This window comes from Dasypus novemcinctus, chromosome 6 (assembly GCF_030445035.2).
Source record: "Dasypus novemcinctus isolate mDasNov1 chromosome 6, mDasNov1.1.hap2, whole genome shotgun sequence".
Taxonomy (NCBI): domain Eukaryota; kingdom Metazoa; phylum Chordata; class Mammalia; order Cingulata; family Dasypodidae; genus Dasypus; species Dasypus novemcinctus.
In genome coordinates, this window is record NC_080678.1 from 111,259,024 (window position 1) to 111,403,202 (window position 144,179).

Consider the following 144,179-nt stretch of genomic DNA (forward strand, 5'->3'; position numbering starts at 1 on the left):
CCCCAGGCCCCCAGGCCCTGCTGCCCGCCTCGGCCCAGCCCTCAGGCCCCGCCCTTTGGCTCAACCCCAGGACCCGCCCCCAGGCCAGAGACCCTGCCCCCGGGCCCCGCCCCTCGGCTCAGTTCTAGGCCACGCCCAGGCCCCACCTCCAGTTCACTCCAGGCCACGCCCCTCAGTTAACCCTGGCCCCACCCCCTCAGCCCTGTCTTCTGCTCTGGGGTGGCTGCCTCTGCACAGCCTGAGGCAGGTCAGGCCTGTGCATAGCCTTTGGCAGGGCTGCTTTGATGTTTCCATAGAAATGCCCCTTGCACAGAGGCACTGAGGGACACAGCAGGCTGAGGGCATCTGGAAGTGGCCTGTGGAAAGTTGTGCAGATTTCGTGGGTCCCTGGAAGCTTCCATGTTAGGCGATAGAAACCCCCATATTCAATATGCAGCCTTCCAAGCTCCTGAAGCTCCCCCTCCCCAGGCTGGTGTCAAAGTCCAGAGGGGCCTGGCCCCACTGCTGTCCTCGGTGCTGCCCGGCTCACCTGGTCGTGGCCTGCTCAGGCCTCAGACCCTTGGACCTCTGGGAGGGCAAGTCCTCGTCACCACACAGCCCTGGGACCAGTGACCTCCTCGGGCTTCAGCCCTGGATCCTCAGGCTGGTTCCCTCTGACCTCTGACCTTGACCTCTGCCCTCTGTCCCTGTTGACCCTGCCTGTGTTTAGAGACACAGCATCCCTTGGGGTGAGCGTCAGCCTTGGCCCACGCTGGGAGGGGATGCTGACCCCAGGCCTCTTGTTCCCCTGCCAGCACCTGGGCCAGGCCACCAGCCTGTCCCATGGATCAGAAGACAGAGGACAGCAGTGGCTGAGCTGCCACTGCCTCACCTGGCACAGGCTGCCCAGCATGGCGCAGGCAGAAGCACCTGTGCGCGTTTGAGAAAAGCAGTTTCCTCCAGGCACCCTCCATCTCCATTCTGGGCTAGGCCTCGATTTGGACATTTTCTCAGCCTCAAGCTGTAAGCTGACAAACTTCCATTGTCTAGGCCACCTGATTTCATGGTATCTGCTTTGAGCAGCCTAGGAAACCAGAACAGATGTGGGTACCAGGAGAGAGGGGTGCTACTATTGCAAATACGAAACAGAGGAAAGGACTTTGGAATTGGGTTGGGCAGAGGTTGTAAGAATTGTGAGGTGCTTGAAAGATAAGCCTTAAATTTATTTGAAGAGCCTGTTGGTAGGAATATGAATGCAAAAGGTATTTCTGATGAGTCCTTAGAAAGAATGCATGTGTTATTGAAAATTGGAAGAAAGGCAGTTGTAGCAGTTTGATATGTTTATGAATTCCAATAATAGATATTGGATTATGTTTGTAATCTGGTCTGTACCTGGGTGTTATTGACTTATGATAAAGGCTTTGATTGGGCCATGTCATTAGGGCTTTGTGTCCCCACCCCTTGGTGGGTGGGGACTCACAGATAAAAGGCATGGCAAAGGACAGAGTTGGAGTTTTGATGTTGGAGTTTGATGCTGAAATCTTAAGCTGGAGTCCCAGGGAAAGAGACAGAACCCTTCACTTGATATTCTACAGTTGACCTTGTGGAGAAAGCAGAGGAGCTGAGCCCAGAGGAACCCTGGAAGCCTGAGCCCTCGCACACGTCAGCAGCCATCTTGCTCCAACATGTGGAAATAGACTTTGGTGAGGGAAGTAACTTATGCTTTATGGCCTGGTATCTGTAAGCTCCTACCCCAAATAAATATCCTTTATAAAAACCAACCAATTTCTTGTATTTTGCATCAGCAGCCCTTTGGCTGACTAATACAGCAGTCTTTGTTTTAAAATGGGAGAGAACTTGGCAATATTGAGTCCTGATGACAGACGGGAGAACTTAAGAGCTATGAACTTGAGGATATTTCCAAGCTAAGTGTGGGTGGAAAGTGCAGCCTGCTTCTCCTTGAACTTTATAATAAAACATGAGAGGAAAGGGATAACTGGAAACTGAACTCTTGGATACAGAAAAAACAAAACAAAACAAAACAGACATTGATGATTGGGAAAATTCTGAGCTTTGAGAAAGCAAGCCCCAGAAAATAGCGCTCCCTGTGAGGGTTTAGCTGAGCATGGAACCGGGCAGTGGTTTCCTTCCAAGTCAGGACTGGAAATGCGGCTCTCCAGGTCAGAGCTGGGAATGCCCTGCTGCCTGATGGCTGGGACCCCTGTGCAGCACGTGAAAACCAACAAGCTTCTGTGAGATCCCTATGAAAGGAACCCCTGCCAGCCTGGGCTGGAAGGGACAGAAAAGGACAGATGGAAGGAAAACCCCTTCAAGGGCAGAACATGGGAGGCTGAGGTCTGGACCACAGGCATCCACTGGGGCCCAGAGAAGGGGCCACCTGTGCATGTGGGAAGGGCGAGTGTGCCCGCAGCTGGAGGCTGCACCTTCCCCCCCGTCGCTCAACCAACGCTGCTCCCCCCGGTTGCTCAACCAGTGCTGCTCCTCTCTCCTGAGTGGGCAGAGCCCCCACCCAGGATTGCGGAGGGTCTGGCCCCCAGCCCAGGGCTCGAGGAGGGGGACAGTGTACGGGCACTGCAGGAGCCCGGCCAGGCCAGTGCCTGAAGAGGAGGAGGCGGTCGGCGAGCCCGAGGCCCTGGCTCTGGAAGGCGGGGGTTCTCGGGGTGCAGTGGACCCTGGACTGTGAGGCCAGTGGGGCCCGTGGCTCTGACCCCTCCCTGGGCTGGTCTCACCCCTGCCTGTGGAGGCCTCAGCAGGGAAGGCCATGCGAGTGGGGTGGGTGTGGGGTAGGGGACCCTCAGGACTCACCTTGCCACCAGGAGCTCGGGTTCCAGCCCCCTATAGCCCTCACCGTGGGGGCTTTTGGGCTAACAGGTGCAGTGCAGGGCCCAGGAAAAGCCCCTTCATCTGCGTTTCCACACAGGGCAGCCCCCGTCCCCCACCGCCCCTTCCCTGGCAGGTGATTTGGGACGACGGCTGCATCACGTCCTGCTGCCACCTCTCCGCGGGGTCTGGCTCCAACTGCGCCTCCCCTCAGCGTTGTTCCCAGAGCATGTCCTGACACAGTAATCGCCCCCAGGCCAGCCTGCATCCCCTGGTCTCCTCTAGCTCAGGTGAGCCACCTGGAAGAGATCAGGTAGCACAGGTGTGCTGACGTGGTCCACCAGGCCCTGTGGGTGTCACTGCTGTGGCCCCTCCGCGTGGACGCCAGGGTGACACCAGAAGGCCGGCTCCAAGGTCCTCCTGCTCGTGAGGGGTCTGTGCCAGAGCCTGGGGACTCTCCACGTGTCCCTCCTCCCTACCTGGGCTCACGCCTGGACTGAACCCCAGGGCCCCCGTGGTCAGGTGGGGCCATGTCTGAGCTCACATCAGGGCACGTGGCCAGGCAGGCCCCTGCCAGCCTCTCCAGCTCTTCCGCCTCCTGGGTGATGTTCCAATTGGCAGGGCCGCCACTGTCATTGGCCTTGAGTGACCACGTGGCGGCTCAGCACCCGCTGTGGCCAGGAGCCCCTCTGCCCTGTCGGGGTGAGGAGTCCTCCCATGTGGCATTTCATGAGTGCAGCTATTTGTTCCCACACCCATTCCAGCTCATTCTGACTCTGCAGGGTCTGCTTCATTTCTGCCTCTTGGGAAATGTGCATTTATTGCTCTGATTTAAAATAAGGAGGAAGAATTCCCCAGGAGAGTCCCCCTTTCACTCCTCTCAGATGTGGGCAGCTCAGAGGGGAGGCTCGTTTTCTCCAGCCCCGAGGACTCAGGCAGGGGGGGTCACAGAGGGCTGCACCCCTTCTCCCCTCACTAGGGTTGAGGGGCCCCGATCAAGGCCCCAGCCAAGGGTCAGCTGAGGGGAGGGAGGGGGGGAGAGGGCCAGGGAGGGACTGTCCATGAAATCCCATTTTCCTGAAGCCTCGTATTCAGTTCTCAGCAGAAGCTGAGGTCTGAAGTCCCAGGTGTGGCCGTCAGGGGGCCCAGTGACCTGACAGATGACCTCTGACCTAAGCCCTGCACTGCCACTGTGTCCTCGAGTGCAGGGAAGGCATGAGGGGCCACGCCAAGCTCGCGTTGGTTTAACTAAGAGCGCCCTCAGCCTCCACTGTAGGAGGATGTGGTGGCTTCAGCGGGACTGCGTGGAGTCTGTAGGAAGGTCAGACCCATTCCTCCAGAGTCCAGAGCCCCAGACGTGGGCAGGGGCCTGCTCGGTTCACACAGAGTCAGGGGATGGCAGTCGGCTGAGGCACACCAAGCCTCAGGCACAACCAGCTGAGGCACACCGAGCCTCAGGGACAGCCAGCTGAGGCACACCAAGCCTCAGGGCACAGCCAGCTGAGCCACAGTGAGTCTCGGGGACAGCCAGCTCTGAGGCACACCGGGCCTTGGGGACAGCCAGCTGAGGCACACCCGGCCTCAGGGACAGCCAGCTGAGGCACACTGAGCCTCGGGGCACAGCCAGCTGAGGCACACCAAACCTCGGGGACAGCCAGCTGAGGCACACTGAGCCGCAGGGCACCAGTTATGGAAGGTCCAATGTGTCTGCCAGCAAAGGAAAAGAGCACGTCTCTACGCTGCCAGGTGATTGCAACCCCCTTGCTATAGTTTTCTTTTTTCAGTGCAAGTAGTTTGCAGGCTGATCCCAGGAAGTACCTCAGGAAGGGAAGGTGGGGTGGAGACAGCGATGAGAAAGTGGCAGAGAGCACAAGGCAGCGGGTCTCAGAGGGTGACTGCTGTGAGCCCCTGAGCTCAGTCCTGGGGCTCTTAGGAGACAGTGTAGACCACTCATCTGAGTTTTCCCTGCAGAGGCGGATAGGGCTGGGGCAGTGGCCCACCAGCTCCTGTGTCCTGTGTGCCTCCCTGCAAGGGGCACTGACTCCCTGACATTTCCAGCATGCCCAGTGTGTGGACAGGGCAGGCTCAGGTGACTTGAAAAGCCCCCAGGTGAGAACTGCAGGTGCTGTTCTTGTTTTGGGGTTTGGGTACACAGTAGTGGTGTGCTGAGGGGACATGGGGGGCAAACCTATAGCATCTGCCACATCTTTATTGAGTGCCTACTGTGTGATGAGGCATCATCACAGTATAGCTCCCAAATGAAAAGACTAGAACCTAGTAAATTAGAGACAGTGGGACACCCAGTGAAGCAGGAAGGGGACAGTTTAGTTACAGTGGGTTAGAGCAGGCTTTCGGAGGAAATAGCATCTGAATCTGAATGTTGAGAAAACCCAAAATCCAGACATCTGGGGAGCAGCATTTTAGGTGCAGGACAACCAGTGAGGAAGGCCTGAGAGGAGAGAGGGCAATTGTGAAGGTGAAAGGAGCTGATGGTTGGAGGACTCACTGCTTTCCATCCTTTTGATCCTAGTTCTGCCCCAGGCCCCCAGAGCCATAAATCCACTCCCTCTTCCAAAGTCAGTCCTTGAGAGGCCCCTCACTCAGGGGTCAGGGGAAGGGTCTGGGCTCCCCCATCCAATTATCCCCACTCCTCAGAAGCCCTTTCACCTTAGACAAGGCCTCCAGATCTGAGCCTTACTTTCCTCTGCAAAATGGCAGGAAAAACAGTGTCTACCTTGTAGCATTGGGAAGCAGGTTGGGAGGCTCCCTTTCTCCCAGGCAGAGGAGAAGGGGTCCCAGTGCATGTTAATCTTGTACCCTGCAAGGTTGTTGAATTTGTTTTTGACTCTATTACTTTTCTTGTGAATTCTTTGGTATTGTCTATACAAAGGATCCTGTCATCATGAACAGAGTTTTACTTCTTCCTTTTCAATTTGGATGACTTTTATTTCTTATTCTTGTCTAATTGCTCTGGCTAGAACTTCCAGTACAATGTTGAAGAACAGTAATGAATGCAGAAACCATTATCTTATTCCTGATCTCAGAGGGAAAGCTTTCTGTCTTTCATCATTGAGTAAGATATTAGCTATGGCATTTTCATAAATGCCCTTTAGAATGCCAAGGAAGTTCCTCTCTCTTAATTTTTTCTGAATGTCTTCATCACAAACAGGTGTTGGATATTTTCAAATGTCTTTACTGTGTCAATTGAGATGACTGTGTATGTTTTTTCCTTCATTCTATTAATGAGGTGAATTTGTTTGATTGTTTTCTGTTGAACTAGCCTTGTATTTCTGGGATAAATCCTAGTTGGTCGTGGTGCATACTTATTTTAACATGCTATTGGATTCATTTTTTTTTGTTTTTGTCTTTATTTATTTTTTCAATATTACATTTAAAAAATATGAGGTCCCCATATACAATTATGGATTGTAATACTCAATATTGAATACCATCAATATATAAAAAGCATAATACATCATGGCCAGGGAAAGTTTATTCCAGGAATATGATTTATTTTTAATATTCAAAATGGAACACTATAATTCCCTACCTGAAGAGAACAAAAGAGAATAATTTGGCCATCTCAATAAATACAAAAAGAGCATTTGATAAAACCCCATGCCTATTTATGATTTTTAAAATTCTTAACAACTGAAAATAAAAGGAAACCTTTTCTTTGAGCTAATAAAAACCTACCACAAACAATATAATTAATGGTGAATTATTGACATTATTCTTTCAGAATAGAAAATGGCAGAATAGAAGTGGTGATAGCCACTTCAACACATGGTTAGAACCAGAGCAATATGGCAGAATAAGGATATAAAAGGCCTAACAATTGGAGAAGAAAACAGTGAACTCTCATTAACTTGTAGATGACATATTTGTTTAAATACAAAATCCAAAGGAATCTGTAAATTTTAGAATTGATAGTCAATTATTTAAGGTCTGCAGATATGAGATTAATATACAAAATTTGTTCTACTTCTAATACAGTAACAAGGAAATACAAAAGGAAATGTGGTAGCACTGGAAACCCCAAACACTGAGTGAAATTAAAGCCTTAAGTAATATAAAGGGACATATTATATTTATGTCTTGGAATAATATTGGAAGATGACAACTTTTATGAAATTGATTAAAACTATAAAAGATTTAAAATAATTCTAATGTCTTATGAGGTTTTTGTGGAAAAATCAAGCTGATTTTAAAATCAATAAGAAAATACAAAGAGCAAAGACTAGCCAAATCAATTTTGAATAAGAACAAAGCTGATTTATATTGCTATTAAGATCTCTTTTATGACACAGTATTAAGATAATATGATATCATGTGTAGATATATCACCTCCTACCTGACAGTGGATTGACCTCACTCCTGCCCTTCTCCTCAGACAAACTTTCCTCTAACACTGTAGAAGCACACAGAGCTTTGGCTGCCATAACTTCAAACACAGCCTGCTCCAAGCACATCTTGTTTTGAGAAAAGAGCACATACCGAGATCTTTCTCCAGTACTTGCACATAAGCCCTAGCACTTGTTCCTCACCCATATATATACATGACCTATGAGCAGCTGCCTCAGGCAGAGACATATGCAACTGAAATTCTTGCTGTCTCGCTGTCAGCCATGAGGTAGCTTCAACTCTCCATAAGTAAGTTCCCCTAATAAATACTTTTGGGGTGATCACCCTGGTATTTAGTGGTTCTTTGGAATCACAACCAGCCCATTGTTGGGCAGTTTGAGGCAGTCTTTGATGGGCCTTCTCGGATTTCTTTTTCAGGGCAAGTCCAGCTTGCTGGTTCAACAACTGGTATTGAGCAGGAGTCAGGAGAAATGGGCTGGGGACAAGAGGAACTGAATGAGGAAATTCCAAGCTGCCCACAATGGTCCACGCCTGCCACACATCTCTTAGACACCTGTAGGTTGCCTCAGGAGTATAGTGATGCTCCAAAGACCCAGGCAAAATTGCACTCAGCCAGAAAGGAGGTAAAGGATCTTGTGGCTGGCATAGAGTAGCCCCTCCTGTGGGCAGGAAAAGTTGCTACTGAAGCAGAGTTAGCAGCTGAGGCCAGAGAATATAATGTAGAGGAAAAGGTGCAGATGGAGCAAGACATGAGGTCAACTACAACTTTGCAGGTAAGTGATATGATGAAAAAGGTAGATAAAGAGGATAAAGGTGGAAAAAGGAGAATCTAGGTTAAACACCTTGGCCTGCTATGTGCAGAAAAGTGTGGGAAAAGACTCCTTAAAGTGAAGGTATGGGCTATCGTGAAGGTTACCAACTGGGATGCAAAGATACAGAATCCTTTAGAAAGAGAGTGAGTCTGGTGATTTGGTTGAGGTAGTCAGCTCAGAAGACAAGGGTGGGGAAGTGTCTCTGTGCACTCATTCCCTTATACAGAATAAAGTAAAAGAGACACAACCAGTGGGAGCTCAGGGGCCCCTCCAGGAGTGAGTCAAACATATTCCAGATGGGAATATATCCCAACACAGCTGATGGATATTGCAAGCCATTTCTGCCAAAATCCTTAGGAGACACTGGTGGCATAGCTAGTGAGGCTGTGGGTGAGTCTTGTCTGGCAGTAAGGCTGATAAGATCAATAATGCCACTGCCCACCCATCCATCAGATAGGGCTTACATGGGGCAAGGCAGTGCAGGGCAATCATACCTTAACCAGTTGGCTCATTAATGCCTACCAAGATGCATGACTGTTCCCTGGAAAACTATTGAAGCCCAAGCACTACTCAGAGAGCTGACAATGCACTTGGCCATTTATGCCCTGCTCTTCTGGGGCTCTGGCATTGCCACTCTTATACAAACATGAGGAAAACTTATTAAATCAACTACTAAAAGTGGGACCTCTCAGTTGGAAGAGGACACTCCTCCCCACTTTAGGTCCTCCTGCCAGTATACCTTTGTATGAGGCAGGACAAGTCCTTGCTAAGACAGGAAAGAAAGAGACAGATAACAGGATATCCAGAGTTCAGAATGTCAAATGGGAGAGTGAAATACAGGGAAAAGATAATTACCTCTCCCCAAAATCCAGTGCAAAGAGGGTTTCCAGAAGCCAGATGTGGCTGAAAGCTAGGGTGGCACAGGAGAAAATTGACAAGCAATCTAATGCAGTCCTGTTGAAATACCGAAAGGGGCTGAAGCCAGAACAGCAATATACTAGAGGGTCCTGTAGGCAAAGGTTAGAGCTCTGACACCTCAGGAGGAGACAGAAAGAGAATGGCCAAGTTTCCCTGAGATACAGGACCATTCTGGGAGCTGGAATCCATGGAAGTAACTATACACTGGACCCCACAAAATAAAAAAAGGTGTTGGCCCTAGTAGAAAAGGGAGCACAATGAACTACATATATGGGAATCCCCATCAGTTCTCCAGACCCCTGACATACATTCATGGGTATAAGAATGTGTGTTAGTTTGAGGCTTTTATGGACCCCAGAAAATCATATTCTTAGGGCTAATTTATTCCTGTGGGTATAAACCTATTATAGGTGGGATTTTCTTTTTATTCGGTTACTTCAGTAAGGTGTGACCCAGAGTGGATCTTAATCCTCTTACTGAAGTCCTTTATAAATGGGATAAATACAGACAGAAAACCACAGAATACAAAAAAAGCCACAGGAACAGAAAGAAAAAGACAGGAGAACCAAGAGCTGAAATCAACAGATCCCAGGAAAAAGGAAGCCAGGAGCTGAAGCAACAAAACCTGGAAGAGAAGGGAGAGACCAGAAGATGCCTCCATATGCCAGTCTTCAAGAAGAAAGCATCATCAGATTGTGCCTTGTTTTGGACATTTTTCTCAGCCTCAAAATTGTATGTTTACAGCCTGATATCCTCTTTGTAAAAGTCAACCCATTTCTGCAGCTTTTAGCAAACTAAAGCAGGGTGCATCCATCCCAGTATCATCTGTCAGATAGGTCCAACCCCTCTATCCCACAGTGGGTATATCTATCTCCAGTACCTGACAATATACTAGGAGTAGATGCTCTCTTAGGGGCTGCATTAGATACCATTTTGGAGAATTTTGCCTAAAGGTGGGTGTCGTGAAGGCAGGGCTGCAGGGAAATACAAGGTGGGAAACTGCTGTCTACCATGACAAAGGAAAACAGTAGCTATTAAATAAGATCACCCGCTTGTGGGACCAAAAGAAACCTGTGCAACTATCTTGGAATTGGAAAAGGTGAAAATTATATCACCAGCACAGATGACTCTTGATAGGCCAGTTTGGCCTGGATGGAAGCTGGATGGAGTGTGGAAAATGGCCATAGATTATCTGGAACTGAACCAAGTGACTCCTACCATCTGTGCTGCCATAGCCAACATAGCCCAAATATTAGAGACATTAACAACCTGGCTAGGGACCTGTCATGCTATGATGGGCTTAGTGAATGCATTCTTTAGTATGCCAACTGATAAACACTCACAGGACATAGGGAGGACAGCAGTGGGCCTTCTGAGGCCTTCCCCAAGGATATCTACATAGTCCTACTATTTGTCATGGGTTAGGAGCAGAAACCTGGCTACCTTGGGTCCACTTCCAGGAATACATGTAGAACTTTATGTAGATGATATTTTGCTGACCTCTATAGACTCCAGTCTTTTACAGAAACCTACGAGAAGGTCTGGCAGCACCTCCAGAAGAGAATATGGGTAATCAACCCTCAGAAAATGCAGGGACCGGGAAATACTGTCAAGTTCCTCAGGATAATATGGTTACATAAAACTTGTGTTTTTCCATCAGCTGTGAAAAATAAGACACAAGCTTACCCTGCTCACAAATGGTTAAAGAGGTGCAGACTCGTGTGGAGTTATTGGGCTATCTGAGGAGGTTCATTCCTCATTTGGCACAATGCCCATGCCCCCTGTATTGGCTAAGGAAAAGGGAACAGTATGAAATTAGAGTCACAAGGAAGAAGAGAACTTTGTCAAAGAAAAAAATGTAAGTAGCCAAGCACAGGTCCTGCAAACTGTGACTCCAGGGCGACCATTTGAGCTATATATGTCATTACAGAGGATGGAATGGGATGGGCTCTATGGCAAAGGGACAGGGAAGACACAGATCTCCATAGTGTTTTTTTTTAATTTATTTTTTATTTATTTCTCTCCCGTTCCCCCCTTCCCCCAGTTGTCTGCTCTTTGTGTCCATTCACTGTGTGTTCTTCTGTGTCTGCTTGCATTCCTGTCAGTGGCACCAGGAATCTGTGTCTCTTTTTTGTTGTTATTGCATCATCTTGATGTGTCAGCTCTCTGTGTGCATGGCACCACTCCTCGGCAGCCTGCACTTTTTTCACGTGGGGCAGCTCTCCTTGCAGGGCACATTCCTTGCACATGGGGCTCCCCTAGGTGGGGGACACCCCTACGTGGCATGGCACTCCTCGTGCAAATCAGCACTATATGTAGGTCAGCTCACCACATGGGTCAGGAGGCCCTGGGTTTGAACCCTGGACCTCCCATATGGTAGGCAGCCACTCCATCAGTTGAGCTATCAGTTGAGCCAAATCTGCTTCCCTCCATAGGATTGTTTTGTATGTTTTATTTGGCCTTCATTTTTTTTTAATTTATTGAAAATATATCGTTCATACATAACATACATGAACAATAAATGTATAATAGTTGTGAACCTACAAAATAAATACATATAACATCAAACATATATACCATCTCACCCTACCACCAATAACTTGCATTGTTTTTAAACCTTTTTAACTAATGATTAAAGAGCACTGTCAAAATATTTCTATTAAACAAAGTATTTTTCCCCTAACTAATCCAATTATTATTATCTTTAGATCATTTATATATGAACATACATAAACAATTAAGTGTATAGTAAAAGTTGTGAACTTACAAAGCAAATATGCATAACATCATACAGGGGTCCCTTACATCAACCCTTCACCAACACCCTGCATCGTCGTGAGATGTTTGTTACAAATTATGAAAGAACATGGTCAAAATCATACCATTGATCAGTTCTTATCTTACATTTGGTGTGTTTTTCTCCCAACCCACCTTTTTTTTTTTTTAATATATATTCTTTATGACAGAAGTTGTAAACTTATAAAACAATCATGCACATGGGTAGAATTCCCAAACAACACCCTTTCATCAACATTCCACAACGTGGTGTGTCATTTGCTACAGATAAAATAATATCATCTGATTATTGCCATGTCCATAGTGTACTTTTGGCTCGCATTTTCCATACTGCCTCAGTATCAACACAGTACATCTTTCATATAGATGCAAGAATATTATATTATTACTACTAATCACAGTCCATAGGTCACTCCAGCAATATTTTTCCCATGCTTCTCCACATTCGCAACACCCTGCAGTAGTGATATACATTTGCTCTAGCTAGCAAAGGAAACTGTTGCATCTGTACCATCAACCACAATTCTCACCCACCTCTTGGTTTACTGTGCTATCCAGTTCTTAGATCATTCTCAAGCATTGTCAATTGGCATTTACATAACTAGACTACCATTTTCAGTCACATCTCCATTTATAAACTAGCTGTTACTGTGTGTTACCATCTACTCTATGCATTTACACACTTTTACAGCAAAGCTAATTAAAACTTCTACATACATTAAACAGCAGTAGCTCACTCAGTCCTTCTCTTATCTCCTTTAAGAATCCACCACCTTGAGGGGGTGGGGGTATATGGGACCTCATATTTTTTTAATCTAATATTAAAAAAAAATAAAGACAAAAAAAAAAAAAAAGAATCCACCACCTACCACCAGGTCTTGAAGATATTTTCCAATAATTTCTTCTAGAAGTTTTATGGTTCTTGCTTTTATTTTCAGGTTTTTTAATTCATTTTTGAGTTATTTTTTGTATAGGGTGTGAGATAGGGGTTCTCTTTTCTTCTTTCAGCTATGGATGTCCAATTCTTTCAGGTCCATTTGCAGAATGGGCTGTTCTGCCTGAGCTGTGTGAGTTTGACAGGCTAGTCAAAAATCACTTGAGCACACCTGTGAGGATATACTTGGTTCCATTGTTCTATTTTGTCTGTCTCTAGGTCACTACCATGTTGGTTTTACCACTGCAGGTAGATATTATTATGATTTAAAGTCTGGAGATGAGGGTTCACTTTTCCTTTTTATGATGTTTCTGGCTATTCACGCCTCCTTACCCTTCCAAATAAAATTATTTATCATGTTTTCAATTTTTTTTTTAATGCTGGTGGAATTTTTATCTGGATTGCATTAAATCTGTATATCAATTTGAGTAGAATTGACATCTTAATGATATTTAGTCTTCCAATCCATGAGCATGGAATGTTCTTCCAGTTATTTAGGGCTTTTTAAAATTTGTTTGACATTGAATACAAGTGCTTTACATCATTAGTTAAGTTCATTCCTGACTATTTGAGTTTTATCTGTCATATTTTATTTTCACCTCTCTTTTGACACTTTCAGTTACTTTTATGGATATAATCTTCATTTCTAGACTCTCTTCCAGGCCCCTCTCTCCTGTCTTGTCTTTTCAGGCTCTAGCACACCCTTTAGTATTTCCTGAAAATCTGGTCTCTTGCTTGGAAATTCTCTGTTTCTGTTTATCTGTGGATACTCTAATTTCGCCCTCATTTTTGAAAGACAGTCTTGCTGGATATAAGATTCTTGGCTGGAAGTTTTTCTCTTGTAGTATCTTAAATATATCAGACCACTGTCTTCTTGCCTCCATGGTTTCTTGTGAGAAATCAGCACTTAATCTTATTGGATATCCCTTATATGTTATGTATTGCTTTTCTCTTGCTGCTCTCAGAATTCTCTTTGTCTTTGGCCATTGACATTCTGATGAGTATGTGTCTTGGAGTTGGTCTATTTGGATTTTTTCGGATGTGAGTACATTGTGCTTCTTGGACAGGGATATCTACATCCTTCAATAGGGTTGGGACATTTTGTACCATTATTTCTTTATTTTTTTAAAAGATTTATTCATTTCTCTCCCCTCCACCACCCGGTTGTCTGCTCTCTGCCGGTTGTCTGTCGGTTCACTGTGTGTTCTTCTGTGACTGCTTCTATCCTTATCAGCAGCACCAGGAATCTGTGTCTCTTTTTGTTGTGTCATCTTGCTGTGTCACCTCTCTGGGTGGGTGGCACCACTCTTGGGCAGGCTGTGCTTTTTTCACGCTGGGCGGTTCTCCTTACGGGGTGCACTCCTTGTGCGTGGGGCTCCTCTATGCAGGGTGCACCCCTGAATGGCATGGCACTCCTTGCACGCATCAGCACTGTGCATGGGCCAGCTCCATACTGGTCAGGTCAAGGAGGCCCAGGGTTTGAACCGCGGACCTCCCATGTGGTAGGCAGATGCCCTATCCATTGGGCCAAGTCTGCTTCCCCATTATTTCTTTAAATATTCCTTCTGCCTCTTTTCCCTTCTCTTTTCTTTCTGGGACACCCATGACACATATGTTTGCGCATCTTTTGTTGTCATTTTGCTCCCTGAGACCTTGTTCAATTTTTTCCCATTATTTTCTTATCTGTTCTTTTGTATGTTCACTTTCAGAGGCCATTTCTTCAAACTCACCAATTCTTTCTTCTGCCTCCTCAAATCTACTATTATATGATTCCAGTGGTTTTTAAAATTTCATTGATTGCACCTTTCATTCCCATAAGATCTGCTATTTTTCTATGTTTTCAAATTCTTCTTTGTGCTCATCCAATGTCTTCTTAATATCCTTAATCTCTTTAGCCACCTCATTGAATTTATTAAGGAGATTTGTTTGAACATCTATAATTAGTTGTCTCAACTTATTTATGTCATCTGGAGGCTTATCTTGTTCCTTTACCTGGGCCATAGCTTCCTGTTTCTTGGTGTGGATTGTAATTTTTTGTTGGTGTCTTCACATCTGGCTTACTAGAGTATTTTTTCTGGGTGCAGTTTTTCTCTCTAGTTTAGGGCTTCCTATCATTTCTTCCTCGCTGGTTATGCAGTAGGAGCCAAGCATGTAGTTGGTGCTGTAAGCTGTGGAGGTTCAAGCTGCCCTCATTGCACCAGGGACTAATGAAGCTTCTTCCAATTTTCTCCTTTGCCAGGGGTAGGGACAGAGTCCCAACTGTGGAATAATCCACATGCAGGCCTAGACTGTAGTTGCCCAGAGAGACTGATGAGGCTTCACACCCCTTTCTGACCTACCTGGGGCAGGGATGGAACTGCAGGTGTGGGCAGCAATCTATGCAAACTTCTAGTTTTCAGTCTATGCCAGCCAAAGTTCTCTGCAGTTACCTGTGTAGGCTGGTGCAGGGCTCCTCAGCCTCCTCCCTGCCAGAGGTGGGGCTGAAGCCTAGGTGGGCTACAGGCTGATCTGCGTGAAAGAAACTGTCAGCCCAGCTTCCCCTCAGGCTGGGGGCAGATTCAGAATGGTGGCTACCAGCCTATTTCTGACTTGGGCTGGTTCTCACCCCAGCTGTTCCCAGGATTATCTCTTAGCCAGTCAAGTCTCCCAATCAGTAGCTGAAATCGGCAGCCAATCATCTCTTCCTCCTGTTTCTGGGAAATGGAGCTTCCTCTTCTCATCACAGAGCAGCTCCTGGGGTGGCTTCTGCCACCAGAGCAGGATAATCACTGGCCTCTGCGGCTTGGCTGGTAATTTCCTGGAGAGGATGGCACAGGTCCCCGCAGCTTCCTCCTTGCTGAAGGTGGCACTGGGGCCTAAGCTAGACCTGCAATATGATCTGGATGGGAAGAAGTCAGACCCCAGCAGTGCTGGGATTCTCAGTCCATCCTGCTTCCCCTATGCCAGATGCAGAGTTAAGATGGCAGCTCCCGGCCTCTTTCTGGCCTGTACAGGCTGAAACATTAGCTGTTCTCAGGATCATACTGTAGCCCACTGAATTTCCTCATCATAGCTGAAATTGGTGCCCAACTGTCTCTTCCTCCCCCATTTTGGGGAAGTGGAGCTTTCAATTCCAGCCTTGGAACAGCTCCCGAGGCAGCTTGTGCCTCCAGTGGAGGATGGGCACCGGCCTCCATGGCATGAAGTGCTCTACTTATGAGTCTTCTCTGCAGATGGGCTATCTCCTCGTTCCATTCCTTCAAGGACATTGCAGGATGCTCTTCTGGCCTCCTGGAGCCACCAAACAGGTGCTTTAGCTAGCTTCAGAGAGCTCTGGGTGTTTGCTAACTGCTCTGAAGCAGTAGCTGACTCTAGGAGCTCCTTACTCTGCTGCCATCTTGCTGGTTCTCCCTCCATAGGGTTTTAATTTCAAACTCTTATTGGGAGCTGAGCAATGTTACAGCATCCTGGAAAAGCAATTCCTAGCTGTGTACCAAGCTTTACTATAGAGACCATCACAGGGGATATTCCATTAAGGGGTGGGTAGAGGGGTTCTTGCAAGGCCTGCTTCTGCAGTCGTCCAGGATGGCACATTAGTGCGGTGGTATGCAGATCTACAAAAGAGGGGGCACTTAACATCTAGCCCTATCTCACTGGAGAAACAAGCCCATCTGGGGCCCATATCATACACCACAGAATCAGAAGAGGCCCCAGAGTTAGTTGCCCCTAGAAATGCCCTAGTGTGTAAGGGAAGAAGAAGGGACATCTCCACAGAATGCTTGGTATACAGATGGCTCCTGCTGAGGCTATCTCCTGTCCATACAACTAGCAACAGCCACCCTTGAGGTGGAGATGGGAAGAGAAAGCAGGAGTCAGTGGGCTAAGCTAAGAGCCATTTGGTTGGTTCTTATGAATGAGCCATATCTAGTCACCATTTGCAGATTCTTGGACAGTGATGAAAGGGTTAGCAATGTGGATTGCCCAAAGGGAAGATGATAAATGACTTATAAACAGGGGTCCCTTGTGGGGGTCTAGACCCAGGCAGTGGAAATGACTGACAAGATTGAACACACATAGCCCAGTATGGATACAAGGGGGGGTGGTGGTCCCAGGGGTCATCACAAACCTGAAGGCCAGCACAAATGGCTGGTCTATCTCCAGACAGGACATCGACAGAATCTCCCAGGACTGCCCCACTTACAGCAAAGTGTGACCCAAATCTCTGCCCAGGGCATCTGGCCATATAACAAGAGGAAGTAAAGATTTAGACATCTGGCAGGTGGATTACATAGGGCCTCTTCTGGGGTGCCAAGGGTGTTGCTATGCACTTACCTGTGTAGACACTGTGGGTGATGTCATGCAAGCATTCCCTTGTGGAAGTGACAACCAAACATTCACCATTATAGGACTGCAGTGTCTACAATGTATGGCATACCCAGTGTCATTTCTAATAACTATGGGCACCCCTTCACCAGCATCCTCATACAAGATTGCATGCAAAAAGAGGGGATAATATGGCATTTCATTTACCTGATAACCTTCAAGGGACTTCCCTAATGGAAAGGAAAATTTGCCTGCTGAAGGAATAGATTACACTCCCCACAGGAAGGCCATCTCTAAACTGATGGGCAGTAAGCCTACCAAAGGCCATCAGAAAATTTAATGAAGTGCCCACCATGCAGGTAAGCCAGCCTTGACAGGACCCTTGCAGTGCCTGCTCCTGCAAAGCTAGGCAAGTGTGGAAATGAACAGAGGAAGTCTGGAGCCCTGAACCAAATGCCACCCAGAATGGGAGAGCACCATGAACACTTCCTATCACTCCACATACTGGAATAAGACATTGGGATCTGGGGTGGATAGTGCCCAAGGGATGGATCAAGATCCTTTTGACGATAGTGCAGGAGGTCCCCCTACCCTGGAGCTAACCCTGACATTTCTAGAGGAGTCAGAACCCAGAGAGATGTGATGGTAATGGGCACATGAGCGTCCCATCCTGAAGGACACAGCTGTGACAAGGGTGCACTGGATTAGTGCTAACACAATTAGCATGGATGGGGCCACCCCTCCCATGGTGGGATGAGAGGTGTGGTGCAGCAAGCCAGGGCAAGACCCTGCTGGAGCAGAGGCCACTGCTGAAGGAGGAACCCACTAGTCTCATTCATAGAAGGGCCAAATGGCCCAGTCTGTGTTCCTAACAACTTCTTAGGTTTTTGCTGCCAGGTTATGCTGTCTTTTATGGCTAACTGCTTATGCTTGTTAGCATAACGCTTGGAGCATCTCTGAAAATATGTTTTTAGTCTGACCCCATTTAATGGCAGACACACACAACTGGTGTTTGCACCCTCATGCCTTTGAGCAGCTAAAGAGGCACCCCTGGTGGGTTGATCCGCTTCTAGGTTGTGACTCGGAAAACTGGCCAACTCTGGATTTGAGAACAGAAGGAAATGTCAACCTTGAACACCACTGACATCCCAGGTGACACCGTGGACTCAGGGAGGGGGCCACAACCTAACCTTTTCCAGCAATGTCTCAGAAAAATAAACCATCAGGAAAGGGCACATAATGCCCCAAAGGATACGACCTTTTATCAATGGGGGTCCTATGCTCAATTATGAAATGTATTTATTTGGCTAACTCCTATCATGGGATACTACCATGACCTGCCTTCCTGTGTCTGGAACAAAAAAAAAAAAACACATGAAAGACCGTGATGCAGTTAATACTAAATATCTGGCTTATGTGCCTCCTGGAAAATAATATTATTGTCCTAACTAGCAGTGACTAGGTTGCTCCTGCCTGGGCTCCACACACCCTGGTAACTATTGGATTTCCTCTAGAGGCACACATTGATTATATGTGGCCATGGCAGCTTGTGGTAGTTTGACTGTTTGCACCCTAGAAAAGATCATTTCCTGAGAGCTAATGCATGCCTGTGGGTGTGAACCTACTGTGGGTAGGAGCTTTTGATTAAATTACTTCAGTTAGGATGTTTCATTAGATTACTTCAGTAGGGCATGACCCAGGGTGGGTCTTAATCCTTTTATTGGAGTCTTTAAAAATGGGGTGAATACAGGGAGAGGAGAACCTCAGAGACTGAGAGAAACCCCCAGAAGCTGAGAGAGAAAGTCCCAGAAGCCAGAAGTTGAAATTACCAGAATCCAGGAAAAAGAAAGCCACAGAAGCCAAGAGAAAATTAGAAGCTGAAAGTAAAGAGACCCAGAGGACAAGGGAGAAGCAGCAGACACTGCCATTTTGCCCTGCCACATGACAGGGGTCCAGGATCACTGGCAGCCGTATCTTCAGGGAAAGAACCTCACCTGATGCCGTGATTTGGACATTTTTCTCAGTCTTGGAACTATAAGCTTATAAATTAATAAATCCCCATTGTAAAAGCCAATCCATTTCTGGTATATTGCTTGGCAGGCTTTAGCAAATTAAAGCTCTGCCCCTCTGCCAAGTGGATAGAAAGATGCACTCTTGGCTTCTCCTGTTTGAACTCTAGGATATCAGACACAATCCCAGTGCCCTTAAATGAGCCTATTTGGAGGGGAGGTGGAACAGGTCTTTATTCTTTAGGTGGGATTTTTTTTTAAAGATTTGTTTGTTTCCCTTTATTCCCCACCCCCACCCCAGTTGTCTGTTCTCTGTGTCCATTTGTTGTGTCTTCTTCTTTGTCCACTTCTGTTGTTGTCAGTGGCACAGGAATGTTTCTTTTTGTTGCATCATCTTGCTGCGTCAGCTCTGTGTGTGTGTGGTGCCATTCCTGGGCAGGCTGCACTTTCTTTCTCACTGGGTGGCTCTCCTTAGGGGGTGCACTCCTTGCATGTGGGGCTCCCTTACATGGGAGACACCCTGCATGGCAGGGCACTCCTGCATAGCAGGGCACTCCTTGCGTGCATCAGAACTGCGCATGGGCCAACTCCTTGGTGGGGTTATTTGATCTTTGTTTTGCTCCCCAAGGAGGTGATATTGATATCATGCTAAAGATATAAAAATTCCAAAAGTTTGTAACCATGGACCTCAACAATACTGTGCATAGCTTTCTCCCCCTAAATCAAGAAACTGTGGCTCTATGCAAGGTGGTGTTACAAAACTGCATGGTTCTGAATATTCTCACTGCAGTTCAAAGGGAAAGTGTGCCTTAATAAAAACTGAGTGTTGTGCCTACAGTCTAGATAAAGAAACCAAAGTGAATAAGTCCTTTGCTCACCCACAAAAACAACTGCAAATCATAGGTCAAATGGGTGATGATTCACCGTGGTGCCAAAGGAAGGCTTGGTTCTCAGGGTGGGGTCACTGTTGGAAAACACTATTGATGGGCCTTCTGCATATTGGGGCAATTGGACTTATTCTATTGTTGGTGCAGATTTTGTCTCCAATGCTCCTTAAAAATGGGGAAAACCATTTTACAAGCTTTACCTCTACCCTGCCCATAGCCTAGGGACACCTACAGGAGAAGGGGCATGTGAGACTGTACAGTCTGGTAGGGAGATGGGTTGTGCAATACATATAGCATCTCCTACTCCACCAAGGACTGAATTCACCCCTGCCCTCCTCCTCAGACATCCCTCTAACACCCTAGAGGCACAGGGAGCTTTGGCTGCTCTAACCTGAGTGCAGCCTATCAGGAGCACATCTTGTTTTGAGAAAAGAGCACATAGCAAGATGATTTCCCAGTACTTGCACACAGGCCCCTGGCACTTAGTCACCTTTGTTCCTCAACCTGTAAGTGACTGCCATAGGCATGGACACAATCTAATGAACTTCTTGCTATCTGCTGTCTGTCAGAAGGTAGCTGCTTTGCTCTGTAAAGAAGTTCCCCTAATAAATGCTTTCAGACTGATTACCCTGGAGTGTAGTGGCTCTTTCTTTGGACTCTCAAGAAGCCCAGCTGTGAGGTGGCTTGGGGCAGTCCTGGATAGATCTTCCCCTATTTCTTTCTTTGGGGTGAGTCCTGCCACTGGTTTAGTGGAATCAAACGTAAGAGTGGAACAGGAATGAAAATATATCAATAGAACAGACTTCAGAGTTCTGTGCAGTGGTGAAAAAAGATGGTCTTTTCAAACAAGTAGATTGATGTCAATAGATAACCATGTGGGGGAGGAGGGAGAAGCTTGATCCTTTGATTACACCATTCGCACTACATTTTTGATGAATTTCAAATCTAAATATGAAAGACTTAAGTTTCCAACAGAAAATATCAAAGAATAACATTATGACCTAGGAATAGGCAAAAATTGATGTAAAGGGACCAGAAGAGAAATAAAAACATTGAATTGGAATATATTAAAATTAGGATTTTCTGTGCAAAAGATACTTTTTTTTAAAGATTTATTTCTCTCCCCTTCCCCCCCCAACCCAGTTGTCTGTTCTCTGTGTCTATTTGCTGCATCTTCTCTGTCCACTTCTGTTGTTGTCAGCGGCACAGGAATCTGTGTTTCTTTGTGCTGCGTCATCTTGCTGTGTCAGCTCTCCATGGGTGTGGTGCAATTCCTGGGCAGGCTGCATTTTCTTTTGGGCTGGGTGGCTCTCCTTAAGGGGCGCACTCCTTGCACATGGGGCTCCCCTACATGGGGGACACCCCTGCAAAGATACTTTTAAGAGAGTAAAATGGCAAGCCATGATATTTACAATACTTAATCTGATAAGAGCAATTTATCAAGAATATAAAAACAACACCTACAAATTAATAAGACAAAGGCTGGCAACCCAATAGAAAAATGGGCAAAAGACAAGTGATGTCACAGAAAAGTATATCTGAATAGCCAATAAACATATAAAAGTCTATTTGTCATCAAGTAAATGAATTAAAAAACAATACACTACACATCTACTATAATGGCTAAAATGAAAAGGCAGACAATACCTACATTGGTAAGGATATGGAGAAACTGCAGCTCTCATACACTACTAAGAATATAAATTGCAGGAACTATTTTGGAAAACAATGGCAGAATCTACTAAAGCTGAAAATATGTATACCACATGACCCAGCAACCTTATTCTCGGTACATGCCCAACAGAAATGGGCCCATATGTTCATCAAAAGGCATGCACTAGAATGTTCATAGCAGCATTATTTGTCCAAGCTGAGAACTGAAAGCTCTCCAAAGCTCATCAATAGCAGAGCATACAGTAGAAAACTATACTGCACTATTAAGTAAAGTTATATGCAACTATCAGAATGACTCTCACAAAGAAAATGTTAAACAAAAGAAGTCACATGCGGAAGAAAATACATGTCATTTCATTTATACCCAAAGAGCAAAATTAGCTCAGGACTCAAAGTAAATATCAGCAGGAGACTGAGAAAGTAAAAATCACCCCTGTTATCTATGATTATATGTTAGCTGATAGCACAGATAAAGTCAGCTGCAAGGTTAACAGAAAACATTTCTCCCACCGTCATGCTGCAAATGTGAAGCACACACAGTGACTCTCTTCCTTGAGTTACTCCTGCTTTTTTCACCAATGATGCCCAGCCCTGCTTTACTAACCTCACCTGCCAAGCATTACTGAGATACCTCATTACTAAGCTGCCCATACTTCATGACAGCAACCAATTTAGAACTGATCCTCACTTCCCTAACTTTTACTTGGAATTATTCCACCCCAGCCTAACCCTTTCTAAAGCCTCTCCCCACCCAGATCAGCTCATGGTTTCTCTGTTGTGCCCTCCCTTGTTGCAGCAAGCCAATAAGCCAAAGTTTGTTGGACTAAATTTTCTCCTTGTTGGTATCTGACTATTGGGATTTAATAATGGTAGCAGTTTGATATTATTGATGAATTCCAAAAAGAAATATTAGATTATGTTTGTAAACTGGTCTTCTCCTCTGGGCATATGAGATTATATTGGATTCAGAGGTTTACTTGATTAATCAGGTAAACTTCTTGTGTCAGTAGGGCTTTCAGTCCCCACTCCTTGGTGGGTGGGGACTCACAGATAAAAGGCATGGCAAAGGACAGAGTTGAAGCATTTTTGATGTTGGAGGTTTGATGTCAGAGTTTGATGCTGAGGCCTTAAGTTGGAGCTCCAGGAATAAAGGAAAGAGAAGCAAGCCCCAGGAAGGGAGGAACCCAGGAAGCCTGAACCCTTGCAGACATTGGCAGCCATCTTGCTCCAACTTGTGAAAATAGACTTTGGTGAGGGAAGTAAATAACTTACGCTTTATGGCCTCGTATCTGTAAGCTCCTACCCCAAATAAATACCCTTTATAACACCAACCAATTTCTGGTATTTTGCATCAGCACCCCTTTGGCTGACTAACACAATAATATATCAAAAACAGGCCATATGGTTAGAAGTCAGGACAGCAGTTAATAACAGAGGGGTCAGAGACTAGGAGGGAGCCCAAAACTGGCTTCTATGAAGTTAGTGATACTGTATTTCTTGAGTAAGTGGTAGCTGTACAGGTGTGTTCTCTTTGTGACTCTTAATTGACCTTACACTTATAATTTGGGAACTTTTCTTGAGGTATGGTATACCCCAATTAAAAACTTATTGGGAAGCGGACTTGGCCCAATAAATAGGGCATCCGTCTACCACATGGGATGTCCGTGGTTAAAACCCCGGGCCTCCTTGACCTGTGTGGATCTGGCCTATGCACAGTGCTGATGTGCACAAGTAGTGCCCTGCCACGTAGGGGTGTCCCCCGTGTAGGGGAGCCCCATGCACAAGGAGTGCGCCCCGTAAGGAGGGCAGCCCAGTGCGAAAGAAAATGCAGCCTGCTCAAGAATGGCACTGCCCACATGGAGAGCTGACACAGCAAGATGATGCAACAAAAAGGAAAACAGATTCCCAATGCCACTGATAAGGATAGAAGCCGTCACAGAACACACAGCGAATGGACACAGAGAGCAGGCAACTGGGAGGGTGAGGGGAAGGGGAGAGAAATAAATTAATAATTTTTTAAAAACTTATTAGAAAAACTAAAAAGCAAACAAAGTATTTTCTCCACTTCTGTGTCCATCTGTGTTATCTTCACGAGTTTGCCCTTTACTTTCTTAAACCTGCTTACCATCTAGTTATAGAGGGTAGGGTCACTAGAGGCTTCGTCTTCTGCAATCCAGGGGATCAAGTCTTGGCAGTGAGCGTCCTCCTGGGGCTTTTGCAAAGACATTAGCCCATAACACGTGGTGGGACTTTCTTTTACACCTGATATTGTGTGTCCACTTGTGCTAAACAATTCTTCCTGTTCTTGGTACAGTTCTTAATTTTTGTGGAGCAATTTGAATTAGTTTTCAGTGCCTAAACTTCCTTACTTGTGCAAAAAGAAAGTTACCCATAATTTTCTTGAACCAATGTTTAATAGAACATCTCCTCATGAAGATATATATATATATATATATATAATAATATCCATATATAGGAAACAGACTGTCAAGGATACATCCACAGCCAAAAATAAGTTCTGTTGTTTACAACTAAAAAAGTAAGTACTTAGGCTTTGAGTTTTTAGAGAGAAAGCTAGCCCTGGCTAAAGAGAAGTCATAAGCAAAGCCCTGGATGAAAGACAGGCTTTGCTCAAGACTTAGCCATTAGATCCATCAGAATCAATTATCAGACCTGTAAGAGAAAGGAGGGCCCCAATACCAAGGCAAAGAGCTCCTGGTTCTGAAACCTAATATGATGGAGGACACAGAGTGGCAGGGGAATCCGGTGACTCAGAAAAAGAACAGTAACAGCTTTATTGAGTCATTAGGAAAAAAATGAAAGCTACAACATAACCCACATCCTTCCCCCTGGACTGTTAGCAGATTATGGTTCATAAATATTGGTTTTCCTCAAAGTACAAGATAAAGGATAATTTTGCAGTGATTTCTCCTGGTTATAAGATTTCATGTCCCCCCATTAGGAAAATAAGTCATTGTACGCTGCACTACGTGACCTTGCCCATCAGGACAAGCCCGAGTCCTGTACTGTATCTGCTCCTGAGTAGAGGAATGCTGGCGGGGGATGTGACTCCATCAGTTCTTGAAATTTAACTTGCACAATAAAACAGTAAGTGAATAAAATGACAGCAGTGATAGTCTCCACAGAGATGATGCATGTTGCATTATCCCTACGGAGTTGCAGTTGTGAAAGCATGGGGACGAGACAGTTGTACCTTCTAAAACTGTGAAACTCTTCAACCGAATGAGCATGTAGAGCTCAGTCAGGAGCGCTGCACATGAACCCCCTGGTGTTCTCAGGAGTGCAGCAGAGGGCGCTCGTCTCTGGACCTCCTGTGCCAGCTGCTGCCTCTGAGATGATGTCTAGAACCTTTGATGGGGAGCACCTAGCATCCTGCCATTGAGATCATTGTGGGTTTTGCAGCCAATACGAACCTGCTCCCGGGTCTACGGAAGTGATTTCAGAAGCTCCAGAAAAGACAATTCCTTCATGATTCTAGAGATGGCAAGGGCTGCCCCAAATTCTGCAGCTAAGAGGGTGGAGATGTTCATGTGTGGGGGTTTATGTATCTAGAGCCAGGCATTCAAAAGGACTGTAATGGAGGGACTATCATGGCATTACCGTGTCAGACTGGCAGAGTGAGCAGCTGCCTTTCCCTGCCAGGCTCAGTGTTGACCACCACTGCCCTGGCGGGGAGGACGAGCAGTCTGCAACCCTCCTGGCTGCTGGCCAGCTGAGCTGAGTTGCTGTGAATTCTGGAATGTGGGCAGATAGGCCTGCGGCATCTGTGGCTGCTGTCCATGGAAGTCAGGCTGCTGTGCCACTGCTGGTAAGTTGGCTGATGGACGTGCAGCATCTGCCCCTTCTGCCCTCCCCGGCCAGGCTGCGGCACCTGGGGCTGCTGTGAATACTGGAAAGTGGGCAGATAGGCCTGCAGCATCCGTGGCTGCTGCCTGCCCTGGGCAGGCTGTAGTACCTGGGGCTGCTGAGAATACTGGTACATGGGCAGATAGACCGGCAGCATCTGTGGCTGCTGCCCACCCTGGGTAGGCTGCTGCTGCAGATCTGGAATGTGGGCAGACAGGCCTGCAATGTCTGCCCCTGCTGCCCTCCCTGGCCAGGTCGTAGTACCTGGGGCTGCTGAGAATGCTGGTATGTGAGCAGATAGACCTGCAGCATCTGCAACTGCTGCCCTCTGAGGGCACGTTGCTGCTGCTGCTGCTGCTGCTGCTGCTGCTGCTGCTGCTGCTGCCTCCACTGCCACTGCTGGGACATGGGCAGACAGGCCTGCAGGGTCTGTCCCTGCTGCTCTCCCTGGCCAGGCTGCTACCCCTGGGATGAAACATATTGCTGAAGGATCCTCCTGAGACTCTGATCTAAGAGCATCTTCCAGTTGGGAACATGTCCAAGCAGCCACTGGAGCAGCTTTCTCATTTCTGACTGTGGATCTCTCAGGCCAACAAGTATCTCCTGGGGATTCTTTGGGCGTCGGGATTTTAGAAAACTCTGTATAAGTGTCTTGAGCATTGGGTTCAATAGTTGTTCCCATTCAGGACATTCCTGCAATAACTGCTGCAAGAGTCTGCAGCCAAGTTGCTGGGACAGCCCTGTGTCTTCTCTGCAGGAGTCAGCCAGTGACCTAAGAAGGGCTTGTCCTGGGATGGGATTTTCTTCTCTATTCCCCCACCCCCAAGACTCTTCATTTAGAGAAAATGTGGAAGGTATGGGAGTACTTGGATGCTGTGGTTGGGTAGTTGGACAGCCAGTGTAGAATGGTGAACTGGGCAAGGCCAAAGATGGTCCCACGCTTGCCCTGGACATCACAGAAGGACTCAGGGCCATGCTCACGCTCCTGACTTCAGGGTTCCCTGAGTTGGGCCCCTGGCCAGGAACACCTTCTGACCTCCTAGCAGAGTGGAGGACAGCATGCTGGTCATCACGGGTGCTCAGAACAGGTGCTTGTCATCCTTGGTCCTGGTTCGGTCCCCAGGAGGCCATTGCTTCTTTCCTTGACTGTGTCCAGTTCTTCAATCTGAAGCCAAACCCAAGCAGGGAATAGGAAGAGAGAGCATTAATTTACTTACCACGAAAGCCTCATCAACACCTTATCATGAAATAAGGATCATTTTCTTATAGTGCAAGCTCAGCATGATGGCCTCCTAAGACTAGACACATAGCACAGATTCTTACCCCTAAACGCAGGGATCTGCTAGGGCTTGCCCCATTCTGCTTTCTCGGAATGATCTTTTCTTGGTATTTCTTACAGGCTCCCAGACACCTCCCTCAACTTACCATTTCCTCACACCTACGTGCCTTGACTGAAGCCTTTCCCACACCCTCGAGTGCTCTCCCTGCAACATCTTCCCCATCTTGACAACCTTTTTTCATCTTCCAGGACACAGGTGAAAGGCAATCTTGTGCTTGTAGAAATACCCACTTCTAGGATGACATCCTTGCATTCACCTATGCCTCACCTGTGGGGGAGTGCATTCTGGGTACCAGTAGACTGGGAGCAAAGGCAGAGTCTAAGGCAGTGGTTCTCATCACAGTCACCTGGCACACTAGGGCAGGAGGCCCAGGCTCACTGACACAGGCCTCGGTATTTTTAACCAAGCTCCCCAGCTGATTCTGAACACAGTCAATCGAACATCTCAAGACATAAACTTCAAGTCTTACTCTTAACTTTGCCAGCTGTGTGGCCCTGGAGACATCGTGAAACTCTCAGAACGTCACTTTCCTCAAGGAAAAAAGATGGGACTAGTGAAACATGTCTGCATTTCTTACAGGCTATTAAAGGCGAACTGGGGGGCAGGGTCTTCACAGCCTGAAGGGTGTTATGCAAATGTATTTTTATCCTGGTAAGAGAGATGGGCAGGCAACACACCAGCAGAGAAGCTTGGTGTTACTGCTTGTCCCCACATCAGGAATATCTGCTTCCTTGACCAATTTGTGATGTCCAGAAGGACGTTCCCAGAAAAGCATTTAGGACAAGAAAGAATTTGATTCATACACATTGGCTAACTCTTTTAAAAAGGCATTTAAGCACAATTGATATGCCAAGCAATTTCAATTTTTAATTGCTCACAACAATCCTGATTTGGAGCATTATCTGCCTAAGAAGCTGATGGATTAATTTATGTGTCCAAGTCACACTGCAGTGGAGAAGAGGATATAGAGCACTGCTACCCCTCCTGCTCTGAGTGGAGTGAATACTGCCTGTCCCCTCCCTCACCACAGGCAGGACAAGAAAGCTGGGGAGCAGGCTACGTGACACAGGAAACAGGCTCCCGTGTTGCGTCCTGGTGCATGAAAGCCCCTAAGAGAACAGCCGTGTCAGGCTGGACCTACCCCGTCGATGCCCGCCTGGAGACCCAGTACTGACCTCCAGGTCTCCGTGCAAGTAGGCGACCAAGATGCCAGGCGCTTGCTGGGGTTTTCATACCTTTTTCAAACTGCTAAAAACAAGCAGCTCATCTTGCAACCTCCTTCCCAGATACCTAGTGAACATCTAAGTCTGTTTTTCTTCCTGTCAATTTTTGTAATTTTAGATACAGAGAACACCGATTCAAGCCCACTCCTTGCTGCACCAGACAGAGGCCCTCCTTTGTCAGTGCCTGCTGTGGACTTACCCGGGGCAGGCAGGGGTGATGCTGCAGGACTCCCAGGGCCACTGCCACCCTCCACTCACAGCTTGCAGGGCCTTCTTCCCTCTGCCCCCTTGAATCGTCCAGAGATTTTTTTTTTTTAAAGAAAATTGAACCTGAACTTCCAGAGATGTACTCTAAAGATTAAGGACCACACTCTGGATGCAATTAGCCAGGCACCATATGTAAGAAGCCAATCTAACTACAAGTCCCAGCGACCAGGCGAGGCAGGGCAGAAATACCTCCCAGAACACATGATTTTCAATGAAGCAACGCCTCGTCCCTCCTTCCCACCGACTCCCTCCTCCACACACAGCTGGGTTTTCACAATGGGCTATTTAAATCACGTGGAACTGACTTTAGACCATGAGGTGAGTCTCCAAATTAAACTGTTTTCCAAATAACATTTCCCACTGTAAAATCAGAAAAACTAAATCCATCAGCAATTCTTGTAACTATGAGCGGCAAACTGAAGCGAAGCAAGTAGCCCTTGCTAATGGAAGTATAAGTTGGTGCACGCTTTTCCTAAAAGCCATTCAATTTAAGATCGTTTGTCAGAAAAATAGATATTACCTCTGATCTTATAAAATCTCACAGGCAGCTTATCCTACAGGAATCTCTCTCTGTAAAGCAGTGGGTCTCAAAGTGGGGTCCCAGACCAAAAACGGCATCACCTGAGAATGTGTTAGAAAACGCACATTCTTGGGCCCCAGCCCAGGCCTTCTGAATCAGAACCTCTGGGGAGGGGGCCCGATGCGCTGGCCTTTACCAAGCCCTCCAGGTGGCTCTGCAGCACACTCACATTTGGGAACCACTGCTATAGCAGCATGTTCTCAAACACAGCTGCCCGCTGGTACTACTTGTGCAGCTCAAGAAAATCTCGCCTAAGAGACCTTTGATTTCATTGGCAAAGCCCAAAGTGATTCAAAGGTGCAGTCATGTTAAAGACCTATTCTAAGGGAAAGGAGCTCCACAAGCTTCCCATGCTGATTTTTTTTTTTTTTTTGTCAAGTGGGGAAAATGTGAGTGCAGCCTAACTGCTCATATTTTAAAGTCCATGTATAGCCATTCAAAGTGGAAATTACAATTATATTGAAAACTGGAAAATTCTTCTGATTTTATGCAATTATGCATATTTAAATCTAATATTATCTAGAGAAAAAAACCAGAATGAAAGGAAAATGTTAAATGTGCTTGTGTGTTGTAAAGATTTTTCTAATTATCTTAAAAGCTTTTAAATGTGCTAATATTTTGAATAAAGACCATTTCATAATTTTTTAAAATGTACCCGATGATATCTGTCTTTTTTTTGAAGTAGCATGCTCTAAGATATAGGCAGTAAATGAATGGATAAAGTTTCAGGGGCACTGAAACTCCATTAAGTTTTTAAGGTATAATTTCAGGAGAGCAAAATGGTATTGGTATATGATACCACACAAATTAATTAAGTTTTTTCCTACTTAAGTATGTTAATCATGATGAAACTGAAACCTAAATCAGTATTAGCTCTCAAAGGGAATGGGGATGATCTGATTGAGAATATAGATAAAGAGCAATAAATTGATAGGTAAGAATACCTGAATCAAGATGGACTTGAACCTTTCAGACCAGGCTGAGAGAAGGCCAGGAGAGAGGGAAGAGAGAGATTTATGTTTGTTTGACTCTTTGGAATTGAATATCTTGCTTCAAATTCTTACAGAGAATCAAACTGAATTTAAGGTGTTTCCCTCCCTCCCCTCCTTCCTTTCTTTTTTAGGAGATACCAGGGATGGAAACTGGGACCTCGTACATGGGAAGCAGGCACTCAAGCACTTAAGCTACATCTGCTCCCCTGAGGGGTTTCTTGATACATTGAACTTAACCTACATCAGAATAGGAAAACTTTCTTGAATGCTTTCAAGGAGTAAACCAATAGGAGCAAACACATAGAATCCCACTAAAAGCATATTTTGAACAATAAAAAAAAGATTATGGAAGCAGTAGAAGCAGCACATATAACCACTTTGAGACAGAAGATTTCCAGTTATATGGAAGTAAATTTAATTTCTCCAATCATTTCAAAGCCTATAATGTGGTAAATATGTAAGGTTACTTTACATGAAAAATAATGTGTCTATTCTTGTTCTCTTGAATAAAATCTGCTTGGTACCTCAAAATGCTGGAAACTTGATTCTTGTAGCCCGAACTCAGACTTTCTATATTTCCACTACTTGAGGATCAGTTTCAATAAATCGTACTCAGTCGCTGGAATCAGGCAGTTGTGTCAGAATCCTGCCCAAATATTCAGGTTTCTTTATAATAGCTTAATTGAATTACAATGCACATGCCCTAAAGTTCACCCTCTGAAAATGTACACACTAGTGCTTTTGGTATATTTTGTGCACCCATCACCACTAATTTTATAACATTTCCAACACCCAAAAAAGAACCCATTAGCACTCACTTCCCATTCTCCACCCTCAACCCCAGGCAATCACTAACCTGCTTTCTGTCTCTATAGAGTTACCTATTATAGACATTTCATATAAATGGAATCCTACAATCATACAACATATAGCCTTTTGTGTGGCTTCTTGCACTTATTTTCAAGGTCCATCCATGTTGCAAGCATGTATCAATACTTCATTCCTTTTATATGGCCCAAGAGTATTCCATTTTATATATATATATATATATATACCACATTTTGTCTATCCCAAATGACAGGCTTTTACCATTTTCATTTTTTGGCTATGATGACATAGGTATGGCATTTTGTTATCATCAAACACATTCACACATATTAGACATACATTATCAACTCTCTTGGGTGAATCCTAGGAGTAATAATGGTTAGGTCATATAATAACTGTATGTTGAACTTTTTGTGGAACTGCCAGATTGTTCTCCAAAGCATTTTACATTTCCATTAGCAAGGTATGAGGGTCCATTTTCTCCACATCCTCACCAACAATTATTGTCCATCTTTTTTATTCTAGTCATCCTAGGGAGTGTCAAGTGTCATACTAGAGATTTCATTCTCTATGGAGCACTAATAGCTAATGAAACTTCTACATAACTGGAGTGGGAGAAAAATCCTCCACCACCAATTCTCCCAAGTGAATGCTAAATCAAAAAAGAAAATGCCATCAAGAATATATACCTCCTTCTCTATGGTAGATGTTTTTTCACTAAACAACTGTAGGACCCCAAGTGCATTAAAGAGGGGGAGAGAGAGAGGGTCCGTTCCACATACAGACCTAGGATTCAGGTCTGCAGAGAGGCATGTTCTCCAACACATCAATCAGCACATCTCCAACACTGGCATTTCTGTGCTCATCTATACGAATCAGACTGCCTACATTAGTTTGGGGAATTCTGAGAGTATTGGTAAATCTACTTTGTTTTAGTAGGGTGATTAACATCACTGAACTTTTATTTTGTGTGAATATGTAGGGGACAGGGAGAGAAGCTTCCAGCAGCTACTTTAAAGACAAGATGCAGGCAACAAATTCATTGACCCTTTCCTGAACATCTTGTGTTATGTGATCTGTGGGGAAGGAAAGGAGAACTTGCATAAGGACTAAAGATCCTCACAGAATTTCTAAATTATATAGTTCAGATGGAATTAGGTTGGTGGTAAAATGGAGAAAAAAGTGTGCCTACATTCCAGGTATGGGAAAGGACACCAGAATCAGGTCAACATATCAATGACTCCCGGCAGCTTTATTTGGTTTTTGTTGTTTTTCACTTCTTCCCCCCCACCCTCAACCTTACTGTCTGCTCTCTGTGTCCATTTGCTGTGCATTCTTCTGTGTCTGCTTTAGGTGGCATCAGGAGCCAATCCTGGGACCTTCCAGAGGAGGAGAGAGGTGCTCAATCTCTGGAGGACCTCAGCTCCCTAGTCTGCTGTGTCTCTTATTGTCTCTCCTCTGTGTCTCTTTTTGTTGCATCATCTTGCTGTGCCAGCTCTTTGCTCAGGCCAGCTTACCCCGTGGGCCAGCACTGCTACCTGGGCCAGCACTCCACTTGGGCCAGCTCACCACATGGGCAAGCTCACCATGCAGGCCAACTCTCTGCTCAGGCCAACTCACCACATGGGCCAGCTCACCACACGGGCCAGCTTGTCTTCACCAGGAGGCCAGGGGAATCAAACCCTGTACCTCCCATATGGTAGATGGGAGCCAAATCAATTGAGCTACATCTGCTTCCCACTGCCAGCATTTTTAAGGTCATGACACCCACTGAAAATTATAATATAAGCATACCTCATTTTATTGCACTTCACAAATATTGCATTTTTAACAAATCAAAAGTTTGTGGCAACCCTATGTCAAGCAAGTCTACTCTCACCATTTTTCCAACAGCATGAGCTTACTTTGTGCCTCTCTAGTCACATTTTGGTAATTCTCACAATATTTCACACTTTTTCATTATTATTTTATCTGTTTTGGTGATCTGTGATCAGAGATCTTTGTTGTTACTATTGTAATTATTTTGGGGTACCATGAACCACAACCATATAAGACAGGGAACTTAATAAATATTGTGTGTGTTCTGACTGCTCCACCAACTGGCTGTTTCTCTCTCTCTCTCTTCAGGCCTCCCTACTCCCTGATATATAACAATATTGAAATTAGGCCAATTAATAACCTACAGAGGCTTCTAAGTGTTCAAATGAAAGAGTCACATGTCTCTCACTTTAAATCAAAAGCTAGAAATGATTAAGCTTTGTGAAGAAGGCATATCAAAAGCCGAAATAGACTGAAAGCTAGACACCTTGTGCCAAACAGTAAGCCAGGTTATAAATGTAAAAGTTCTTAAAGGAACTCTAGAATAGCAAGAGCACTTAAAGTGTGACTTCAGTCAACACTCAAATGATAAGAAAGCAAAACAGCCTTATTGCTGATATGCAGAAAGTTTTAGTGGTCTGTATCGAAGACTAAACCAGCCACAACATTCCCTTAAACCAAAAGCTAATCCAGAGCAAAGCCCTAACTCTCTTCAATTTGATGATGGCTAAGAGAGGTGAGGAAATTGCAGAAGAGAAGTTTGAAGCTAGCAGAGGTTGGTTCATGAGGTTTGTAACAGTTTGATATGGTTATGAATTCCAAAAACAGATACTGGATTATGTTTGTAATCTGGTCTGTACCTGGGTGTGATTAAGTTATGATTAAGGCTTTGATTGGGCCATGTCGTTAGGATGTTGAGTCCCTACCCCTTGGTGGGTGGGGACTCACAGATAAAAGACATGGCAAAGGACAGAACTGAGGGTTTTTAATGTTGAAGTTTTGATGTTGGAGTTTGATGCTGAAGCCTTAACCTGGAGCCCCAGAAGTAAGCCCACAGAGGAAAGAGAAGTAAGCCCCAGGAAGAGAGGAACCCTGAGCTCAGGAAGAAGCTAGACCCTGGAAGGGAGGAACCCAGGAAGTCTGAACCCTGCAGACATCAGCAGACATCTTGCTTCAACAGATGGAAATAGACTTTGGTGAGGGAAGTAACTTATGCTTTATGGCCTGTTATCTGTAAGCATCTACCCCAAATAAAAACCCTTTATAAAAATCAACCAATTTCTGGTATTTTGCATCAGCACCCCTTTGCCGACTAATGTAAGGTTTAAGGAAAGAAGCCATCTCCATAACATAAAAGTGCAAGGTCAAACAACGAGTGCTGATGTAGAAGCTGCACCAAGTTATCCAGAAGATCTACCTAAGATAACTGATGAACGTGGCTACAATAAACAGATTTTTAATGTAGGCAAGAAGAATTCCTTTGAAAGAATATGTCATCCAAGACTTCTGAAGTTACAAAGGAGAAATCAATGTCTGGCTTCAAAGTTTCAAAGAATTGGCCGAGTCTTCTATTAGAGACTAATGAAGCTGGTGACTTTAAGTTAAAGTCAATGCTTAGTTGCTGTTCTGTAAATCAAGGGCCTTTAAGAACTATGCTAAATCTACTCTGTCTGTGCTCTAGTAATGGAACAACAAAGCCTAGATGACAGCACATCTGTTTAGAAGATGGTTTACTGAATATTTGCCCACTGTTGAGACCTACTGCTTAGAAAAAAAAGATTTCTTTCAAAATATTACTGCTCACTGAAATGCACCTGGTCACCCAAGCATTCTGAAGGAGATGTACAATGATATTCATGTTGCTTTCATGCCTGCTAACACAACATCCATTCTGTAGCCCATGGATCAAGAAGTCATTTCAACTTTCAAGTCTTATTATTTAAGAAATACATTTGGTAAGGCTATAGCTGCCATAGGTAGTGATTCCTCCAATGAATCTGGGCAAAGTCAATTGACACTCTTCTGAAAAGGATTCACAATTCTAGATGCCATTAAGAACATTCACAATTCATGAGAGAAGGTCAAAATTTCAACTTTAAGAGGAGTTTGGAAGACATTTATTCCAGCCCTCATGGATGACTTTGAGGAGATCAAGACTTCAGTGGTAAGAGTAACTGCAGATGTAGTAGAAAAAGCAAGAGAAATAGAATGAGAAGTGGAGCCTGAAGATGTGACTGAATTGCTGCAATCTCATAATAAAACTGGAAGAGTTGTTTCTTACAGACGATCAAAGAAAGTAGTTTCTTGAGATGGAAACTACTCTTGGTGAAGATGCTATGAACACTGTTGAAATGACAACAAAGCCTTTAGAATATTACATAGTTTATAAAGCAGAGTTTGAGAGGACTGACTCCACTTTTGAAAGAAGTTCTGTGGGTAAAATGCTATTAAACAGCATCGCACACTTCAGAAAATCTTTCATGAAAGGAAAAACCAATCGACGCAGCAACTTCATTGTTGTCTTATTTAAAAGATATTGCCACAGCTACCTCAGTCTTCAGCAAATACCATCCTGATCAGTAAGCAGCCATCAACACCTAGGCAAGATCCTCCAGCAGCAAAAAGATTATGACTCGCTGAAGGCTCAGATGATGGTTAGCATTTTTTAGCAATAAAGTATTTTTCACTGAGGTATATACATCATTTTAGACATAGTGCTATTGCTATTTAGATATAGTGCTTAATAGGCTACACTATATAGTATAAACATAACTTTTATATGTACCAGGAAAACAAACACTTCATGTAACTCACTTTATTGTGATCTTTGCTTTACTGCAGTGGCCTGGAACAAAACCTGCAATAGCTCTGAGGTATGCCAGTAAATTTTTAACAAATGTTCAAAGGGATTTGGAGTTTTTACTGGGACTTGGTGAAAAATAATTTTACCTATATATATATATATATATATAATTCCAATATGATAAAAAAAATACAAGACATTAAGGAAAATAGATATTGAATATAAACTTAAAGGTAAAATAATCTGACATTTTTAATGAGTTCACAAATATGCATTTTTAAGTATCAGGTTTAATGCCTGAAATCAGGCTCAGATGATGGTTAGCATTTTTTAGCAATAAAGTGTTTTTAATTGAGGTATATACATCTTTTTAGACATAGTGCTATTGCTATTTAGACATAGTGCTTAACAGGCTACACTATATAGTATAAACATAACTTTTATATGTACCAGCAAATAACGTGCATATTAATCCTGTCATATTTTTAAATATTTACCGTAAGGTTGATTAAAAGAAAGATCAATGTCCCAGAAGTATCCTGGGGCTGGCCTAGGCCTAGGACCTTGTCTAAGGTCCATTCTTGTGGGAGAATTTTGTAAAACTTGACAAGTCAAATTTGAAAAACAAGAATTATTAAGATAGCTTGCCTTATATTGAGATTTTTAAATTGTAGTCATAAAATGATCTGATGTTAACATAGGACTAGAGATAGACAAATAGATCAGGAGACAGAGAATTTAGAAGCAGACCAACAAAAAAGGGGGAATTTGGACTATAACAAAGATTGCATTAAAATCACAAGATGGGGAGCAGATGTGGCTCAAGCTGTTGAGCACCTGCTTCCCACATAGGAGGTTCCGTGCCTCCTAGAAAACAAAAAAACAAGCAAAATGGAGGAAGCAGATGTGGCTCAAGCGATTGGACTTCTGCCTACCATATGGGAGGACCTGGGTTCTGTCCCTGAGGCCTCCTGGTAAAGGCGTGCCTGCGTGGCAAGCCAGTGCCCACATGGTGAGCCAGGCAGCAAGATGATGATGCAACAAGAGACAGGAAGGGTAGAGTCAAGGTGAGACACAACAGAAAACCAGGAACTGAGGCAGTGTATGTGACAGAGAACCTCTCTCCACATCATAGGTTCCTAGGATCGAATCTCAGTGAATCCTAGAGGATTACTTCTTACAAGGTAAGGCAAATGCACAGATGTAATAAGAAATCAGTGGTTTTGAACTCACAATATATAAACACATAATGTGTGCCAAGAACTACATGCATGTGCAGAGAGAAGGGTATAGGAACATAGCTTGTGTAAAATACTTAAGTTAAATTGACATCAAAGCAAACAAAACTTGTACAGATTGAGGGTTTGAAATTTAAGCCCCATGGAACCACAAAGAAAATATCAGAAAATATGCAAGCTCAGAGACACAGAAATTAGAGTACAGATTACAATAGGCAGGAGGCAGAGGAAATGGGGAGTTAATGCAATATGAAAGTAGAGTTTGAGGAGATGGGGAAGTTTTAGTAATGAAAGGTGGCAAGAACTGCACAACATTGTGAATGTGACTAATCCCACTGAATGGTATGCTTGGGGATGGCTGGGATGGGAAAGTTTATGTTGTATATATTTTCCCACAATGTTTATATTTATGACATTTTAATGCAATGAATTTATTATTTACACATATAGTGCTTAATTTTGAATGACTAAAGAGACAATGACAAGTAAATGCAACATATGATCCTGGATGGGAATGAGCAAGGGATGTGAGAAGATTCATAAGAAAATTATTGGGACATATGAAAAAACCTGAAAATAGACTGTAAGCTTTATATCAATGTTGAATTTCTTGAACTTGAAAACCACACTTAAGGTGGATATATAAGTGAATACCCTTGTTCTTAGAAATGTATATGGCAGTATTAAGTGTTCAAGGAACATGATATACACAGCCTACACCCCAAGGTTCAGAAAATGGATTGATAAGAGACACAGATGGATAGATAACTGGGATGATAAGACAAATGTGGGCACATGTTAAAATTGGTGGTTTGGGGGTAATTGAGGGGGTTAGGGACATGTTGGTGTTTTCTATGGGGTTTTTATTATTTTTGTAACTGTCCTGTAAGTTTGAAAGTATTTCCTGATAAAAGAAGTTTAAAATTTAAAACATATATTGATGAACTTGCTGTGAGAAAGGACTTTCTGCAGCAAAATAGTGAAGCCACTTCAATCTTGAGTGAATTTTCTATTCTGCACAATTTCTTCCCTTCTAATTTTTCCAATATTGCCTTTATAGAAATTATTGCAGTCTACATCAATTATTTGCTATAGAACTTCCACAAATTGTAATGTGATACAACATCCACAAAATGTAATGTGATACAACAATCATTTGTTTATATTTATGAACTTTTAATGCAATGAATTTGTATGTATAGTTCTTAATTTTGCTTCTTATTTTTCTAACCAGATAAACTGTGCTGGTATATATTCTGCCAAAAATATACCTTTAATTCTAAATAACTGAATAATTTTGCACTTTTTTGTTGATTTTTTTAGTTTGGCCAAATTATTTCTATGAAGCCTAATTTTTTCCAAATGTGATCATGCAACTTACAAATTTACGAAGGTGTTTAAAATTTTGTTTAAAGCTATTTATTACAAAATATAACACACATACAGAGACCTGGATAAAACAAATATATGCCACTCAAATAAGAATTAGGATATCGCCAGGACCACAGCAGCACTCTATGTATCTGTTTCCTGAAATATAGCCAATATCATGAATTTTACAGTAAGCACTTGTGATTTTTTAAAAATATATTTTTAATATTTTAAAAAAATAATTTAAAAAAAATTTAAGAATGACTTCCTTGGGGATTGGCATCAACTTGTCAGACTCATTTAAGCTTCATGTGTAGCTATAGATAATTTCCACTGCTATCTACTATTCCACTGTATGAATATACCATAATGTATACATTATTCTGTTGATAGACAGCTGGGTTGTTCCTATTTGGGGCTAAGTAATTCTCACACATTCTATACATCAATTTACCTGCTTCTAGACTTCAGTATTATTGGCTACATTTCAATTCTCCACACACTTGTATGTATATGTTATTTTTGTGTTTTACTTTATATCATCTCAACATTATAGAAAATATAATAAAACATATACAAAAGTAAAAAGAACCACATAATGAACCACCAGGTACTTGTCATACTGTTGCCCTCCACCTATGCTTATGCTGATTTTTAACTTTTATGATGGAAAACTAGCAAACCTATGCAAAAGTAGGAAGAACAGTACACTGAACCCGCAAGTACCTATCATTCAGCTTCAGTATTTACTAAATAGTGGCCAATGTAGTTTCATCCAAACCTTGACATGAATGATTTTTAAGCTAACCTCGGCCATCATATAACTGCATATGTAAATATTTTATTATGTATCTCTAAAATATTGAGAACTTTCTTGAAAAACATAACTACAATTCCTGGAAACTAATAATTCCTTTCACAGAATATCCAATCATTGCTCAAATTTCCCTAATGGTCACACAATTTTTAAAATTTGTTTTAATCCAGATTCATGTAACATCTGTATAATTTGCACCTATATATCTACACGTCCCTACCAAAAATTATTATTATGGTTTAAGTAGTCAATATTCATTCTTATCTATGCAACATATTTACCACAATAATTGCACTCCACACCTTCCTTAATCTGGGTCATTCATCTGGCATTGTTTTGCTTTCCTTCAAAGAATAATACCCTTTTATTTGTTTAACCCAAGACTTCTGACAGAAAATTCTCATTTTTGTCTTCAAAACTTTACTTGGCCCTCTTTCTTAAGAGTTATTTTTGTTTGGAACAAAAAGGAACATAGAGTTATCTTTCACTTTTTCTTTCACTAATGATCATGACAAGACAATTTCTTGTTCCTCTGATGTAACCTTTTCATTCCCTGGATGTCTTAGTATTCGACCTTCATCTTTCATTTTCTATAGTTTTCTTATCAGGCTTCCAGGAGCTCATTTTATGTTATGTCCTTGGTATTACTGCATTTCTGATATCTGTGAATAAATGTCTTTCAATCATTCCTGGAAATTTCTCACCATTTATCTCTTAAATACTATTCTCTACATCCTCTGCAACTCAATTAAATAAATACATAAAACATACTACGTATCCTTTATAATTTTCAGTCTCTTTTATATTTGACATCCATTTGCCTCTCTGTGCTTTACTATAAATGATTTCCTCTGAACTATCTCCCAGGTCAATTTGTGTCTAATCTGTTAAACCATCCAATTAGTGTTAAGCAGTTCTAGAATGCCTATTTGGTTAATTTTTCAGAATGACGAGGACACTTTTTGTTGTTTTCAGTAGCCAAAATATTTAACTCCAGTCTTGTATCTCCTGTAAGGGAGATAAACCACTAACTTTGTTTCATCATTTACGTGTGTTAAGAATCTTCCATAGAGTCCCTTGTGTCTGCTCTTTCTGCTGGTTCTTACACATGGTTACTATCTCTTTCTGGCCTGGCTATCTGTGATTATGTGCCGAGCATAGTAATTGAAAAATTATTTTCAAAAACTTATCTGAGGTCTAAGATGATTTTTCTGCCTTCAGAGGAATTTTTCTTGCTTCTGACAGGGAATTTGGGGGCTCCAACACTCCTTGGTATTTTTAACAGACTTTCAGGGCCTAGAATGTTCTAGACCTCCCAAACATCTTGAAATCTGGCTAAAATTTGTAGGAGGGCTGATTTACTTCCTGTTCATCATGTAAGAAAGTCCTCCAAGGGCCAAGTCAAAGATGAGATTATTATTATAGTCCATCTGCCTTATGGACCACAGGTGTCTCTTTTTTCCCATCAGTACCACAACACTCCCAAAAGCAAATCTCAGGCTGGCTACTCTCTCAGATCATTCTGTGCTGCAAGGGCAAAAGCAGGATGACATGGTGAACTAACATCTTACAATTCCTGCCCTCTTCCATACCACATTCCAGTAGTTACTGTCTTTATAGTTCTTTGATACTCCTTGGAAGATTTTTTTAAAATATTCTGTTCAACTTTGTCAATTTCCATCAGTACATTGATTGGTCAAACTAATCTTGTCTATGCTCAATGGGAAACTATTTGGTCACTAAGAATATTATCAAGCTAACACTGGGGGATGGAAGAAGAGTCCACAGCATACCATAAAACTAAAAATGCAAATTACACAAGAATAGGTAAGGTATCTTATTTTTAAAAAACAAGCACATATCCTAAAATCTCAACACTGAAATGTATGAAACAAAAAAATCTGTACTATGCAAAATAAATATACCGGCATAGAGCAATCCAGAACAGTCTGCATGACAAAAATTCTTAGACCCTTAAAATGTTTTAATTATATGATTCCATACCAATTTTCTCATAGGACTGAATGAAACACAATGAGGACATATTCTTCTAGAGCATAAATCTACAACCACTCCAGCATACTCTTAATGCTGCTGTGTATGTTATAAACATTATTCAATTAGTCATAGCAATACTTAAAATTTTCTTCTCAGACCTCTAGCAGTGATTTTAGGCATATCTTTTTTGTGACCTCGTGAACACCCAGATGATGTTTTCATGGAATTTTAAACTATAGCACTGAATATTAATTCAACTTCAAAACCTCCAAAGTGTGTAAACAATACCATTTTTAGCATAAGTTTCTCTTTACTAAAGTGCCACTACCATGCAGTGAAAACCACAATTCATAATCAACTGAGCAAGTCAGCTTTAGGCTTTGTGATACCAAATAATTATAAAATAATTTGGAAGCTGCATTTGTTAAAATTTTACAACAAAGTGAAAGGGAAAATTTCAAATTTCATGGTTCAAATTCCCACAAAATGCCAATGTTGTTTTATATATTTGGTGCATGTTCTTATATTTGGATTTAAATGCATAGAAAATGATCAGGAAGGATGCACACTGACCTAACCAGTTTCCTGAATGACAAGTCTCAATACTGGAACTGTACATTATGGCAGATCTTATCTTTACTTGTTACTAATTCATTTAGAAAAAGAATGTTATGTAGTACTTGTGAAATGAAAAAAACAATCAGATCTCACAGTACACAGTTTCATATTTCTATTTTAGATGCATAGGCTAACCTCACCAGTCTCCCTATGGAACTCTTACATAAGTCAGTTCCCTCTCCGATACCCACTCTCTTTATCTTTATGTCAAGGACACCATTATCCAACATATCCAGCTCACTAAAATCTGAACATTCCTAGCATAGGTCTGGTGCATAAAAGGTACTCAAGAAATTTATGTAAGAACCTATCACCATCCAGAGGAGGCTATAAACATGGGGAGGGGAAATGAGTTGCCTAGGGTCCCCCAGCAGAGATAGCTACTTTGGTCTTCCCAGACCTTCTTCTCAATTGCTTCTTCTACAAGGGATACAGATTTCTTGTCTCTTCCAGGATGAGCAGACTTGTTGATCCTGAGCCAGCGGTCATAAATCCAGGATCTCTCAATGCTGAGCAAGCTGTGGGGGCCCTAAAAGCCCCCAGAGATTGACCATGGCTCCTAATCTCTTCCAATTTCCTTTTTAATGGAATGTTACTCTTAGATTGTAGAGAATGACTGCACCCATGAGCTCTGTTGAAACTGTGCAGCCGTATCGTCTGACCTGCCTCCCCATGAAGTCAGCAGGGAGTACCTTATTAGTATATTCATGGAGATTTTTTCAGTGTTAGTTCTACTCTTCCATTTTTATAAAGATAAATAAGGAGATGGAGGCTCCACTTGGATGCCAGGGGGAATAAGACATTCAGAGTCTGGAAGGCTGATTATTAGGCATCATGGCAAACCTCCACTCTTGTCTGCTCCCAATATACCAATGGGATCTTCAAATGTGATCCCAAAAGGGAACTTAAGAGTATGAGATCTTAGGATCTGAGGGAACAGGGGTCTTGGCTAGTTAGAAAGCAAATGATTCCCAGCTCTGCATAAACTCTGAGAACTGTCTATCATACAGTTTCCCCAATAATTGTCCCTGCCTCAGCAGCTGTCTAGTGCCTGGACTGGAAGAGCCTTCCCTTAGCATATGCAGAATGATTCTCAGATTTCTTGAGCTCTTTCTCTGCTACCTCCCTCTCCAGTAGTCTCCTCCCCAAATCAGAGCTGATTTAACCACACTGAACTCTGAAACGTCTCTCCATTATTGAGCCAGGCTATATTTGGCATTTTCCCTACATATGCCGTATCAGGGCTTTTCTCCCAACAGGAAGCTGGGGACATCACAGGGATTTTTTTTTTTTTTCCTCTCTAAGGAATCAGTCACACAAACCCTAATGTCCAATTGCTTAAAAGTTGTTTAAAATGGCAATGGAGGGATACTGGTATGGGATACCAATGACAGGTGATATATGACTGACAGGGAGCTGTACAGAACATATGTCCAGGGTGCATGGTAATGTTTGGATATACTCATAGTGGCAACAATTAAAAACCACAGTAGGGGGGGTACTGGGTTCCTGGCCAGTGGTGCTCTGTCGTGGTCCCTAGGGGAGCAGCGACAGTCTCCCAGGTACAGTGGTGGGGACCGGGAGGGAGTGAGGGTTCAACAGTGAGCCCCTGATACTAATGACTATGCTTGTGAGCTGATAAACCCAAAATAAGAACAAGGCCTAGAGCAACTTTGTGCCTGGGAATTTCCTTCTGTCAGCCTTCATGTTACTCAAATGTGGCCAGTCTCGAAGCCAAACTCAGCATGTAAATGCAATGCCTTCCCCCCAGCGTGGGACATGACACCCGGGGATGAGCCTCCCTGGCAACGAGGGACCACTATCAAATACCAACTGATGATGCAACTGGAAAATGACCTTATACGGAAGGTTCAATGCGGATCAGCAGAATATCCATGTCTACATAAAATACCATGACTTTAAAATGCTGTTTGACCTAAAGTAAGGGGGAAATGGAAAGGAGAAATGAGTTAATATGGCTACGAGTTTCTAAAAAAGAGTCTGGAGGCTGGCAGAAGGTTTGCCCTCATGCACAACTGAGCAGAGTCAGAGAGACAGATAAAGCAGATACAACCCCCAGATATTGGTTCCTTTGAGGGCTAAAGAGACCCATGGGAGTTATGGTCATGGCCGATGGGGTTAACTACCAGGGCAGATGGCCCCTCTTTGGAAATGGTGTCTATGTGTGATGAATCTGGACTCAGATGGGATCTCCCTTCATAAGACTTTCATGCTAATGTGCTGGAGGTGCAGTTAATGTTGGGGTTTAAGATATATTTAGGGGATTTGAATCTCTAGACTGACAATGTGATAGCCAGGTCCTGAGCCTCAACAGACTCCAGCACCTACAATCTGAGTTATTGGACTTACCACACTCAGCTAAGATGGAGTTGAAGAAGGACAACCACCACACCATGGAGCCTAGAGTGATTACAACTGAAAATGGGAGGATTGCATCCAGCATCCAGGTGGAATCTGAGCCTCCTCTTGACATAGAGGTGCAATGGACACAACCAATCCAATGTCCACATGGAAGAGGTGGCATTGGATTGGGAAAAGTGGACATAATGGACAAAGGGTATGGGGAAAGGCAGGAAGAGATGAGAGGTGGAGGCGTCTTCGGGACATGGAGCTGCCCTGGATGGTGCTTCAGAGGTAATCACTGGACATTGTAAATCCTCACAGGGCCCACTTGATGGAATAGAGGAGAGTATGGGCCATGATGTGAACCAATGTATATGAGGTGCAGAGGTGCCCAAAGATGTACTTACCAAATCCAATGGATGTGTCATGATGATGGGAATGAGTGTTGTTGGGGGGGGGGAGAGGGGGGGTGGGGGGGTGGGGTTGAATGGGACCTCACATATATATTTTTAATGTAATATTATTAAAAAGTCAATAAAAAAATTAAAAAAAAAGTTGTTTAATATTTTTCCAGTTTTCTAGTTGTTTCATATATTGTGTCCAGTTTTCCAGTAGCTTAGAATGAGACAGCACTTTGTGCAAAAGTTCGTTTGTAGAACAATAAATCTTTTCAATAATTTTATACTTAACTCTGGCATAAAATATTATCCCATCTAGCCATTTAGTCAGCTAAAAAATTTACAAACACACTGTTTGGATTCTTTATTGGAGAGGGTGCTTAAGAACAATGGCTATATTTATTGATATACACCAAGAGAATGCCAAGAAAGATATGAGTACATTGATTTACACTCCACAAATATTTTATTTAAATATAGATTTTGTTTTACAGTTGAAAAAGACACAGGTGTTTAAGCATGAATATTTACAACATGTCATAGTTATCAACCAAGTTGGGGTACATTTTACCTAGGATTATATAGGTTCCAGTAAGCAAGCATATATACACACTATTTCAATGATAAAGCATACTCAACTCAGTGGTTCTTCATATTTATGCTTAAAAACAGTACTTTTAATTACTCGACTTAATCATGCTTTTCAAATTTAGATGCTATAGCAAATTGGTCATGCCTCTAACTGAATATTTTCAGTAACAATTTTGGTGTCATATATAAAACAGGAGTTTTAGTATATTTCCTGGAAAAAATATTATTTTCATTTCCCAAAGTGATTAATTTCCATTCAGATAAATCCTCTGACATATGATCAAAAATGAATCATTTTGAAAGTTGTGACACATTCAAAATTTTCATAAGGTGCTCCAAATATCTGCTGTTCAATGGGATGTGACTTTACTCTGGGTAAAATACTTCTCATGTTTATATTAAGTTTCTCCCCTGTGCTATTTCTTATGCAAACTGAGTAAGTGAAATAAGAAAAGGTTTCTGTACTTTCAGGATGTAGACAGGGGTTTCTTCTCTGTGTAGGTTCTTGAATTAATCAATTTTGAATTTTTGTAAAAGGCTTTCCCACATTTGTAGATTCACAGGCTTTCTCCCTTGTGTGTGTTCTCTGATGAGCTGAGAGGGATGACTTTTGGCAGAAGGGTTTCTGCCCTGTGTGTGTTCTCTGATGTACTCTAAGGGATGAATTACGGTAAAAAGTTTTGCCACATTCATTACATTTATGAAGTTTCTCTCCCATGTGAGTTCTCTGATGTTTAGTGAGACCTGACTTCTGGTAAAAGGTTTTCCTGCATTGAATACATTCATAAGGCTTCTCCCCTTTGTGTGTTTTCTGGTGTACTCTAAGGGATGACTTCTGGGAAGAAGTTTTCCCACATTCATGGCATTCACAAGGTTTCTCCCCTGTAGGTATTCTCTGATGTACTATAAGAGATGACTTCTGGAAAAAGGTTTCCCACAATCACATTGAGTTTTTCCCCTGTGTGAGTTTTGTGATGCACGCTAAGTTTTGACTTCACAGAGAACCATTTTCCACATTCATTACATGCATAGGGTTTCTCTCCAGTATGAGTTCTCTGATGGTTAATGAAGTTTGGCTTTTGGGAAAATGTTTTCCCACATTCATTACATTCATAGGGTTTCACTCCTGTGTGTATCCTGTGAGGTACCATGAGGAATGAATTGTAGAGGAAGGTTTTTCCACATTCATTACATTCATAGGGCTTCTCCCCTTTGTGAGTTCTCTGGTGCACACAGATATTTGACTTGTCACAGAATTTTTTTCCACATTCGTTACATCCACATTCATTACATTCCCTTGTGTGTGTTCTCTGATGCACTATGAGGCCTGACCTATATCTGAATGTTTCCCTACCTTCAATGCATTCATGTGGTTTCTACCCTGTGTGTATCCTGTGAGGCCTGATCTATTTGTAAATGTTTTCCCACATTCACTACATTCATAAGCTTTCTCCCCTTTTGTGTATCCTCTTATGAACTATGAGAGATGATTTGTGGCTGAGGGTTTTCCTGCAATCACTACATTCATAGAGTTTTTTTCCTATGTGTGTTTGCTGATGTTAAGGAAGAACTAGTGTCTGCCAAAAGGATCTCCCATACTGATTATTTTCATAGGGTTTCTTTCCTGCATATGCTTGCTGATAATGAGAGAGATTTGGTTTCTTGAAGACTTCCCCACCCTCATCACATTCAAAGGTGGTTTCTCCTTGTTGAGTTCTCTCAGTATGAATGGGAAGGGACTTCTTGCTAAAACTATTCTCACTCACATTACAATCATGTTTCTCTCCCAAGGGAACTCTATAGAGTTTATTCAGAGTTGACTTTTGTTGACTTTTCCCCAACAGACCTCCTCTCACAGTCATTAAATTCATAGCCATTCTCCCTTATGTGATTTCTATGATGGGCAAGAAGGGCTGAATTATTAGAAAAGGTTTTCACATTTCATGTACTTCTCCCATGAGTATTCTCTCTTATGGGTAATGATGTCTCCTCATGAAAGGCTTTCCCACATTTGTTACATTCAAAAAGCTGCTTCAGAGTTTGAATATTCTGATGCTGGAATAGGACCTCACTTTGACTAATGGCCTTCACAATTCTGTCATACACAAAATGTTCCTCTCTGGAATGAGGATTCCTATGCCTTATACAGAGGAGTAATTTCCCATGTGTATTTAACTGATCAAACTTCCTTACAATGGAGTTTCTATTACTAATAATTAATTCTGAAATATAGTGCAAGCTCATTCCACCTAAGTCAGATTTATCAGGTATTTTTCCATTCACACTGGGTTTGGGTTCACACTAAATATTTTTCCTAATGTTCTATTTCTCACCTTAGACAGTGTTTTGTTAATGAAATCAACTTTCCATAAAGGCTGGTCTTGGTTTTCCTGGATCTTCTCCATCAGGTCATCAACTTTCCAGAATTCTAGAAATGAAAATAATTTACCATACCTTATAATTGTTAACACATTTAATGTGAAAAGGGGACTTAATCTACAAATGCCTAGTATAGCTTGGCCTTTTGGCCTGAAAGTAAGCCCAAGGGCATACTTCTTGCTCCCCTAGATTTAGACAAAACAAACAGTCTGCAGTAGTGGAAAATGGGAGAGGAGTCCAGGAAAAAAAAAACAGGAATTTGACACTTTAGAAATATGATCTTCAAAATTGAATAAACAGGGGGAGCACATGTGGCTCAAGTAGTTGGGTACCCTTTTCCCACATGGGAGGTCCCAGGTTCAGTTCCCAGTGCCTCCTAAAGAAGATGAGCAAGACAGTGAGCTGATGCAACAAGCTAACGCAATGACCTGATGCAACAAGACGACATAACGAGATGAAGCAAGAAGGAGACACAAGAGACATAACAGCAGGAAGCAGATGTGGCTCAAGCAGTTGGGCACCCTCCTCCCACAAGGGAGGTCCCCGGTTCAGTTCCCAGTGCCTCCTAATAACATGGAGACACAGAGAGCACACAACGAACAGACACAAAGAGCAGACAGCAAGCACAAACAGGTGGGGGGGAGGTTAGAAATAAATCTTTTTAAAAAATAAACAAAGTTAAATAAACAGAAAATATTTCAAACAAGACACTGCTTAGATGAATGCTTGAGACCTAAATGAATAATATGTAGACCCACAAGAAAAATTAGTAGGCAATGGTATTGAGGGGAGATATCACAATAAAAATTATATTTAGAGGAGGCACATCAAAATATGGGTGCTTCTCTTTTACTTCAGGATCCTCACTAATATATATGCTTTCAATCTCACCCCACTCTTTTTTTTTTAGATTTATTTATTTATTTAATGAGCCCCCCCCCCTTGTCTGTTCTCTGTGTCTATTTGCTGTGTCTTGTTTCTTTGTCCGCTTCTGTTGTCAGCGGCATGGGAAGTGTGGGCAGCACCATTCCTGGGCAGGCTGCACTTTCTTTCACACTGGGCGGCTCTCTTTAGGGGGCACACTCCCCACGTGTGGGGCTCCCCTATGCGGGGGGCACCCCTGGGTGGCGCGGCACTTGTGCGCATCAGCACTGCACATGGGCCAGCTCCACATGGGTCAAGGAGGCTTGGGGTTTGAACCACGGACCTCCCATGTGGTAGACAGATGCCCTAACGACTGGGCAAAGTCCATTTCCCCACTCTTTTCTATTCTACTTACCAATGCCAAATAAAATTTCAGAAAGCAAAAATTTCCTCATGTTCAATAGAACAACCCTGTTGCCTGGAGTGTAATTTTCAGTCCAGCTCTGATTCACATGGAAATCCAATGTCCAAAGAAAGCACACATTTAGGTTATTCTTGAAACAAGATCAGATGCAAAGTTTTATTTGGCTATTATACCTTCACCTCTACCAGAGTTGTTCACTACTAACCTATCAAGGTCATCAAATCAAAGTTTCTCTATTTCTACCTGTTGATTTCACTCTGTCATAAATAAACTTATACCTCACATAATAATTCTTTACTTTGCAGGGAGATACACACACACACACACACACACACGTACTTCACCATTTCTGGTTTCCAGAAACGTATTTCAGCATTTCTGGTTTCATTTCCTGTGTGAATCTTAAAGAGAGCTTTCAACCTAGTTTTAAGAATATTTATCTTTTTTCTATTTATTATGAAAAGCTTTTCTCTGAACATGACAGCTATCTACATTGAAAACATCATTATCAGTTCTATGTTCAAGACCTACAACATTGAAGGGACCAAGAAATAAGACAGACACAAATCTGCCTTCTGACAGATAAAACCTTACAATTGAATCCTATTTGTGGTGATAACTATCATTCCTCATGGCTGCAATGACTACCCTTTACTCTCCACAAAGCAGACTTCCTCCAAAACTCTCTCATGCCTAACCACAGGCCTGCCCTTATATCCATCCACTGGGTTAGTAGTAAGCCTTTCAGTCAGCTTGACTTATAAGCTAGAAACCCTTCAAGAAATGACTACTGTTCTATATTATCCAAAACAAGCCTTCTCACAGAAGTTATCAATACTAACTATATCATGTTGTATACCATGACTCTATAAAAGCATTCCTTTCTAAACATAGAATTCTGAAATATTTGATGCTGCTTTTGTTATTTTATCACAAATACAACCTAATGTCCTGGCAGGTATTACCATATTTCCAATTTCCTTTGCGCTCCTCTGAATGGATAATAAATCACTCGGCATGTACAAGTAAGTGGGTGCACCAAAGTTACTGGGAAAACTGCCTCAAAACACATCTCTCAGACTCACTGCCACCTTATATCTAATGATTCATAAGCTGAAGATTTTGACCTGAGCATGCCAATTTATAGAGTTCCTAGGTTTCTGAATGAATAAATATGAAAGAACTCTCTCTTCCCAGGCTACACAATAAACAAAGTAATCATCAAATATCTATTATATGTTACCTAGCAGAGGAAGGAAGAGTAAAAGAGATGTCCTTCTTTTGGGGATATCAAAATTTATGGGGGAAAAAAGCCTTAGGCAAGAAACACATCTTGTCAAGTATCAAAATTTATGACCAAATTTTAATTTCTTAAAATGCCAGTCATTAAGTGGACACGATTAATATAGTCAAAAAATATTTCACGAAGAGAATAGAAAACGTGAGCTCAAACCTAAAAAGTGTATAAACCAACAAAAACAAGAACTTAGCAATAGGACTACTATATGCCAGGTATTGTTTTAAGCACTTTTCATGCATTGGTTCATTTAACTATGGACAGGCAAGACACAATGGAATAAGAAGTGTAAATAAGGGAGGAACAGTATGTTTGAGAGACATCAAGAAGACTTTACCGAACAGAACTGAGCTGAAATTTCAGACACCAGAGAAAAATTAATTTAGGCAGGCAAAATGGGGCCATATTTGATACTCATCAAAGAGGAATTTAAATTTGATGTGTTAGGTATTAGGGGCAGTCTTAGACTTACCCTGTCAGGCTAGTCACACAGAAGCTTTACAGTCTAATTCATATTATACATTAGAGGAATCAAAACATAAACCTAAGTGTATGGATCTGCTTGTGAGTGATGTCAGGTGAAAGTGAGATTCTGAAGGATTTTGAAGTCAGTTTACAAAGGTGAAACAAGAACTGCAAGAGAATGGCAGAGATGGAAGATTTAAAGGAATTTCATTTTTGTCAGTTGAAGTACTTCTAATGAATAAAAACCTAATAAGTAAATAGGATGTGAGAAGAATTTTCAATTTGTGAGATATAATTTTAGCTTTTGCTTTGTTGAAAATGTAGGAATCAGAGCCCAGGAGGAATTTACTGTAGGAAGGAATAGTAAGGGGCTCCAGAGCAAAGGGACCAAATAAGATTGTGACATAATTTGGGAGTAACAGGCTTCAAGTCTTGTAAATTTATGAATCACTGAAGAGGTACTATAAAGAGAGACAAACAGAAGGTAGATGAGATGATTTCTTCCATCCACTAGATGGGCCAAGCTTTGTTCCAGGCACAGAGTATAGAGTTCTAAGCATGGCAGTCAAGATGTGAACAAGCACTTAGGGAAGAAGGGTCAAAGAAGCTAATGGTTAATCCTCCAATCCAAGGGAGGAGAGATGAAGGACACAGAAGAGCTTAAAAGAAATTCTGGTGCTCAGTATGACTGCAGGGATTAAGGAAAGGTTAGGAAAAGTCCCTATGGTTCAGAAAACAAACTATTTCACAGAGAAAAAGCATGAGAGAGCAGAAGGAAACACAGGAGATGAGATCTACTGGAAGTCACATCTTGGAATAACAGAATATAATCACCACCACCTCCACTCTCTCTACCCATATTTTAACATTTGATACCCAAAAAAATCAGGCATGCCACACATGTGTATATTATGAAGTATAAAAATCAAATAAAAAATGATGCAAAATTTAAAAATTGTTAAAAAGAGGAATAAAACACAAAAAAAGAAAAAAATGAAAAAAGAAAATCAAACAACAATGAACCCACAACTCACTTAATGTTACCAATATCCTCCAATCTACATGCGAACACCTACCTATCCTATCCCCCAATCCAGAAGAAACCCTATTAAAATCAGTGATTTAGCATTCTATTGCTTTTTGTTTTAATACACATATTGTTTTCCTATATGTATTTTTGAACTTCATTAATATGGAATCATACCATATGTATATTTCTAGAATTGCTTTTTTTTTTTAAACCAGGAAGTCCCAGGGATCGAACCTGGGACCGCCATATGGTAAAAGGGAGCTCAATTTCTTGAGCCACAGCTACTTCCCTAAAATTGCTTTTTTAAAAGATATTTTATTGTCTTTTTTTTTAAAGATACATAGATCGCACAAAATGTTACATTAAAAAATATGAGGTTCTCATATACCCCACTCCCCACCCTTCCACACTCCTTCCACATTAACAACCTCTTTCATCAGTTTGGCACTTTCATTGCATTTGATGAATACATTTTGGAGCACTGCCACACAGCATGAATTATAGTTTATATTGTAATTTACACCATCCCCCCCCCAGTCCATCCAGTGGGTTATGGGCAAGATATATAATGTCCTGCATCTGTCCCTGAAATATCACTCAGGACAACTCCAAGTCCCAAAAATGCCCCCATATTTTACCTCTTCTTCCCAGATGGCCAAAGTAGAAACAACCCCAGGTAGTGGTGCTCCTGAGGGCTATGGAGACACACAGGTCCCTACGGTCACGGCAGATGGCTCTGGAGTTCAGTGCCTTTTCAGTGGGCCCTACTTTGGAATTTGTGCTCCTGAGTGTGATGGAGTTGGGACTCAGAAGTGACCTCTCTACACACATCTCTTCTGTCACTTTTACTGAACCTGTGGTTGGCGCTGGGGTTGGTGTATACTCAGGAGACTTGAATCCCTGTACTGTCCATGTGCCAGCTGGGCTCTGAGCCTCTGCAGAGCTGCAACACCTACTCTACAGTCTGTAGGACTTACCTAGAATTGCTTTTTATTTTTTTTAAGTAGCAACTTTTTCTTTAATGGTTAGTGCATATTTTAACAGCAATGGTGAGAATGGAAAATCACCTTTTCAGTCACAGTTATATTTGGTGTTTTTTCCCTTTAAGCATAGCATTCATTCTTAGAGGGTTTATTCATTGTTTAAACATTTACTGATCAGTTATTGTCTGGTTTGCTTTCAACCAACTATTTTTTTAATAGATTGTTTCAAAGTTAATAGATCACATAGAACATTACATTAAAAAAAAAACTTGAGGTTCCCGTATAACCTACACCCCACTCCCCCAACCCCATCATTTTTGTAAATTGTATTTTTTGAAGATACATACATCACAAAAAAGGATACATTATAAAAAATATAAGAGGTTACCATATATCCTCCATCCCCCCAGAATTGCTTTTTAATGCAATATTTTATTTCAGATCCATTCACACTGTTGCAGCACACAGCATGGATATATTACAACATAGTCATCAACCATTCTGCAAGTAGCCATTCACCAGGGAACCTGTTATTTGTCATTACAATGACACCTCAGATCTGTTTTTACATATTTCCTGGTATCTCCAGCATATACACCTAGAAGCATAATTGCTGAGTCAGAGGGAATGGGCAGGCTCAGCATCATATGGGAAGTAGGACTGTTTTCAAAGTGGTTGTGTGTCAAGCTTATGAAAGAGTTTCTGGTGCATTTGGTATTCTAAGACTTCTTAATGTTTGTCCTTTTGAGACTGTCTCACTGCAGTCTCAGTTTGTGTTGCCTTGATCACAGTAAAGTTGGGCTTTTTCTTATATAGTCATTATTAGCATTCATGTTTCTTTCAGACAGAAATGCCTACTGTTTTTCAATGGATTGCTTGACTCCTTATTAATTGCTCATTCAATAAATATTTATATTAAGTGGCTAGTTCATTTCAAGCATTGTTCTTGGTACTGCATATATATCAATGAAGTAACTCAGACAATTTTCAGACAAGAAAATAATATAGTATATGAGACTGTTTTGCTTGATGAAGAGAAAAACAAAGCAGTCAAAAGGAAACATGGATTAACTGAGCATAAGATTGCAATTTTAAATGGGATTGTTAAGGAAGTACAACTTTTTTTGTATTTCACATTTTAAAGCTTTCATATTTACCTGCTAATACAGCTGGTATTACTGTTTGTTTATGGATGAGTTGGAATCTGATGACATTTTTAATTCCACTTTCCCTAACAGTATTTACTGAGCAATGCTGACATTCCTCAGTTTCTGTCACAGTCAGTTCAGCTATAACACTAGTTTTGAAAGTACTTATTTGTTCTAAAACAACTGATATATTAGGGAACAACTTGAGCATAACTCAAATTCTGCATTTGCTTATGCAGGATTTCATCTTCAGAAAACACTAGGTGAACACAGAAAACTGTACCAAGCTGAACAGCGCCCCAAAGGAATACATAAAATGTACACATGCACACATGTCAAACATCTCAGTTAACTGTGAATTATGAACTACATGCATCCATGTATGGTATTAAAACTTTGTCTGATTTCAGAAAATCCTCTACCAGTTCAAAAAAATTTGCAATCCTTTCAATACATACTACCACCAGCAATGGGAAGATCTCTTTAACGGTAAATATTTTTTATGCTATTATGTATACCTTAAACATTTAACAAGTGTAAAACTCTGCTGCCACTTTTATTAAGTTTCCAGTCTTTTTTTTAATGTGTCACTGAAATTTTTGACTTTTGTCTCTCTCACCTCATTTCTCCAATATAAGCTATCTGGTTTTTACTGTACAATTTTGAAAAGCACAGCAAATTTTAAGAATGCATATGACATGTTATAGCAAAACTGACTATACCAAGTTTCTGACGTGCAGGTCCTTCTGGCTTATGATTCTGCCCCACACATCAATGCAGACAAGTCATTGTCTTAGAACAATGTCCACAAAAACATCAGAGTAGAGAAGGCCAAGGGTCCATCCCTCCACAAAAACAGTGAATAAATAGGTAAACACTATGAGAATCAACTTCATCAGAGCTCTAGAACTAGTCAAAGGTCTACAGCAACTAGGCAAAGGTTAATTAAGAATCTTGATAGGCAACTATAACAAATCTACCATAGTTATGAAAGATGTTGTTAATGGGGGCAACTGGGAGGTGGTGGTGTATGTGGGAATCCCCTATACTTTTGATGTAACATTTATGTAATCTAAAGCTTCTTTTTAAAAAAAATGGTAGGGGGAGTCTTTAAAAAAAGAATCTTGATAGGAAAGCTTTGTGGCAGAAAGATTAAATCAGAGTTAAATGAAACAGAGAACAGAAAAATAGTTGGTTCTTTGAAAACATTAATAAAATATATGAGGCAAGTAGACTTGGCCCAGTGATTAGGGCATCCGTCTACCACATGGGAGGTCTGCGGTTCAAACCCCGGGGCCTCCTTGACCCGTGTGGAGTTGGCCCATGCACAGTGTTGATGTGCGCAAGGAGTGCCGTGCCACACAGGGGTGTGCCCCGTAAGGAGAGCCACCTGCGTGAAACAAAGTGAAGCCTACCCAGGAATGGTGCCGCACACACGGAGAGCTGTCACAAGATGATGCAACAAAAAGAAACACAGATTCCCATGCCGCTGACAACAACAGAAGCAGACAAAGAAGAACATATAGCAAATAGACACAGAGGACAGACAACTGGGGGGCAGGGGGAGAGAAATTTTTAAAAAAAGAAACACAGATTCCTGGTGCTGCTGCTAAGGATAGAAGTGGTCACAGAAGAACACACAGCGAATGGACACACAGAGCAGACAACTGGGGGAGGGGGTAGAGAAATAAATAGAAAATAAATCTTAAAAAAAAAAAAGAAAAGCAGGGATGTTTTAAAAAATAATAAAATATATGAACATTTAGCTAAAATGACTAAGAAAAAAGAGAAGACTCAAATCTCTAAAATCAGGAATGAAAGTGGGACATTACTACTGACTTTCCAGAAATAAAAAGAATAATATGAAAATACTATGAACAATTTTAGGCCAACAAAGTAGACAACCTAGATGAAATCAACAAATTCCTAGAAAGATACAAATTAACAAAATGGACTCAAGAAAATAAAAAATACAAATAGATCTTTACTAAGTAAAGAGATTGACTGGTAATCAAAAATATTCAACAAAAAAAGCCCAGGAACAAATAGCTTTACTGGTGAATTCTAGGAACATGTAATTAATATCAGTCCTCTATTCTTTTTCCCAAAAATAGAGGCACAAACACTTCCCACTCATTGAGGTTAGCATTGTCCTAATACTAAAGGGAGACAAAAACATCACAAGAAATCCACAGACCAATATCCCTTATAAAATTATATGCAAAAATTTTCAACAAAATATTAGCAACCAAATCCAGCAGTATGGAAAAATGAAGATAAATAAGGAAACAGAGTTTGAAAAATATGATAAATGAACTAGATTTAACAGACATTTATAGAGTATTACACCCCAAACAGCAGTATAACATTTTTTGCAATAAAGTTTAAAAGACTGGAATGATACACTTTTTCTGATCATAATGGAATGAAGCTGGAAATCAAAAGTGGGCAGAAAAAGGGAAAATTCACATATATATGGAGATTAAGCAGCACACTCTTAAATAATCAGGGGGTGAAAGAAATTGCAAGAGAAATCAGTAAATGTCTTGAGACATGAAAATGATAACACAATGTCAAACTTCTGGTATACAACTAAGGCAGTGCTGAGAAGGAAATTGATAGCCCTCGATGTTTACATTAAAAAAAAACAAAAACAAAGAGCTAAAAATGAAGACCTAACTGCACACCTAAAGGAACTGGGAAATGAACAGCAGATTAATCCCAAACCAAGACAAAGTGGGAAAAGTAATGAGCAGAACAGAAATAAATGATATTGAGAATGATAACAACAATAAAAAAAAAGAATCAACAAACCAAAAGTTGGTTTGAGATCAACAAAATCAACAAACCCTTAGCTAGACTGACAAAAAAAAGAGATAACATCCAAATAAATAAAATTAGAAATGAGATGGGAAACATTACCACTGATCCTACAGAAATAAGAGAGATCATAAGAGGATACTACTAACAACTCTATGCCAACAAACTAGCTAACAGACAAAATGGACAAGCTCCCAGAAACACACCAACAACCTACAATGACCCTCAAAGAAATATAAGACCTCAACGAATCAATCACAAGAAAAACATCTCCCAAAATTGAAAAGCCCAGAACCAGAAGACTTCACAGGTGAATTCTACCAGGCATTCAAGGTAAACTACTACCATTTTACTCAAGCTCTTCCAAAAAAATGAACAGGAAGACATGCTACCAAACTCATTCTTTGAAGCCAACATCACCCTAATACCAAAATCAGATAAAGATACTACAAAAACAAGAACATTACAGGCCAGTTTCTCTAATGAATATAAAGCAAAAATCTTCAAAATATACTTGCACACCAAGTCCAAAAGCACATTTAAAGAATTGTATATCATAAGTGGGTTTTATCCCAGATATAAAAGGGTTGCTCAACACAAGAAAATCAATTAGTTTTATTTCAACATTAATAAAGAAGAAAAATCACATGATCTTCTCAATTGACGCAGAAAAGTCATTTAACAAAATACAGCACTTATTTACTTATTTATACAGCATCATTTTTTACAAAAACACTCCAAAATATAGGAATAGAAGGAAGCTTTCTCAATATTGTAAAGTGCATAAAAGAAAAACCCACAACTAGCACTGTACTCAATGGTGAATGACTAAAAGCTTCCCTGTATAGATTGGGAACAAAACAAGGATGTCCCCTGTCACCACTGATATTCAATATTGTGTTAGAGGTTATAGCTAGAGCAATTAAGCCAGAAAAAGAGATAAAAGGCACCCAAATGGGAAAGGAGGAAGTAAAACTTCCATTATTTACTAATGATATGATCCTATATCTAAAAAATTCTGAAAAATCCACAACAAAGATACTAGAAGTATCAAGTTCAACAAAGTAGCAGCATATGAGATTAATATGCAAAAATATACAGCATTTCTATACACTATGATGAGCAATCAGTAAAAGTCAGTAAAAAATATCCATTTATAATAGCAACTCGAAGAATCAAATATTAAAATTAAACTTATCTGAGGACATAAAAGGCCTGTATTCAGAAAATACAAAATATTGCTATAAGAAACCAAAAAAGAACTAAATAAATGGAAGGACATTCCATGTTCATGGACTGGAAGACCAAATATCATCAAGCTGTAAATTCTGCCCAAACTGATTTCCAGATTCAACACAGTCCCAATAAAATTCCCAATGGCTTTTATTGCAGAAATGGAAAAGCCAATTATCAACTTTATTTGGAAGGGTAAGAGGCTCCAAATAGTTAAAAACATCTTGGGAAGCGGACTTGACCCAGTGGTTAGGGTGTCCGCCTACCACATGGGAGGTCTGCGGTTCAAACGCCGGCCTCCTTGACCTGCGTGGAGCTGGCCCACGTGCAGTGCTGATGAGCGCAAGGAGTGCCGAGCCACACAGGGGTTTCCCCCGCATAGGAGAGCTCCATGCACAAGGAGTGCGCCCTGTAAGGAGAGCCACCCAGCATGAAAGAAAGTGCAGCCTGCTCAGGAATGGTGCCGTACACATGGAGAGCTGACGCAGCAAGATGACATAGCAAAAAGAAACACAGATTTCTGTGCCGCTGACAACAACAGAAGCAGACAAAGAAGACGCAGCAAATAGACACAGAACAGACAACCGGGTTGGGGGGTGGGGGGAAGGGAAGAGAAATAAATAAATAAATCTTTAAAAAAAAGGCAATTAAAAAAATAAAAATAAAAACATCTTTAAAAAGAAGAATGAAGTTGGAGGACTCTCACTTCCTGACTTTAAATCACATTACTCAACTACAGTGGTTAAAAAAAAACACAAAAAAACAAAAAACCCAGCATGGTACTGGCATAAAGACAGATAGATTGAGCAATGCAACCGAACTGAGAACTCAGAAATAGACCTCACATCTATAGTCAAGTGATATTTTGAAAGGCTGTTTTAAGCACATCCAGCTGGGCCAGATCAGTTTATTCAATTAATGGTGCTGGGAGAACTGGAGAGTCATATCCAAAAGAAAGAAAGAGAACTTCTATCTCACACCTTATACAAAAATTAACTCAAAATGGATCAAGGAACTAAAAATAAAAGCTACACCATAAAACTCCTAGAATAAAATGTAGATAAACATCTTCAGGATCTTGTGGTAGGCAGTAGTTTCTTAAACCTTAAACCCAAAACACAAGCAATGAAAGAAAAAGTAAATTGGATCTCATCAAAATTAAACACTTTTATGCTTCAAAAGACTGACAAGAAGGTAAAAAGGCAGTCCACTTAATGGGATAAAGTATCTGGAAACCACATATCTGATAAGGGTTTGATTTTCATATCTTATAAAGAGATCATACAACTCAACAATAAAAGGGCAAGCAATCCAGTTATAAAATGGGCAAAAGACTTAAATAGGCATTTTTCCAAAGAGGAAATATAAATCACAAAAAAGCACATGAAAAAAATCTTCAATACCACTAGTTATTAGGGTAATGCAAATCAAAACCACAGTGAGATGTCATCTCACAACTCATATATGGCCATTAATTAAAAAAATGGAAAACAAGTGCTAAACAGGATGTGGAGAAACAGGAACACTCCTTCACTGGAATACAGAATGTTGCAGCTTCTGTGGAAGTTAGTTTGGCAGTGCCTCAAGAAGCTGGATATAGAACTGCCATATGATCCAGAAATCTCATTACTAGGAATATATTCAGAAAAACTGAAAGCAAGTATGTGAACTGACATTTGCACACTGATGTTCATAGCAATATTCTATGCATATGAACAACTATATTTATTAGCTAAACAAAATGTGCTATATGCATACAATGGAATATTATTCAACTGTAAGGAGAAATGAAATTGGGATGCTTATGAGAACATAGATGAATCTTGAAGACATTATGTTGAGTGAAATAAGCCAGACACAAAAGGACAAATATTGTATGGTCTCACTAATGTGAACTAAATAATGAGTAAACTCACAGTGGTAAACTCTAGAACATAGGTTAGGTTACGAGGAGAATGTGGGTTGAGAATGGGAGCTGATGCTTAATATATGTAGACTTTTTAGTAAGGTTTCTTGTAAAAGTGTAGAAATGAATAGAATTGATGGTAACATATTACAGTGGGCATAACAAACACTGATGTTTTATAAATGTGATTGTGGCTGAAAGAGTAGTCTGTGGACATAAATGTCAATTGAAAGGAAGGTAGAAATAATCTAGGGAATGTGTAACAGTGATTTCAGTGGTAGGTGAAGACTGAAGTTAACAGTATTAAATGTAACAAATGTTCTTCATTTACAAAGTTAAGAATAGGATGATACACAGGAAAATTACAACAAATATAACTTCTGGACAATAGTTAACTGTACTATTGTATTATTTTTGCAGCAATGGCAAAGAAGATATTTCAATGCTAAGGGACAATAGGGGATAGGCAATTTTTCCTTCTGGAGTAATGAAAACATTCTAAAATTAATTGAGGTGATCACAGCACAACTCTGATGAAAATGAGAACCACTGAGTGTACAATCTGAATGGACTGTACAAAGCATAAGACTGTATAACACAAGGAATTCTGTGGCAGAAAATGGTTTGTGGTTAACAAAACAAATATGAGAACATTCTCTCATGAACTATAACAAACTTATAACACTAGTACAGGGTGTTAATAATCAGGTGGGGGGAGTGGATGTGGCTCAAGTGATTGGCACCCGCCTCCCACATGGGAGGTCCAAGGTTCAGTTCCCACTGCCTCCTCAAGAAAAAAACAACAACAATGAGTAGACAATGAGCAAAAACAACAAGAAGAAGCTGACAATAAAGAAAAACAATGAGCAAAAAGATCAGGGAGCCATCTTGGTGTAGAGGGGAGGGGAGGGAATAAAATAAAATAAAATTTACTTAAATAATAATAAAAATCAGGTGGGTTGGGGGAGAATACAACAAATGTAAGATATGGGCTATAGTTAGTAATATTCTGGTGATATTCTTTCACAGTTTGTAAAAAATATTTCACACCAATGCAAAGTTTTGGTGGTGGGGTGATATTTGGGAGCACTGTATGGTGCTATGCATGTTTGTTTTGTAAGTTCACAACTTTTATTATACTATATATGCTCATTGTTTATGTATGCTCATGCATGAATGATCTACTTCAATAGAATTTTATTTAAAAACTACTACTCTATATCATGATCAGAAATACAAAGGTGGTCCAACCGATGCAAGTCTATCAATGTAATATACCATGTTAATAGAATTAAGGGGGAAAAAAACACATGACCATGTCAATTGATATATAAAAAGCATTTAACAAATCCAATAACCTTTTATGATAAAATCACTCCACAAATTTGGAAAAGAAGGAAACTTACTTAACATGATAAAGGGCTTCTATGAAAAACCCACAGCCAACAACAATTATGGTAAAAGACTAAAAGCTTTTCCACAAAGATCAGGGATAAGCAAGGATGCTTTCACCATTTCTAGTCAACACTGTAGCAGAAGTTATAGCCAGGGACATTAGGCAAGACAAACAAACAAAAGGCATCTAAAACTGGAAAGGAAGAAACCAATCTATCTCTATTCACAGATGACATGATTACATATTTAGAAAATCCTAAAAAAATCCACAAAAATTCTATTAGAGCTAGTAAACAAATTCAGCATAGGTGCAAGATACAAGAACAATATTTAAAAATCAGTTGTATTCCTACACACCAGCAATGGAAAATCCAAAATGAAATTAAGTGAACAATTCCATTTATAACAGCATCCAGAGATTAAAAATATTAGGAATAAATCCAACTAGTGAGGTGTGAAGACTTACACATAGAAAACCACAACGTATAAAACGGCAATATTCCCAAAATTGACCTCAGATTCAATGAAATCCCTATCAAAATCCCAAATGCCTGTTTTTTAGACATGGAAACACTAAGCCTAAAATTAATACAAAATTGCAAGGAACCCTGAATAGCCAAAACAATCTCAAAAAAGAAAAAAAAAGTGGTAATGGCATAAACATAAACATATCAATGAAATAGAACTGCGAATCCAGAAATAAACCCACAGGTAAAGAATTATTCTTAGAACAAATGGGTTGAGGTATTTGGATATCCACTTGTAAAAGAATGAAATTGAACCACTACCTCATACCATATACAAAAACTAACTCAAAGTGGATCAAAGACCTAACTATTATAATATAAATATAATGTAATATAAAAGCTAAGAATATAAAACTCTCAGAAGAAAACACATGGGTAAATCTTCATGACCTCAGTTCAGCAATGGCTTCTTATATATGACACCAAAAACTTAACAAAAGAAACAATAGATATAAATTTGACTTTATCAAAATTATACTTTTCTTCATGGAAAGCACACTATCAAGAAAGTGAAATGACAACCTCGAGAATGGGAGAAAATATCTGCAAATCATATTTCTAATAAGAGGCTAGTATCCAGAATATAATACAAAACCAACTAAAACTTAAAAACAAAAAGACAAATAACCCAACTTAAAAATGAGCAAAAACATGAATACATATTTCTCTGAAGAAGATATACTAATTTTCCAATAAATACATGAAAAGATTCTAAACACCATTTTTCATTAGGGAAAAGCAAATAACCACATTGAGATACCACTGCACACCCAACAGGACAAATGGCTATAATAAAATAATTTTTTAAAATGGAAAGAAACAAGTGTTGGTGAGGATGGGAGAAATTGGAACCCTCATTTGTACATTGCTGGTAGGCAGATGAAATGGTGCTAACACTGAGGGAAACAATTTGACAGTTTCTCACTCAGTTAAACACAGAATACCAATGGTCCAGCAATTCTACTCCTAGGTATAAAGTGAAAACTGGTGTTCAACTAATAGTTTGTACATGAATGTTCACAGCAACATGTGGAAACAATACAAATGCCCAATGGATGAATGGATAAACACAATGTGGTACATCCATACAATGAAGTACTTTCCAGCCATAAAAAAGGATGAAGTACTGGTATATGCCAAAACATGGATAAACTTTAAAAACATTATCTAGATGAAAGAACTTGGTCACAAAAGGCCAGATATTGTATGATACCATTTATATGAAATCTCCAGAAGAGCAAATCCATACAGAGAGACCAGATTAGTGGCTGCCAGGAACTGGGAGAAGAGGGAGCTGGAGAATGACTGCTTGATGGGTATGGTATTTGGGGGGGGGGGGGAGTTCTACATATTCTGGAATTAGATAGCGTTGATGGTTGCACAACACTGTGAACGTACTATGAATCACTGAGTTACATACTTCAAAATGGCTAAAATGTTAAACTTTATGCTAGTGAATTTTACTTCAAGAAATTCAAATTCTTAACTGCTGAAACATTAAAATAAATCTTGACATATTTCTTGTTTCTTATTTTTATTTCATACAAATTTTAGAACTCTCACATTACATGGTAACAACGAACAAATTAAATCCTAAACAAAACAAAACATGGTGGTTTGAATTACTGAATCTACAGGTAAATTTCAGAGTGGACTTGTCATTACAACATGTGCTTTAAATCCACATTTACATTTCCTTTAAGATAAGTTTTTCCTATTTTCTCCATTAAAGGTCTTGCTATTGTAAATAGTTTAAATTTTGCTGAACTGTGTTTTCTAAAGAATATTGGTGCTTAAAAATGTAATAGATCAATTTGTCTTTATTAAGCCAACTTGCTGTATGTTCATACTATTTTTAATCATTTGTCTACAGATTCCTTTATTTTTTCATAAGAATAACCATAATATCTGTATATGAGCTTGATTTTCCATTGTTGTAAAACACTTATTAATTTCATTTTTGGCTTATTACTCTGGGTAGGATCCCCCAAAACTATTAAATACAAGTAGTGAGAGTGGAGATCAGATTTTTCTGATGTTTGATTTGGGATCCTGTCTCTCTTTTTGAGACTGAAGAAGTCCCCTTTCTATTCTATTTTAGTGAGATTTTTATTAAAAATGGGTGTTGATTTTTACCAGTTTTACTTACATTAAGATGACAGGGGTTTTACTAAAGTATTAATGAGGTAAATTACAATGAAATACTGTCTCATGTTAAATTACCTTACATTGATAGAGTGGAGCCTACTTGATCATGCTTTATTATCTTTTTATTTTTTAACTCATTATTATATAAAATTTCCTGTTAGAGATTAATTTTGGAATCTTCCATTCTTGTTCTTACCTTGTAAGATTTTTTTATAAGATTATATTTATTTCAAAGTAAGTTCTGGATAGTGTTTATTCTTATTCTAATCACTTGAAGAATTCACATGATATTAAAATTATCTAATTCTTGAAAATATGGTAGACCTTCCCAGGAAACAATATTATAATATTGTTTTCTTTCTGGAAAGATTTCTGAACAACTGATTCAATTCCTAAAATATTTTAGCTTTGTATTGTTTTTTTCCTAGAAGTTTTTCCACTCTAAGTTTTCAAATTTAGTAACATGATGGTGTTCAGAACAGTGGCTGAGCACCTGCTTTACATGTATGAGGTCCTGGATTCAAACCCCAGTCAATCCTAAAAAGAAAGAAAGAAAGAAATTATTAGGAAAGCACATGTAGCTTCCCATATCCAAGGTCCCAGGTTCAATACCAAGGACCTCCTGGGGAAAAAAAAATTCTGTTATGACACATTTTTAAATAAAAACAAAAGCACAGTAAACAGTATAAAGAATGCCCATGAACCCCTCACCTACTCTCAACCATTATCTACATTTTGTTATCTGTGCTTCATCTATCAATCCCCCAACACACAAATGTGCATTTGTTGCTGGGAACATATTAAAGCAAATCTTATCCAATTCATCCCAAATACCGCAGCATACATGAGAGAATGTGAGTTGAATAGAATAAATTCACCAATATTTATTAAAATTATTCTTATGGGCTAGAACACAAAAATGATCGATTATACATTTTGTAATTCTTTTAAATATTGACTCAGAGTTCTGTATACACTGTTTTAAGATTAGCAATTTGTACTTGAAATTTCCTAGATTTTTATTAAAGAATTTTATTTTTGATTTATCAATAATTGAGAGGGGGATGTACTGCAATAGAATTCATTATGTAATTCTATCAAGTTTTATTTGCACCTATCATTTTGGGTCTAATAATCTATCCCAATTGTCAGAGTCTTAATCAGTGACCCGAGGGTATCAGGAATGAAATAAAGAGAAAAGGGGGAAGGAAACAAGGAGAAAGAGCAGAGAGAGAAAGAACGAGAGAGCTGGGATCAGAGGATCTGCAAGTAGAGACTCAAACAACTTTATTACAAGGGGCTCTTATATACCAGTGTATGTGTCTACAAGCAGGCCCACAGCAGCCTAAATGCCATTAAGCATAAACATTAGCATTAACATAGTGTCCAAGTGACATCAAGGAGCAACACTTATTAACCATCAACATTACCTATAGTCTAAAGAATTTTCTTTTTAAAAAAATCTTATCTCAAGGTGCAAAGTCTAAGTGTTCTATACATTACAAAAGGTATGAGCTCATCTTTTCCTTCAGCCTTTAACAGCTTCAGCCCATTTGCTGGGAACTCCCAAATCACTGCATTCCTTAGGTTGCAAGGGTAGTCATAGAGACAGCACGTCTCTCCTTGAGAGGCTACTGTGCCTCAGTTTCCAACATTTCCCCCTTTTTTAGTCAAGGTGACCGTGCCTGTCTTAGGTTGCCCTCCTCTAAGGGTCTTACCCATCATTGACTACCGTCCAAGCTCTTCAACTTGGGGAAATTATTGAGGTGCTTTTGCTAGCACCAGATTATTCACATGTCCCATGGCTGTTACGCTTTGCAATTTTCTTTGAAAGCACTGTCCGGCACGGGTGAGAATAATGAGCAACAGAACAAGTATGATTAGCACTATTCCTAAAGCTGACAGAAAACTCTGTGATTTCCACCAATTTACTGGATTAAACTTATTGAAATGAGAAATGAAATCATTAAAGACATATCCTTATCATCAGCTACATTAATCTGATTAAGGGATTTCTAATTATCTTTTTCTGTAATTCTTCTATTTCTATTGACATATTACCTTTATGACCTATCAAATGATTCTACTATATCTGATTTATTATATGCAGAGTCAAAGAAATTACTTTCCTTCCAACCACACCTCAATCCCCTTAACAAGTTTAAATTATACAATTGATCTCCAATATGCAAAACAGCAGATTCTAAATTATTAACCCAATTATTTAACTGTTCATCAATTGTGCTTTTGGCTATGCCACAAATCACTACCATTTTTGTGCCAATCATGCACGTATTATTGAGTCTGTACTTTCACGCAAAGCTATCATAGCAGTAGCAGAAGCTGTAATGATTCCAATCAGTCCCAAAATGCTTATAATGAGCAGTCCAATAAAGCATTCAGTCCATTTCAAGAATTTTTATGCAGCAATAATTGACTTTCAGAAGATGACTGCCAAATGAACATCATTCTCACCAGTATCCAGATGCATTTTCTTCTTCTGGTCATGGCTGTTGTTTTTCCGTCCTGCAACACACTTCCTGATATGTATACAAGGTACCATTTTCATAAAACAGTGGAACATTCTTAATAGTTATCTTACCAGTTATGAAAACAAATGGATCTTCGACACAAGCTTTAAAATGGTATGTTTAAGGATCAAATGTATTTCCCAGCCATTCATACGGAGGGGCAATTCCAAAAATTATTTTCCACAAATTCTTTTGCAGGTTATGACTGAGTGCCATTGGTCCAAGGGGCCGGTATCCATTTTCCTTTGTGATGGTAACAGTTCCTGCCACAATAGCATAAGAGCACACAGGCCCAAAATCCATAGGCAGACAAAAGCTGCAAGTTCACAGTTCCAGAATGTGTAAAGTTCATGTGATGTATGGAAGCAATTGAAAAATTTTTATGATTAAAGTTAAAATTGCCACAGGTTTCAGTAAAGTATTTTAATCTCCAGCCATATTTCCACATTTTCCCCTTTTTGTTTTAGTAATGAATACAGCTTCAGTGGGTTTGAATAGTGCATCTGAGGGCTCATTCCTCTCAAGAGCAGGAGGGCTCTGATGTCACAGTCATTGGAGTAAGCAGGAAGGAACTTACGGGGGATGTTTATTAGCTGTTGGTGAGTAACCATAATTGCTGGGCTAGGCACCACAAGGTTTGGTACTCGATGATGTTCGCCTTTCTGGTAGAGCCACTCTGCCTTTTCTCAGGTTTCAGTTTTAGGCCCAGGATCTTCACAAAGGCATCTGCGTCAACAGTCTTAAAAGGGATGTTAGAGGAGTGGCAGGGACATGACAGTCACCTGTTACTACCAGCAGGTATCCTGGATTTTTTTTCATAATCTGAGGGTGATTTATAAAAGTCCATCATTTCTGTCTTGTTTTCAGTATTTGCAATCTACCCCTGGATAGGGATGGCCATCTTTAGAGTGACCAGACATTATTGGGTTAAGTCTTTCACTTTTAGCAGGGTCTCCCATGCTGCATACAATTGCCTTTTATATTGCACTTTTGACCTTCCAGAATTGTGATTAAAACCCAAGGGTTACTTTTAGAATTTTGCTTTTTCACAAACTCCACCCAAAGCCAATATGGGTGCTTGCCGCATCCAATTCATAGACTGAGTTAATGTCCAAAATTTACCTTCTTTTTATTATTTAAAGCAGCTTGCTGGAGGTTTCCCTACTTCCTTGAAGGACCTTTCCCAATTAATACATACAATGGTTTTAATATTTGAGACTAAGTGAGAGATGAAAGATTTTTAGCACTTCAACATTATTACAAACTCTGTTAACATGATTGCATTCCATCATTTACAACAAGAGGGCATAGTTTTATCCCATCCAACCAAACCACATTTAGGAATTTGATAGAGCAGCAGGGACTTTGCAACCTGTCCCAATTGTTTGCTTAGTTCAGGCTTTTAAGAGAATATACTGAAGATGGTGGCTGAGTGAGCTTGCCTTGCCGTCTCTCCTGGGAAGAGGCAGCTGGGCACCGCTGGAGGTTCTCCGGGACCAGGCTTTTACAGGATTTTTTCAGGGCAGGAAGTGTCTGGACACCGATTTGGTGGGAAGGTAATGGAAAGGACTGGTCTATAAGATATAATTTGGGACTTTTCAGGAGGGGGAGGCAAGATGGTGGCTGAGTGAACTTCCCGGTTACTAGCTCCTGGGGGGAATCGGCTGGGAGGCGTCGGAGACTCTTTGGGACCGGCTGTTTTGGGATTTTTCCTGGTCCGGAGGTGTGTGGACATCGATTTGGAGGGAAGGTAACAGAGAGGATCCATCTGTGAAATATACACGGAGATCCCAGCTACGTGTGGAGGACTCCCTCCTTGGGTAGGCGGAGCCGAGGCAGCTAGCACCGCGGCGGGTGGCGGGCGGGAGAGCCGAGCTGCGCTGTGCCACGGCTGGCGGCGGGCGAAGGAGCCAAACCCAGCCGAGCCTAGCCGTGCCGTGGCGGGCGGGAGAGCCGAGACGCGCTGCGCCGCGGCGGCAGGTGGTGGGCGGGGAAGCTGAGTCCGGCCGAGCCCGGCTGAGCCACGGCGGGCGGGGGGGCCGGGCCCAGCTGAGCTCGGCCGAGGCCAGCCGTGCCGCGCCGGGCGGCGAGCGGGAGAGCCGAGCCGCGCTGCGCCACGCCGGGCGGCAGGTGGGAAAGCCGAGCCTGGCCGAGCCCAGCCGAGCCGTGGCGGGAGGGGAAGCTGAGCACAGCCAAGCCGCGGCGGGCGGCAGGCGGGGGACCCGAGCCCAGCCGAGCCCAGCCGAGCCCAGCCGAGCCGCGGCGGGTGGCGGGCGGGGGACCGGAGCCCAGCTGAGCCCAGCCGAGCCTGGCGGCGGGGTTTCTGTTCTTTCTTTTTTTTAAATTTTTTTAATTTATTTTTATTTTTTTATTTTTTGTTGTTGTTGTTGTTCTTGTTGTTCTTTTTTTTTTTTCAATCCTCTCTTTCTTGTCCCCAATATTCTTCTTATACTATTTTACCTTAACAATACAATAGGTCCTACAGGAAATACCTCACATTTGCTGGGTTTCCTCACCCTCCACTGCCTCATTTCTCTGTGAATAGATTTAGCCTATCTGCACTATCCCCTTTCCCCTACAACTTGATATCCTCCACCATCTGCTATCTCTCCTATATTCCATCTCCCTTTCTTTGATCCACAAAGTGTATAACTCTTAATTTCTAATACCTTTGTTTAGTTTTCCATCTGGTATTCATCCCTGAAACTATTACCTTTCTTTTCTCTTTCCCTCTCTCACGAAAACAATAGCCTCTTAGTACGTACCACATTCCTCCCATATTCAGTCGTCTACCTCATTATAGGTACTTTCCTACTACTATAACTCTACACAATTTACATGATCTAACCTCCATCCTCCCAGAACTCATATTGTTGCTATGTAAACATATATCACCAATACTACTTCACACTTTTTCCTTCCTTACACAATTGACTTTCCCCAGCACTAATACTTTCCTTTAAAGTGAGCTTAACTAGCAATAAGAAATTGGAATAAGAAGAACAAAGTGACAAAGAGAAGATATAACACTTATGCAAAAACAACAGCTAATTAATCTCCAAGACTAGACAAAGAAGCTAAGGAACTGATTAAACCCGTCAAGAAAAAATGTTGACAAGACAGAAACAAAAATCTACAAACCAAACCAATAATCAGGAAAACATGGCTGAATCCAATCAACAAACTGAAAATCAGGAAGGGGGGCAGGACTTCGCACAAGCAATGAAAGATCTCAGAACATTTATCACCGACAAATTTAATGAAGTAATGAAAGAGGTTAACAGCGTGAAGACAACACTTGGAGGGGAAATTGCAGACATGCGCAAAAAAATAACAGATATGATGGAAATGAACACCACAATTCAAGAAATCAAAAATACACGCAGCAAATATCAGCAGACTAGAAGAGGCAGAGCAGAGAATTAGTGATGTGGAAGACAGTGCATTGGAAATCAAACAGATAGTAGAAGTGGTCAATAAAAAGGTAGAAAAAATCCAGATAGGACTTAGGGACCTGAATGATAACGCAAAACGCTCAAACATACGTATTATAGGCATTCCAGAAGGAGAAGAGAAGGGAAAGGGGTCAGAAGGAGTGTTGCAGGAAATAATGAATGAAAACTTCCCAAATCTACTGAAAGAGACAGATGTACACATCCAAGAAGCACAGCGCACTCCACTGGTCATAAACCCCAACAGGCCCACCCCAAGACATATACTTGTCAAATTATCCAATGCTCAAGACAAAGAAAAAATTCTAAAAGCAGCAAGAGAAAAGAAAACCATCACATACAAGGGAAACTCCATAAGATTAAGTGCTGATTTCTCATCTGAAATGATGGAGGCAAGAAGGCAGTGGTATGATATAGTCAAGGTACTAAAGGAAAAAAATCTCCAACCAAGAATACTCTATCCAGCTAAACTAGCATTCAAAAATGATGGAGAGTTCAAAATATTCACAGATAAACAGAAACGGAAAGAGTATATCAACAAGAAACCTCCCCTTCAAGAAATTCTTAAGGGAGTTCTGCAGGAAGAAAGGAAAAAACAGGACAGTCAGAGATGGAGGAGAGTGTAAAAGCAACAGGAAAGACAAAAATAGAAGGGGAAAATAAAATAATACAAACAAAATAAAACAAACACAAATCCAACCAAAATATGGCTACCATCAATAACTCTCTAAACGTAATAACACTGAATGTCAACGGATTAAACTCACCTATCAAAAGATTCAGACTGGGACACTGGATAAGGAAATACAACCCATCTATATGCTGCCTACAAGAGACACATCTTAGACCCAGAGACTCATGGAGGTTGAAAGTGAATGGCTGGAAAGCAATCATACAAGCAAACAACAACCAAAAAAAAGGCAGGAGTAGCTATATTATTATCAGACAAAATAGACTTTAAATGCGAAACAATTGTGAGAGACAAAGAAGGATACTATATTTTAGTGAAAGTGACAATTTGTCAAGAAGATCGAACAATCATAAATATTTATGCTCCTAACAAGGGCGCCTCTAAATATGTGAGGCAAATGCTGGAAAAACTAAGTGAAAGAATAGATGCATCTACAATTATAGTGGGGGATTTTAATACACCACTATCAACTCTGGACAGAACATCTCAAAAGAGAATCACTAAAGAAACAAAACATTTGAACAGTATATTAGAAGAGCTGGATCTAATAGACATATATAGATCACTACACCCAAACACAGCAGGATATACATTTTTCTCAAGCGCACATGGAACATTCTCCAAGATTGACCATATGCTAGGCCACAAAGAAAGGCTTAATGAATTCAGAAAGATCAAAATCATACAAAACAATATCTCTGACCACAGTGGAGTCAAGCTGGAAATTTGCAAGGGACAGAGACCCAGACTTCACACGACAATTTGGAAATTAAACAGCACACTCTTAGAAAAACAGTGGGTCAAAGAGGAAATCTCAAAAGAAATCAATGACTACCTTGAAACAAATGATAATGATAACACAACATACCAAAATTTATGGGATGCAGCAAAAGCGGTACTGAGAGGGAAATTTATAGCCATAAATTCATATATCAAAAAAGAAGAAAGAGCAGAAATTGAAGAATTAACGGCACATTTGAAGGAATTAGAAAAACAACAACAAAGTAACCCAACAGGAAGAAGAAGGAAGGAAATAACAAAGATAAGAACAGAACTAAATGAAATAGAAAATAAGAAAGCACTTGAAAAAATAAACAAGACCAAGAGCTGGTTTTTGAGAAGATCAACAAAATTGACAAACCTTTAGCGAGACTAACAAAGAAAAAAAGAGAAAAGATGCAAATACACAAAATAAGAAATGAGAAAGGTGATATCACCACTGAACCCACAGAAATAAAGACTATCATAAGAGGATACTTTGAAAAACTATATTCCAACAGAAATGACAATTTAGAGGAAATGGACAAATTCCTAGAAATACATAAGCAGCCCATACTGACGAAAGAAGAAATTGATGATCTTAACAAACCAATCACAAGCAAAGAGATAGAATCAGTCATTAAAAATCTCCCAACTAAGAAGAGCCCAGGGCCAGATGGCTTCACAGGTGAATTCTACAAAACATTCCGGAAAGAACTAACACCAATCCTGTTGAAACTATTCCAAAAAATCGAAACAGAAGGAACACTGCCTAATTCCTTCTATGATGCCAACATTACCCTAGTACCTAAGCCAAACAAAGACACCACAAGAAAGGAAAATTACAGACCAATTTCTCTAATGACCCTAGACACAAAAATACTTAACAAAATACTTGCTAATCGTATTAAACAACACATTAAATGAATTATACACCATGACCAAGTGGGATTTATTCCAGGTATGCAAGGATGGTTCAACATAAGAAAATCAATCAATGTAATACACCATATAAACAGATTGAGAGAAAAAAACCACATGATTATATCTATAGATGCAGAAAAGGCATTTGACAAAATACAGCACCCCTTCCTGATAAAAACACTCCAAAAGATCGGAATACAAGGAAACTTTTTGAACATGATAAAGAGTATATATGAAAAACCTAAAGCCAACATTGTTTACAATGGCGAAATCCTGAAATCCTTCCCTCTAAAATCAGGAACAAGACAAGGATGCCCATTGTCTCTGCTCCTATTTAACATTGTCTTGGAAGTACTGGCTCGAGCACTGAGACAAGAACCAGATATAAAAGGCATTCAAATTGGAAGGGAAGAAGTCAAAATTTCATTATTTGCAGATGACATGATCCTATATATAGAAAATCCTGAGAGATCTACAACAAAGCTCCTAGAACTCATAAATGGGTTTAGCAAAGTCGCAGGTTATAAGATCAATGCGCAAAAATCAGTAGCATTTCTATACACCAATAATGAGCAAGATCAGGAGGAAATCAAGAAACAAATACCATTCACAATAGTAAATAAAAAAATCAAATAATTAGGAATAAATTTAACTAAAGAGGTAAAGAACTTATACATCGAGAACTATACAAGATTGTTCAAGGAAATCAAAGAAGACCTAAATAAATGGAAGAATATTCCCTGTTCATGGATAGGAAGACTGAATATTATTAAGATGTCTATCCTACCAAAACTGATCTACACATTCAATGCAATCCCAATAAAAATCAACACAGCCTTCTTTAAGGAACTAGAAAAACTAACTATGAAATTCATTTGGAATAAAAAGAGGCCCCGAATAGCCAAAGACATATTGAAAAAGAAAAACGAAATAGGAGGAATCACACTTCCTGACTTCAAAACATACTACAAAGCTACAGTAGTGAAAACAGCATGGTACTGGCATAAGGAGAGACACACAGACCAATGGAATCGAATTGAAAGTTCAGATATAGAACCTCATGTATACAGCCATATAATATTCGATAAAGCCACCAAACCCTCTCAACTGGGAGAGAATGGCCTATTCAACAAATGGTGCCTGGAGAACGGGATAGCCATATGTAGAAGAATGAAAGAGGATTACCATCTCACACCTTATACAAAGATCAACTCAAGATGGATCAAAGACCTAAATATAAGAGCCAAGACCATAAAGACCTTAGAAAGCAGTGTAGGGAAACATCTACAGGACCTTTTAATAGGAAATGGCTTCATGAATATCACACCAAAAGCACGAGCAGCAAAAGAACAAATAGATAAATGGGACTACCTCAAAATTAAAGCCTTCTGCACCTCAAAGGAGTTTGTCAAGAAAGTAAAAAAGGAACCCACACAATGGGAGAAAATATTTGGCAACCATATATCTGATAAGAGACTTATAACTTGCATATATAAAGAACTCATATATCTTGAAAACAAAAAGATAAACAACCCATTTAAAAAATGGGAAAAAGATTTAAACAGACACTTCTCCAAAGAAGAAATACAAATGGCTAAAAAGCACATGAAAAAATGCTCCAAATCCCTAGCTATCAGGGAAATGCAAATCAAAACTACAATGAGATACCAGCTTACTCCCATAAGATTGGCAGCCATGAAAAAAACAGGAGAATACAAATGCTGGAGAGGATGTGAAGAAAGGGGAACACTCATCCATTGCTGGTGGGAATGCAGAAGGATCCAACCATTCTGGAGGACAGTTTGGCAGTTTCTCAAAAAATTATCCATAGATTTGCCATATGACCCAGCAATACCACTGCTGGGTATATACCCATCAGATCTGAAAACAAGGACACAAACCGATATATGTACACCAATGTTCATAGCAGCATTGTTCACCATCGCCAAAAGTTGGAATCAATCCAAAAGTCCATCAACAGATGAGTGGATCAATAAAATGTGGTATATACACACAATGGAATACTACTCAGCTGTAAGAACCAATACACTACAATCGCACGTGATAACATGGATGAACCTTGAGAATCTTATGTTGAGTGAAGCAACCCAGGCATTGAAGGACAAATACTATATGACCTCAATGATATGAAATAAGTTAACTGCCTCAGAGAGCTAGAGTCTGGAAAAGTGGCTTACTGGAAATCGGGGGGTGGAGGAAGGATGTGAGTTAATGTCTGTAGGGGTGGAATCTGTGATGAGCTGGGGGTAAGTATGAGCACAAGGAAGGGACAAAATGGGGGCAAGGGGTTACCTTCGGGTGGCGTTTTCTGGGTTTGAGGGGGCTGGGGATGGGAAGAGGGGTAATATGGTCCAAGAAATAGGTGGGAGGGAGGGGCAACATACAAACATGGGAGAGTGCCAGAAGTTCGTTGAGAACTAAATGTTGAGTAAAACGTATCAAAGTATAAGTAGGAGGGTTACCTGGTTAGGACGCTCAGGGGGTATGGTCTGATGCGTGACGGACTCTGGAGGGAATAGCTGAAGGCTCATTTTGCCAAGGTGGGTTCTACCATTGGGTGGGGTGGACCCATATCCTGGAGAAGACTAATGCCGTCGAATATAGAGAACTGTATCTCTCGTGAGAAAGGACGGCTCCCAGGGCATTAGATTGGCAGGGGTTGTGGGCCCTAAGGGGAGGGGAAAATGGATGTGCAATGGATGGAACAAAGGTAAATAAGGGGGCAAAAGAGGAGTTATGTGAGAGTACACAAGGATGAATATAAAACAGCTAATATTACACCAAAAACATATAGGGGATGACAGACTAATAATGAAAACCATAAGACAAAACATAGGATAACTAAAAAATTTAGAAAACTGTACAACCTAAAGTATGGACCACATAGTAAGCACAAATGTTACCTTGTTTGAAAACTATAGTTTTGGAATCTGTACATCAGTTTCAGGAAATATGATATGAATAAGTTAAAAGATTATTGCTGTGCAAGGGAAAAGGTTTTATGGTGGATCTGGGGAAATACTGTATATTGTATATATGAATTTTGGTGATCTAAGACTCTTCTGAAGCTGACATTATGTTGGGATTCACTTTACGGGAAGTTTTGGATCACAGAGTGGTTCAACAATGGCAGCGGAGGAATACTGATATGGGATGTTATTGACAGGATATATATGGTTGACAGGGAGTTATACAGGGCATATGCCCAGGGTATATGGTAATGTCTATATATACTCATAGTGGAAACAATTAAAAACAACAGCTGGGGGGGTACTGGGCTCCTGGCCAGGGGGGTCACTGTTGTGGGCCCTGGGAGAGCAGCGGCAATCCTCCAGGTGCAACGGCAAGAACCGGGAAGGAAGGAGGGCCCAACAGTGGGCTCTTGATACTAATGGCTACACTTTTGAGCCTATGCACCTGCAATAAGAACAAGGCCTAGAGTAGCATTGTGCCTGGGGGTTTCCTCCTGACAGCCTTCATGTTACTCAAATGTGGCCACTCTCACAGCCAAACTCAGTGTGTAGATGTGATGCATTCCCCCCAGCGTGGGACACGACACCCGGGGATGAGCCTCCCTGGCACCGAGGGATCACTACCACATACTGGCTGAAGAAGCAACTAGAAAATGACCTTGAATTAAAGATTCAATGCGGAACAGCAGAATATACCTGTCTACATATAATAACATGACTTCGGGAAGCGGTTTGACCTAATGTAAGGGGGAAATGGAAAGGAGAAATGAGATTATAAGGCTGTGAGTCTCTAAAAAAGAGTCTGGAGGTTGTCAGAAGGAATACCCCTATGTACAACTGAACAGAGTCTAAGAGACAGATAAGGTAGATACAACCCCAGGTATTGGTTCTTTTGTGGGATAAAGAGACCCACGGGTTCTATGGTCATGGCAGAAGGGGTTCACTGCCATGACAGATGGCCCTTCTTTGGAGCTGGTGTTTCTGCGTGATGGAAATGGACTCAGAGGGGATCTCTTTTCACAAGACTTGCATGCTACTTTATTGGAATTGTAGTTGGTGCTGGGTTTAAGATATATGTAGGGGATTTGAATCTCTGGACTGATAATATGACACCCAGGCCCAGAGCCTCAACAGACTTCAGCTCCTACACTTTGACTTATTGGACTTACTCCACTCAGCTAACATGGAGTTGAAGAAGGTCAACCACCACAACATGGAGCCTAGAGTGTCTACAACTAGAAGCGGGAAGAGCGCATCCAGTACCCATGTGGAATCTAAGCCCTCACTTGACATAGGTGTGCAATGGACACAACCAATCCAATGTCCACAGAGAAAATGTGGAATGGGCGTGGGAACGGTAGCCATGGGGGCTGCTGGGTGTGGGGAACGGGAGGAAGAGATGAGATGTGGAGGCGTTTTTGGGACGTGGAGTTGTCCTGGATAGTGTTTCACGGACAATTACGGGACACTGTAGATCCCCCCAGGGCCCACTGGATGGAACGTGAGAGAGTCTGGGCTATGATGTGGACCATTGACTATGGGGTGCAGTGATGCTCAGAGATGAACTTACCAGGTGCAATGGATGTATCACGATGATGGGAGAGAGTGTTGCTGTGGGGGGAGTGGGGGGCGGGGGCGGTGGGGTTGAATGGGACCTCATATATTTTTTTAATGTAATTAAAAATAATAATAATAAATAAATAAATTAAAAAACATGTATCATGGAACAATTTGATGAAGTGAAGGAAGAGATTAAGCATATTAAGAAAACACTTGGAGAGCATACAGAAGAAATTGTGATCATGCACAAAAAGATCATGGAGATGATGGGGATCAATACCACAATCCAAGAAATAGAAAATACACTCTCAGCAAATAACAGCAGACTTGAAGAGGCAGAGGAAAGAATTAATGATGTGGAAGACAGTACATATGAAATCAAACAGATAGTAGAATTAATCAATAAAAAGATAGAAAAAATCCAGGAGGGACTTAGAGACCTGAATGACAATGCAAAACATACAATCATACACATTATAGACATCCCAGAAGGAGAAGAGAAGGGAAAGGGGATAGAAGAAGTGTTAGAGGAAATAATGGCTGAAAACTTACCAAACCTATTGAAGGAGATGGATGTACATGTCTAGGAAGCAAAATGCACCCCAAACAGCCTAAATCCCAACAGGCCTACCCCAAGACATATACTTGTCAAATTATCCAAAGCACAAGACAAAGAGAAAATACTAAAAGCAGCAAGAGAAAACAGAATCATCACATACAAGGGAGGCTCCATAAGATTAAGTGCTGATTTCTCATCTGAAACCATGGAAGCAAGAAGGCAGTGGTATGACATCGTCAAGGTACTAAAAGAAAAGAATTTCCAACCAAGAATACTCTATCCAGCAAAGCTAGCATTGAAAAATGATGGAGAGTTCAAAATATTAACAGATGGAAAGAAACTAAGAGAGTATGCCAACAAGAAATCTGCCCTTCAAGAAATACTAAAGGGAATTCTGCAGGAGGAAAGAAAAAACAGGGGAAACAGAGTTGGAGGAGAGTGTAAGAACAACTAAAACTACAAAGAGAGAAAAAAAATCAAACAACATAAGACAAACACAAATCCAAAGAAAATATGGCTAATATAAGTAATTCCTTGAAAGTAATAAAACTAAATTTCAATGGATTAAACTCACCTGTTAAGAGAAACAGATTGGGAGATTGGATAAGGAAATATGACCCATCTATATGTTGTCTACAAGAAACGCATCTTAGACCCAGGGATTCAAGGAGGCTGAAAGTGAATGGCTGGAAAACAATCTTACAGGAATACAATAGCCAAAAAAGGGCAGGTGTAGCTATATTAATATCAGATAAAATAGACTTTAAATGCAAAACAATTGTGAAAGACAAAGATGGGACACTACATATTAGCGAAAGGGATAGTTTTTCAAGAAGAAATAACAATCATAAACATTTATGCCCCTAACAAAGGTACCTGCAAATATGTGAGGCAAACACAGAAAAAACTAATTGAAGGAATAGATGCCTCTACAGTTATAGTGGGGGACTTTAACACACCACTATCACCTTTGAACAGAACAGCTCAAAAGAGAATGAATAAAGAAACAAAGGCTTTGAACAATATATTAGAAGATCTGGACCTAATAGATATATACAGAACATTACAGTCAAATACAGCAGGATACACATTTTTCTCAAGTGCACATGGATCATTCTCCAAGAAAAACCACATGCTAGGGCACAAAGAAAGTCTCAATGAATTCAGAAAGATTGAAATCATACAAAATAATTTATCTGACCACAGTGGAGTGAAGATGGAAATCTGCAAGGGCTAGAGGCCCAGATTTGGCACCAAGACTTGGAAGTTAAACAACACACTCTTAGAAAAACAGCAAGTCAAGGAGGAAATCTTAAAAGAAATCAATAAATACCTTGAAACTAATGAAAATGATAACACAACATATCAAAACTTATGGGATGCAGCAAAAGCTGTACTGAGAGGGAAATTCATAGCCATAAATTCATACATCAAAAAAGAAGAGGTAAAATTGAAGAACTGAACATTTGGAGGAATTAGTTAAAAAAGAAAAAAAAACCTAACCCCAAAGAAAGAAGAAAGAAAGAAATAACAAAGATCAGAGCAGAAATAAATGAAATAGAAAATAGAAAAGCACTCAAAAAATAAACAAAACAAAGAGCTGGTCCTTTGAGAAGATCAATAGCATTGACAAACTCTTAGCTAGACTAACAAAGAAAAAAAGAGAAGATTCAAACACACAAAATAAGAAATGAGAAGGGTGATATCACCACTGGCCCCACTGTAATAAAGAAAAACTGTATTCCAACAAGAAAGACAATTTAGATGAAATGGACAAATTTCTAGAAACTTATAAGCAGCCTACATTGACAAAAGAATAAAATCGATCATCTCAACAAACCAATCACAAGTACAGAGATAGAATAAGTCATTAAATACCTCCCAAATAAGAAGAGTCCTGGGCCAGATGACTTCACAGGTGAATTCTACCAAACATTCCAGAAAGAAATAACAACAATTTTGCTTAAACTCTTCCAAAAAATCGAAATAGAAGGAACATTGTCTAATTCATTTTATGATGCCAACATTATCCTAATACCAAAGCCAAACAAAAACAGCACAAGAAAGAAAAATTACAGACCAATCTCTCTAATGAACCTAGATGTGAAAATCCTCAACAAAATACTTGGTAATCATATTCAACAACACATTAAATTATACACCATGACCAAGTGGGATTCATTCCTGTTATGCAAGGATGGTTCAACATAAGAAAATCAATTAATGTAATACACCACATAAACAGATTGAAGGAAAAACTCACATGATCATATCTATAGATACAGAAAAGTATTTGACAAAATACAGCACCCTTTCTTGATAAAAACACTGCAAAAGATTGAAACAGAAGGAAACTTTCTGAACATGATAAAGGGTATATATGTAAAATCCACAGCTAACATCATTTACAATCGTGAAATCCTAAAATCTTTCCCTCTAAGATCAGGAACAAGACAAGGATGCCCACTATCACTCCTTCTATTTAACATTGTGTTAGAAATACGAGCTTGAGCACTGAGGCAAGACCCAGATATAAAAGGTATTCAAACAGGAAAGGCAGTAGAGTGATTACAACTGCAAGTGGGAGGATTGCATCCAGCATCCATGTGGAATCTGAGCCTCCTCTTGACATAGAGGTGCAATGGACACAACCAATCCAATGTCCACATAGAAGAGGTGGCATTGGATTGGGAAAAGTGGACATGGTGGCTAATGGGTATGGGGTAAGGCAGGAAGAGATGAGAGGTGGAGGTGTCTTTGGGACATGGAGCTGCCCTTGATGGTGCTTCAGAGGCAATCACCAGACATTGTAAATCCTCACAGGGCCCACTGGATGGAATGGAGGAGAGTATGGGCCATGATGTGGACCATTGGCTATGAGGTGCAGAGGTGCCCAAAGATGTACTTACCAAATCCAATGGATGTGTCATGATGATGGGAACGAGTGTTGCTGGGGGGGGGGGGAGAGGTGGGGTGGGTGGGTGGGGTTGAATGGGACCTCACATATATATTTTTAATGTAATATTATTACAAAGTCAATAAAAAAATAAAATTAAAAAAAACCCAAAAAAACAGGAAAGGCAGAAGTAAAAATTTCACTATTTGCAGATGACATGATCCTATACATAGAAAGACCTGAGAAGTCTACAACAAAGCTTCTAGAACTTATAAATGAGATCAGTAAAGTCAGAGGATATAAGATCAAAGCACAAAAATCAGTAACATTTCTGTGCATGGATGATGAGCAATCTGAGGAGGAAATCAAGAAACAAATACCATTTTCAATAGTAAATTTAAAAAATCAAATACCTAGGAATAAATTTAACCAAAGATATAAATGTCTTATACACAGAAAACTACACGAATCTGTTCAAGGAAATCAAAGAAGACCTAAACAAATGGAAGAATATTTCCTGTTCATGGATAAGAAGACTAAATATTATTGAGATGTCTATCCTACCAAAATTGATCTACAGATTCAAAGCAATTCCACTAAAAATCAACATGGCATTTTTTAATGAACTAGAAAAACTAGCTGTGAAATTTATTTGGAAAGGAAAGAGGCCCCAAATAGCCAAAGACATATTGAAAAAGAAAAATGAAACTGGAGGAATCACACTACTAGACTTCAAAACATACTACAAAGCTACAGTAGTGAAAACTGCATGGTATTGGCACAAGGATAGACACACTGACCAATGGAACTGAATTGAGAGTTCTGATATAGTTCCTCATATATACAGTCATCTGACATTCAACGAGGCCACCAAACCCACTCAACTGGGAGAGAATGGTCCCTTCAACAAATGGTGTCTAGAATTGGATATCAATATTCAAAAGAAGGAAAGAGGATTACCATCTCTCACCTTATACAAAAATCAACTCAAGATGGATCAAAGACCTAAATGGAAGAGCCAAGACCATAAAGACCTTGGAAAACAATGTAGGGAAGCATCTATAAGACCTTGTAATAGGAAATGGTCTCATGACCTTCACACCCAAAGCACAAGCATCAAAAGAACAAATAGATAAATGGGACTTCCTCAAAATTAAAGCCTTTTGCACCTAAAAGGAGTTTTTCATGAAAGTGAAAAGAGAGCCTACACAATGGGAGAAAATATTTGGTAACCATATATCTGATAGGAGTCTCATATCTGCATATATAAAGAACTCATATATCTTGAAAATAAAAAGACAAACAACCTGTTTTTAAAATGGGGGAAAGATTTGAACAGATGCTTCTCCAAAGAAGGTATAAAACATGGCTAAAAAGCACAGGAAAAAATGCTCAAAATCACTAGCTATTAGGGAAATGTAAATCGAAATTACAATGAGGGGCAGAGGACTTGGCCCAGTGGTTAGGGCATCTGTCTACCACATGGGATGTCCCCAGTTCAAACCCCAGGCCTCCTTGACCTGTGTGCAGCTTGCCCATGCACAGTGCTGATGCATGCAAGGAGTGCCCTGCCACACAGGGGTGTCCCCCGCATAGGGGAGCCCCACATGCAAGGAGCGTGCCCCGTAAGGAGAGCCACCCAGCATGAAAGAAAGTGCAACCTGCCCAGGAATGATGCCACACACACAGAGAGCTGACACAACAAGATGACACAACAAAGAGAAACACAGATTCCTGTGCCGCTGACAACAATGGAAGCAGACAAAGAAGAACACATAGCAAAATGGACACAGAGAACAGACAACTGGGGTTGAGGGGAGAGAGATAAATAAAAACTAAAAAATTAATTAAAAAGAAAGGAAGTTTGAAATTTGAAGGAGCACACAAGTCAATTTGCAAAAACTGTGAAAGGTGTTTTTTGTATTTTAGTTTTGTTAGCTCCTGGCACTCAAGAAAATCTGTCATATCACTACCTCCTGGTTCTTAACCAGGATCTTTGGGGGTCTGTGGAAAGAGTTCAGGGGTTCATGAACTTGACTTGAGAAAAAATCCACTTATTATCTTTATTTTCTCTGACCTCTAACCAAAATCTAGTATTTCCTTCACTTATGAATATATGCAATAAATTGTTTATTTCCTATCACATTACAGTTGTTAGGTATCTTGAAAAATCACTTACACTGATTCATATTTTGAAATTACATTAGTTGTTAGACCCAACACTAGTTTACTCTCATAAATCTATCTGCTGCTACATTCTGAGAAGGGGTCCATGGTTTTCACATGACTGTCAAAGGGGTCTGTGGAAAAAAAGTTTAAGAACCCCTGCACTAGCTGGATACAAATTCATGTAACAGCTCATAGGGAAACAGATGTGGCTCAAGCAATCAGGCTCCTGTCTAACATATAGGAGGTCCAGGGTTTGATTCCCAGGGCCTCCTGTTAAAATGCAAGCTGGCCTCATGCAGCAAGCTGGCCTGAGTGGAGAGCTGGCTGATGCAGAGTGCTGGCTCACATGGAGGGCTGGCCCATTTAGGAAAGCTGGCCCACATATGAGTACTGGCCCATGCAGAGAGCTGGTACAGCAAGATGATGCAACAAAAAGAGATACAGAATGGAAGTGGATGTTGCTCAACTGACAGAGCATCTACCTACCATGTAGGAGGTCCAGGGTTCGGTACCCAGGGCCTCCTGACCCATGTGGTGAGCTGGCCCACATGCAGTGCAGCCTCACACAAGGAGTGCCATGCCACTCAGGGGTGACCCCACATAGGGGAGCCCCATGCACAAGGAGTGCACGCTGCAAGGAGAGCCACCCCACGCAAAAAACACAGGAGTGGCAATGGAAACACAGAGAGCTGATGCAGCAAGATGACACAACAAAAGAGAGACACATCCCAGTGCCACCTGATGAGGATGTAAGTGAACACAGAAGAAGGCACAGAGAATGGACAATGGGGAGGAAGGGGAGAGAAATAAATAAAAATAATAAAATCTTCTAAAAAAAAGAGAGAGACACAGAGGAGAGAGTATAAGAGATGCAGCAGACCAGGGAGCTGAGGTGGCACAAGAGATTGAGCACCTCTCTCCCACTCCAGAAGGTCCCAGGATTGGTTCCCGGTGCTGCCTAAAGAGAAGACAAGCAGACACAGAAGAACACAGAGAGCACAGACAGTAAGCACTGAAACAACAGGGAGTGGTGAACAAATAAAGAAAATAAATCTTTAAAAAAGAAAGAAACAGCTCACGGAGTGATGTCATCAACATGGTGACATACGACATCCTCTGGAAAAGTCTCCCCTAAGAATCAACAAATAAAAGGACAAGTTCCACTTGATTAGAACCCTGGAGGATGACAGAGACTGGAGAAGGGCTCCATAATTGCTGAATCAAAGAAGAAGAAAAATGATCTCCAAGATCAGTCAGGAAATTTCTGTCATAGTCCCACCGATCTGGAACCCTCCCTCTCACTCAGTCCTGCACAGCATGGGAATCATAAGAGGCAGTGTGGCCTGGGTCCCTTCTGTCACAGCAGCAAGTTAGAACCCAACGATACCTGCAGGGACCAAAGCCCACAGAAACCCTGGGTGAACCACAGACCCCTGAGGCATGGTGCATACAAAAAGACCCCATGGGGAAAAGGGAGAGAGAGACCTTGGTAGAACTGTTGGCAAGAAGTGTACACAATCAATCTGATTTCTTTTGACTGGATAACGTATGCAAAATGGATTTTTCTGGAGTTAAACACCTTTAGAACCCCATCTAAGTTCCCAGAGCAAGAAACCTTAACAGGGAAGAAACCAGAGGTAGAAAAGCTTCACATAAAAAAAAAGGTGGGTGATGTAGAAACTAGGGTCGAGGCTCTCAGTTCCAGAAGCTGTGAGCCCCCTGGTCCCATCTTTATTTTCTCTCTTGTGTCTTGCTTTCTGTCCCTTTATTTCTTAAGTTCTGTATCACCTTCCATTCAAGCAAACCTATTGCTGAGTTAGTCTCAGCAACTGGTACCCAAACAGGGAGGGACTTGAAGAAAGAAGGATCACTTTGAGTGAAACTAAAGTTGGTGTAACAGCGCAGAGCCCCAAGTAGTTTAGAAGGCCTTTGAAGTCCTTGGTAAATAAGGATACTCTTGAGTATTTTTCAGGGTTATGATGGGAAACGGCATCAGTTCAACAAAATATTGCCCATATGTCTGTCTCTTGAAACAACTCCTCAAGGCAGGAGGAGCCAAGGCCAGTGAGTCTCATATTTTAGAACTCCTACAGATTGTAGAAAAATATTGCTCATGGTTCCCAGCAATAGGAAATTTAGAATTAGGAGATTGGGAGAGAGTGGCAAAAGAGTTTTAAAAATTACATGTACAATGTGTTCCACTCCCTGTTACCATTTGGCCCACTTGGACTATAATTAAATTTGTTTTGGAACCCTTGCAAACAGAAGAGGAGGAAGAGGAGAGTGAAGATAGCGAATGCAAGGAAGTTCCTCCCACTGAATCTTTTGATGATACTAAATCTAAAGTTGTTTTGCCTTCAGCTCCTTCATTAACTGACTTTAGAAAGTCACTTTCCCCTCCACCAACACCTCCTTTCATATGTCAAAATTTTGTGGTTAAAGCCTTAGATCCAGTAAGATTGGCTTTTCCTTTCTGTTATATTATACATTACATGGATGATATATTGTGTGCTGCTCACTCTTCGCAAACTCTAGTTTTAGCATATCAGGCCTTAGAGCTTAACTGCAGCAGGATTAAAACTTGCCCCCTTGGAGGCAGACCTGGCCCAGTGGTTAGGGCATCCATCTACCACACAGGAGGTCCACGGTTCAAACCCTGGGCCTCCTTGACCCGTGTGGATCTGGCCCATGTGCAGTGCTGATGCATGCAAGGAGTGCTGTGCCACACAGGGGTGTCCCCCATGTAGGGGAGCCCCACACACAAGAAGTATGCCCCATAAAGAGAGATGCCCAGCACAAAAGAAAGTGCAGCCTGCCCAGGAATGGCACCACACACACAGAGAGCTGACACACAAAATGATGCAACAAAAAGAAACACAGATTCCTGTGCCGCTAACAACAACAGAAGTGGACAAAGTAGATGCAGCAAATAGACACAGAGAACAGACAACCAGGGTGGGGGGAAGGGGAGAGAAATAAAAAAAGAAATAAATCTTAAAAAAAAAAAACTTGCCCCTGAGAGGAAGCAGATTTGACCCAATGGATAGGGCGTCCACCTACCACATGGGAGATCCAAGGTTCAAACCCAGGGCCTCCTGACACTTGGGATGAGCTGACCCATGTGCAGTGCTGATGCACACAAGGAGTGCCCTGCCATGCAGGGGTGTCCCCCACATAAGGGAGACCCATGTGCAAGGAGTGCACCCTGTAAGGAGAGTCACCCATTGCGAAAAAAAGTGCAGCCTGCCCAGGAATGGTGCAGCACACACAGAGAGCTGATGCAGCAAGATGATAGAACAAAATGAGACACAGATTCCAGGTGCCGCTGACAAGAATACAAGCAGACACAGAAGAACACACAGCGAATGGACACAGAGAGCAGACAATGGGGGGAAGGGCATGGGGAGAGAAATAAATAAATAAATAAATTAAAAAAAAAAAAACTTCCCCTGAGAAAATTCAAAAGTTTACTCCTGTTTCTTATCTTGGGACTATCACTGACAAAATTACAATTAAGCCTCAGAAGGTTCAGATTCATAAGGATTCTATTAAAACTTTGAATGATTTCTAAAAATTATTAGGAGATAAAAATTGGCTGAGGCCCAAAATGGGCATTTCCACATATGAGCTATCTAATCTTTTTTCCCTATTATGAGGAGATCCTCAGTTAAACAGCCCTCAGGTTTTGATGAAAGAAACAGAACAAGAATTAAAACTCATAGAAAAAAAAATTCAAAGTGCCCAAGTTGAATGCATTAATCCAGAACAGTTGCTGCAATTGCTTATTTTACCTTCCTTACACTCTCCCACAGGAGTCCTTACGCAACAAGATCGTATTGTAGAATGGATATTTTTACCTAATAGCGTCATTAAAATGTTATCTCTTTATGTGGATTTTATGGCCCAGATTATACTTAAAGGCCATGAATGCACTCGTGCCCTTCACAGACAGGACCCTTCTCATATCATTCTCCCACTTTTATGCAAAGAAGTTGAGGCTTGCCTACAAAATCACTGACAATGGCAAATAGCCTTTGCTGATTATATTGGACAAATAGACAATCATTACCCTAAAAATCATATATTACAATTCCTTAAATGCACTCAGTGGATTTTACCTAAAATAACTAAGTCTCATCCAATACTTGATGCCCCTACAATCTTTAATGATGGGTCTGGAAGTGGCACAGCTGGGTATACTGGGTATACAACTAAGAAAATTCCTACTTCTGAATATTTGGCTTAGCAAAATGAATTAATAGCAGTGCTTCCTGCTTGTGGGCTAGTGGGGGATAATAGAATTAAGCTGCTGGAAGAAGAAGAAAACATGGCAACATTGGTGTTCTCTTTTGTTTCCATGCTGATTCTGATTGGGCCTCTTTGGCCAAATTAATAAAATTAGTACAAAATTTTTATCAAGGTGTTAAAAAGAATTTTCAGTTTTGAATCAATAGCTTACTCCTGAACTTCAAGTCTCAGTGTAGTCTTAAAGAGTAGTAACCCAAAAAATGTGTGCCAAATGTCTAAACTGCTAAATAAAAGCTTAACTGCATTTATGCTGCTCAAGTTATCTTAACTGGTTGCTGATTACTAATAAAATGTTTCCAAGAACAAGCTTGCATGTTACAGGCAACCCAGATTCCAGGAGACATCTTAAAAGCAGCAAAATCAAAGATGTGAAATGATGGAGGGCCTGGAAACAGCTATACCAAAAGAGTAAGAATTATGGGTCAAATTAGTAAGTTTATGTTTCTGTTGGTGTGTTGTAATTGTTTTTGTGTCTGTTTGTTCAACATCAGTGTGTATTTTGATAGCTCCAGATGATAATATAAATTGATAAATAAAAATTTCTAAAAGAGCTCTATTCAAATGGCCAAAAATTAAATAAGTGTTTATATTAATACATAAGTTTATATGTTAATAAGATCTCTACAGTGATAGAAGTTGTGAGTCTTAATTAATGAAATTACTATAAGTCTCTTAAAAAAAATAGTTCTAGGCTACCACATGGGAGGTCTACCAGTTCAAACCCTGGGCCTCCTTGACCCATGTGGCGCTGGTCCATGCACAGTGCTGATGCACGCAAGGGGTGTCCCCTGCATAGGGAGCACCACATGCAAGGAGTATGCTCTGTGAGGAGAGCCGCCCAGTGCAAAAGAAAGTGCAGCCTGCCCAAGAATGGCACTGCACACACAGAGAGCTGACAAACAAGATGATGCAACAAAAAGAAACACAGATTCCCACTGATAAGGATAGAAGTGGTCACAGAAGAACACACAACAAATGGACACAGAGAGAAGAAAACTGGGGGGGAGGAGGGGAAGGGGAGAGGAATAAATTTTTTAAAAATCTTTTTAAAAAAATAGTTCTTGCCTAAATTGAAATAAATAGTTTATTTTTCTTCGCAGGATAAAATGAAGGATGCAAAACATAAATGAATATTAAAGAAGATAAAAAGTTGTGGTATTGCTGACTGAAATTTAATAAGTTTGTTTAAAAAAAGTGTATTTTGTCTTAAAAGAAGATGGCTCGTATTCATAAAATCAAAATGGAAATATGCAGGACAAGACTTGAATGTACATAGCAAGTTGTAGAAGGTATTGTGGTAACATTAAGTAAGGGAATGTGTTCTGTGAAGGTGAAATTTGTCTTAAAATAAAATAATTATAGTCTTTATGGTTATAAATAATTATAAGAAGTTTATGGATGCATTGTTTGAATTAAAGTGTTTAAATGGCTAATTCCAAGAAGTCATTATTAAACAAAAACTGAATTGATAATAACAAAAAGTAATTTTATTATAGGAAAACTTGTTGGCAGGCAGCCTCCCCTGTCAACCTGTTTTTAAAAGACTGTTTCTAGTATTGCACGCTACTAGGTATTTGAAATAAAGAAAAGTTATATTTGCTTATAACCAAACTGAATCATTATTTTAACAAGTTTGTTTAGTGTTAATGGTAATTGTATGTCGTAAAAGGTTTGATTGGAAACAGTTTCCAAAATCATTTTGACAATTTATATAGGTACAGTGTATAGAATGTGCTTTTATTATTACAGAAACAGAAAATAATTTTGTCCTAAGATACTTGATTGGTTATTAAGAAAAAGTAAAATTTGAAACAAAACCTGAATACAGAGAGTGCAGAAGGTTCATGGAAAAGGAATTTTTATGGTTAAAATTAAGTAAGATTTAATGGGTCTATCTATAAAGGTTTAAAAGCTTTAGTATCCAGGGAAACTGTTGTGGCTCAACTGATAGAGCATCCGCCTACCATTTGGAGGGTCCAGGGTTCAATACCCAGGGCCTCCTGACCCATGTGGTGAGCTGGCCCACTTGCAGTGCTGCTGCACACAAGGAGTGCCGTGCCACACAGGGGTGTCCCCCATGCACAAGAAGTGTCCCCCGCAAGGAGAGCCACCCATGTGAAAAAAACACAGCCCACTCAGGAGTGGTGCCACACACATGGAGAGCTGACCCAGCAAGATGACACAACAAAAAAAGCAACACTGTTTCCCAGTGCTGCGTGACAAGAATGCAAGCGGACACAGAAGAACATGCAGCGAATGGACAGAGAGAGCAGACAACAGGGGAAAGGGGAGAGAAATAAATAAAATAAATCTTTTTAAGTAATACTTTAGTATCAAACAGTATATTAATGCAAAGTTAAAATTTTCTCCTTTCTCTGTTAATGTGACAAAGTTCTCAAGGCATTAGTCTGTTTAAAGTAAAAGTTTATAAAGAGTTTTTCTCCTGAATAATCAGTATACAAAGAAAGTCTGTTTTATCAAAATAGCTTCTTATGGTTTAACCTTATCATTTCCTTGGTTAAAAAAAAAAAGAAACAAGTTTTATCACTTTTAAAGGAATATAATGTTCAAACCTGCTTTCTCAAAATCAGATCCTGAAAAGTATCTTTTTATTTTAAACTGTTGCAGAAGATTTGTTCTTTTACCTTGAAAAAATTAAAGTAATAAAATAGTTAAGTTCCTTTAATATGTTATAAGTTGAATGGAAAGTGTTTAAAAGTGTTATAAAATTAAAAGAATTCTTTAACCCTCTGTTAGTTTAAGTTGTGTGAGTAAAAAGTTCATAAGAATACTTAAAAAGTGTATAAAATTCCTGAAAATTTACCAGTGTTTCAGCAAAAGTACAATGTTGTTAATCATGGTTGTAGTTATTTTTTAAAAAAATAGTATGTGTCACAGAAACAACCTCTATTGTAAACTAAAGTAACACCACTACTGAATACAGCAGTTCCAAATATTGCTCACTTATTGCAAAAAAATCAATATCCAACTGTGTCATTAACACTTCATTTTAAAACTTGCTAAGACTTTCTTTAGTATCTTCTTATACAAGTCAAGCCAGCCTGCATTCCCCTATCTGTGGGAAACCCAACAACAGACTTCTGCAGTGCTTCCCCAAGGCTGTGTGCACAGCAGGACCATCTGCCCTGGCCTGGTGGCAAAGAATCTGGCTGCATAGAAGAAATCTGTGACTGAAACCCCACCGATGACATTACATTAACCAGTAATCCTTTTTCAAAATTAAAAGATATATCAGAGACAACAGTATCTTATCTTAAAAGCCTAAATTAAGTAAACAATTGACACGGGCTACAAAGTCCCTGCTGCTCTACCAAATTCTTAAGTTATTTGATTGGGCAAAACAAAACTATACCCTCTGCTGTAACTGACAAAGTACAATGTTTTCTCATGTTAATATAGTTTGTAATACTGTTGGAAAACTAAAAATCTCTCATCCCTCACTTAGCTCAAATACTAAAACCACTGCATGTGTTAAGTAGGAAAGGTCCTTCATGGGAGTAGGAGGACCTCCACAGGCTGCTTTAAAAAATAAAAAAGTAGAAAAGAGGGAGAAGGTGGACATTGACTTAGCCTGTGAATTGGATTTGGCAGCCCCAATATTGGCTTTGGGTGGGATTTGTGGTAAAAGCAACATTTTAAACAAGTACCCCTTGGGTTTTAGTCACAATTCTGAGAAGGGACCGACAGTACAATATAAAATAAGCAATTGTGTGTAGCGTAGGAAGCCCTGCTGTAAGTGAAAGAGTTAACCCAATAGTGTCCAGTTACTCTGAAGACTGCCATCCCTATCTAGGGGTGGATTGCAAATATTAAAACAATTCAGAAACAATGGGCTGTTGTGAATCACCCTCTATGAGGGAGAGATCTGTGGATGAATATCTGGGACACTTGCCAGCAACAACAGGTAACTGTCTATCATATCCCTGCCCACTCCTCTAACATTCCTTTCAGGACTGTTGAGGCTGATGCCTTTGTGAAGATCCAGAGCCATACCACTGAGACCAGAAAAGAAGGAAAGTGGCTCCACCAGAAAGGTGAACATCATGGATACCAGACTTTGTGGTGCCTAGCGCAGCACACCCAGCTGCCTGCTACTTTGCAACAGCTCATGGACATCACCCATGTGTGTCCTTCATGCTCACTGCAATGACTGTGACATCTGACCCCTCCTGCTCTTGGGAGGGATGAGGTATGCTTTCACTGCTGCAGACACTGCATCAGGACTCTTATAACAAGACAGCTACTATTTCCTGACTAGAAAATGAATCCTCACAACAGTGGACTAAGTTTAAATTCAACACTGAGTTGTGGCCCCAGGTCCAGTGAAAATGCTAAGAGCAGGACCAATGAAGGCATTGAATTTATGAGATAAACTTCCAGCTGCCCCACAGCCCAAGATGGGGGAGTAATAACAATTTGTCACTGCCTATGCCTCAAACTATACAAACTGGGAAAATAAGGTCATTTTTGATAAAGTACTGGCCTATATAGCCCTGCTGGTTGGGAATCTTAAGCCCAATGAGAAATGAAAGTCTATTCATTAACTGCTAGTTGGAAGTTTTATTGTTTGTTGTTGTATAGTCTACTGCACTTATAGATTATGTATAAAATGCAGCTTTGGGCTTGGGAGCAGAATTGCAAACTGGAAATATGCACTTATGCCTACAATGCGATTGGAATATATCTAGTTTCTGTGTGACCCCTATGTATATAATAGCAGTGATATTCCTTAGGAATCAGTGAAATGTTATTTGCATGGTCATAAAAGCAATTTAAGCTTAGATATTTCTCAATTACAAGCCCAAATAACAAGCATTCAACATGCTCATTTGCAGTTGCTTTCTGCCTCACAAACTATGACAGGAATTGTGGGGGGATTAAGATCCCTGAACCCTATGATGTGGTTTAGAGTTGGAGAGGCGGTGTTATAGGAGGTATGTTAATTATCTGTTCCTGTCTGCTTTGTATGTGTTTAGGCCTCAGATGCACCCTACAAACCCTCCAGGGATTAATACAAGAAACTGCCCAAGCTGTATTTATTACTTTGCAAAAACAAAAAGGGGGAAATGTGGGAAAACAGCTTGAATTTGAATGTGGGAACTTGGCTTGAAGTTAAAATGTTTCCATGATGCAGATAAGAAGTGTGGGCTTAGGAACACCAGCCTTGACTATACAGAGCACTGTCTTGTCAGCAGGAAAACTGTTTGCATGAGGAGGCATTTGAACTTTGTATGGCCTGTTCCCTATTATTGTAAATGTGGCAGTTCTAATAACAAACAGCCTTGAAAGTAAACATAGATAACTACTGCTTTGTAATTTCTAATGAATACGATGTGGAAACTAGGATCGAGGCTCTCAGTTCCAGAAGCTGTGAGTCCCCTGCTTCCAACTTTATTTTCTCTCTTGTGTCTTGCTTTCTGTCCCTTTATTTCTTAAGTACTGCATCACCTTCCATTTGAGCGAACCTGTTGCTGAGCTGGTCTCAGTATAGCTCCACCCATCTGCCCCATGGGATCTAAGCCCCAGGGCAATTAGAGACAGAGTGGGCATCACCATCCCAAAATCCTCAAGGCTGGGGAATGAACAATGGACTAAAGTAAACTTACTATTATTCTACTATAGACTTATTGTTATTCTGGCAATGGAAGAACTTTTATCATTGATGTAGAGGAGGTGGCCACCAGACGTTCTGAGAGGAGTGAGAAGGAAAAATAGGTGTAATATGGGGGCATTTTGGGGACATTGGAATTGTCCTGCATGGCATTGCAATAACAGATACAGGCCATTATATATTTTGTTATAACTTACAAAATTGCATGGAACAAAGTCTAAACTACAATGTAAATTATAATCCATGGTTAGTGGCAATGGTTCACTATGTGTTCATCAATTGTAACAAATGTACCACGCTAATGAAGGATATTGTTAATATAGGAAAGTATGGAAGGGGGAGAGATGGGACATATGGGAATCCCCTATATTTTTTATGTAACATTTATGTCATCTGGATTCTTTTAAAATAAATAAAGTAACAAGTAGCAGACAAAGTATGTCTGGTATACTCTCTCATCTTAGCCTGGTGTACACAATATATGATGCAATCAGCTGTCCACTGTTGAAGGTTAGGATTATGACTGGCCTTGCAATTAATACAAGATTCTGTAACAGCCATCACCCTGGGCTCTTCAGCCTGGCACCCCTGTGGACTTAAGACCAGAGGCTTGTGAAATGAATCAGCATTATGTATAAGACTTGAGAAAGCAGTGGCTTTATGTAGCAAGCTGAGTACAGGTTGAAATATTTCAAAACCCTTTCATTTTAAAATAAAAAAGATGGAGAGAGGATAGAAAGCCTGGATTTAAACCTTTGTAAATGATTTCTAGAGACAAGTCCCTGTTAAATAGTTGTTTTTGCTCTAGTCATTTTTCTAAATAGGAATGAAAAATTAAAGAAAAAGCAAGAATCCACTCATTTTTTATTATGCTGAGATCTCTAATAAAACTGAATTTTGGGAAGCAGACATGGCTCAACTGATAGAACATCTGTCTACCATATGGAGGGGCCAGGGTTCGATCCCCAGGGCCTCCTGACCCATGTGGTAAGCTAGCCCATTCACAGTGCTGCCACACACAAAGAGTGCCATGCCACGCAGGGGTGACACCACATAGGGGTGCCTCAAATGCAAGGAGTGCACCCTGCAAGGAGAGCCACCCCACGTGAAAAAAGCACAGCCCACCCAGGAGTAGCGCCGCCCACACAGAGAGCTGACGCAGCAAGACGACACAACAACAAAAAGAGATGCAGTTTCCCAGTGCAGCTGGATAATGCAAGCGGACACAGAAGAACACACAGCGAATGGACTCAGAGAGCAGACAATGCAGGGAAGAGGAGAGAAATAAATAAAATAAATCTTTTTAAAAAAACTGAATTTTGAACTAGAATACTCTGGTGGTGGCTGGAGTTCCATCTTTCAAGGGATAATGCAAATCCTGTGGTCTCTGCCCAACATGCTGCCTAAACAAGAGCTGTCTGCAAGGCTTAGTAAATATTGAGTGGTGGCTATGTTTTTCTTTTTATGTAATACTCTACCATGTTATACACAAGTTAAATAAATTTGAGAAGTCATTTTAAAACAGTAAAAAATAAATAAACAAAAAAATCTTTAACAATGAACAATCTGAAAAGGAAATCAAGAAATTACAACATCAACTAAAATAGTCAAATATCTAAGAATAAATATAACCAAATATGTAAAGGTCTGGAGCATGGAAAAGTATAAAACATTGTTGAAAGAAATTTTTAAAAGACCTAAATCAAAAAATAAAATAAAATAAAAAATAAAAGACCTAAATCAGTGGAAGGACATTTCGTGTTCATTAATAGGAAGACTAACTAATGTTAAGATGTCAATTCTACCCAAAATGATTTACAGATTCAACACCATCCCAATCAAAATTCTAATAGCCTTCTTTGCAGAACTAGAAAAGCCAATCAACAAATTTATAAGGAAGGTAAGTGGACCTGGATACTAAAGCTATCTTGAAAAAGAAGAATGAAGTTGGAAGACTTCCCAATCTTAAAACTGATTATAAAACTTATTTTCTTTTAAATTGTATAGAAGGGTAAGGTGCCCAAATAGCCAAAACCATCTTGAAAAAGAAGAACAAAGTTTGAGGACTCATGCTTCCCAATTTTAAAACTTATTACAAAGCTACATTAAGCAAAACAGCATAGTTCTGGCACAAGGACAAACATATAGATGAATGGAATTGAATTAAGAGTTCAGAAATCAATCCTTACAACTCTGGCCAATTGATTTTTTTAAAAGATTTATGTATGTATGTATGTATGTATGTATGTATTTACTTATTTATTTCCCCTTCTCTCCTTCCACCCCATTGTCTGCTCTCTGTGTTCATTTGTTGCATGTTCTTCTGTGTCCGCTTGGATTCTTGTCAGCAGCACTGGGAATCTGTCTCTTTTTGTTGTGTAATCTTGCTGTGGCAGCTCTCTCTGGGCAGGCTGTGCTTTTTTTGTGCTGGGCAGTTCTCCTTACAGGGTGCACTCCTTGAGCATGGGGCTCCCCTACATGGGGAACACCCCTGCATGGCATGGCACTCCTTGCATGCATCAGCCCTGCACATGGGCCAGCTCAGCATACAGGTCAGGAGGCCCTGGGTTTGAACCTGGACCTCCCATGTGGTAGGCGGACACTATCAGTTGAGCCAAATCCACTTACCCCAACTGATTTTTTACAAGAGTGGCAATTCACTCAACTGGGAAAAGTTAGTCTCTTCAACAAATGATGTTGGGAAACTGGATAGCCATATGCAAAATTATGAAACGTAGGGAAACATCTTTAGGACCTTAAGATAGGAAATATTTTCTTAGACTTTACACCAAAACTCAGACAAAAAAAGAAAAAAAATAGATGGAACTTCATCAAAATTAAAATCTTTTGCGGGACAGATAGAGCTCAAGTGGTCGAGCACCTGCTTCAGATGTACAAGGTACTGGGTTCAATCCCCAGTACATCCTGAAAACAAACAAATGAAAAAACCAGCTCTGATTGGGGAGTGGATGTAGCTCAGTGGTTGAGCACCCACTTCCAGTGTATGAGGCCCTGGATTCAATCCCTGGTACCTCCTAAAAAAACAAAATTAAAATCTCTTGTGCTTCAAAGGACTTTATCATGCAAGTAAAACACAACCAAAAGAATGGTAGAAAATATTTGGAAACCATATTTCTGATAAGAGTTTATTATCTAGAATATATAAAGAATTTTTACAACTCAACAACAAAAAGACAACTCAATTAAGAAGTGGGAAAACAAGCACATGGAAAGATGCTCAACACCATTAACATTAAGAGAAATGCAAATCAAAACCAGAGTGAGATAACATTTCACACACACTAGAATGGCTACTACTTTAAAAATGGAAAATAGGCGTTGGTGAGGATGTGGAGTAATAGGAACACCCTTACATTGTGGAAATGTAAAATGCTGCAGCAGCCTGGAAACAGTTTGGCAGTTTCTCAGAAATACCTTATGACCCATCAACCACTTCTTGGTATATACTCCAAAGAAAATAAAGCAGAGATTCAGACAGATGCTCTCATGCCTATGATCACAGCAGCATTAATAACAATTTCCAAAAGGTGAATGGAACCAAAATGTCCATCAACAGACGAATGGATTTTTAAAATGTGGTATATCTCATACAATGAAATATTGTTCACACATGAAAATGAATGACATTCTGATATATGTGACAACATGGATGAACAAAGAAGACATCCCGTTGTGTTAAATAAGCCAGACACAAAAGGATAAATATTTTATGATCTCACTTATTTGAATTAATTAGAATATGTGCACTCAGAGTCCGAAATTAGAATCCAGGTTACCATGGATGTGATGGGGGAGTTTATGTTTTATTGGTGCAGAGTTTCTGTTTGTGGTGAAGAAAAATTTGATAATGGTTGGTGGTGACAGAGGCACAATACTCAATTGTATTCTTGAAAGTGGCTAATTTCAATTTCAACTGTATTTCAACTTCAATTGTATTCTGGTAACGGTATTTCTGAAAGTGGCTAAATTAAGTAGTAGATATGTGTACAACACAGAGTGAACTCTAATGTAAACTATGGACTGTAGTTAATATAATTATAACATTAATGTTTCATCAATTGTAACAAAGGTACCACGCTAATGCAAAATGTTAATGATAAGGAAAACTCTGTTGCCGTAAACCTATAATTGCTCTAATTAGAAAAAAATGGAGGGGAATAAAAAGAACAGCAGAGTCCATTTTAAAACATGACATAACTATATACCATCTAAAATAATCTTACTACAAATATAATGATAGAGGCAAGTAAAAAAGAATAGGAAATGATATATCAAGCAAACATTAATCAAAGAAAAGCTGGACTGTCTCTATAAATATCAGATAAGGTAGGCTTCAGAGCAAAGATTACCAGTACAGAGAAGGACATTATATAATGATAAAAGTATTAATCCACTAAGAAGACATAGGAAAGTTAAATATGTATGCATCAAACAAGAAACTGCACAATATGTATGGCAGAAACTGATAGAACTGAATGGATAAATAGGTAAATCCACAATTAAAGTTGAAGACATCAATAGCCATCTTCAACAATTGACAAAACCAGGCAAAAACTCATCAAGGATATAAAAAAACCCAACATCACCATCAATCAACAAGATCTAACCAGTATTTATAGAACACTACACAATAAAAGCAAATACACATTCTCTTCAAGTACCCATGGAACATGTACAAATATAGACAAGATCTGGGCCATAAAACACATCTTAAAAAAATGGAAAGAACTAAAATCATACAGAATGTGTTTGTTGAGCACAATGGAATCCAATTAGCTATCAACAAGAGAAATGCCACAGAATATTTTCCAAATGCTTAGGAACTCAGCAACATACTTGTACAAAATTCATGGGTCAAAGAGGAATCCTTGGGATATTGATGTGGCTCAAGCAATTGGGCTCCCGTCTATCATAGAGGAGGCCCAGGGTTCGATACCCAGGGCCTCCTGGTGAAGGCAAGCTGGCCTGTGTGATGAGCTGGCCCATGCAGAATGCTGCCCTGTGCAAGGAGTGCAGCCCCATACAGGAGTGCTACCCCGCGCAGCAGTGCTGATCCACGTGGAGAACTGATGCAGCAGGATGACACAAGAAAAAGAGACACAGAGGAAAGACAATAAGAGACACAACAAGACCAGGGAGCTGAGGTGGTGCAAGAGAATGGGTGCCTCTCTCCCACTCTGGAAGATCCCAAGATGTATTCCTGGAGCCACATAATGAGAATACAAGCAGACTGAGAAGAACACAGAGTGAATGGACACAGACAGCAAATGGAGGGAGGGGAGAGAAATAAACAAATAAATCTTTAAAAAAAAAGGAAATCTCAGGGGGAATAAAAAATACATTATACATTTTAAAATCAATGAAAGTGAAAATACAACATATCAAACTTTCTGGGACATAGCTGAAGTAATCCTGATGTTGCCAGATTTCCTCCGGGTTCTTGACTATGCTGCATAAAAGAATTTAAGAACATGCCAGTTTAGTTAGGCTAGTAATTTATTGAGGAAATGGGAGAAGAGAATAGAAATGGGAGAAAATAACAGATTATGGGTCCCAGATATACTTGCATATTGGTCCAGGTAGAGAGAGGAAAAAGGAACAATTTAACTTATGTGCTTGATTTTTAAACCATTAATTGTTCCTCCCACTTGTTAATGTTTAGGGGAGGAGTCCCAATTGTTTGCTATTTTCATTGATTATCCTACCCATCAATTCCCCTGTGGCGGGGGGGGGGGGGGAGGCAATGATAAGGTCCCTTGAAAATATCCAGGGCTTTTCCTTAATCCTGGACCATCAAGGAAAATTCTCATGGGTTCTTCCAGATGTTTTCTGGTAGGAGTCTTTCTCTCAGAGGATTTTCAGGTGGAATTCCATGGCCACGTGTTTCATGGCCATACTTTTCTGCCAGATCCTGGACTCACCTTTTCATTCCCTAAAGTAGCCCCTTCACTGAGAAAGAAATTTGTAACACTAAATTCATATATTAAAAAAGAAAAGGGAAGCAGACATGGCCCAGTGGTTAGGTTGTCCGCCTATCACATGGGAGATCCGCAGTTCAAACTCCGGGCCCCCTTAACCTGTGTGGAGCTGGCCCATGCACAGTGCTGATGCATGCAAGGAGTGCCATGCCACACAAGGGTATCCCTGCATAGGGGAGCCCACGCGCAAGCAGTGCACCCCATAAGGAGAGCCGCCCAGTGTGAAAGAAAGTTCAGCCTGCCCAGGAATGACACTGCACACATGGAGAGCTGACACAACAAGATGACGAAACAAAAAGAAACACAGATTTCCATGCCACTGACAACAACAGAAGCAGACAAAGAAGAACACGCAGCAAATAGACACAGAGAACAGACACCTGGGGTGGGGGGAAATAAAAAATAAATCTTTAAAAAAAAGTTTCAAATCAATAATATAAGTCTGCACCTCAAGGAACTATAAATAGAAGAGCAAAATAATCCTAAAGTAAGCAGAAAGAAGGAAATAATACAGATAAGAGCATAAATCAGTGAAACTGAAAGCATTAGAACAGTAGAGGAAATTAATGAAACAAAGAGCTGGTTTTTTTTTTAAAAGATCAATAAAACTGACAAACTCCAGCAAGATTGACAAAGGAAAAACAAGAGCAGATCCAAATTACTAGTATCAGCAATGAAACAGATGATATCCCACAGACCTTCAGATGTCAAAGAATAATACTATGAAATTTCTATACAAATTAACTTGACAATTTTGAAACTTCTTGAATTTTTGAAGAACTTTTTGAAAAAACTACCACAACTCACCCAACATGAAATTGGTAATTTTAATAGCCTTTTAACTATCAAAGAAAATAAATTCATAGTTTTTAAAAGTTTCCCCCCAAACAAAAAATCCAGGCCTAGATATTTTTCTGGCAATGTCTAGCACACATTTTAAAGAGAAATAACACAAGTTTCATACAATCTCTTCCAGAAAATAGAAAACTTCCCATTTCATTTGATGAAGATGATATTTCCCAGATATCAAAACCAGGCAAAAATAGTACAATATCCCTCATGAATATAGATGCAAAATTCCTTAACAAAATAAAAGTAAATATAATTCAGCAAAACATGATGAGGATTTACAACATATGTGACATTTATTTCAGAAGTGCAAGTCTGGTTCAATATTTTAAAATCCATCAATACCATCAACCATATTAACAGGCTGAAGTAGAAACATCACATAATCGTAACAATCAATGTAGAAAACATTTGACAAAATTCAACTCCTGTTCATGATAAAAGCTCCCAGAAATAGGGAAGCAGCTATGGCTCAAGCAATTGAGCTCCCACTTACCATATGGAGGACCTGAGGTTGATCCCCGGGCCCTCCTGGTAGAAAAGAGAAGAGGCATCCCAGACCTGCACAGTTAGGTGCAAGGCCCCCATGTGGCACAGAGATGTGCAAGACCCCCCGTGAGACAAAGCAACGCACCAAAAAGATGATGGTGCAACCAGACAGAGGGAAAAAAAGCTCTCAGAAACATAGGAAGAGAGAACTTCCTCAACTTGATAAATGACATCTACAAAAAAACCTACAGGTAACCTTACACTTAATGGTGAAGTACTGAACGCCTTCTCCCTAACATCAGTGAAAATACAAGATTGGCACTCTTTTCTTATTCAACATAGTGCTGGAAGTTCTAGCTAGGCAATAAATCAAGAAAAGGAAACATAAGGCATGCCAATCAGAAAGGATGATATAAAACTTCTCCTATTTGCAGATAATAGGATTATCTGTATAGAAAATTACATGGAATCTACAAAAAATACTCTAGGTCTAATAAGTGATTTCAGCAAGGTCACAGGATATAAGAAAAGCATGCAAAATACCAATGGCAGTTCTATGTACTAACAGTGGGCACATAGACACTGAAATTGAAAATATAATACCATCATTCAAAAAATTTAACTGCTTAATTGTAAATCAGGGGACATTTTCAGGACTTGAATTGTCCTGAATGACATTGCAAAGACAGATACAGGGCATTATCTATCCTACCATAACCTACAGAATGGAGTGGGAGAGAGTGTAAACTACAATGTAAACTATAATCCATGCTTAGTGGCAATGCTCCAAAATGTGTTCATCAATTGAAATGAATGTACCACACTAAGGAAAGAAGTAGTTAATGTGGGGAAAAGTGAGAGGTATGGGGAGTAGGGCATATGGGAATCCCTTATATTTTTTATGTAACATTTTATGAATCTAAGTATCTTTTAAAAACAAATAAGAAATACACTTTTTAAAAATTAAGTGTAAATCTAACAAAACACACAGGACTTGTATGCTGAAAATTACAAAATATTAATAAAGGAATCAAATAAACTCTTAAAAAAAATGGAAAGACATAACACATTCAGTATTATAAAGATGTTAATTCCCCCCCCCCAATTAAAATACAGGTTTAACACAATTTTTATAAAAATCCCAGCAAGATCTGTTGTAGGGGAAGCAGATGTGGCTCAAGTGATTGGGCTCCCATCTACCACATGGGAGGTCCATGGTTTGATTCCCAGGGCCTCTTAAGAAAAGCTGGGCTGAGCAGAGAGCTGGCCCACACAGAGTGCTGGCCCATGTGGTGAGCTGATCCAAGTGGAGTGATGGTCTGTACAGGATTGCTGGCCTGCTCAGGAGTGGTGGCTCTAGCAGAGAGCTGGTGCAGCAAGATGATACAACCAAAAGAGATAAAGAGGAGAGACAATAAGAGAGCAGCAGGGAAGTGGATGTGGTTCAAGTGATAGGGTTTCCACCTACCATATGGGAGGACTCGGGTTTGATCCCTGGGTTCTCCTGGTGAAGAGGAAGAAGAGAAAGCATGCCTGCTGGGAGCCACTACCTGCGTGGTGATCTGAGTGTCCACACAGTGAGCCAAGTGCTTACACAGTAGCCAAATGCCTGCATAGTGAGCTGAGTGCCCACACAGCAAGCCAAGTGCCCATGTGGTGAGCCAAGTGCCCACATGAGTGCCCACATAGTGAGTCAGTGCCTGCACAGTGAGCCAGTGCCTGCATGGTGAGCCAGTGCCCACATGGCAAGCCGAGTGCCCACACAGTGAGCCAGTGCCCATGCAAGTGAGTCATGCAGCAAGATGATGACACAACAAATGAGAGACAAAGCGGGAAGAGTCAAGGTGAAGTGCAGCAGAAACCAGGAACTGAGGTGGTGCAGCTGACAGGGAACCTCTCTCCACATCAGAGATCCCCAGGATCAAATCCTGGTGAATCTTAGAGGAGAAAAAATAAGAGAAGAAAAAAAGAGAAATAGATACGGAAGATCACACAGCAAATGGGCACAGCAAAAACAGCAAGGTGGGGGGAGGGGGAAGGGAAGGGAGGAAATAAATAAATAAATAAATATTTAAAAGAGATGCAACAGACCAGGGAGCTGAGGTGGCACAAAAGACTGAGCACCTCTCTCCCACTCCGGAAGGTCCCAGGATGGTTCCTGGTGCCGCCTAAAGAGAAGACAAGCAGATACAGAAGAACACACAACAAATGGACACAAAGAACAGACAATGGAGGGAGGAGGTAAATAAATAACTCTTTAAAAAAAAAAAGATCCTTTGTAGGTAAAGACAAGATTACTCTAAAATTTGTAGGGAAAGACAACCAGCCTAGAAGAATTAAAACGGCTTTGAGAAAGAAGAATGAAATAGAAGGAATCAATTTGCTTATATTCAAGGACCAATTATATAGCTACGGTAATCAAGACATTGCAGGATTGGAATAAAGATAGACAGATAGATCAATGGAACAAAATACAAATACACTCAATTGATTTTTAACACAGGTGCAAAATTAATCCAATGGAGGAATAAAAGCCTTTTCAGAAAACGGTGCTGGAACAAGTGAACATCCATAGGCCAAAAAATGAACCTCAACCTATTTCTCCCACATTTTACAAAATTTAACTGAAAATGGTCACAGATTACATGTAGAACATAAAAGTATAAAATTTTTAGAAAAAAAAAGGAGAAAATCTTTAAAATATGATAATAGGAAAGAGTTCTTACTTTTGACACTAAAAGCAAAATACATAATTGGAAAAACTGATTGTAGCAGAGCGTGGGGGTTTCGTCCTCACTCAGGCCCAAGAGTCGGGGGGGCTTGCTATTGCCGATCAGCCAGCGGGGGGTGCCCCAAGAGGGAGCACCGGTTCTCCAGGTGTGGGGGACTCGCGGTTGGGGAAAAACCACGGAGACCGCTTGAGAGCAAGAACAGGTCTGCTTTATTATGGAAGTACACTTAGCTATATAGGGTTGGGTAGAGGGAGGGGCGTGATGAAGGGAGGGTTGGCTAAGGGGCGGCTGTGGACAGGCTGAAGCTGATGGATAGACCTGAGGTAAGCAGTTACTGGGGAAGAGGGCAGATTGTGGGTTGGCAATATGGGCAGGACTGGTGGGAAGGACGGCAGGGGCTGGAAGGGGAGGAGGGGTGGAGAAAGGCGGCAACAATTGCTCCTTTTGTTTTTAAAAGGAAATAGAGGCAACAAGTTTTGGTGCGCACTGTGGGTGTGAATAACTCGGTGTGCGCAGCAACAAAAGACAAGGATTATGAGGAGGAGGAGGAAAAGGAGGTTATAAGGACGGGTACTGGAATAGGACAAGGGGTGGGGGGAGACCAGGAGGACCGGCTGGCCGTGAGCGGACGACATAGCATCTGGCCAGGACGCATGTGCCCGCCATTAGGGTCGGCGCACGCCGGTGCCTGGCGCGCGCCGAGCCTTGCCAGCGAAACGGGCTCGTGATGTCCCCGGACCCCCCGCCCAAGGGGGAGGAACAGTTGGGGAGAAGTGAGGGGAGGAAGACAAGAAGCTATAGGCGTGCGGTCTGGAGTAGGTGGTGCGGGCTGAAGGGGCGAGGTGGACAGCTGGGGGGGACTCAGCGGTGGCGAGGCGTTGGTAGTGGACTTGTACAAAGGAGCTGAACACTGCATTGGCTTGGTCTTTGGTGAGGCGGACTATCCTTCTGATGGCCCAGGGGCCTATAGTGAGGGCTAAAAGGATAATGATAAGGGGGCCTAGGAATGGGAGCAGGTACGGGAGGAGAGAGTGGAAGAATGCGGAGGCGTAGCTCGCGTTGTCGGGTTCTCTTTGGCATCGCTCCAGGCTTTCGCGGACCTTTTGTAGGCTATCTTCTGTGAGGCCGGTGGTATTTGCGTATACACAACATTCTTCTCCAAGGGCGGCACAGAGGCCCCCCTCTTTGAGCAGGAGGAGGTCAAGGCCACGGCGGTTCTGTAGAACGACCTCAGAGAGAGAGTTAAGGGAGTTTTTTAGATGCTCGACAGCTTCTTGGAGATAGGTAATATCTTGATTGACCGCGTTCGCGAGGAGAAGCTTTTCCTGTTGCCAAAGGGAGAGAGTCCAATTGAAGGGCTGGTGACTCGGGTTGGCGGCAGCTGGGAGAGCGAGGGAAGCCAGGACGAAGAAAATGGTCGCGAGGCTGTATAGAGGCATCATCTGACGGTGCGGCATCTGTGAAGACAAAAGAAGAGAAAACTCCTCGCTCTCCATGCGTGGGGAGCGGGCAGCATGAGGGGGGCAAAGAGAGCGGGGTAAGGGTTTGAAACACTTTAAGAGGGGGCGTTCCTTGATGATGGCTGGTGCTGGATCCGGGTGAATGGGGCGACCTCTGGGCCATATCCACTGTCAATGTTATCTCTCACCGAAGGTATAGGGTGCTGATCATTCGGTGGAACTAATGGGTTAGCGGCAGGCCGAATGCAACACCCAGGAACCCAGAGCGGCTGTGGCTCAGAATCTGGAAAGATGCAAGCAAAGCCCCTCCCCTGTGCTAGGAGGGGAGCTGGATCTTGCCAACGATTTGTGGCAGGGTCTTTCCAATGGACGAGGGGAACTTGCGAGGGCTGCCACATGGGTCCCCAGTGCTTATGGGTAGGGGAGAGTCCATGGTCATCGAAGGTTAGGAGATTGTGATGAATGAGGTAGGCAGTCACAACGTCGGCGGGGGCCTTGTGGGGAGAGGAGGCCCTTTCTTTTTGAATGAGTAGCTTGAGCTGTTGGTGAGTGCGCTCGACGATTCCTTGCCCCTGTGGATTGTATGGAATGCCAAAATGATGCGTGATGTGATACATCTGCATGAAGCTGGCGAAGGTGGCACTGTGATATGCTGGTCCGTTGTCCGATTTGAGATCCCATGGAATTCCCATGAACAAAATAGCTTGGCGAAGCGCTTGGATGCAGTGTTTAGCACTTTCCCCCGCAAGAGGGACTGCATAGCACAGATGCGAGAAGGTGTCAATTGCTACATGAAGATATTTGAGGGGGCCAAATGCACTAACATGAGTGACATCTAATTGCCACCTTGAGTTCGGGCGGAGGCCGCGGGGGTTAACACCTTGAGGCTGCAAAGGTCCAAGTGGCAGCAAGGACGCGCAAGTTCGGCACGCGCGCACAAGGTGCTTGCAAGTCTCAATGGGTATGTCTGGAAAGAGCTTTCGGATGGACCGCGCAGAGAAATGAAATTGGGAATGCAGGAGCTTGGCTTGATTAACAAAGTCTCCAAGCCGCGGCCCGTCGGCAGGGTTTTCATGTAGGAGGACCGGGTTTACCTGGCTGCTTGACACAGAAGCATCAGCGAGGTCATTCCCTTGAGCCAGCGGTCCTGGTAGGCCAGAGTGGCTTCTGATATGAGCAATGAACCAGGGCTGCTGCCTTGCCTGAAGCAGTCACTGTACGAAAGCGAGCGCCTGATCGATGTTTGAGTCACCTGGTAGGAAAGTAGCAAGCGGGAGGCTGCGACACACCTGAAGAGTGTATAGGCTGTCAGTAAAGATGTTGAGAGGCTGGTCTGGGTGGAAATTGAGGACTGCAGCGACAGCTAGAAGCTCGCCCACTTGAACAGAAGAGTCATTTGCGAACAGCAGTTGCCGTGGCTCAGGATTCTCAGGAGTGTATATGATGGCAGCAAACGCCGTTTTTGAGGCATCTGTGAAGGCAGTGATAGCAGAAGGGATCGGGTTCCGTGCGGGCAATGGACGGAACGGGTTGGAAAACGCCAATTGAGACATTCCCTGCAGTAATCGGTGATGAGGATAGTGGTTGTCAAAGGAGCCGCGAAAGAGCTCTACCAGGCTCTGCATTTGGGCATTGTTCATGATGAGGGAGGTAACTTCCTTGGCATCTAAAGGCCAAACAATGGTGTGTGGCGGGATGCCATACATTTGTATGGAGAGAAGTACTAAGTCAGTGGCCAGCATGATCCAGGCCCTTGTAAAAGGGCAGATTTTCGGGAGTTTGCTCTTTGACGTATGCAGAAAAAGGAGAGGGCCATCTTGCCACAAGAGACCTGTGGGAGTGATTGGAGTTGGCAGAACTAAAGCCAAAATTGGAAGGTTAGGGGAGAACCGCTCCAGGCGGCACTGCTGCAGAGCGGCGCTAACTTGCTGGACGACTTCTCAAGCAGCAGGAGTGATGGTGATGCTGCGGGTGGCTGCAGTTGGTGGGCTGTCTTTGGTCTGCAAGAGCTCGAAGAGGGGTTGCATCTGCGCTGTTGTGATGGGCAGCACCGAGCGAAGCCAATTGATTTGTCCGCAAAGTTGTTGGAGTTCAGTCAGCGTCATCTTGTGAGAGACATGAATTTGTGGGCTTGTGGGCTGAATGAAGTGATGAAAATGAAAGCCCAAAAATTGAAAAGGAGGTTGGAGGTTTATTTTGTCTGATTGCACGGTAAGTCCGAGGCTTGAAAGGTTTGTCATCACTGCAGAGAGCAGGTCATTGAGGAGCGCGCTGGAGCTCGCTGCTAAGAGAAGGTCATCCATATAGTGGAGAATGTATGTTTGCTCTGGATGAAACTTTGAGCGCAGCAGCTCAATGGCATGGTTGACATATAGCTGACATATGGTTGGGCTGTTCCACATACCTTGCGGTAGCACTCGCCATTGGAATCGAAGCGCTGCGCCCTGGTTGTTGGTGCGTGGGACTGTAAATGCAAATCGCGGACAGTCTCGCGGGTGAAGAGGAATAGAGAAAAAGCAGTCCTTGATGTCGATGGTCGCTGTGTGAAAATGCTGGGGGACTGCGGTGGGATGCGGGCATCCTGGCTGAGGTGACCCCATTGGCTTGATATGCTTGTTGATTTCGCAGAGATCATGGAGAAGGTGGTATTTGCCGGTGTTCTTTTTGCTAATGACAAAGACTGGTGAATTGTAGGGACTAGTGGATGACTCTATATGCCCTGCTTGTAGCTGCTCTTGGACGAGGGCAGAGAGAGCTTGCAGCTTGTGAGCTGGTAAGGGCCACTGCTCGACCCAGATGGGCTCCTCTGTGTCCCATTCCAGAGGGATAGGGTCAGGTTTTGAGATGGGAGCAGTGGCCCCTAGAAGGGGGGGGGCAGCGCAGCTGAGAAGGCTTCTGTGGTGATTCGGGCCTTTAGCTGGCTGAGGACATCTCTCCCCCATAAGATGGTTTGGACAGACGAAAGGACGAGTGGGTGAATTTGGCCTTCGTGGCCTTCTCGGTCGCTCCAATGCAGAGGCTGGGATGTTTTCCAGGAGGTGGCGGCCCCAGTGGCACCGATGACTTGAGGGCCAGTTTCCAGGGGCCAGTGATTGAATGCAGCGACTTCGAAGGGAACACAGGAGACTTCAGCACCGGAATCCAGGAGCCCATCGAGCCATTGCCCATCGATTTTGAGCTCTAATGAGGGTCTCTGGCGGTGCATGATGGGCATTGTCCACATTATGGCTTGGGAATTCTTCTGAGGGCCTCTTGGGGGTGGGGCTGAGGCCTGCCCCGCTGGGAGTTTAAGGCTGCTGGGAACCTTGGGTGGAACAGCAGTCGCGGGCCCAGTGATATCCTTTCCCACAACGCGGACACGGCGTAGAAGGGCCCCTTGGCCGTCGCATCAGCGGGTCTGAGCAAGGCGCTGGGCCTGGCTGGGAGCACTCGCGGATGAAGTGGCCGGGCTGGCCGCACCAAAAGCAGACGGAAGTGGGGCCGGATGAAACAGCCATGGCAGAGGCAAAGGCAGTAGTGAGTGTTTTGACTTGTGGGTCGACGTCACGGCAAGCAAGGACCCATTCGTGCAGAGCCTTGTCGCGTATGGGAAGGACTACGGCCCGGAACGGCGCAAGGCACCCATCAATGACTAACCCTTTGGCTAACACAAATTGGGCATCCTCACTGGAAATTTTCCATTGACAAGCTTCCAGGACGCGGGCGACAAATGCTGGGAAGGTCTCACTGGAGTCCTGAAGCAGCTGCGCGAGCTTGGTGGGCTGCTTGGTGGAAACTAGAAGGAATGACTGCTGGATGAGGACTTTTACCCGGTGCCAAAACCCTGGGTCAATTTGGAGGTAAGAATGAGGGTCTGCATAATTGTTGGTCCCCGTGTATGCATCGGAGGGATCGAGGACGCCAGCTTGGGCATTCTCCACGATTTGCCGGTCAACAGCTGCTTGGTAATGGGCGCGCCATTCAATAAATTGACCCGGTGTAAGGATGGCATGGGCTAGTGCAATCCAGTCATATGGGAGAACGAGTTGGGTCCCCAACTCCTCAAGTAGTTGCTGCGCATAAGGGCTGCCAATTCCGTCTTCCTTTACAGCTTTGCGGAGGGTCCTGACCTCTTCTGCTGTAAAGGGTAGCCAAGTTTGGGGTCGCTGCGGCGTGGGCTGCGGATTCAGCGGATACAGCTGGGGGATTTGAGAAGACGTGGCACCGGGGACTGATGGAGCAGCCAAGGCAGGTGAAGGGCTATTGCCGTACGGCGGCGGCAAGGGATAAGCGGAACACGGGTGAGAAAATGGTGGCTTAGCGGCTTCCAGGCGCAACAAGATGGCGGCGGGACCCTTTCGGGCACCGGCCAAGATGGCGGAGCAGCCACATCCAGCAGCGGACAAAATGGCACGAGGGGCATTTCCAGTTTAGCGGAAGATGGCGACCATGCAGTTTCCAGGCACGAACAGGATGCTAACTGGGCAGGAAGAGGCGGGTAGAGGTGGGAGGAGGAGGACACCGGCAGAGAAGAAGCCGGATGTGCGCCATCTTGGGCAGAAGTGGGGGAAGAAGGCGGAAGTCCGCCATCTTGGGGAGCGGCAGGGGTGGTTTCTGTCTGCTGCGGGGAGCTCGGGCGGGGAGGTTCGCGCTCGAGAGCAGCAGCAAGTTGGTTAGACAGAGAGTCAGTGTCGGCGGACTCATCGGGATCACAGTCTAGAGGCCGTTTAGGAGAAGCTTCATAAATGGCCTCGGTCGGAGCGCCAAGGAGACAGGCGCGAATGGCAACGAGAACGGGTAAGAGGCCTGCTGGGAAGGTGCGTTTCTCGTGTTCCATGGCGGAGGTGACTCGATCTATGAGTCACGAGTATGTGTCCAGGCTCCAGAGTTGGCATGTGGTGAGCCACGGATTAAAAGGGAGCAAGAGATCCCAGTACTTTTGGAGCTGCCGCAAGGAGACGCGGACTCCATTGGCATCGAGCAGGGCAGCAAGGGCTCTGACTTGCGGTGCCTGACGCAATGACAAAGAGGCGCCCATGACGGGATAGGGACGGGACAACGGCGAGGGGTCCCTTGGGGCTCGTCCGGGAGAGGGGTCCCTACCTGGAGAGGAGGACGATCACAGCAGCAGCAGCAGCAGAGAGGGGCCAGGGGAGGAGCTGCCATATTGGGCGCCAGTTGTAGCAGAGCGTGGGGGTTTCATCCTCGCTCAGGCCCAAGAGTCGGGGGGGCTTGCTCCTGCCGATCAGCCGGCGGGGGGTGCCCCAAGAGGGAGCACCGGTTCTCCAGGCGTGGGGGACGTGCGGTTGGGGAAAAACCATGGAGACCGCTTGAGCGCAAGAACAGGTCTGCTTTATGACGGAAGTACACTTAGCTATATAGGGTTGGGTAGAGGGAGGGGCATGATGAAGGGAGGGTTGGCTAAGGGGCGGCTGTGGACAGGCTGAAGCTGATGGATAGACCTGAGGTAAGCAGTTACTGGGGAAGAGGGCAGATTGTGGGTTGGCAATATGGGTGGGACTGGCGGGAAGGACGGCGGGGGCTGGAAGGGGAGGAGGGGTGGAGAAAGGCGGCAACAACTGATAAATTGGACTTCATCAAAATTAAAACTTTTTGCCCTTCTAAAGAGAGAAATTCTATTTATTTTTTAGGAGGTACCAGGGATTGAACCTGTGGCCCCATACATGTTCAAACACTGAGCTATACTTGCTCCCCAAAAGTTCTCTTTAAATGGGTGAATTTTATAGTAAGATATGTTGACTATATCTCAACAAATCTGTAATAAAAATAAAGTTACCCAATGGAGGAAAATATTTGCAAACTACATATCTAACAAATGACTATTATCTAAAATTAAAAAAGAACTCTCAAAACTCAAAAGAATAATGACAAAAAAACATGAAAAGACCTTTTTCACCAAAGAGGAGACACAATAGACTGATAAGCAGATAAGCACATGAAAAGATGTTTAGCATGATTAGTCATTAGGTAAATTAAAACCACAATGTGATATCACTACACGCTCATCAAAATGGTGTTTTTCCCTTCTCTTCCTCTCTCTCTCTGTGTCTCTCTCTCTCTGTCTGTCTCTCTCTCTCCCCCCCCTTCCTCGCATTCATGGAATTCCAGCAAAAGCAACTTAAACTATCAAGATGTCCCAGTTTCAACCAAAGATTTCAAAACATATGGAGAAACAGGCAAAGGAGAAGATTAAAGCACTAGAAACCATCAATGGGTAAGACCACACCAGGGACAAACCAGACCAAGATTTTTTTTTTAATGGTCCTAAATATTTTCAAAGAGCTAGAGGAAAACATAGTCAGAAAACAAAAGGAAATCAGCAAAATAATAGCTGAACACAAAGAGATTATCACTAGAGATGGAAATTATGAAAAGGAACCAGAGTTGAAGACCACAGTAATGATAATAAAAAAAATTCCCCAGAGGGGTTCAACAGCATATGGGAGCTGGAAGAAGAATCAGTGAACTTAAAAACAGTTGAAATCATTCATCAGAGGACCAAGAAAAAGGAAGAATGAAAATAAGTGAACACAGCCTGAAGAACATGTGGGACACCACCAAGCATACCAATATATGCATTGTGGGAGTCCCAGAAGGAAAAGAGAGAAAAGAACAGAAGGAATATTCAAAGGAATAACAGCTGAAAATTTCCCATGAAAGACATAAATATACACAACCAAGGTACTCATCAAAATTCAAGAGGATAAACCCAAATAGACCCACACCACACCATGTTATAATCAGATTGTCAACTGCCTAAGATAAGAAAGAATTCTGTAAGCCACAAAAGAGAAGCAACAAGTCACATGCAAGGGAGCCTCAATAAGATTAAGTGCCCATTTCTCTTCAGAAACCATGGAGGAAAGAACATATTGGTAAGACATATTTCAAATGCTGAAAGCAAAAAACTGCCAACCATGAATTCTATATCCAGCAAAATTGTTTTTCAAGAATGAGGATAGGATTAAGACATTCCCAGAAAAACAAAAGCTGAGGGATTTCATCAACACTTAAATGACCCTACTAGAAAGGCTAAGTAAAGGGAGTTCATGTTGAAAGGTGTAGCAGTTTGACATTATTGATGAATTCCAAAAAGAAATATTGGATTATGTTTGCAAACTGATCTTCTCCTCTGGGCATATTAGATTGCATTGCATTCAGAGGTTTACTTGATTAAGTAATCAGGTAAATGTCCTGTGCCAATAGAGCATTGAGTCCCCACCCCACAGTGGGTGGGAACTCTCAGATAAAAAGACATGGCAGGGAAGCGGACTTGGCCCAATGGATAGGGCATCTGCCTACCACATGGGAGGTCCGTGGTTCAAACCCCAGGCCTCCTTGACCTGTGTGGAGCTGGCCCACGCACAGTGCTGATGAATGCAAGGACTGCCATGCCATCCATGTAGGGGCATCCCCCGTGTAGGGAAGCCCCACACACAAGGAGTGCATCCTGTAAGGAGAGACACCCAGCATGAAAGAAAGTGCAGCCTGCCCAGGAATGGTGCCATACACACAGAGAAGCTGACACAACAAGCTGACACAACAAGATGATGCAACAAAAAGAAACACAGATTCCCGGTGCCGCTGATAAGGATAGAAGCAGTCACAGAAGAACACATAGCAAATGGACACAGAGAGAAGACAACTGGGGGGGGGTAGAAATAGATAAAAAATAAATCTTTTTTCAAAAAAGACATGGCAAAGGGCAGAGTTTGGGGGTTTTTGGTGTGGGAGTTTTATGTTGGAATTTGATGCTGAAGACTTAAGCTAGAGCCCCAGAAAGTAAGCACACAGAGGAAAGAGAAGCAAGCCCCAGGAAGGAAGGAACCCAGGAAGCCTGAATCCTTGCAGACATCAGCAGACATCTTGTTCCAACACATGAAAGTAGTCTTTGATGAGAGAAGTAACTTATGCCTTATGGCATGGTATCTGCAAACTCCTACCCCAAATAAATGCCCTTTATAAAAAACAACCAATTTCTGGTATTTTGAATCAGCACCCCTTTGACTGACTAATACAAAAGGAATAGACACTCATTAATTGACTGAAGCAATAAAAAGAAATAAAGATCTCCAGTAAAGATAATGACAGGGATAAATATAAACACCAGGACTATTGCATTTTTTAGTGGGTAACTTCAATTGTTACTTCTTACAGGATCTAAGAAACAAATGCATAAAATGTAACGATAAATCAGTGGATTGGGACTCATAATACATAAACATGTAACTTGTGATAAGAACTACATAAAGGGAGAGGGAGATGAAAGACTATAGGAACATAGTGTGTGTATACTATTAAAGTTAAGTTGGTATCAAAGAAAACAAGATTGTTACAGTTTTAGGATGTTAAATTTAATCCTTATGGTAACCATTAAGAAAATATTAGATAATATGCAAACTCAAGGAGACAAAAAATAGAGTACAGGTTATCAGGAATGGGGGGCAGAATGGCGCCCCACACACAGACAGCTGACATGACAAGATGACACAACAAAAAGAAACACAGATTCCCAGTGCTGCTGATAAGTATAGAAGCAGTCACAGAAGAACACACAGCAAATGGACACAGAGAGCCAATAACTTGGGGCGGGGAGGGATGCAGAGACAAATAAATAAATAAATAAATCTTTTTTTAAAAAAAAAAGAAAGAAAAAAATGTGTAGGGTTTCTGTTTGAGATTAAGGGAAAGTTCTAGTAATGGATAGTGTTGAGAATACCACAACATTGAAAATGTGATTAATCCCACTGAATGGTATGTTGGAGTGGTTTAAGATGGAAATATTTATGGTGTATATTTGCTAACATAATTAGAAAAAAGAATGGAAAACTACACCAAACTAGGCTATGGACTATAGATAGAAGTAATATTGTGATGATGTTCTTTCATCATTTGTAACAATTGTGTCATAACAATTTAAGGTGTTGGTAGTGGAATGATGTATGGGAATCCTGTATGGTATGCACTGATTGTCCTTTAAAATTTTGAAATTAAAAAAATTTTGGGAAATGGAGGTGATTCAACTAGTTGGGCAACTGCCTGCCACATAGGAGGTCCCAAGTTCAGATACAAGCACCTAAGCAGACACAACCTCCCACCACAATGAGCTAGATGCCTCCTCCTACCATGAACTGGACACTGCAACGTGCTAGATTCTGCCTCCTGCTGCAATAAGCTACATGCTGCCACCCACCACAATAAGCCAGGCACCACCGCTTGCCACAATGAGCTCCACACTGCGTCCTGCTGCAATGAGCTAGCCTAATAGATAGATAGGCAGGCAGACAGGCAGGCACACAGAATGGTACAATGAAGATGGCATAATGTTAAAATAGGTGAATCTGGGTATCTGGGGTGCAGAAGTTCTCTGTATGGTATGGAGTTTGTATTACTTTTGTAAGTTTGTATTTTGTATTATTTTTCTACACTTGAAATTATTTCAAAATTAAAAAGAAAATGAACAGAGTCTCAGGGCACAAAGAATCTAACATTTGTGTTATAGGAGTTCCAGAAGAAGAGAACAAAAAGAATGGAACTGAAAAGAGTATTCAAGGAAACACTTGGCTGAAAACCTCCCAAATGTTACACAAGACACAAACCTACAGATTGAAGAAGCTGAGCAAACTCCAAAGAAATCAACACCTGGACACATAATAATTAAATTTCTGAAAACTAAAGACAACATAAAATATCATGAAAGTAGTTAGAAATGACACATTAACCACAGGACAACAATTTGAATGATAGATTTCTCACCAGAAACTATGAAAGCCAGAAAGAAGTGGCGCATTTTTCAAGTGTTGAAAGAAAAGTACCATCATCAGCAAACTCTATTCCCAGTGAAAATATCCTTCAGGAATAAAGAGAAAATAAAGGCATTCTCAGATGAATGGAAATTACAAGACTTTGTTACTAGAAGACCCACTGTTAAAGATTGGCTAAATAAAGTTCTTCAAACAGATAGGAAATGAGCAAAAAGAAGCATCAGGAAGGAAAAGCAATGGAAAGAGCAGGAATATGAATATAAACAAAAAGGAATCCTTTTCTCCATAGGCTTTATAAATCATATTTTATGAATAAAACAAAAATCATACCACTATCTGATTCTTGGATAGTGATATTTAAAACCAGGGAAGGTAAAGGGAACTAAATGGAAGTAAGGATTCCATATGTCATGATATGGGGTAAAATGTTTATATAAGTCAACTAATTAAATTGTTTTCCAGAAGAAAACAACAGAAAAATCAATGAAACAGGAGGAGGGGCAACATGACATCAGAGTAAGGAGCTTCAAGAGTCAGCTTAACCTACAATGCAGTTAGTAATCACCCAGAACTATCTAAAGTATCCTGCAAAATCCTTGGAAGAATGGAAGAAGGAGACTGCCCATCTGCAGTGATGATTCATGAGTAGAGCACTCCATGCTATGGAGATTGGTGCCCATCCCCCACCAACAGTGCAAGCTGCCTCAGGAGCTATTCTCTGGCTGAAGTTGGAACCTCCATTTCCCAAAAATGGGGAAGGAAGATACAGTTGGGCATCAACTTCAGCTACTGATTAGTAAATCTGACTGTTTAAAGTCTCATCCTCAGAACACCTAAAGTTTGAACCTGCCCAAGTCAGAAAGAGACTGGTAGCCTCCATTTCAACTCTGCCTCTGGCATAAGGGAAACCAGGGCTGATTGAAAAATCACAGTGATGGGAAGGATCAGCTTCTTTCCATCCAGGTCAGATTGCTGCTCCAGCCTGGGCTCCAGCCCCACCTCCAGCAGGAAAGAAGCTGAGGGGACCTGCACTAGCCTCTCCAGGCAACTATAGAAAGTTTCAGCCTGAACAGACTAGATTGTTGGAGACCTGTGGGCTCCATTACCACCCCCTGATAGAATAGGAGGGGCAGGGGGGGGTGTTTCCTTAGCTTCTCCAGGAAGCAGCAGGTGCTTTTGGCCAGCACAGACTGGATTGTTAGACAACTGTGGCTCCATTCCTGCCCATGATAGGACAGGAGTGAGGCAGTGTTTCCTCAGCCTCTCTGGGCAACTGCAGGCACTTTGGTCTGCATGGACTAGATTATTGGGCACTCCTAGAGCTCCATCTCCACTCCTAGCAGGGGAGTTGGGGGGGAGGGGACAATTCTTCACCAGTCTACCTGGGCAACTGCGGTTAGTTTTAACCGGCAGAGCTTAGTTTTCCATGCATACCTGCAGCACCATACCCACCCTGAGCATGGGAGGAAGAGGTATAAAGGTTCATCAGTCTCTTTGGGCATCTAGAGTCTTGGCCTGCATATCTTGGACTACTGCACATGTCTGCTGCTCTGTTCCTACCCTGGCAGGGTAGAAATGTGGGAGAGGCTTCACTGGTTCCTGGGCAACATGGGAAGCTTCAGCCTCCATGGCTTACAGTACCAACTGCATCCTTGGCTCCTATTATGCAACCAGCAAGGGAGAAAGGGCAAGAAACAGATGAAAAAGAGCTGAAAATTTTCAGATTAGCTAAATGTGAAACTATAAAATTCCAAATTAAGTTGAACCAAGTATCAAAGATGGGTTGTAACACAAAGTCAATCAAATAGAAGCCCTAGAGTAAAGAGAGAAACTATCTAGAATAAATATATCTAGTAAACCAGGTGCCAAGACACCAACAAAAAATTACAGTCCATGCCAAGAAATAGGAAGATGGCCCAGTCAAGGAAAAAACTAAGTCTTCAGTTTAAAGAAGCTGAGACAACTAATCATATGCTCAAAGAAATCACCTTAATAAATTCAATGAGATGGCTAAAGAGATTAAGGATATTATAAAGATATTGGATGAGCAGGAAGAAGAATTTGAATGCATACATAGAAGAATAGGAGATCTTAGAGCAATGAAAGTCACAATAAATGAAATTAAAAATACACTGGAAGTATATAACAGCAAATTTGAAGAGGCATAATAAAGGATCAGTGTGCTTCAAGACATGGCCTCCAAAAACAAATATAGAAAAGAACAGATGAAGAAAAGAATGGGGAAAAAATTGATCAGGGCCTCAGGGAACTACAGCAAGTAGCAAACTATAGCAAAAGACATGCAAACAAATGTGTCATAGGTGTCCCAGAAGGAGAAGAGAAGGGAAAAGGGGCAGAAGGAATATATGAGGAAATGATAGTAGAAAATTTCCCAATCCTATTTGAGGACATAGATATCCATGTCCAAGAAGTACAGCATACTCCCAATCAAATAAATCCAAATAGATACACTCCAACACACATACTAATCAGAATGTCAAATGTCAAAGTTTAAGAGAAAATCCTGAGAGCAGCAAGAGAAAAGTAATGTATCAGGGAAGCAGCTGTGACTCAATCGATTGGGTTTCCATCTACCATATAGGAGGCCCTGGGTTCACGTCCTGGGGCCTCCTTGTGAAGGGAAGCTGGCCTGTGTGCTGTGGAGAGCTTATGGCCCAAACACCACAGAAAGCTGGCACCGCAAGATGATGCAACAAAGGGAGAGAAACAAACACAGAAGAATGTGCAGTGAATGAGCACAGAGAACAGTCAGCAAGCAAGTTGCGAGTGGAATAATTTTTTTTAAAATAATGTATCACATACAAGAGATGCCCAATAAGATTAAGTGCTGACTGCTCATCAGAAACCATGGGGGCAAGAAGGTACTACTACAATATGTTTAATATACTGAAAGAGAAAAACTGCTAACCAAGATCATATCCAGCAAGATTGTCTTTCAAAAATGAGGGTGCATTTAGAATATTCACAGATAAACAGAAACTGAGAGAGTTTGTAACCAAAAGACCAGCTTTGCAGGAAACACTAAAGGAAGTGCTACAACCTGAAAAGAAAAGACAGGAGAGAGAGGCTTAGAAGAGAATCTAAAATTGGAGATTATACCAGCAAAAGTAAATAAACATGCAAAAAAAGGGGGGTGAAAATAAGATACAACAGATAAAATACAAAAAGGCAAAAGGGGTGAAGAACTGCCTTTACAGTAATAAAATTGAATGTTAATGGACTAAACTCCACCAATTAAAAGGCAAAAACTGGTCAAATGGATAACAAAATATCAGCCATCTACTTGCAGTCTACAAGAGACTCATCTTAGACCCAAGGATACAAATAGATTGAAAGTGAAAGTCTAGAAAAAGATATTCCACTCAAATACTAACCAAAAAAAAAAAAAAAAGGCTGAAGTGGCTATGCTTATATCTGATGAAATAGACTTTAAAAGCAAAGCTGTTACTAGAGACAAGGAAGGACATTATATATTAATAAAAGGGTAATTCCCCAGAAAGAAATAATCATAAATGTATATACGTGGGGAGGAGATGTAGCTCAAGTGATTGGGTGTCTGCTTCCCATGTATGAGGTCCTGGATTCAATCTCCAGTGCCTCCTAAGAACTAACAAACAAGCAAAAGGGCCAGCTCTCATTGGGGAGTGGATGTGGCTCAGTGGTTGGGTACCTGCTTCCCATGTGGGAGGTCCTGGGTTCAATCCCTAGCACCTCCTTTAAAAAAAATGTATATGCACCTATTCAGGATGCCACAAATTACAATGAGGCATACACTGGCAAAACTAAAGGGAGAAATAGATGTCTCTATATGGTGGTTAGGCTATTGGGTCAAGTTGGCCAGGTAATTGTGCCCAGTTGTTTGGTCAAACAAGCACTGGGCTAACTGTAATACAAGGGCATTTATGGACTTTAGTCACCATTGACTATACTGTAGCGGTAAATCATAGATAGCTGGTTATAATTACATCAATCAGGAAGAGTGCCATCAGCAATGAGTGATGCTTAACCCAAGCATTTGAATGCCTTAAAAGGGGAAGTGATTCCAGCATTGACAGAGAATTTCCCAGCTTGTCTTTAGACAGCCAACATCTCCCAGAACTTGTCAAGAACCTTCACTGGACTTTCATTGCAGCCCTTGGTTGCAGCCTGCCTGCAGAACCTGGACTTGTGCATCCCCACAGTTGCATGAGAGTCTCTTATAGAATCACATACCATTGACAGATATCTCTTGTTGATTCTGTTTCCCTAGAGAACCCTGAGGTTCCCTGGAGAATCCTCTACAATAGTAGTTGGAGAATTCAGTACACCATTGTCATCATTGGTTAGAACATATGTATGGAAAAACATAAACAGAGCTTGAATAATATGATAAAAGAACTAAACCCAATAGACATATTCAAAACATTGCACCCCAAAACAGCAGGATATATTCAAGTCCTCATAGATATTTCTCCAGGACATACCATATGTTGTGTCACAAAGTAAACCTCAATAAATTTAACAACACTGATATTATACAAAGACTTTCTCTGATCATAATGGAATAAAGCTGGAAGTCAACAACAGGCAAAAAAAAAAAGGGAAAATTCACATATATATGGAGATTAAACAACACATTCTTAATTAGTGGTCAAAGAAGAAACTGTGAGCAAAATCAAGAAATATCTTAAGATGAATGAAAACTAGAACAGAACATATTAGGATCTATAGGATGTAGCAAAGGCAGTACTAAGAAAGAAAATTGTAGCACCAATGCTTACACTAAAAGAGAGGAAAGAGTTAAAATCAATGACCTAACTACACAGCTGGAGAAACTAGAAAAAGAACAGTGAACTATTCCCAAAGCAAACAGAAGGATTGAAAAAACAAAGACCAGATAAGAAACAAATGAAATTGAAAACAAACAAACAAAAAGAATAGAGAGAACTAACAAAACCAAAAGTTGGCTCTTTGAGAAGATAATAAAATTGACAAAACTTTAGCTACATTGACAAAGAAAAAAAGGAGAGAAAATGCATATAAATAAAATCAGATATGAAAATGGGGACATTACTACTGATCCCACAGAAATAAAAGAGATCATAGGAGGATAGTATGAACAACTGCACATCAACAAACTAGACAATGTAGATGAAATGGAAAAATTCCTAGGAACATGAATACATTTATCCTAGTACAAATAGAAGACCTCAACAAACCAATCACAAATAAAGAGATTGGAACAGTCATCAAACAGTTCCCCAAAATGAAAAACCCAGGACCAGTGGCTTCGCAGGTGAATTCTACTCAGCATTCATAAAAGATTTAATATGAATCTTAAGCTCTTCCAAAAAAAATTGAACAAGAAGGAATGCTACAAAACTCATTCTATAAAGCCAATACCACCCTAATACCAAAGCCAGATAAAGATATTAAGGAAAAATAAAATTATGGACCCATTTCTCAAATGAATACAGATGCAAAAATTCTCAGAAAAATACTTTCTAATCAAATACAACAACACATTAAAAGAATTATTTATCATGATCAAGTGGATTTTATACCAGGCCTGTGAGGGGAGTTCACCACAAGAAAATTAATCAGTGTAATACACCACATTAATAAATCAAAGAGGAAAAACCACATGATCTCAATTGATGTAGAAAAGGCATTTGGCAAAATACAGCATCCTTTCTTGATAAAAATACTACAATTGAAGGAAACATCTTCAACACAATAATGAGTATATATGAAAAACCCACAGCCAACACAGTACTCAAAGGTGAAAGATTGAAAGACTTCCTGTTGAGATCAGGAACAAGAAAAGCATGCCCACTGTCACCATCATTGTTCAGTAAAGTACTAGAAGTTCTAGCTAGAGCAATCAGTCAAGAAAAAGAAATAAAAGTCATCCACATTGGAAAGGAAGAAGTAAAACTTTCTCTATTTGCATGTGATACCTAGAAAGTCCCAAAAAATCTACAACAAGTCTACTAGAGCTAATAAAGGAGTTCAGCAGAGGGGCAGGATAAAAAAATTAATACATGAAGATCCGTAGTGTTTCTATACACTAGCAGTGAGAGATCTGAGGAGAAGTCAAGAAAAGATTCCATTTAAAATAGCAACTAAATGAATCAATTTTTAGGCAAAAAAAAAACTTAATCAAGGATGTATGGGAAGCAGACTTGGCCCAGTTGTTAGGGCATCCATCTACCACGTGGGAGGTCCACGGTTCAAACCCCAGGCCTCCTTGACCCATGTGGAGCTGGCCCATGCACAGTGCTGATGCACACAAGGAATGCCCTGCCACGCAGTGTGTCCCCTGTGTAGGGGATCCCCATGCGCAAGGAGTGCACCCCATAAGGAGAGCCACCCAGCACAAAATAAAGTGCAGCCTGCCCAGGAATGGTGCCACACACATGGAGAGCTGACACAACAAGATGATGCAACAAAAAGAAATACAGATTCCCATGCCACTGACAACAACAGAAGCAGACAAAGAAGAAGATGCAGCAAATAGACACAGAGAACAGACAACTGGGGCAGGGGGGAAGGGGAGAGAAATACATAAATAAATCTTTAAAAAAAATGGATGTAAAGCACTTGTATTCAGAAAACTACAATGCACTGCTAAAAGAAATCAAAGACCTAAGTAAATGGAAGAATACGCAGCGTTCATGGATTGGAAGACTAAATATCATTATGATGTCAATTCTACCCAAATTGATATATAGAGTCAATGCAATCCTGATAAAAATTCCAAAAGTCTTTTTTAAAGAAATGGAAAACGCAATTATCAAATTTGCTTGGAAGGGTAAGGTGCCCCGAAGAGCTGGAAACATCTTAAAAAGGACTTAAATATCTTAATATGAAGACTCTCATTTCCAGGCTCTAAATATTACCTAGTTACAGTGGTTAAAACAACATGGTGCTGGCATAAAAGCATACATGTACACCAATGGAACCGAACTGATGGTTCAGAAACAAACCCTCGCATTTATGATCAAGTGATTTTTGACAAGGCTATCAAGCACACCCAGCTGGGGCAGAACAATATATTCAACAAATGGTGTTGGAGAACTAGATATCCATATCCAAAAGAAAGAAAGAGGACCCCTATCTCACACCTTATACAAAATTAACTCAAAATGGATCAAAGACCTAAAATATAAAAGCTAGAACAATAAAACTCTGAGAAGAAAAGTAGGGAAACATCAAGACCTGGTAGTAGGTGATGGATTTTTAAACCTTACACTGAAAGCAGAAGCAATGAAAGAAAAAAATGGATAAATGGGACCTCCTCAAACTTAAACACTTTTGTGATTCAAAGGACTTTGTCAAGAAAGTGAAAAGGCAGCCTACTCAATGGGAGAAAATATTTGGAAACCACATATCTGATAAAGGTTTGATTTCCATGCTCTATGACAACTCAACAATAAAAGCACAAGCAATCCAATTTAAAAATGGGCAAAAGCCCCTCTCAGTTAGAGGTGGAATGCGCATCACCATCCCAGAACCCTCAGGAATGGGGAATAAAATATGGACTAGAGAGAATTTATTGGTATTCTACTATAGACTTATTATGATTCTAGCAATGGAAAAAATTATATCATTGATGTAGAGAAAGTGGCCACTGGAGGTGCTGAAGGCAGGGAGAGGGAAAAATAGGTGTAACAGGGGCATTTTCAGGACTTGGTATTGTCCTGAATGACATTGCAATGAGAGAAACAGGCTGTAGCAGTTTGATATAGTTATGAATTCCAAACATAGATATTGGGTTATGTTTGTAAACTGTACTGTACCTGGGCATGATTAAATTATGATTAGGGCTTTGATTGGCTCACATCAGCAAGGTAAAAGGCATGGTAAAGGACAAAGTTGGAGATTTTGATGTTGGAGTTTCAATTTGGAGTTTGATGCTGGAGTCCTGAGCTGGAGCCCCTGGAAGCAACCACACAGGAAGAGAAGCAATATCCAGGAAGAGAAGGCCTGAGCCAGAAGAACACAAAGGGATAGAAACAGCTCCTTAGACATGGCAGAAACCTCAAGGAGAGAGACCGAGCCATTCATCTGATAGTCTACAGCTGACTTTGTGGAGAAAACAGAGGATCTGAGCCCAGAGAGAAGCAAGATCCTGGAAGAGAGGAACCCAGGAAGCCTGAATCCTGGCTGATATTGGCAGCCATCTTGCTCCTACACATGGAAATAGACTTTATTGAGGGAATAACTTATGCTTTATGACCTGGTATCTGTAATAAATACCCTTTATAAAAGCCAGCAGGCTTCTGATATTTTGCATCAGCACACCTTTGGCTAATACACAGGCCGTTATATATCCTGCCATAACCTACAGAATGGAGTGGGAGAGAGTGTAAACTACAATGTAAACTATAATCCGTGCTTAGTGGCAAAGCTCCAAAATGTGTCCATCAATTGCAATGAATATGCCACACTAATGAAAGAAGTTGTTAATGTGGGGAAAAGTAGGAGGTGTGGGAAGTGGGGCATATGGGAATTCCTTATATTTTAATGTAACATTTTATGTAATCAAAGTATCATTTAAAAATAAAAATATAATAAAAAATAATAAATTTTCAAAATTTAAAAAATGGGCAGAAGACTTAAATAGACATTTCTTTAAAGAGGACATACACCTCCCATGGCCCACTGGGTGGACTGTGGGAGAGGGTGGGCTATGGTGTGAACCATTGACCATGAGGTACAGCAGTGCTTAGAGATGTATTCACCAAATGCAATGAATGTCTCATGATGATGGAGGAGATTGTTGCTATGGGGGGGGAGTGGGGTAAGGGGGGTGAAGGGTATATGGGACCTCATATTTTTTTAATATAACATTTAAAAAAATAAAGACAAAAAAGAGAAAAGAAAAAAAAAAGAATAAGTTGAACCAAATATCAAAGAAGAGCTGTGGGGGTAAAAAATAGGCAATAAAGAGAGAAATTGGACATCAGAATAAATTCATCAACATATTCAGATGCCTAGACATCAACAAAAAATTACAAGCCATACTTGGAAACAGGAAGATATGGTTCAGCCAAAAGAGCTAACCAAATATCATGAAGAAATACAGTATTTAATACAATTAATCATTGATAATTACACAACTCTCCTAAATCACTTCAAAGAATTTAAAGAAAACAGGACTAAAGAAATAAAGGATATTAAGAAGACACTGAGAGAGCATGAAGACCTTATAGAAATGAAAGACACAATGGATAAGATTAAAAATATGTTAGCAGAGGGGTTCAATGGTGGCAGGGGAGGAATTCTGGTGTGGGGTGTTATTGGTGGGGGGGTACATGGTTGGGAGGGAGTTCTCCAGGGCATATGTGCGGGGTGCATAAAAATGTTTGGATATTTTTCACTGGTTACAGTTGGGAACAATGGCTGGGGGAGTGCTGAGTTCCTGGCCAGGGGAGCTCTGTCGCATTCCCTAATGGAACAGCAACAATCCCCCAAGTTACTAGTTTATTGGACTTACCCCAGCCAGCTAACAGGGAGGTGAAGAAGGTAAACCACCACACCAGGGAGCCAAGAGTGCCCACAACTGAAAGCAGGAAAATTGCATTCATCATCCATGTGTAATCAAAGCACCCTCTCAGTACAGAGGTGGAGTGGACATAACCATCCCAAGATCCACAGAATGGAGGAATAGAGTATGGATTAGAGTGGGTTTACTGATATTCTATTCCAGAACTATTGTGATTAGTAATGGAAGTAAATGTAGCATTGATGTGGAGAAAGTGGCCATGGTAGCCGCTGAGGTGGGGAGTGGGAAGAAGAGATATGATGTGGGGGCATTTTCAGGACTTGGAGTTGTCCTGGGTGGTACTGCAGGGACAGTTACTGGACATTGTGTGTCCTCCCATGGCCCACTGGGTGGACTGGGGGAGAGTATGAACTTAAATGTGGACCATTGACCATGTGGTGCAGCAGCGCTCAGAGATGTGCTCACCGAGTGCAATGAATGTCCCATGATGATGGAGGAGATTGTTGTTATGGGAGGAGTGGGGTGAGGGGGGTGGGGAGGTATATGGGAACCTCATATTTTTTGAAGGTAACATTAAAAATAAATAAATAAAGACAAAGAAATTTAAATAAACAAAATACAAACAAAAAATATATTAGAAGCTCATAAGAGCAGATTTGAATTGGTGATTTTGAAGACAGAACACCTGACCTAGAAAATACAAAGAAGAGAAAGAGAAGAGATTGGGGAAAAAAAGGAACAGAACCTCAGGGAATTGAATGATAGTGCAAAATGCACAAACATTCGCATTATTGGTGTCCCAGAAGAAGAGAATGGAAAAGCAGCAGAAAGAATGTTTGAAGAGATAATGACTGAAAACTTCCCAACCCTTATGAAGGACATAAATATGAATATCCAAGCAGGACAACACACCCCAAACAGAATAAATAAACCCAAACAGACCTACCATGAGACACCTTCTATTCATAATGGCAAATACCAGAGATAAAGAGAGAGTTCTGAAAGAAGCAAAAGAAGAGGAAAGCATCACATACAAGGGAAACTCGATACGATAAAGTGCTGCGGCCAGCGCAGCAGAAGGTCCCTGAGGAGGGGCGGTGGGAGGTTTTAGAAAAAGAAACACACAAAGATAGCGGGGACCAGGTGGACCTGAAGGAGCGGATGGCAACTTCAGGTATCTGAGCTGTTTGCTCATTTTATTTTATACCACAAGTACAAAGAGCGCATTCAGCGGTTTTCACAGGAAGTTCTTGTTTCTAGGTCACTACAAATATCAAAGTAACTCTTTGCTCTTATTAGCCCTCTGATAACACAGTTTTCTTGGAATTCTTATTCATACTCAGGAGATTTTGTTCAGCACATAACCTTGCCCAGGGGCCCCTCCTTCATTATCTACAATCTTTTTGTGAACCTTGGAGCCTGCTTCTGGGGACCCTGCTTTGCAGGGTTCTCCACATATCCCCCTTTCTTTTAACAATAGGAAAAAGGCTGCCAGCTATGACTGTGCCTGTCTTAGGTTGGCCCCCTCTGGGGTTCTTACCCATTATTGCCCACCAGCCAGCAGGGACATGAGTCTGACCCAGGAGGTGCTTTTTCAAGGGGAATTGTGCACAACTCATTGCGTGGCAAGGCCTTTTGAGTCAGACACAATTGGGTGCGTTCTATTTGCAAGTGGTATATTTGGCGCTGTAGTTGTGCACATGCTATGGGCGACAGGCACCAGAGAAGTAGCAAAAGACAGGCCAGGGCTAACAGATACCAAAAGCTGTGACGGAGGCGGTCCCAAAGGGGCGAAATTTTGCAAACTATTTAACAGACTGTTAGCAATAGCTTCAGGATCTAAACTAGCGAGATGAGCCGATTGGAGGGCAAGGATCTCATCATGTAGGCTTTGCAAATCTATACTAATAATTTCAGGGTTCCAAACCCCTTGTAAGTGAAAACAGATAGTTGTCCAGTTCCACTTTGTATCATTGCCTACCACAGGGGTAACACAGATAAAAGCATACCGAGGATGGCACTGGAGGCGCATCTGATGTTGTAAAGCATCGAGTTGATTACCCAAGGAGATAACAGTTTCTTCCAAAGCATTTAATTTTCGTTCCAATTTGTGATCAATCTGTTCTTGGTCCTGAAGGGCCAAAGACGTATTTTGTGCTAAAGAATTGATGAAATGCGCAGTTTGAATACTCTGAGAAACCACAAGCCCAGCAGTAATAGAGGATGCAATGACTGTTACAAGGGTACTAATGCGGCCACAGTTACACCTAAGGCTCGAGGGCGCGGGGGGGAAGGGGGATGCAATTGTTGTTGGACAATTTGCAACCCTCTGTCTCCGGTGTCACTATACCGGGGGTATTTAAACAGTGCGGGAAGCATAACAAAAGGAGGCCGATGAACTATCAAAAGATCATCATCCCAATTAGCAGCGGTAACACAGTTAAATTACAATGCGAACAGTGTACATAAAAATACCCTTCCACCTCTGTAATGTGAACAGTTCCTGCTCCAATAGCATAACAGGCGGGCGCACAGGCCGGAAGTCCCTAGGCAAACAGGAGCCACAAGTCCGCAGTTCCAGGATTAGTAAAGTTAACGTGATGCGTGGCAGCTACCAGTCGCCTCAGGTCTGGTGAGGTACTCGCTCCGGGCTGGTGAAGACATTGCCAGCAAAACCTCCGCCGACAAAAACTAGAAGCGCAGGTGCGCGGCCAACAGGTGGGCACGGGGCACACGCCGGGTGGTCCCGGGTGGCAGCGTTGAGTAGGAACGGAAGCGCTTGCCGCCAAGGGGAGCCCCTGAGGTTCCAGGTCTGTTTCACTGGAGCACAGCGGCAAAGGGGGCCGCGAGTGGTGGGCACCAGGCGTGTCATTAGAGAAACCCCATTTGCGAATAGTTTGAATAAGTTTGTTCAAGTCCCGGGGGTCTGCCCTACCGCCTCCAAAGGCGGTTTGATTTTCCCGTCGCCCACGCAGGCAGCCGTGACTGCCACGGGGAGAGAGGCAGAGGTGGACAGCTGGGGTTAGACCCGGAAAGTTAAATAGCTGGATCACCTGTGGGGTTACGTGGCTACCAGAAAACCCACCAAGCAAGGCGGTATTGCTCACCCACCCTGGGACAGATGGGTCTCCCCACGTGAGCGGGTGCGGGCGCGTGGGAGCAGGAAGCACGTCAACAGGCATGACGGTGTGCGGGGACCGCAGCGGGAGCGTGACTGGAGCTGCGGCCACGCAGGGGAGGCCCCGGAACAGGCGGCGAAGCCACGGGGGCAGATCAGTCTCCGTGCGCAGCCGTGAGGGTCGGGGGCTGTTCTCGGAGCTGGGCGCGCTGCACGCCCTGGAACCCACAATTGGCGATCCGCAGTTTCTGGAAAAATACAACAATGCCCTCCTCCCCACAGGAGCACAGGGCCAGACCTGGGCACTGCTTGGTCGGCAGGTCCTTGCGATAGACCAGACCGCACTTACCTTGCTTTGTCCTTCCAGGGAGCTGCCGCTCCACGGCAGTGATTCCATCATCCGCCCAATTTTTAAAATTAAGAGAGAAGACGCAGTGGGTATTTGGCGCTGTGGGCTTGACAGCTCTTCCAGCCTTCTTCCCTCCTCTGTTTCATCAGGCAGTTTTTAAGAGTGTTACTGGCACGTCAACGGCAGCCTGTCCTTGGGGACCGACTGGAACGCCAGTAATGCGGGAAATTCCTAAGCCCTCGCAAAGGATTGGAAGCCTGAACCCCTGTACCCTGGAGCATTGTCTGTTTTAATAATCTGAGGGCGACCCAAGACTGCAGAGGCGGAAAAACAACGGTTAATAACATGACGCTGCTTTCCCCTGCTTGGCAGGTTGCAAAAACGTATCCAGGAAAGTTATCCACGTTGACATGTGCCCACCACACACGTTGACATGTGCCCCTGCACACATGTGCCCCCGCACACATTGACATGTGCCCCCGCACACAGCCGAAGGGCGCATAACGGGTGACATCCACCTGTCGCGCGTGGCTGGGTCGCATGCCGCAAGGGCTTAACCCTGGCAGTGCTTCAGGCAAGAAGGGAGCATGAGCGGGACAGAGCTTTGCCACGTGACGTGCCTGGCCCCTGGTTAAATGGACAAGAGCCATAAGCCTGCGACATTTAAGTGAATTTTTTGGTGAAATGTCCAAGCTTGGTGGATAGAGGTGGGGTGGACAGGAGCAACGAGAAGATCAGCCTGTGCGTGCCTTCCCGCAGGGCCTGGCCAAGCGGTGCAGGGAACCCCCACGGCGGAAATAACAGGGGAACCTTCGCTGCAGAACCAGGGTTTGGAGGGTCATAAACAAGTGGCAAGGGTCTTCAGAGTTCACGACGTTGCTCGAGCTGGTTCCAGCGGGTTGCAACATAATGGCTATCAGAGAAGACACCTAACGGTGCTTGCGAGGTTTGGAAAGCAGGGGTCACTGCACAGAGATCAGCACGCTGCGCCGACGGGGAAGCGGGGGTGGCGCCCCGCGGGGAGGTGGCGGCCCGCTGCGGGTGGGGGTGGGGCGGCCAGCGGGGGGGGCGGGGGGGGGGGCGGCACGCATCTGCCCGCCCTGCAGCTGAACCTTGCATAGAAACTGTCAGAGCAGTAGGGACCGGCTCCCTCTGCGTGACCATCGGGAAAACAAGGGGAGTTTTAAGAAATAGCACAGCCTTATGGGAAGGGTAATGATTATCTACGGAACCAGGATAACTGGCAACAGTTATTTGCCAAGCAGGGGAGAAAGTCCATAGATGATTTCATTGTTCTGTTGCATGGGAAGGACAACGCGGTCGGGTTCCCCACCCAATTGTTTGCCAGAGGAGCCCAGTGAGGGGAAAAGGAGCAGCACAAACGAGCAGGCCAACGGGTTGTCCAGCAGACACTCTCGTTAATTGTGCAGACGCTAATTTAGACTCTTGTAGGTGCAGAGCTCTATGTGCGTCAGCTGTTGACCTGCGAGAACTAGGATCAGGATTTTCCTTCCAAACATCCAATAGAGGGCTTAACTCTCCAGCAGTGAGAGATAGGGAAGTCAAAGCCATCAATAGCACCAAGTAAATTTTGAAAATCATTAAGAGTACGCAGAGAATCGACAGGAATTGGAGGGCGCTGGGGGCAACTTGGTCGATGCTCAGTTACACACCCAAGGTATGAGAATGTTCTTGACGCCGGACCTTCTCAGGGGCAATGAGGCCCTTATTTTAAAGGGCAAACTCTATTTGTGCGAAAAGTCGTAACAGTTCAGTTTCCTCAGTGGCCACTAGGAGAATGTCATCCACGTAAGGGATAATGGAGGCAGTAGAAAACTGGCCATGCACTGAGGCAATGGCGTGGCCAACAAAATCTTGACACAAATTAGGGGTACTTGCCATGCCTTCGGGTGAAACGTTCCACAGATACCGCTGCAATAGCTGCCTGAAATTTAAACTGGGAACTGAAAAGGCAAAACACGGGCGGTCATTAGGACGCAAGGGAATAGTGAAAAATGCATCTTTCAAATCAAGCACAATCAACCCACGATGAAGAGGGATTACGTGGGTGAAGGTAGACCGGGCTGCAGAGGGCCCATGACTTGCATTGAGCGATTGACTGCTTGGAGGTCTTGCAAGAGCATCCAAAGACCTGATTTCTTTTTGATAACAAAAATAGGGATATTCCAGGGCCTAAAGGATGGACTAATATGGCCAGCAGCTTCTTGTTCACTTACCAGCCACTCAGCTGCAGACAATGTGTCTCTAGGAAGGTGCCACTGATCCACCCGGACAGGAGAATCGCTTAACCACACAAGAGCGGCAGCGGTATTCTGGGGGACAGACCTTTCAGAGACCCCTGCCGAAAAAAAGAATAACCTAAGCCCCAAAGATCGGCTTGTGAAGGGATGCTGACAGCCAAACCCGTGCCCTGCTGTTGTTTTCCAAGGCCTCATGTGGGATCAAAGTTCTGATGTAACATCTTTTGAGTTACTGCTGATGAGCGGCTGACTAGAAGTAAGCCCAGCCCAGAGAGCACATCCCATCCCTAGAGATCGATAGGCAAGGAAGGTAGGATGGAAGGTTGGAGCCCTCCTCTTCCTCCCTTTAAGGAGCTGAGAGCTACAGGAAGGGCGGTGGGCTGCACCGACCCCCTGTAAGTCGGTGGAAGTGGGGGCAAGGGGCCACAGAGCAGGCCAATGCTGTAAAGCAAAAACTGAAATACCAGCCCCAGTATCAATGAGCCCTCAAAAGACGTTCCATTTACAACCAGGCGAGGGGAGGCCGCTCAGGGCGAACGACTTGGGCCCAGTATGCCGCTGCACCCTGTCTGAGCAAAGGACGTAAGGGGGTTGCTGGAACTGACGGAAGTGACAAGCGAGCGAATGGCTTGGCCCTCTCAATTGCCAAGATACACCATGGGCCAAAACAGGAACGCAAATGTATTGAGAAAAAGGAAGATGTAGTCAGAAAGGGGAGCACTTGTAGTGCATAGGAGGTCATTTGGGGCACCCAGGAACAAGTCTCATGGCACCCGAAGGACTGGGTCCACCAGCGCCCTGGGGATGGCTCGTGGCCCCACTTCTGGGGTTAAAACCACCTGGAGGAGGCACAGAGGTCCAGTCCATGGAGAAAAGGCTGGTTGGGCATTGAAGAGTAAAATGATCCATGGCAAGTAACTGGGAACTCTTTCTGTACCTTTAGACTCTGCTCTTTGTGAAATGGGAGTGTGCTCAGCAAAAATGCCCCCACTATTTGTTGGGGTCAGGGCTGGCCCTGGCCTCCGTTTCCCGAACGTTCAAGAGGGATTCCAGTCACGGCGGTTTTAGACCCACACTCATTAGCCCAGTGCCGCCCACGCTGGCAGTGAGGACAAATGCCTGGTGCGGCTTGTGCAGGCGGAGTCATAGAAGTTGCACGAGGCCACTGGAGAGCAGTCCCTACAGGACATGCACACTTAAAATGTCCTGGCTGATGACAGTGAAAGCCAACAGGTGATTGGGACACGGGTCGGGCAGTAGCTGTCTTAGATGCGGCAGCCATGACCCCTGCGGGGCCTATATCAGCACACAAACAAATATAATCAGTAATAGAAGCAGTTTTCCTAGGAGGGCGAATAGCATCCTTGCACAAACTGTTAGCATTTTCGAAGGCTAGCTGTTTCACCAACAACCCTCCAGCCTCATGATCTGCCACCATACGTCCAAAAACTTTAAACAAATGGGCGACCAAGTCAGCATGCAGCTCTTCAGGTCCCTGCACCACCTCGGACAACTCTGAAGACTTCTCTCCCCGAGAGGGAAGCTGTCTCCAAGCACGCAAGACACACACGCTAAGTTGTTGATAGGCCTGAATCCATACAACCATTGCTGCTGTAAGGGTTCACATGCTGCAGTTCCAGTAAGTGTATCTAAGGGAAAAGGTACTCCATGGGCCCAGTTACACTCAGCCTGGGCAGTGCCTTCTTCAAACCCATTACTTTTCTGCGGTCACCCCTCGGGCTGAAGTGTGGTTTGCTGGCCTGGCAAGGGGAGCGGCCGCGGTAGGCCTAATTCCGCTGCCCCCATAATAGGGTGGTTGGTCGGGCCCACCGCCACCCCTGAAGGAAGCTCGGCATGGGCGCAGAGTGCCCTCGGGTCTCCCCTTCTCGGCAGCCATGCTTCCGCGGCCGCCCCTCCTCCCGGATGGCGCCACCTGATGCCTTGTGGGGTGGCACTCTTCTTCTTCCTTCTCCCTGCGCAGGCATGGGCGGAGAAATCCAGGCTGCCCTTTTCCCCTCCCCCGACAGCAGCAACAGCCAGGCGTGGGTGGGAAACTCAAGTCTCCCCTCCACCCCAGCAACAGCAGCCACCAATCCCTAAACCCTGCCCCTTCCCCCAGCAACAGCGACAGCCAATCCCTAACCACCACCCCTCCCCTGTCCAGTACCGCCCACTGACCTTTCGCTGGCAACCAATCAGAACAGGGCATGGCTTCGACCAATCAGCCTTCCCCAGCCCCTATAAAACTGTTGCCTCTCCCTCAGTAAAGTGGACTTGCGTGTTTACCTTGTCTCCGCGGTAGTTCTTCTGCCATGCGCCCTCCAGTCCTGAGAGCCCCCGACAAGGGCCTGGCCTCCCTTGTCCCCAGTTCGTCGCCTGCTTCTCCGGGCGACCCCTTCATCGCCGGCTTCGCCGGGCGACCCCGTCAGCCGAACCACGCAACCCCTTGCAAGACCGATCCCTCGTCTGCTGCCGGACTGACCCCTCGTCCCAAGTGGGACCGACCCCTCATCCCAAGCGGGACCGACCCCTCGTCCGCAGCCAGACCCCACCTCTACCTACCGAGCAAGCCACCGCACTTTTCCATAACAGATAATTCCTGCCTGTCAAACAGGCTTTGGCTAATACTGTCCAATCTTTTGGACAAAGGGGATCTGTACTAAGTCTCCAACAAAGAGGTGAGACGCAGGGCCGTAAGTGCTGCAGGCCACTTCTAAAGCCTTCCATAGTTTAAAAGGAACTGGTTCATGAGAACAAATAAACTGACCGGGAAAAAGAGTAAACCCAGACACATCCTCACCTTCAAACACAGAGGGGGAGGAGACCCTGGACGGGGGCCCTTTCTGACAAACAGGGGCAGCTGCCTGCAGAACCCGTTATCTTCTAAGGACAGTTGGGGCAACTGAGGTTGCCGCGCAGTGACTGGGGGCGACTCAAGACCTTCCTCAGGCCCTTCTCCCTCACTTCCTTCCCTGCCTCCGCAGGGGCTGATGGCCACTGTGAAGTGTCATGGCCATGGCCCTTGAGGTTGAGGAGGATACAAGCAGGGCGGCAGCACTTCATCAGCCTCAGCAGTGGGATCTAAGGACCTCGACTCAAAAGCCCACACAGCGAAAGCACGCACAGCCATGTGTCGTGGGCCCTTGGCCGTATACTGTCATTGTCCAACCTTTCGCCACATCTCCTCTTTTACTGTCCCTTCTTCTGGGAACCAAGGGCAAGTGTGCTGAACAAAATCTGAGAATTGTTCTAATTGCTGCGTAGACACTTTTGAGCCCCTGTTTGGTAGCAAGGCTTTAAGCATCTGCCCTTACAAACGGTGCTGGGAAGACGCGCGACTGCCCGTGCTTTACACCTGGCTCTTCCATCCCTGACCTGCTCCGTTTGAGCATCGTGCCCAGGACACCCTCGTCACCTCACGAGACGTTCCCCTGTGCCTCAGGTCCCTGGGCCCTCAAGTGCTGACCTCTCATCAGAAACCACGGAGGTGAGAAGAAAGTGGTATGATGTGTTTAAGGTACTGAGTGAGAAAAACTGCCAGCCAAGAACTCTGTGTCCAGCAAACCTGCCCTCAGAAGTGAGGGCGAGGTCCTTCGCCCCTGCCCTGCTCCCTTCTGGACTGGTCTGGTTCTGGCGCTGCAGCCCTGTGGCCACGCTGGGGGCTGTGCTGGGCACTTGCCACTTGGGGTGCTTTGGGGCTGCCAGTCCCAGGTGTAAGCATGCAGCTCTGGGCGGGGCCTCAGGAATGCTCCAGTGGGCAGCAGCAGCGGTGGCTGTGTGGGCTGCAGCCGTGAGGCCAGCGTGAGCCCCCGGGCTTCTCCCTTGAGCGGCCACTGGAGCAGTGACTTAAAAAAAAATGAGGGTGAGTTGAAAGTCTTCACAGACAAAAATGGATAGAATATGTTACCAAAGACCAGAATTACAAGAAACACTAAAGGGAGTGCTGCAGCCTGAAAGGAAAAAACATATGGTGAAAGCTTATCATGGTGTTTGTAACTAGCAGTGCTATTGTATGGGTATGACAGTGGTTGAAAGGGAAAGTCTAAGGTCATTCATATTACCAGAAGGAAAGCAAAAAACTGTAGCATGGGACTGTATTAGTTAAACCTCATGTAAAACATGAATATGGATGATACTGCATACATAAGACTGCTTTTACAAAACATAAATACAAACATACTACAGAGAAGAAAAAATAGCAGATATGTATGGCAGATGAGGCATAGAGAGATTGAGAGGTGATGAATTTTGTTTGTTCATTTTTGTTCTTTGTTTATTATTATTAGAATAATGAAAGTGCTTTGGGAATGATTGGGGTAATGAATATACATATATGTGAATACACCAAATATCATAGATTGTACTCTGTGGATGGATTTATGCTTTATTACCATGTATCAATAAAATTGATTCATTGTAAAAAAAATAAAACTGCAAGTGTTGGAGAGGATGTGGAGAGATGAATGCTTATTCACTGCTGGTGGAAATGTAGAATGGTACAGCCACTGTGGAAACCTGTTTGGCAGCTGCTAAGGAAGGTGAATATAGATTGACCATGTGACCTGGCATACCACTACTAGGTATATACCCAGAAGAACCAGGAACAGTGACACAAACAGACATCTGCACACCGATGTTCATAGTGGCATTATTCATGATTGCCAAAAATGGAAACAACCCAGGTGTCCATCAGCTGATGAATGGATAAAAAAAATTGTGGTGTATTCACATGATGGAATATTATGCAGCAGTAAGAAGAAATGAAGTTGTGAAGCATATGACAACATGGATGAACTTAGAGGACATTATCTTTTTTTTTAAAATTTTTTAGAAGATTTATTTAATCCCCCTCCCCCCGGTTGTCTGTTCTCTGTGTCTATTTGCTGCGTCTTGTTTCTTTGTCCACTTCTGTTGTCGTCAGTGGCACAGGAAATGTGGGTGGCGCCATTCCTGGGCAGGCTACACTTTCTTTCGTGCTGGGCAGCTCTCCTTACGGGGTACACTCCTTGCGCATGGGGCTCCCCTATGCGGGGGACAGCACCCCCCCGCGTGGGGCGGCACTCCTTGCACCCATTAGCACTGCGCATGGGCCAGCTCCACACGGGTCAAGGAGGCCCGGGGTTTGAACCGCGGACCTCCCATGTGGTAGATGGACATCCTAACCCCTGGGGCATGTCCGTTTTCCCATAGAGGACATTATCTTGAATGAAGCAAGTCAGGCATAAAAGGACAATTACTGTATGATTTCATTATTATGAACTAAATATAATGAACAAGCTGAAGGAGTTAATAGCTAGACTATCAGTCACCAGAGAATAGAATGAGGTTAGAGAATGTTTCAAAAGCTGAGGTTTAATCTATGCAGAATTGGTTAAAAAACTGTTTGTAAATGGAAATGAAAAGAAATAGTGAAAGCCCATCATAGGATTTGTAATTAGTAAAGCTAACATGGGTATGATAGTGTTTGTTTTTCTTTTTTTCTTTTTTAAAGTAATGGAAACACTTTAATATTGTTTGAAGTGATGAATGCACAACTCTGTGATTATACCAAATGTAATTGGTTGTATATTTTAGATAACTTATATGGTTTGTGAAAAAATAATAGGGTGGTTTGAGGGGGAAATATAGCAAATGTAAAATATGAACTATAGTTAGGAGTAATACTCTGACAATGCTCTTTTTTCTTTTAATGTTACATTCAAAAACTATGAGGTCCCCATATACCCCCCACCCCCCTCACCCCATTCCTTCCCCCATAACAGCAACCTCCTCCATCAGACAATGCTCTTTCATAATTTGTTACAAATGTTTTAAAATAATGCAAGCTACTGGTGGTGGGATGAGGTATGAGAGCACTGTATGTTACACATGTTCTTTTGTAAGTTCACAACCTTTACTATACGCTTATTGTTTATGTTCATGTATGAATGATATACTTTAATAAATTTTTAAATGGAAAAAAATTTCAATTGAAAGAAAGCTGGAGAATAAATTAAGGACTGAATAATACAGAGAACCCAGAGGTGGATTAGGATTGTGGTTAATAGTACAAATACAAGAATGTTCTTTTATGAGCTAGAACAAATGTACATCACTATTACAAGATGGTAATAATATGGAGATGCATGGGAACAACATGATTAATGTAACTTATGATGGACTATAGTTAACAGCAATATTGTAACATTTGTGCATCAATGTCAAAGAAGGTACTGTGTTAATAATAGAGGGGATATGGAAAAAAATATACCAAAGGTACACTATAGACCATAGTTAGTGGTAATAGTCTGATGATGTTCTCTCATAATCTGTAACAAATGTTCCACAACAATGTAAGGTATTGGTGGATGGGTTATTGTATGGGAAATCTTCACATCATGCATGATTGTTTTGTAAGTTCACAACTTCTCTAATAAAATATATTAAAAAGAATGCAAAAAAGATCAATGAAACTAAAAGCTGGTTCTTCAACAACAACAAAAACAATAAAATTGACAAACCTGTAATAAGAGTGAAAAAGAAAGACACATATCACCAATGACAGGAATGAAATAAGGAATGTCACTACAGAAGCAATAGCCTTTAAAAGGAAACAAAGGAATACTATGATGAACTTTGTGTTGATAAATCGACAACTTAAAAGAAATTGATTGATTTCAAACTACTAAAACTCAGTCAGAAAGAAATGAATAATCATTAAAGAAATTGATTTCATAATTACAAAGGTTCCAAAAAAAAATCACCAGGTTTGATTGTTAAGTTCATGTGTCAACTTGGCTAACTTATGGTGTACAGTTGTTTGGTCAACACAAGCACAGGCCTGATCATTATTGTAAGGATATTTCTTGGATTTAAATCATCAGTAAATTGATTGCATCTATGGCTGATTACATCTACATCAATTAAGGAGATTGCCTTCAAAAATGAGAAAAGTCTCACCCAGTCAGTTGAAGACTTTAAAGGGAGAACTAATGATTTCAGCAGTCAGAAGGAAGAATTTTCATCTCTACTTCAGCCAGTCAGCTTTTCCTGTGAAATTCATCAAATATCCTCACTGGAGTTCCCAGGTTTCAGCCTGCCCTACAGAATTCAGACTTGCCCATCTCTACACTTGAATGAGCCAATTTTTATAATAAATCTCATAGTATTTACATTATAAAATATATATATTATATATATATAATATATAAATATATTTACCATATATATCCTTTCGGTTGTTTCCCTGGAAAACCCTAATACACTTGGTCCAGATGAATCTGATGGAAGATCTACCAAATATTTAAAGAATTAATATCAGTTTCTTTCACAAAATAGAAGGGACATCCTCCAGCTCATTTCATGAGGCTAGTATTAGCCTGATATCAAAACTAGACAAAGGGGAGTAGATGTGGCTCAAGCAGTTGAGTGCCTGCTTCCCACATGGGAGGTCCTGGGTTTGGAACCCAGTGCCTCCTTAAAAAGAAAACAAAAAACAAGCAAACAAACCAAAAAGCCAGCTCAGGGAAGCCAAAACGACTCAGTGGCTGAGCACCAGCTTCCCATATACAAGGTCTGGGGTTCAATCCCTGGCCCCGGTATCTCAAAAAATAAAATAAAAATAAAAAGCTAAATAAAGATAGTACAGAAAAAGAAAACTGCAGACCAAGATGTCTCATGACCATGGATACAAAAATCCATAACAAAATAATAGCAAACCAAATTGAACAATATATAAGGAGAATTATATATTATGACCAAGAGGGATTTATTCCAAGTAGTAAGGCTGGTTTTAACATTAAAAATCCATAATGTAAGCCATGTATATATCCATGCTAATGGAGAAAAAAACATGATCATATCAACTGATGTAGAAAATTACAAAATCACAAAATTACAAAATCATTTACAAAGTCTGACACCTGAACAAACTGTTGGCAAGTTAGGAATAGAAGATAAACCAAAAGAAAAAGAAAAAAGAGTTAACACAGCAAGCCTGAGATTGATAGCCTTAAAAATGCCTGGTTGCAATTTTGGCCCTTAGCTGGCACCTGGGACTATGAATTTCAGAAATATTCTCACCATTCCCTGGTAAGAATGGCTCCCTAGGGAAGCGGACTTGGCCCAGTGGTTAGGGCGTCCGTCTACCACATGGAAGGTCTGTGGTTCAAACCTCAGGACTCTTTGACCTGTGTGGAGCTGGCCCATGCACAGTGCTGATGTGCACAAGGAGTGCCCTGCCATGCAGGGGTGTCCCCCGGATAGGGGAGCCCCACATGCAAGGAGTGTGCCCCCTAAGGAGAGCCACCCAGCATGAAAGGAAGTGCAGCCTGCCTAAGAATGGTGCCGCCCACATGGAGAGCGAGATGACACAACAAAAAGAAACACAGATTCCCATGCCACTGACAACAGAAGTGGACAAAGAAGATGACGTAGCAAATAGACACAGAGAACAGACAACCGGGGTGGGGGGAGAGGAGGAAGGGGGGGGAGAGAGAGAGAGAGAGAGAATTTTAGTATGTGCTAGACAGAGCACCTTGGACACTGAGTCTCTAATGACCTTCCTCAGTAGACAACACTTCACATGGGTGGTCACAGTGTGGTGCAGGAGGAAGTAAATGCCTCCTGTGTGATTCCACTGGGAGAGGACTCTTGGAAATGTGTGCCTCTTTCCCTCTGACCTTCACTTCCATGCACCTGTTCCCTTGGCTGGTTTTGCTTTGATTCTTTTCACGGTTATCAGTATTAGTCATGACTCTGACTACATGCTGAGTCCCTGTGAGTTCTCCAATAAAATCACCAAACCTGGGAGTGTCATGGGGACACCCAACACAGAGAAATCACCAAAACTTGATATGAAGAATCTACAAAAAAGTCTAATGTCATACTTAAAGTTAAAAGACAATGTTTTCACCCAGCAAAGATGTCTATTCTCATCAGTCTTATTAAACATTGTACTGAGTTCTAAGTAACTGCAATGAGCAAAGAAAAAAAGTCATAAAATTTTAAACTGTCCCTATTTGCAGACAACATGAAAGTCTACACACAAAATCCCAATGAATCTACAAAAAAAAAAACTCAAAGGAGTTCAGCAAGTTCACAAGATACAAGATGAACATGCAAAAATCAATTGCATTTTGTGTGATCTATTTATCTTTTTTAAAAAAGACAATTTTAAAAAGCACACACAAAAAAAATAATTGCATTTCTGCAACCCACAAATGAACTGGCAGAAACCAAAAGTAAAAACACAAAACTATTTATTCCAAGAAAATTAAATACTTAAGTATAAAACTAACATGTACAGGATATGCATGATGAAAATTACAAAATACTAATGAAAGAATCAAAGAACTAAATAAATGGAGAAATGTACCATGTTCATGGATTCAAAGATTCAACACAATAAGCATGTCAATTCTCCCCAAACTTACCTACACATTTAATACACATCCTATCAAAATTTCAGCAAGGGTTTTGTACATGTAGATAAGCCTATTGTTAAAAATTGTGAGGAAAAACACAGGTCCTAGCATAGCTAAAACAATCTTGACAAAGAAAATAAAGTGGAGGAAACTTGAAGTTAAGGCTTTATGTGGAACTATGGCCATCAAGACAGTGTAGTATCAGCAGACGGACAGACACAGATCTATAAAACAAAAGAAAACCCAGACATGGACCCACACAAGTGTTATAATTAATTTTTTATTAAAGTGCAAAATTAACTCAATGAAGGAAGGATAGCCTTTTCAACAAATGATGCTGGACCAACTGGTCAAAAATTGAACCTCAAGTTAAACTTCACACCTTATACACAAACTAACTCAGAATGAATCACAGACTTAAATATAGAATAAAGCTATTAATATATACACTTCCTGGAAGATGGCAAACTAGAAAGACATGAAACTCTCTTCTCTCCCAGAAAAATAGCCAGAGGACAGGCAGAAACAGCCTGGGGGTCAGGGGGGGTGGAATCTTCTAGGGTTTAGAACACTGGGTGAAGGCCGGACACAGCCCAGGAGAGAGAGGGACGGAAGAAAAGAACCGTGATAACCAAACTGCAAGTTATAAAGAGGCAGCTGCTCCTGCTGGCAACCTCGCCCACACAACAGACACTTTTGAATTCTCCACCTTGGGGCCAGCAGATGCAAAGGGGGCCCCAGGGAACCACCTCCCAGGAAGCAGGAAAGAGAGGGCACAGCCTAAGGCTGACTCAGCTCTTGACCCACAGATTTGGTCTGCTGTGTCCCATGAGCCCTTCCAGGCCAGGTGTGGCTGTGCCAGTTTTTGCCTTGGGAGTTGGCAAGGGGCTAAAGAGACCCAACCCCTCAAATACCCTCCCTACTAACTGGGACTAGTTGTTGAAGACACAGAGGGCAGTGGAATTATTTCCTACCTGGGAAAAGGGAGGTGGCTGCCAGTGAAGGTTGGAGAACTGTCTCTGAGAAAGTTTAATTTATGAGGCTCTTAGCCTCCAGGCAGATCCTCTATCACATTGATCCAGTCCCTCTTGCTGCAAACACACTCCAACCAGTCTTTGAACTGAGAGGACTGCCAAAGAGCACCATCTTCTGAAGGACAAAAGATCTGCAATGAAGAAATCAAAAGTAAATAAGAGAGGCTTTTCTGGCCTTTATAGCCTCCTTCCCCAAGGCTCTAGGAAGCAGGTCTGCAGCCCATTACTGGGTCCAGAACCCACTTTTGAGCAACTAACAGTGACAATCCTAAAGACCCAGGTTGAAACAAGAATCAAAGAACAGCCGTAACACACAGCCTCCCTCCACTAAATCCCTACAAAAGAGAAAGAAATTGAGCATCTGAGCAAACTACTTCCTAATCAGATGCCTAGATATCAGCAAAGAACTATGAGCCATACTAAGAAAATGGAAGATGTGGCCCAAGAAAAGGAACATATCAAAGCTCCAGAAGAGATGCAGGATTTGCAAAAACTAATGAGATGCACACAAATTCCCAAAATCAAATTAATGAGTTGAAAGACAGTATGGTTAAAGAGATAAATGATATCAAGAAAACATTGAGTGAAGCGGATTTGGCCCAATGGATAGGGAGTCCCCCTACCACATGGTAGGTCCAAGGTTCAAACCCCGGGCCTCCTGATCCATGCTGTGAACTGACCCACATGCACTGCTGATGCGCACAAGAAGTGACCTGCCATGCAGGGGTGTCCCACGTAGGGGAGCCCCACATGCAAGGAGTGTGCCCTGTAAGGAGAGCTGCCCAGTACAAAAAAAGTACAGCCTGCCCAGGAGTGGTGCCACACACATGGAGAGCTGAAGCAGCAAGATGATGCAACAACAACAAAAAAAATGAGACACAGACACAGACAAGACACTGACAAGAATACAAGTGGATAAGGAAGAACACACAGCAAATGGACACAGAGAGCAGACAACTGGGGAGGGGGGAGGGTGAGGAAGGGTAGAGAAATGAAAAAATAAAAATAAGAAGAAAGAAAGAAGACATTGAGTCAAGAAGCAGACATGGCTCAACTGATAGAGCATCCTCCTACCATATGGAGGGCCCAGGGCTCGATACCCAGGGCCTCCTGACCCATGTGGTAAGCTGGCTGATGTGCAGTGCTGCTGCTAGCAAGGAGTACCGTGCCACACAGGGGTGTTCCTGTGTAGGGGTGTCCCTGTGTAGGGGTGTCCCCATGTAGGGGTGCCCCACATGCAAGGACTGCACCCTGCAAGGATAGACACCCTGGGTGAAAAAAACACAGCCCGCCCAGGAGTGGCGCTGCACACACAGAGAGCTGACACAGCAAGATGATGCAACAACAGCAAAAAAAAAGAGACACAGTTTCCCAGTGCTGCCTGACAATGCAAGCAGGCACAGAAGAACACAGAGAACGGACACAGAGAGCAGACAATGGGGGAGGAAGGGGAAAGAAAAAAATAAAATAAATCTTTGAGAAAAAAAAAGACATTGAGAGAGCACAAAGAAGAATTTGAAAACCTGAATAGAAAAGTAACAGCTCATGGGAATGAAAGAAATGATAGGTGAGATCAAAAATACTTTAGAGGGAATTGTGGGAAGATAGTGATGGGCTAACAGGCAGAGCTGGATACTCTCACAAAAACTCCAGAGAAAGAGTCAAAAGCTGTGCATGGGAACGGCTGTGAGGGTCTGAAGACCAGGACAGTGCTACACAACTCCCAGAAGGGTGAGGGACAGAGAGGTGAAGAAGCCAAAAAGACAAACCTGAGTTCCCGAGCCCCTGAGGCAGCCAGGAGAGGCTCTCCTCCCTCACCCCCAAGATATTAAGCTGGGGTAAAACCCCTGGCTCACTGTAGCCAACTGAGAGGGGAACAGACATCTTCCTCCCTGTCAGATGTTTCAAAGGAAAAGGGAGGGGAGGATGGGCTGCTTTCCTTCAGTGAATTCGGCCAGCAGAGCCCTCTTTGAATCTCTGATCTGGAGATTCAACAAAGGAACACAGGAAAGCCAAGACTGAAACACCTCTGTGGAAAGATGCACTGTCTAGTGCCATCTGCTGGCGGTTCTGGAAACTGCACTGACAAAAACTGTGCTCTCTGTATCCAGTCCCTGGGAGAAAACCTGCACCCTACTGGTGATTCCCTGGCCTGGTTTTGAAAGCCTAAGCTGGGAAATTTTAAAGTCTGAGAATAAGTTGAACAAAATATCAAAGAAGAGCTGTTGGGGGAGAGGGGGAACAATAGGCAAGAGAGAGAAATTAGCCATCAGAGGAAATACACCAAGATATTCAGATGCCTGATGCCTTGACATCAGCAAAAAATTACAAGCCATACTAGGCCCAGCCAAAAGAACTAACCAAATATCCTGAAGAGATATAGGATTTAATACAATTAATCAGTGATAATCACACAACTCTCCAAATCGCTTCAAAGAATTTAAAGAATATATGACGAAAGAAGTAAAGGATATTAAGAAGACACTGGGAGAGCACAAAGAACAATTTGAAAGCCTGCAAAGAAAAGTAACAGAATTTATGGGAATGAAAGTCATGATGGACAAGATTAAAAATACATTAGAGGCACATAAGAGCACATTTGAATTACTTGAAGACAGAATCAGTGATTTTGAAGACAGAACATCAGAACTGGAAAAGACAGGAGAACACAAAGAGAAGAGAATGGAAAAAATGGAACAGAGTCCCAGGGAACTGAATGACAATGCAAAATGCATAAACATTTGCATTACTGGGGTCCCAGAAGAAGAAAAGAATGGAAAGGGGGCAGAAAGAATATTTGAGGAAATAATGACTGAGAACTTCCCAACCCTTATACAAATATCAATATCCAAGAAGGACAACACATCCCAAACAGAATAAATCCAAATAGACCTACCCAAGACACCTACTATTCAGAATGACAAATAACAGAGAGAGAGAATTCTGAAAGCAGCAAGAGAAAAGCAAAGCATCACATACAAGGAAAACTAGATAAGATTAAGTGCAGATCTCTCATCAGAAACCATGGGAGAGAGAAAAGAGTGGTATTATGCATTTAAGGTACTGAAAGAAAAAAACTGCCAGCAAGAATTCTGTATCCAGCAAAGCTGTCCTTTAAAAATGAGGGTAAGTTTAAAGTCTTCACAGATAAAAACTGATAAAATATGATACCAAAAGACCAGATTTGCAAAAGATACTAAAGGAGGTGCTGCAGCCTGAAAGGAAAAATCAAGGGTGAGAGATTTGGAGAAGAGTTTAGAAATAAAGATTATTAGGAAGAGTGTAAACTAAAGGATAAGAAGACAGACAATAGAACAATATGACAACAGAGAGCCAAAGAATAAAATGGATGAAGCAATTTGAAGTTATCAAGTATCCCTTCACATCTATCCGATGAACCCTGAAGTATGGAAAGAAGACCTTTCTCAGGTGAGAACACTTCAGGAGAAGCAGAAAGTGGCATAGAAGATTAAAAAGAGTGAATCAAAAGCAATAACTCCCCCCCCCCCCAGCTTGGGGCATGATGAAAACAATCAATGCATCCGGAAAAAAAAAAAATCTTGACCAAAATGGGGGAAAGCTAAAGACAAATGAGCTTGTATGGCTGAGACTTGAAAGTGAGTCAGGAGGCCATCCCAGAGATAGTGCTTATGCACATACCAACAGGATTTCATTGACAGCCAAAGTAGGTACTACCCCAAATAGTGAAGTTCCTCAGGGATACGGAGACATCCAGACCCTGTAGTAAGGGCAGATAGCTCAGGAATTTGGCCTCTTGCCAGAAAGCCCTAATCTGGTATTTATGTTCCCCAGTGTGACAGAGTTAGACCCAGCAGTGGTTTCCCTATGCAGGTTCTTCTGTCTTTCTATTTGAACCTATAATTAGTACTAGAGTTGGTAGGTGGACATCCAAGAGACTTAAATCTTTGAGCTGTCCATGTGCCAACTGAGACATGAATCTCAATGGAGTTGCAACACCTACTCTCCAATTCAATGGACTCACTCAGGACAACTAACAGGGAGGAGATGATGGACAAACAACATACCAAGGAACCAAGAGTGCCTACAATTGCAAGCAAGAGTGTCCCATCCAGCAGATGTATGAAATCAAAGCCCCTCAATTAATGGAGTGGGCAAACCATCCCAGAGTCCTCAGGATTGAGAAATGAACTATGGACTAAAATAAACCTACTAAAATTCTACTATAGACTTATTGTGATTCTAGCAATAGAGGAAATACCATTGTTTTGGAGGCAGTGACCCATGAATGTTCTGGGGTTAGGGAGAGGGAAAAACACATGTAATAGGGGGTGTTTTTGAGACTTAGGAATCATCCTGAATGACATGATGATGACAGATATAAGCCATTATATATCTGGCCATAATTTACAGAATCGAATGGGAGAGAGTGTAAACTACAATGTAAACTATTATCCATGCTTAGTGACAATGCTCCAAAATGTGTTGATGAATTGCAATGAATGTACCACACTGATGAAAGATGTTGCTAACATGGGAAAATGTGAGAGGTGTGGGGAGAAGGGCATATGGGAATCCCCTATATATTCTCTGTAACATTTATGTAATCAAAGTATTGTTTAAAAAATAAAAAAGTGAAAAGAGTGAGTCATCAGAAGTAACAGATTTCTCACCAAAGTCAATTCCTAACTATGACTTTGAAAGTGAAGACATCATTCCTGTTTCTGCAGCTATTGCTGCGAAACAGAAGACAGCTTCCACAAACAAAACACTGGTTATTGTGTCTGCTTCTGTAGAGACAGTAGAGACTGTCACTGAGATGGTGCCCCAAAACCAGGTGGCTCTGTTTTTATCAAAGCCCGATGATGGAAAATGCATAGCATGAATTATTTGAATCTTTTTTTCTCATCGTTTGAAGTTTTAGACATAGAGACATTTAATCTGGAAGAACAGGGCAAAATTCCTGTTTGTAAGGTAAGTTTTTCAGATGAAGTATATAAATTGAAACAGTAGCATTATTATATAGTGTTTGGACTATGTTTTGGTAAATTATGGTTTATAGTTAAGATTAGAATTCTGGAAGAGGAATCTCCTATATTTTTTAATGTAATATTGTGTATGACCTATGTATCTTTTAAAAATAAATAAAAGATATAATATTAAAAAAGAGCAAAATGTTATTGATGTATAAATTTAATTTAATCCAAATATATGGATGAATACATTTTAAAGACACAACTTGAAAAGCAAATTCTTAAATAGTAAGTAACTTAGTGTTATTAAAACGTTGACTCATTGACTTTTGTATTATGATAAAGGAAATAAGTGATTGCTTTCTCTCCTAGAAACATAGTGCTGTTACTATACACTCTGTTTTCCTTCCCTCTGTGCAGTAAGTTTGTCACATGGCTTAAATGTTTTTAATATTAATTTTGATTCAAAGTTGTGGTTCTGTTACATGTGGAATCTTCAAAAGCTCAGCCAAAAATGCATGCAAATTGAACGTT

At 41.9% G+C, this 144,179-nt stretch overlaps 2 pseudogenes; both read right to left on the reverse strand.

Annotated features, from left to right (window-relative positions):
* Positions 1–44,482: 44,482 nt before the first annotated feature.
* LOC131278934 (zinc finger protein 25-like) lies at positions 44,483–45,781 on the reverse strand (annotated as a pseudogene).
* A 770-nt stretch (positions 45,782–46,551) lies between these two features.
* Positions 46,552–103,249, reverse strand: LOC139439089 (zinc finger protein 1 homolog; annotated as a pseudogene).
* Positions 103,250–144,179: the final 40,930 nt, after the last annotated feature.